This window comes from Tachysurus vachellii, chromosome 15 (genome assembly GCF_030014155.1).
Source record: "Tachysurus vachellii isolate PV-2020 chromosome 15, HZAU_Pvac_v1, whole genome shotgun sequence".
Lineage (NCBI taxonomy): Eukaryota > Metazoa > Chordata > Actinopteri > Siluriformes > Bagridae > Tachysurus > Tachysurus vachellii.
The window spans coordinates 6,878,937-7,023,115 of record NC_083474.1 but is presented as its reverse complement, the minus strand read 5'-3'; the positions used below and the strand labels follow the sequence as shown (position 1 = coordinate 7,023,115).

Below are 144,179 nucleotides of genomic sequence, written 5' to 3'. Positions count from 1 at the left end.
ATGTAGTGAATTGAAAATTAATTGGATAACTAATATTTATGGACAAATTCTATAACATTTAATCAGCATGTTCAGCTACCTCATGGCTAGCTAGTCTAGATAGCTGTTTGCTGCAGAATCTGTAGCATCACTGATGTCTTCTAAGGAAGTTTGTTGGTTTCTCAATATCTCAATAAATTGAATAATAATATAATAGGAAAATTAACAAATTAACATTTTGAACCACAGGATAATCGAAACACATATGAGGATAAAGCAGTAGGGACAGAAACCTGACGTGTAGAAAACATTCAAAATTCATTATTCAACTTGAAATGAAAACCCAACATTCTCCTCCTTACACTGTGCATAGAAATAACTACATTAAAAAATTAGAAATGAATAAGAAAAAAAACAGCAATGTGTAAAATGTAGTAGTAGAAACAGTACAATGTGTGGAGTTGTCAAGTGACAGAGCGTTTACACTCCCATGTCATTGAATGTGGCCTTCTTTGTTAAACACACACACCCTTATGAAGGTAATATACTGTAGATATTTACCTATAAAATATAAGTAGCTGCAATTACTCCATGAGTAATCTCCCTGATCTGTCCAACATGCCCAATCTGACAAAAATTTGAGCATAAAGTCAGGTACAAAGGAAAAGCAATATGGAATGACATACAGTAGGAGTTATATTTATTGCCCACTTAGAATCATTGCAGTATGTTCAATCGTAAGTGAATAAAAACAATATAGGTAAAGTTCGGTGCTTAATGTAAATTCTCTATTTGAATTCAGGGTATGAGTTGGGTTATAGAGATGGCCTGTATGAATTGTACTAGCTGATTCACTGAGAGTGAAAGTGAAAATCAGCATTGCTCTTCTTCCTTAATCAAATCATCAGCATGCAGAAGCAAGAGCCAAAGCTACCATTTCAAATGTATAATCAGAGATGAAGGAGGTGAAAATGTGTGATGGGAGAAAGAGGGCAAATGTGTGTGTGTGTGTGTGTGTGTGTGTGTGTGTGTGTGTGTGTGTGTGCGTGTGTGTGCACGCATAGACACCATACTTAAACAGCCACTAAAATAACATGCCATGATAGTTTCCTTAACTACTTCTCTTCTGTTTATACATATAAATATATACAGTATATACACTGATTAGCCATACCTTTAAAACCACATGCCTAATATTGTGTAGGTCCTCTTTGTGCCACCAAAACAGCTCTGACCCATCAAGGCACTGACTCCACAAGAAGGTTTTTGTGGTATCTGGAACCAAGATGTGAGCAGCAGACCCTTTATGTTCTGTGATGCGGGGCATTCATGCACAGACTTGTTTGTCCAGCACATTTCACAGAGGCTTGATTGGATTGCGATCTGGGGAATTTGAAGGTCAACACCTTGAAATTTTCTGCATGTTCCTCAAACCATTTCATAACAATTTTTGCAATGTTGGAGCATGCATTATCCTGCTGAAAGAGGCCACAGCCATTAAGGAATACTGTTGAAATGAAGAGGTGTATTTGGTCTGCACCAATGTTTAGGTAGGTGGTATGGGACATAGTCCATGTGAACGCCAGGACCCAACGATTTCTAGCAGAATATTGCTCAGAGAATCGCACTGCCTTTGCTGGCTTTACTTTTTCCCATAGTACATCTGTATCCCAGCGACACCAGCAATTTTTAAAAAAAAAAAAACAACATCATTTATTAGTCCAGGCCACCTTCTTCCATTGCTCCACGATCCAGTTCTGATACTCACTTGCGCATTGTAGGCACCTTCGTCAGTGAAAAGGAGCCGGCAAGAGCACTCTGACCACTCTGCAACTACACAGCCCTATGCACAGCAAGCTGTGATGCATTGTGTGTTTTGACATGGGATGTGGTAGCTCAGTGCATTAAGTTGGTGGACTACTGATCAAAAGGTTGTGAGTCTGAATCCCAGGTGCCACCATGCTGCCACTCCTTGGCCACTGAACAAGGCCCTTAACCCTAAATTGCTCAGCTGTATAAATGATTTAAGTGTTATGTAAGTTGCTCCGGATAAGAGTGTCTACAGATCTATCAGCTCCAGTTGGACTCTGTGATACAGAGGAGATCTGAACTCCATGTGATCCTTACACCAATATAGCATTGGTTTGACTGTATATTTGTAATCACACCATCTAGTGTCACCCATATGAGGATGGGTTCCCCTTTGAGTCTGGTTCCTCTCAAGGTTTCTTCCTTACCAATTTAAGGGAGTTTTTCCTTGCCACTGTTGCCTGAGTCACCACAGACTTTCTCATTGGGGATAAATACATATACATACATACATACATTCATACATACATGCATACCTACATACATACATACATACATACATACATACATACATACATACATACATACATACTGTGAACTATATATATCTTGAATTTTTATTATATTAATTCTTTATACTTCTCCTTATGTTTACCTTCTGTTCTATGTTTATGTTCTGTAAAGCTGCTTTGAGACAATGTCCATTGTAAAAAGCGCTATACAAATAAACTTGAATTGAATTGAATAAGAGTGTCTGCCAAATGCTGTATATGTAAATGACACATTTCTATCATAGTCAGCTTTAATTTGTGCTTCAGGAGCTCTTCTGTGGGATCAAACCAGATGATTTAGCCTTTGATTCCCATGCACATCACTGAGCCTTGATTGCCCAAGACCCTGTCAGGGGTTCACTGGTTGTCCTGCCTTGGAGCACATTTGGTAGGTACTAATGACTTCATAACTGAAAGACCACACAAGAACTGCTGCTTTGGAGATTTGGTCCTGTCAATGGTGTATAGATCCTTACACATGCCTAGTTTTCCTGCTTTCATCACATCGACAAGTGACATTGTAATGAGATAATCAATGGTACGTTAAAGATAGATAGATAGATAGATAGATAGATAGATAGATAGATAGATAGATAGATAGATAGAAAGATAGATAGATAGATAGATATTCTATAAATACAGATAGTAATTTAGTTTTTTAAATTCTGTATTATGTTAAAATGAATTAACATTTTGTGGTGTAATTGACTCATTAGGAATTGTTAATATATTCTCTGTCTCTTCACACTGTGTGCTAACACTCAACTACCTTCAGCTCCTCTGACTGAGGATCTAAGAACTAAGCTAATTAATGCTTACAAAGTGGAGAAAGGCTATAAAAAGATATAAAGTGCCTCCAGATCACAATTTGCACAGTAAAAAAAAATGCCATTATGAAATGGAAGTTGGTGGAAGAATTGTGGCATTCAAGGCAAAAATCTCAGGCAACAAGAAAGGAATAGCTAAATTCACATGACACTAATGCTCTTATACAGTACAAGAGTGAGAGTGCAGTGCTGCCCTGTGAAGCACTGTGTGATCTGCAGGGAGGAGTCATCAGAAAGGAAACGTATCTGTGACTTTGTCTCAAAAGTGAATATAGAGGTGGTTCTTAAAGATGCTGTGCATGCAAGATGTATATCTCAGTTCTAGAAGCATTCTGCAAGTAAGAGTTGGAGTAAAAAAGAAACGCACCAGCTGGCGATAAAAGCATTTGCAAGCTGTGATATCTGTCAAAGAGGGGTCCAAACTTCACAATTATTTTATTTATTTTTTTCAAATATCAAAGTTCATAAAAAATGTGTTAACTGTGAATTAGTGTTTGCAAGAAAATCCTTATAGCTTGCTGGATTTGCATCATTTTACTGAATGTTGAGTCACATTAGCTGTCAGTTTTTTATCAAGTGAAATGGGTTTTCAGGCAACAGGTACAAGAAAGTGGGAATCAAGTTGAGCTGTTCACAGGTTATAGAAAGGTGTAAGTCATCGTAAGCATTACTGTACACATAGTTAAGGGACAGAGCACAGCTGCTTCATTTCAAGAGATTTCATAGGTTTGTGCTTTTGGGGATATTGGCAAGAGGAAGAGGAAATTGGCAATAGGTTTGATATAACTTAGATTGCAAAGATTAGTAGCACATGCAGAAAGGGGTCTATGAATAAATATTGTTATAATATTGTTGTAATAAATGTTCAGTAAAATACTTTTTTGCATTCAGTATATAGGATTCAATATTTTCTTGCATGAATATAAGCATGATTATTATATCTGAAATTCTGAATAAACCTGTTAAAGGTTATGTATTTAAAATATTTTGACAGGCTATAAACAACAAGGGAGAACAAGCTGTAGGGTTCCATGGATTAAACCCTTAAAAAGAACATTAAAGAATTAAATTTTTTTTTATTAAAAACAAATAGGGTTTTATATAGAACCTTAGAACCTGTAGTGATATCTGTCAAAGAGAGTGTAACTAAGTAACGATTTAGTATTGTGTCCACCCTTCTTTGCTTTCTTTTATTTTGTTTAATATTATCATTTTGATAATATGTGGTGCGGCGATGGGTTGGCACTCCGTCCAGGGTGTATCCTGCCTTGATGCCTGATGACGACTGAGATAGGCACAGGCTCCCCGTGACCCGAGGTAGTTCGGATAAGCGGTAGAAGATGAATGAATGAATGAATGAATTATCATTTTGTGTATTATATAATGGTACAGCGTAATGTAGTTTATTATATAATTGTGTTTAATTTTATAATACAGGGCACTTTTGGGTTCTATATTAAGGTTGCATCTGCAAAGCCAACAGCACAGCGGATGACCCCACACACCTCTCACACACACCCTTCACCCTCCTGCTGTCTGGAAAAAGGTACCGAAGCATTGAAACAGTTTCTTTTCCCCAAGTCAACAGACTTCTGAATTCCCAAACACTGAGAACACACACACACACACACACACACACACACACGCACACACACACACACACACACACTTAGCTGTACATCTCAGCACTTACTGTACACTGCAATTTGTGCACATCATTTTTTAATGCTGCTACAATCTTCTGCTATCTATCTTATGTTTACAACCGTAGCATCTTAACTTTCAATTTACTAAACCACAGAACTGTGTACAAGCCAGAGCTGCTCTGTGTACAGTCAAGCTCTAATGTCACGTCTTCTGTCTTGTACTGTTTGCACGTTTCATGTACAACTGTGTTTATGTACTTAGCTCTTAGTTGTGTGACGTTGTATGTAGTTCTGTGGTTCTGGGGGAACATTGTTTCATGTCACTGTGTCTTGACGTAGCTGTATATGGTTGAAATGACAAGAAAGAACCTTTTCTTCTAAGAGTGTGGTGTAAGTACTGTATAGATCCACAACAACGGTTCAACCCCAGGAGATACCGCTACCCTTAATAGGGGTAGCGGTACATTATCTGTGCTCCATGTTAGGTGTTTGAGCAAGTACCATTGGTTCCAAATGAATGATTTAATGCTTTATTTTATAAAAGTACTGATTCAATATTATTTGTACAGTATATCAGCTTTGTCATTGTCGCTAAAGCAGCTTAACAAGAATATAAAAATTCAGAATAAAAAGTTTAAAATTTTATTCTAATTTATATTTATCCCTAATGATCACGGTAAAAATGTTTTTGAGGGAAAAAATCCCTGAGATGATATGAGGAAGAAATCTTCAGGGGAACAAGACTTAAAAAAAAAAAACAAAGAACTCATCCTCATCTGGGTGACACTGGAAAATGTGATTATAAATCATTTCCCTTCTATAACTATATCTATAGTCAAGTGTAGATGTGCAAACAGTACTGTAGCTTTTGAGCAAGTATGAGCAGCAGCATTATTTCTGAATTTATTATAATTTTAACATTAATTCCTTCCTGCTGATTGTAACTGGACCATGTAAAGACACTTTAGGCTCCATATTATTTCTCATCCTTTCATGGACAGATTGCTGAACAGAAGTCAAGTAAAGTGTTAACTGTTTTTTATCAGCCATGGTAAATCCGTTAGCCACTCAGGATTATTCAGTATCTGCAAGACTTTCTGCTAACATTAGCAAAAGTATTATTATTGACCTTTTATCTGATTTGTGAGAGGCTTTTAAATGTAGTCTGACTCAGTATTAAATGTTTTCTTTCTTTTTCACTTCTCAAGGCCCTTTGCCTCGATTTTCAATTACAAAAAAAACTGATTCATTTTGTTATCAGTGCTGGCAATGAATCAAATCTGTTTTCCATCTCCCTGCATTTACAGTGACTTCACAGGCAGATGGAAAATATCAGGTAGGTGGGTCATCAGAAGCTGCAGGCAACAGAACGCCCACTCCGAGCTCCCACTGCATCCAGTCATGCTCACTGTGTGGGAGTCTGTTTGCACAAGACTCAGATCCTGGTTGCCTTCCCACTGAAAAATTATATAGATGAGCCCCATATCTCTTTACTGACGATGAGAATTCCGTCTGTGTCCAAACTGTCGTCCTTTCAGCGATTCTACGCTCTGGTCCATCCACACGATTTGTTTGTAAACCTAAATTAAACTAAGCGTTGAGTAAAATTTTCAATTGCTGAGTGCTGTATCTACTCAGCCAATCATGTGACAGCAGCGTAATGCATAAAACCATGTAGATACATGTTCACATAAACCATCATAATGGAGAAAATATCTTAGTGAACTCAGAGATTTTGGCTGTAGCATGATTTTGTGCCAGATTTGACTATTTCTATTTGTGTTGATCTGTTATTTTCACACAAAATATTCTCTAGAGTTAACTCAGTATAGAGCAATTAAAAAACATCAACTGAGCATCAGTTATATGGATAGACAAGCTTTGTTGATGATAGAGGTCAGTGGAGACCGGCCAGAATGATTGGAGCTGACAGAAAGTCTAGGACCTCAGATAACCACCCTGTACAATTGTGGTAAGCATAAAAGCATTTCAGAATGAACAACACCTTGTCAAACCTTGAGGCAGAAGACCATGCTAGGTTTGACTGCAGTGGACGATGAGGCTGCAGTAAGCACGGGATCACCAAACCCACACAGCCTGAACTGATGAATCTGGATTTCTGCTGAAGCACACAGATGGTAGGGTCAGAATTTGGCATCAACAACATGAATCTATTGACCTGCCATGTGTCAACAGTCCAGGTTTGTGGATGTGGTGTAAAGGTGTGGGGAATGTTTTCTTGGCACACCTTGGACCTATTAATCCTAATCAATCAGCGCTTGAATGCCACAGACTCTGAGTATAGTTGCCGTCATGGCCACAATTTACCCATCTTTCAAGGGCTGTCCATGTATAACATGATAGTGTACCGTGTAACAAAGCAAAAGTCATCTCACACTGGTTTCAAGAAGATGACAATGAGTTTGGTGATCTTCACATGCCTTTCGAGCCACCAGATCTGAATCTAATGGAACACCTTTGGGATGTGGTAGAGCAGAAGATTCAAAGCATAAAAGTCCATTTTAAAAAAATCTGTACTAATTCTGTGATGCAATAACTTCAATTTGGACCAGAATCTTAAAGGACTTTTTTCAACATCTTGCATAGTACATGTACACAGCAACGAAATGCACTTTGGGATCTACCAGAAGTTCAAAGAGTAGCAATGAATGGTGAAGATGAAGATGTGTGAGTTATTCAAAGGAGCACAGATGTGGGTGAACAGGGAGTAGAGTAGTGGGCTCAGAACACAGCCCTGTGGGATGCCAGTGTTCAGAATGAGGGTTGATGATACCTGTTTGCCCAACCTAACAGATTGAGGTCTGTTGGTGAGAAAGTCAAGAATCCATCTGCAAGTGGAGGTGCAGATCCCAAGTCACTGAGCTTAGTGATCAGAACAGTGGGAGGACTGTATTGAACGCAGAGCTGTAAGGGGCTGAATGAAGAGCCATGGAAACTGCATCTTCTGTGAACCTGTTCAGGCAAACTGGTGTGGGTCCAGTGTAGGTGGTAGTCCCACAGTGAGGTGATTCAGAACCAGTTTCTCAAAGCACTTCATAACAATAGGGGTGAGTGCAACTGGGAAAAAGTCATTCAGGCATTTGGCAGCTGAGTGCTTAGGCACTGGTACAGTATGCAGTGTTGTGCTAGTTACTAAGAAATAGCAACTAGTTACAGTTACTAGTTACTTCATTCAAAAAGTAACTCAATTACTTTGTTGATTACTTACTACGTGTTACTGTTAAAAGTAACTTTTTAGTTACTTTTTTAAAGAACCTTCTTGCCCTTTTAAGCGTTCTGGTCTATACAAACACAAAACTGTTTGTTGATCTGTCCCTGGCTAACAGTCCGGTTAAAATCTAGTCGCTGTTGTTTGGCTGGAGGGGCTTGACTCACTTCGAGTGTGTCCACCGAACAGGGATGGCTTCTGGCTTCATCGAGGCATGTAGTTTCTACCTCCAGATTGGAGTTGCTGTTTATCGCAGTAGATAGGACCTTCGAACCAGAAAGACACAGCTTACATTTGACTAAAAGGTTTTTGTCTTTATGCTCAACTAAAGAGAAGTAATGAGAAGTAATGTTTACAGTGGTTGGCATCCACCAATCCTACAATGCGTCGCTGCTGTAAACAGGTTAGTCTGTAGGCTACACTTCAACCAAAATGAATTAATTTAAAAAAGTAACAGACAAACGCACCATATGGTAACGGTAACAGAGTTACTTTATTTAAAAAGTAATGCGTTACAGTATTAGTTACTGTCAAAAGTAACTGCGTTACAGTAACGCGTTACTAGTAACGCGTTACTGCCCAACACTGCTGGTATGATGGTTGAAGTCTTCAGGCATGTAGGAACTGTGGCTTGGGCCAGTGAGAGGTTGAAAATGTCAGTGAAAACCTGTGCCAGTAGTCCAGCGCATGCTCTGAGAACACGTCCCAGGAAGCCGTCTGGACCAGCTGCCTTGCGTGCATCCAGCAGTAGAAGAGTCAGTGGTTGTGGTTAAATGTCCTTTATTGAAACAAGCAAAAAAATGATTGAGTTCGTCCGGTAGGAAGGCACTTATGGAATCCAAGTCATGAAGAAGATAACAAAGGAAGGCCCTACCAAATATTAGTATAATATGGCTAATAAAATGCATACTGAGTGTACAACTAAAATATTATTGGCTCTCAATAGCAGGACCATCATGGAAAAAATAAACAACTGAAGTACCCAGACTGCCAGACTTCCCAGAGGGAAGTCCATTATGTCTTGCCTCTGGGGTGTGCAAAGAGACCGGGTGAGGCTTCGAAGACTTTATTTTGGTCACATAACATTTTTTCATTGGGCTTGCAGGTGCTAAAATACATTTTGGTGTAACAAACTCTTTGCTATTGTGAAACAACCAAATTACTACCCTTGCAGCAACTCACCTATTATATAGTCCTTAGGTGGAAATGTCTGTTAAAATAATTATAGGTCTAGTCTATAGCAGGGGTCATGGCACACACAGATTCAGGGAAACCTATCCAACAGAAGAAAAAATAAACACATTCAAAAAATGAAATGGCGTAAGATCAAGTCTCATAGGGTTATAAGGGAAAAAATATTTATATGTATATATATATATAAATATTTTATGTATATCATGATGGATTGTTTTTTTGAAATTCATATATATATATATATATATATATATATATATATATATATATATATATATATATATATATATATATATGAATTTCAAAAAAACAATCCATCATGCCAATGGCATATCAGTTCAAGGAATCTTCAGATGTGTTTCAGGAAGACAAGAAAACCAGTGTAATATCATTTCTGATGTATTCTGCTAGCTTCGAAACAAGGCCTTCTCATGACTAAATTAGTGTTTATTTAAAAAACACAATAATCTGCTGAGGTTTTTCAGTGTTAGGAAGAAGATGAGGATGCAAGTGCAGATACACAGTGATCTTTATTGTCTTTGTAACCAAAACAGCGATGTAATCCAAACACGTAATCTAATAACTGTCAAGGGTCAAGCGATGAACAAACTGGGACAGGCAATGTCAAAAACATGAATACAAAACAGGTGAAACCAAAAAACTAACAATGAAACAAAAGCATTAAAATGGACGTGAACAAAGAGACATGACGCGTTTACTTCTCCAATGTGTGTGAGCACGTACAAAGTCCTTATAAGCTGTGAGAGGTTGTTGTGAAGGTGAGCGAGTCCAGGTGTGTGTAATTAGTAGTCTGGAGAGTATGAACATAAGAGAGACATTTAAATGAAGTGATTAAGCGACATAGCGATGCAGTTAAGGTTTTGTGTTGGCATGACTCATGAAAAACATGTTATGTTTCAAGGTTTTTTTTAAATGTTGTGATTGATTTAATCTGCCTTGAAATCTTCAATGTTTTAAAGATAATATCCTAAACATAACCTAAAAAGGTTTACAAGAAAGAATATATAAATATAATTTAAAAAAATTATAAAATTATACGGGGGCACGGTGGCTTAGTGGTTAGCACGTTCGCCTCACACCTCCAGGGTTGGGGGTTCGATTCCCGCCTCCGCATTGTGTGTGTGGAGTTTGCATGTTCTCCCCGTGCCTCGGGGGTTTCCTCCGGGTACTCCGGTTTCCTCCCCCGGTCCAAAGACATGCATGGTAGGTTGATTGGCATCTCTGGAAAATTGTCCGTAGTGTGTGATTGCGTGAGTGAATGAGAGTGTGTGTGTGCCCTGTGATGGGTTGGCACTGCGTCCAGGGTGTATCCTGCCTTGATGCCCAATGACACCTGAGATAGGCACAGGCTCCCCGTGACCCGAGGTAGTTCGGATAAGCGGTAGAAGATGAATGAATGAATAAAATTATACAAACATACACACAGCAAAGTTTAGTATCGTACCTCATCGTAGCCTTAAAATAATTATTTTACACATCAGTGTTACTGTCAGTTATTAACTATGAGCTGAAAATTTAAATCCTCTCTCTGTACATTAGAACATGGCATATAGCATATTCTGTTGAGTACAATATAGACTTCAGTCACCGCTTTTAACCCCTGGTTCTGGTCGTTCAAAGCTCTGATTTTAACCCTGTATACAGGGACGTTTCACACAGTTATCTACACCCAGTCAAAAATTGTGTCTCAATTCACCTGCTTTGTATAGTCACACGTGTAGTGTAGACAGTATTGTAGCAGAAAATAGAAAATAATATTGAATGCTGGCAGAAAACTCATAAATTGGAGCGAAGAGGTTGTGATCAAGAATCTTTTCAGGACAAACAAGCAGAAGCTAGATATTAGTGAACACCTGGTCAACTGCACAACAAACTTAAGAAGGCCAAAAAAAAAAAGATTAGAATCTGCAAAAGGTAAAAATATCTGCTCAGGTGCTCCACACCACCGGTGTCCTAAAATGGTCTTCTTCTTTTCTCCCTCTATTCTCACCCTCTCGGTGAAGTTATATCCTCATATGGATTCTCTTACTATTGCTATGCTGTTGACACTCAACTTATCTTATCCTTCCCTCCCTCTGATACCACGGCCTCTGCTCGGATTTCAGCATGTCTGGCTTACATACCATCACGGATGAAGGCTCATCAGCTGAAACTCAATCCCAGCAATGAGTCGCAACTCAATCCCAGCAATAAAATGCTGGTCATTCCAGGTGATTCATCTCCAGGCCAGGATCTTGTTATATCCCTGCACAACTCTCTGATCTCACCTTCGGCCACGGCTCGCAACCTTGGGGTAACCATGGACACTCATCTGTTCTTTTTCTTACAGTACATGTTAATAATTTGACACACTGATATTGGTTTCTTCTCTACAACATCAGAAGGATTTGGCCATTTTATCCACACAGGCGGGTTAGGTGCTTCTTCAGTCTCTTGTCATTTACAGACTAGACTTCTGCAGCTCTCTGCTGGCAGGTCAACCTATCAACACAATTCATCCTCTGCAAATGATCCAAAAACTGATACCGCACAAAGCACCCACAAAGCTCTTATCACTCCTCCAGTAAGAAGGTTAATCAAGGGTTTAGGAATGTACAGTGTGAAACATCAGATTATGAAAAGCCAGGATTAATTGTTAACCCAGGTAAAGTGTGAGCAGCGTGAAAGGTGAAACAATATAACAGAAGAATCTCTTTACCCAGAGTTTACAATCTCCTAGGGAAACTAGTTAAAGTGTGAAAAGCAGTTATATTATGGTCAAAGGATTGTGGACACCTGACCATCACACTCACATGTGTCCACTCCAAGATCCTCCACAGTTCTGGAACGGCTTTCCAGATTTTGGTATGTGGCTATATAGGGAAATTCTCAAGCAGTCATTCATTCATTCATTCATTCATCTTCTACCGCTTATCCGAACTACCTCGTGTCACGGGGAGCCTGTGCCTATCTCAGGCGTCATCGGGCATCAAGGCAGGATACACCCTGGACGGAGTGCCAACCCATCGCAGGGCACACACACACACACTCATTCACTCACGCAATCACACACTACGGACAATTTTCCAGAGATGCCAATCAACCTACCATGCATGTCTTTGGACCGGGGGAGGAAACCGGAGTACCCGGAGGAAACCCCCGAGGCACGGGGAGAACATGCAAACTCCACACACACAAGGCGGAGGCGGGAATCGAACCCCCAACCCTGGAGGTGTGAGGGGAACGTGCTAACCACTAAGCCACCGTGCCCCCCTTCAAGCAGTCATAAGAGCATTTTGTCTCATACTGTAGCATAGCAAGTATATGTTATTCTTCTTCTTCTTCTATTGATTAATTATCTTTATGTCTAGGCATAGAAAGTTATTCAGCAGGTGTACAGCAGGTCTCAATTAAAGATCAGAAAGACAGGGGTTTGATACCAAAAGCTTCAGATGTAGTCTCATATATTTAAATGTCTTTTTAACCCTTACGTTTGTGTCATGTTTTAGTGCACGGGGTTATAACCTCTTACTAGATTATTTATTTTGTAAAGCTATTAGAAGGGTTCGAAAGTTAAACTGCTTTTGTGTCATGATTTAATGATGAAGGACAAATGTGAGGCCTGAGGCAAAAGAAGAAAAGAAGCCTTGCTTTTGATTACATGGTAAATCCACACAGGGACCCTGAATGAACTTGGTGAATACTGAAAGATGAGTAAAAAAAGATTCACACTGAAGCTACCGGGTGTTTCTTAAAGCCCTGCTGCTTTTATGTGTCATGATTTGAAACCTGTACCAAATGATATAATTTATTCACAGGACAAATCAATCCCACAATGTATTTGTTCTGTCTGCTGTACTGGCTGTTTCTCCTTTTTCTCTTCTTTCCCTGTAAAAAAATATAAAACAGATTACATTGCATGTTGTGTAGTCACAGTGATCATTTGCTCACTTTGATTCATGTCCAAAGCAAGTGTGTGTGACACAAAAAAGCCCTCTACTCTTTTTGTCTGTTCTCCAATCAATATCACACACACACACACACACACACACACACACACACACACACACACACACACACACACACACACACACACAGCACAGCACAGAAACAGTAAGAGAAGCAGAACAGTATAATCATGTGTCCACTCTGACTGTAAAGCATTGTTTAGTATTAGAGACCCAGGGGACATACACATACACACACATACACATACACTCTCTCTCACACACACTCACTTAAACTCACGAACACAATCAAACACTCAGACACACACACACATTCTCTCAGAAACATGCACAAACACACACACACTCTCAGTTTTTCGCTCACAAACACATTCACAAACACAGACTTATACAGACACAATCTCACACACAAACACACACATGCACACTCACTCAAACTCACAAACACAAACACACTTACACACACACTCTCTCTCAATTGCAATCACACACATACAGACGCATTTTCTCTCTCACACACACACACAGGCGGATGTGGGAGCTCACTGGTTAAGATGTTGGACTACTGCTCTGAAGGTTGTGGGTTTAAATCCACCAAGCTGCTACTCCTGGGCCCCTGAGCAAGGCCCTTAACCCATAGTTGCTCAGCTGTATAAATGAGATAAATGTAGGTTGCTCTGGATAAGGATGACTGCCAAATGCCATAAATGTAAACATACTCACATGCTCGCTCTCTCACTCAGAAACACATGAACATATACACTCTATCATTCACACACTCACACTATCTCTCTCTCTCTCACACACACACACACACACACACACACACACACACAAACACAGACACACTTTCTCTCTCTCTCTCTCTCTCTCTCTCTCTCTCTCTCTCACACACACACACACACACACACACAAACACAGACACACTTTCTCTCTCTCTCTCTCACACACACACACACACACTCTCTCTCTCTCTCACACACACACACACACACACACACACACACACACACACACACACACAGACACACTTTCGCTCTCTCTCTCTTTCTCTCACACACATACAGACACACACACAAACACGCACACACACTCTCTCTCTCTTTCAGGCTCCAGATTGACGTCATGTTTATTAGTATGGATTGGTTTCTAACTACACATTTCTTAAAAATCAATCCACTTGAGATTTTGCTTTGTAGAAGATTAAAGCAGTCTTTTCACATATATCCCCTTTAAACACGCTTTCAAGTTAAATCAAGTTGGTCAAGCATTGAAGAGTAATGTTTTATTTAATTGCCTTATCAAATTTCACAGATAACCATTCCATCAAGCCCATCGAATATAGCGCAGTAAAGCAGGAACAAGCCGAGCCTTGTGTTATTTTATTTATTTTCTGAGAAGTAAGACATTTTGAGGAACAAGTTAATGAACTCCTTTTAGATACTGCACTAGTCTACCTTGTAGCTAAAGTAAGCCTGTATAAAGAAGTTCATCTGTAATACATCATATCAATTTTAGATCTATATAGTGTACTGTGTAAAAGTCTTAAAGCACTATCATTTTTTAAACCCAAATTTTGTTGCGGGTTGGGGGTCACGGTGGCTTAGTGGTTAGCACATTCGCCTCACACCTCCAGGGTTGGGGGTTCGATTCCCGCCTCCGCCTTGTGTGTGTGGAGTTTGCATGTTCTCCCCATGCCTCGGGGGTTTCCTCCGGGTACTCCGGTTTCCTCCCCCGGTCCAAAGACATGCATGGTAGGTTGATTGGCATCTCTGGAAAAATTGTCCGTAGTGTGTGATTGCGTGAGTGAATGAGAGTGTGTGTGTGCCCTGCGATGGGTTGGCACTCTGTCCAGGGTGTATCCTGCCTTGATGCCCGATGACGCCTATGCCAGGCGTCATCGGGCATCAAGGCAGGATACATCCTGCCTTGATGTATCCTTGATGTATCCAGGCGTCATCGGGCATCAAGGCAGGCTCCCCGTGACCCGAGGTAGTTCGGATAAGCGGTAGAAAATGAATGAATGAATAAATGTTTATTTAATGACTTTATTCTATTATTAAGTCAGTAAAAAAATGTAGATTTCCAAATATATTTCCAGCAAAAAATGAAATGCTACAGAAAAATAGTCATCAGAAAAACTGTGGCAGATTCTCTAGAGTCGTAGAGAAACCTCCTGTCCAATTTCTTCATAAATCTGTGCAGTATTTGTGAGACTTGTTCCATTTTAAGTGTTTTCACATCAAATACCGACTTTTATATTTATATATTTATTCGGATTCTTACTGTTTAGTGCTGTTACGTTCACGGCTTTTGGCAGATGCTCAGATCTGAAGAGACTTACAGAAGTGCTTTTGAAGTTTCTATCAATGAGGAAATTTAGCAAGAAAAGCACACACGTTTTTTTTTAAGCACTAGTTTTAGTATTTCACATAGAAGTAGGTGTTTAAGCACCGTTTGAATACAGCCAGTGACTCAGCTCAAACATCTTGGGGATATTCATGATTTCTCTTACTACTAATCATAGTCATGTATTGATTCAATTTTACTAACCATACACAAAACAACATGTACTGAAATGCTTTATCAACTGTCCACAACAAAAATAAAACAAATAACGTCAATAAGAATCAACAGTTACTAACAGAATAATGATTAAAATAGATTTTAATATACAGGAAGGAAAAGGGGGAAATGTATAGAAAATATGTAAAAATGTCCAGGATAAAAAATGTGCGTGGTAGAACAGCATCACTATTTTTAAAAAAGAACAGATGTGGTTTTGTCACAAATTTGCTTTAACAAAATATACAAAATCAGAACAGATTTTATATTTAAATGTAGAGAAAGCCAGAGGAGACAGGATGTTTAGCATGTTGTTGAGGTTTAGCAAATTGTTTTGTCAAGTTGGTTGATTTCAGAGCAAAAGTTTCTCACTAACCTCCATAATAGCAAGACTTAAACCTAAAAACATACTGTTTTTCCCAAGAAACATAACATTCGCCAACAGGTAAAACATTCAGCAACAGCTTCTCTGCCTAGGTCTATTAACTGTGTATGTATATATATATATATATATATATATATATATATATATATATATATATATATATATATAGCTAAAAATTTATTAGATTTTGACTGTGAAGCGGTTGGATGCTTCCAAGGATGTCCCAGGAATGGAATGTCCTCATGTCTGTCACCTTCTGGCTCCCTTTTAGTTATGCTGTCATAGCTAATCTTGCTGGAATCCCTGCCTGCACTTTGCATATAATTTACATTGTCTTTAACCATTACATGTTTATGAGCAAACCTAACAAACTCTGTGCGACCGCTTTTTCTCTGCAGACATCACTGATCTATCCTGATGCCCTACCTCTGGTTGGAGATTTAACGCTTGGTGATGCACACTGCTGCTGGGGATGGCTGAGACCCATGGATTGCTGTGGATAGAGCCACTTATAGATAGAGACTATGGTGCCACCTTCGTACTGCTGTTGTGGCAGTTCGTTTGCCCGCGGGTCGTCATCCGTGAAGGTTTTTAAAATTTTAAGACTCTGACAGGAAGAAATTAGTGTCTATAATGAACTCAGATATTACCTTTACCTAGATATTGCTCAGGTGCTCTTGTTTACATAATTCCAGTGACTATAAACACTTCTAGATAAGACATTATTTATAATCTTATTCAGATGAGGATGAGGATTTGGGTCTGGTTCTTCTCAAGGTTTCTTCTAAATATCACCGTTGGGAGTTTTTCCTTGCCATCATTGACTCAGGCTTGATCATTAGAGATAATAATTTTATTTAAAAAATTGTATTTAAAACTTAATTCTTATATTTCTGTAAAGCTGCTTTGAGACAATGTCCATTGTTAATTAAAAATGTAATTCAATTCTATTTTTTTTTTTGTTGACTAGCATTAGCTAACCTGCCAAACAAACAAGAGAATAAAAAATACACTAACACAAGCTCTAGGCTGTGGAACAACAAACACACTGTGATATTAACAGAAACTAGACAAAGCATTGTGAAATGATAAGGTGATTAATGAGTGCGGTATCTCACTCTGGTGGTCTAGGGGTAGTTGAGATAGCCGGTTCCCGACTGCTCAGGGCAAAAAAATTGCCTAGTCTTTTTTCCAATGTAAGAGAGAAGACACCTGAGAGAAAAGCCGTTAAAGGAAAGTAATCAATGGCATGATGGTGTGATGTGATGTAGTGGGAAGGCAAGTTGCTGTTTATTACTGTTACTTATTATTTATTTTATTTATTACTGTTTATTTACCACCACCCCAAAGCTGATTAATTTCCTATACCAGCATGTCCCAGAGTGTTTTGTTCCTTTTATTCCCCAACAGCTTGGAAATGTATAATGTATTAAACAATGGCACATTGTAATATACAGTATATCTATTTAGAGTTACATTTAATATTGTGAAAGCTGCTTGAAACAGATGGGGGATTTGGTAGTTTAGAGATTAAACTGTTGGATTACTGATTGGAAGGTTGTGAGTTTGAATCCCAGGTCCACCAATCCTGCTGCCGCCACCGGGCCCCTGAGAAAGGCCCTCAATTCTAAGTTGTATAAAATATAAGTCACTCTGGATAAGGGTGTCTGCTGAATGCTGTAAATCAGTGGTCCCCAACCCCCGGGCCGTGGACCGGTACCGGTCCGTGGATCAAATGGTACCGGGCCGCCCAAGGAACATTAAATTATTTCCATTTTATTTACTCTGGTGTATTTCTCTCGGGTTTGTGCGACTTTCCATGGACGAGAGGTTAACCGGGAGCTGAGAGACTTCACCTAAAGCCACACCAATGCCGTGCATGCGCAAAATATCGGGGCGGTTTTAGGTGACGTCTGGAGCTGAGCGGCTGCGGCGTTGTATCTTTGGTGGAGAGAAGGTGTTTATCGCTCTTCTCTCTGTTCACCGGTACTTGCTCATGTTTAACAGTGCTTAATGTACGTGTATATTGTGTTTGTTCAAATTTAACCCACAAATTAGCAAAAATGAGTACGAAACTGACGCCGTTAGAAAGTTAGAAACTCTGCCGGTGTTCTGGATTAAAGTCATGGCGGAATACCCTGAGATTGCCATTTCCGACATGCTATCTGTGTGAAGCGGGGTTTTCTGCAGTGACAGCAACCAAAACAAAACAACAGAATAAACTGGACATAAGCAACACACTTCGGGTGTCATTGTCTCCTATTGTCTCCTATTACCCCAGATGGAACCGCCTCGTTGCAAAGAAACAAGCTCAGGGTTCTCATTGATTTAGCGTAGTAGTGAGTTAAAGTGTTAAATCACTTTATATTCATTTTTTGGTGCAATTGTATTTTATTTAGAAGGCATGTTTAAATACAATTAAATTATTAAAACAATCTAAAATATAAAGAATCAAACCCCATCTCTCCTCCAACCCTCCAAAAATAAAATAAAAAAGAGGGCCGCGGGAAAATGATCAAACGTTGACCGGTCCGCGGCGATAAAAAGGTTGGGGACCACTGCTGTAAATGACATAGCAGCTATAATAAACGTATAAACTATAAGCAACTTTCTTTCCAGCCTCTCTTTTTTCCCCTAACTTGAAGAGACAGGAAAAAAAAAATGTGACCAATTGTGTAATAAAACATTCTCCATCTGTAGGCCTTGCCATTGCAGAAGCTCTGAAAAACAAAACTCCTTCCACAAATGTAAAAATAAATTACTTTAGGTTTTTTTTTGTTAATCTAATCATCATTACTACATATAGACATTAAATCTCGTGAAACAGCTGCCATATGGATATATGAGAATTAGCCGTCACTATAATAATGCTAAACTATCAAAAGAAACTAATATAAAGCTGTGATTCATGATGGAGCCAGAACTACAGTCAGAGCTGTGCTGTTAGACAAGAGCTCAAAGCGGGATTTCATCCTTAAGCCGGCTCCTTACTAACTTATTCAAGTCCAATTGAATTGGGTATGTCTGAAAAATTCCATCAATCACTTCAGCTAAAAGTGCAAGACGATCTAAAAGCTTTAGTAATAGTCTGACCTAGTGTGCGCTGGTGGCCAATGGACTCAGATTGGACCTTGTGGTTGAACCATGCATTGAACCCAGTCACAAAGGGCAGGTGGAGACAAACAGATGCAAGGGCAGACGATCTATTTATTAGGGTACTTTTGGTTTGATTGTGTTGCATTTTATTGCACTGACTGTAGTACTGGCTGCATGGCAAATACAAAACGAGCATTATAGGTGAAGCTGTGGTACAAAAAACATACAGATCATGCATAGAATCCTAAAGCATAGCATTAAAAATTCAACAAGAGATGCTGAAACACAGGACCCTATATATAGAGGTGCTCATTAGAAGTAACACAGAACAGGTGTGTGATCAGAGTACGTGACATAGTCATGTGGCATGCTGGGGCTGATGGGTAACGTAGTTTATTGTTTATTCTGGCATAACAATGAAAAAGTCAGTGTATACAAAAAAGTATTAACCATACAGTTTTCCATGATGATTTTCCTGTCTCGTACTATTTTAGACCATACGGCAGCCACACGGCAGAGTGAACAAACTGTTCATTTGTTACAGAGGATAGACACATCCGGCTTCCTTTTCTAAGCAGAGCCCGATCCACTAGATACTGGATGCCAAGCTTCTATCAAGATGCATCACCTTCTCATGAGCATCACTGTACTCATTGGTTGTTTTTAGAAAGTCTAGAGAAATACTGTAGGTCTATGAACCCTCACTCTTAAAAATGAAACCAGAAAGAACCAAAAAGGGCTTATAGCAATGATGTCATAGAAGAACCATTTTTGCTTCCCCAAAGAACCTTTAAGCAAATGGTTCTTATAGACCCCATTTTTTTCTTTAGTGGCATACGGAACATTTTTATAGTATAAAGAACCTTTTTTTTCAATACAAAGAACCTTTTTTGAATGCAAATGTTCCCTTAATGTCAAAGGTTCTTCATAGACCCATACACCCTAACAAAGAAAATGGTAAGAACCTTTATTTTTAATAGTGCTGGATAAGTGCCAGAGTTCGTTCTCATTCAGAACCAAAAACCCAACTCACCTGGAGAGAACTTGCTGAAAAAGTTCCAGGAACAGATGGCAGTATGACAGAGGCATTTATTGCAAATGCTGTGTCTTACATCAGTGAAAGGACTCGGCATGCCTGCACACACACTCAAGACGCTATCCAGATGATTCTTATCCAGAGTTTAAAAAAACACAGTGATTCATGTACAGTAATTAGCTCTTTATTTTACTTCTCCTAACTGCCAGGGAAGGTGAGAATCATGGACTTGTTATCAGATCAAAAGCTGTTATAAGTTTCTACAGTTACCGTACATAACTAGTGCTGTTATAATATATAATATAACTGTGTTTATACCAAGTATAAAACCATTTACACCATCACCGTTTCTCAGGGTACAAGAAAGTTACACATCAAGACTCTTCTCTGTTCTGGCATTTAGGTGGTGGATTGAACTTCTTCTAGATGTCAGAACAGCTGAGTCATTGGCAATGTTCACACGATGACTAAACATTCACCTCCTTCTGAAACACTCGAACTAGCCCTTAATAAATAAATAAATGGTCTTTGTGCTTTTCTTGCTGTATTTCCTCCCAGCAGAGTTTTTGACTGATAGTATTCTTAGTCTGTGACCTAGTGTACCAGTATGGATGTATTCACTGATAAGAGATTTCAAAAGCACTTCCGGTAAAGATGCCTTCTAAATACAGTTAATGTAAATTCACATTATCGGGTGCTCTCATACTCGCTCACTCATTTTCTACCGCTTATCCGAACTACCTCGGGTCACAGGGAGCCTGTGCCTATCTCAGGCGTCATCGGGCATCAAGGCAGGATACATCGCAGGGCACACATGGACTCACGCAATCACACACTACGGACAATTTTCCAGAGATGCCAATCAACCTACCATGCATGTCTTTGGACCTGGGGAGGAAACCAGAGTACCCGGAGGAAACCCCCGAGGCACGGGGAGAACATGCAAACTCCACACACACAAGGCGGAGGCGGGAATCGAACCCCCAACCCTGGAGGTGTGAGGCGAACGAGCTAACCACTAAGTCACCGTGCCCCCCATACTACGTGTCTATAAAAGACAATGAACTACATCAAACCCATTAATTCAGTTCGGTGTATAGATTTTGCTGTCTACTTCCTCAACAGTCAAAATAGTCAATGATTTTACATTAACAATACACAGGAAAAAAAAATAAATAATAATTCTAGATGTACATTAAGGGTGTAGAAGGAACAGATTTCATTAGAAGGTTCCTCCAGTGCTAAAGCGCCCTCTGCTGTTTCACCTCTTAAAATAATTACAGACCTCCATGACAGCTATCATTAATTATTTAAGATACATAAATTTTCTCTAACTAATTACACAGCATTATGAGGTGTCTATAAATTGAATGATTTACACCAATGTGAGAAGACATTTGTAATGAATGAGCTGTGTGTTGCAGACTTTGTTATGATTTAGACACTGTTTAGTTGTATACAGTTGGCTCACTGTCCACGCCCCCTAGTGGTGAAGTGTATGACAGAAACAAATACTTTACGATAATAATAACAACAACAACAACAACAACAACAACAACAACAACAACAACAACAACAACAACAACAATAATAATAATAATAATAATAATAATAATAATAACAACAACAACAACAACAACAACAACAACAATAATAATAATAATAATAATAATAATAATAATAATAATGTTTTTGCAAGCTACCAGTACAGTAAAGCTGACAACAGTGATGTTGGGAACAGACTTTGTTGGACTTATTTAGTGAACTAAAAAATGTTTAAACCATGAACAATTTGTCTTCTCTCATTTGTCATTAGTGTACAAGAGCTGAATTTACATAAGACTTACACTGAATTAGAAGCAACAACAACCATGACAAACAAACAAACAAACAAACAAACAAAATAAGAAACAAAATAAGATTTTTCTAGACTTTTTCTTCACAACACTAAAACCTCAGCCAGATTTTTTGCACGAAACCTGGCATTAATTCCACAAAACGCCACACTTCTGCACTTTAATCACCTTAAACATCCTTACTGTTCTGACACTGATCCTATGGGTATAAAACAGATGACTCTATGTCTATGTTTTTTGTGTAACTATTTTTATATATGCAGTTTTTATTGTATTTATTTTAGTTGTATTCTATTTCTGTTCTATTTTTTTATGTCACAGTCACTCGTAAATGTTTATGACAAATAAAATTTTAGAAAAGAAATAGAAATTTTGAATTTGTAACAAATACTTTACACTACTATTAACTGGGATTTGTTTCACTCTGTACAATAGTTTGTGACTTTGCTGGCAGCAGATGAATTTAGATGGGCACACGAGCACACTGTATGCTGTATTTATTCAGCAGAGCTACATGTGTGACTTTCTGTGCTCCCAAACGCAGATGGTACAATTTCAGAAAAAAGTCAAACGACTTCAGTGGTGAAAATGAAAATCACAAAGACAACAAGCACATTTGGCTTTATTATGGAGTGAATTTCTTTAACTAAACTATCAATATCATCTATTTTTTCTCATCCAGTCACACACATTAGTCTGATCCTGACACATTACTCTTGCTGTTCAATCTGATGTTTCCTCGTTCGCTTGGAGATTTCTTCTGCACTTGACAAAGGTTCTGCTGGACACAGCTCAGCCTTGCTTCATGGATAATCAGTGGATAAACATTGGATAATCTCATTTGAAAGTCCTTCCTACGGATTTACTGTACCTAACAACTGCTGTTGTAATCATATAAGGGCTTTTAAACACAGTTGAACTAGTTTCTCTGGGTGATTTCTTTCTTCAGGTAAAGGAAATCGTTGGACATTGTTTCACCTTTCACACTGCTCATACTTTAACCGGGTTAACGATTAATCCTGACTAATCATATGTTCTGATTTGCATATTTGCGACATCAACAACCATGATCGGATAAACTCAGCATGCGACCAGTTTAAATAATCGTACGGTAATGAGTTCTAATCCTAATCTCACCAATCTGTCACCCTGAAAATAAGCTTCCTTTTCATTATATTGTGTTGTGCAACTCAGAGCTAGTTTTCTCCTCACCACAGTAATAAAGAGTGATTATTTGATTATATACTATAGCCTTCCTTTAACTTTCTGTCTGCAGAACTGCTGCTCAATGGATGGTTTGTTTTTGTTTAGTTTTTCCCCCCACACACATCATTCTGTGTAAACTCTAGAGACTGTGTGTGAAAATCCCAGGAGAGCAGAGCTTCTGAAATTCTCAAACCATCCCCTCTGGCGTCAACAAACATGTCATGGTTAAAGTCACTGAGAACTTTTTTTTGTTGCTTCAAATGATGTTTGATGTGAACTTTACACAAAGCTCCTGACCCATATCTCAATCATTGTATACATTTTGCAATTTACCCAATATTTGTTTTTTTTTGTGTCACTGGTTACTGAGGGAAGGTTATATTGTATAATGTTACTATGTGAAAGTCCTTAAGCAGGTTATCGTTCATTGTTAAACACGTTTGGGTCATAAATAATGCAGCTAAAATGTGTTAAATCAGTAAAAAAAATTGAATGAAAATGAAAATTGAAATATCAGCACAGGCCTAGATTGTAACACCGTATTAACTAATTTAGAGAAAAATTTTAACTCAATTAAAACAATTCACATTAAAAGTCAGTTTTGTAAACAAGGATACAATTTTTCTCATTTTGAATAGACAACTTTAATAAAAAGTAAAAGTACAACATAAAAACGATTAGAATGACGAACATTACACATATGTCCAACTACACAAGAACGACTATTCGTTTAAATAAATATAATATGAATTTACATTATATTCCCATTAATAACCATTTAATGGTCAATTCAATTTCATGACCCTGTTCCAGGATCCCTCTCACGATCCTCGATCCTTATTCTCAACTCTACATTGCATACTGAAGTTATAATTATTATCAATAAATTCATTATCATAAAGTGTCTGGTTGTGTCACAGACTGGGTCTAATCGTAAAGTGCTTGTCTATTGCTACCTACTAGAATTAAGCAATAAACAGCTGGAAAATAAATTCATCACCACAAGATTTATATACATTACAGCTGAAACAGCAACCTCTGCTTCGTTTGAGACGTGTTAAAGCTAAACTTGAACGCATTCGACAAATTTGATGCGAACCTAATGAAAAACAAGCCTCCAAACTAAAGATGCAAAGAAGGACTCAAGAAATGGGGCGTGCACAATTTTGCTCAAGGTTTGGTGTATATATATATATATATATATATATATATATATATATATATATATATATATATATATATATATTTGGATGGTCTGAGCTCCATACTTAAAGAAAGACAGTCTCAAGAAACAAACTAAAATGTGTAAGTAAAGTTGTTCAAGTGTAATAAATACGTGATGTATGTGATGCATACAGGCCCAACATATTTGGGTTGTAATAACATAACCTTTTTTTTTTTTTTTTTTTTACAATCGACAACAAAAAAGTGACTGAAAATGTAACAGATATAGTGGACTGTCTTTCACATGAGAAAAATGTCCACTTTATGTGTTTTCCTGAATGGATTTTCAATTTAAGAGAGTGTATACTGTACGTTTGGGAAATACATGACGGTGTTAATGCATTTCAATTATTTTTCCTGCACATTGATTTACCTAAAAGTCATTTAAAGGACAGCAATTGTGTGAACAAATGAATGCAACCCGAAAGGTAAGTATTGCCTGAAGATAACGTGTACTATTTAACTATATCTTAATAATGAGGAAGTTAAAATAGATGCTTTAGGAAAATAATGAGAACGTTTTTTTTAAATGACCATATTAGCACAATAAAAAAAAAGTTGTACTGAGATATCTAAAATATTCAATGCATTTCGATGAGTCTTTGAAAAGTTATTAACACGGTTACACACTAATTCATTTGTTTACACTGTATTTTAAAGTATTTCATTCTCTGTCGCTAGTCGTCATCGTACTTGAACTCACCATGACCTTAAATGTGACGTAATTGACACTTTTTTGTGAACCATATTCAAAACTCCCAATATTCATACACTTGGTCCCATTGCAAATGACCACATTAACAATTACCACATGATTTTGGATATTACAGTATCTACATCAATAAACTGTAAACCCACTTTAAATGACCAGAAAATGTGTTGACAGCAGTCATCATAGATTTTGGAGTCACTATATAAAAAGGCACAAAAAAAAAAAGAGAATCTTAAAAAACTCACATCAAAACTATACCTTGGATGACATTTGGTTCTGGAGAAATAAGAAATTTAAGGTTATCCAAATACCGGTTGTATCAGTTTACCTTGTCAGACTAAGTATGCATTTAAATGTCATGATAAAATTTATTTCAGAAGATTTATTTCATAGTTATGAAATTAGTAACATCTTAAGATTGACTTGAACAAAATGACTTATTTTAAATATTTACAATTTATATGCTTTTTTCATAATTAGTAAAAAGCTAAGTGACTCTGAAATAATGTGATGTCACCAAGGTCTATGACTGATGGAATTATATAATGTATTAATATGGGATGAGGTACAAGTAAAATTTCATACCGTACTAAAATACATGTAATGCTTCTGTTTCTTTTATATAATACTCTTAACAATAAAATAACTTTTCCATACTTTTTTTTCCATACACGTCCATAAGTAGCTATCATTCGGCATATATTTCTGTCTCAGGCCTAATGTCAGAGTGAAGAAAGCGTCCTGTCCCCATAGCTGTAGAGTACAGTCTGTTACTATGAGGAGGCATGCAGCCATAGTTTGGGAAAATGCCGTGTACCTTGGGCTGCAGAGACACGTACCTGTCCATGTAATCAGTACGAGATGGCGCAAACATGCTACGAGTCCGTGGCCTGCTCTGAACAGGATATGAAAATCTATTATCGGGCTCCACAGTCATTTTGGCATGTCTGGGTTGTCGATGATTTTTCATGCTCTGTGACCTTGCTGATCTTTGCAAATCACATCCCTTAACCCAAGCGTATTGAAAGTCCTCTTTAGGATGGCTGCTGTGAATCCTGATCAGCTTATCCTGGCTGTGAAGTCGGGCACTGCCGTGTTCAGATGAATCGGGGTGTTTGAAATCAGGGCAGCTGTATTCTTTATGCAGAGTTAGCTTACGCTGTTGTGGCAAGGCCTCTAGCGTGTGCTGTGCGTAGTTCTGCATTGATCGACTTTGCTTTAGTGTCAATGCAGGTTTGGCACCATGCCCGATCCTTGGTTTCTCTGTCTGGGTGGGAAGAGGAACATTAGGTTCAGAGAGTGGGTGTTCAGGGGAGTAATGGGACACCATGGTAACCCTGTATTTCCCATCAGCCCCTTCAGTAGAAATAAGGAGATCTTTGGCTGAATCAGATTTACTCCTGGTATGCATTGTGTCTTGGCCCCTCTGGCTCTCATTCTGAGCATGTGGCTGGGGAACAACGTCTTGCACTCTCTTCTCTATATTTCCTTGTCTAATAGGTGGACTGAAGTGTTTATCTGATAGTCCTGGATCAAAACCTTCATACAGACCAACATTTCTTGTTCTTGGAAAATGGCCAGTGCCTTGTTTTATAAAACTAGGTTCTCTGCTATAGGGCATGTTGATGGGGTGGTTGTGATAGTTCTCAGCTTGGCTCATCACTCTACCATGATAGGTAGGACGCCTGTGGAAGGTGTAGGAATGGCCATAACCATGACTGCTTCCTCGATACTGATCCAGGATGTTATACTGCGTTCCTGAATACGGCTTGTACCTATAGTGAACTTTACCATCCTCAAAATAAGGCCTCATTTGGTGGATGTCTGAGAGAGCTTGTCTGTGGTAAATACTGTTCTGGTAAGATGGATGTGGGAAGAAGAATGTGTCCTCTGGTGGTGCATGCATGGAGCGCACCCTACGAATCGTGGGATACACAGATGCACCATCCATTGGAGGGTATCTTGGGCCACTATGTCTGTAAAGGAAGCTTGGGGCATGTTCATTCCTGTGTTGACTCTTGTATTTAATGGACTGATGGAGGGACCTTGGTGCCAGGGTGTTGTAGTGGTCCTTAGAGAAGATCTTAGCTTGGTACTGCATGTAATCAGGCTGAAAAGAACTGGTCTGTCCAAAAGGACCTGACCAGTAAGTTTGACCTGATGGCCTCAACATCTCTTCTTTGGGGCTGAACTGGTAGTTAGAAGTCAAAGAAGAAACTGGAGATTGTGGAAGAACGTCGTGCACTGAGGCTGGCATAGACGCTTCAGCTAATATCACACGGAAGTTGGAAGCATTGGCAGCTTGCTTGTTGAGAAGAGAAGTCCTGGCTGACTGACTGTTAGTGGTATGGAGTGATATCTCTGTCTGTGAAGGAGAGGGCATCAGGTTCCTGTACGACTCCATCTCAGAGCTCTGGTCTGGGCTACCACCATCACCGTCTGTACCAACTCCAACATGCCGGACATTTTCTTTCATGGGCACGTTAATTTCAGCATTCGGCTCAGTATTTAAACTTTGACCAGCAGGTAAGTCCTGGGGAGCGAAATTTGTTTCAAGACATTCTGCAGAAACCTCACCTCCATCAGAGTAGCTAAGTCCGCTCTCACTGCCATGACATGCACAGGTGCTCTGCAGGCTGCCAGCATCTGTGTAACTTCCTGTAGAGATGACACTTGAAGGTTTACCAACAGTTTTGCAGGTGTTGCAGCAATGCCCTCTGTTGGCAGATGACGATTGGGGTTGTGGGGAAGGTTTGGGAGGCCACTGTAGTATAGATAGTGGGTCCTGGAGGTGACTTGGAGAAACAGGAGTTGGTGGCTCTGAACTCCCTCGTTTCCTTAGACAGGTGGCCTGTTGCGCCGATTCTGCCAAGGCCAAAGCCAGCATACGCGCGGCACTCTTTACAGCAGGCTGGGAGGTTATAAGAGACACTGATCTTACAAGCCCTGGAGTGCAGTCAAAGGTCACGGCACCTATAAAATTGGAATAACTATGCATGAGAAAATACTGCAATTTATAGGAACAGCAAATTTAAAATAACAAATGCTCAACAGAAATGCAGGAAAGGCATGTAGGCTATCAAACACTACTGTATGAATGCTTTTTTTAAGGATGATAATTATTTGCAAAAAAGAAAAATAAACTTGGACTAACCCGATTCTGTTGGTTTCACTGGCACAGTTTTATCAAGACTTTCAGCCTCTGTCCGAAGTAATGAGGAAGGCTTGTTTTGACAATCTTGTCCACACGTTGCCTCACTACTCTTGGACAGGGGTGATTTCACTTCAGTGGGAGTTTTCATCTCTAAACCAACCTCAGGTTTGTGAGTGAGACCCACAGGAGAAGTCTGAGTGGACTTCAGAGCTTCCTTAGCTATAATAGTTGTTGCAAATTTCACTGGCACTGAGTGTTTATGATTTGTGTCCTCTGAAACATTTGAGATTGCAGCAGAAGGTCCTGTAGAAGTGGCTTTTTTCAAGGTTTCTGATTCACTGGAATTGCCTCCAGTCTTCCGTCTGCTGCCTCTTTTTCTTTCTTCAGAAACAGGAGCTTCGGTTGGTGTTGTACTGCGCTGAAACAATATGGAATCATAGTCTGGAGAAGCCTTGCCAATATCTGCATCACTATAGTGTGGGGGTGATATGAGTGCAGGAACACAAGTGGTGGACAAAGCTGTGTCTTTCCGGTCTTTATAGCTTAACTGAGAGCCTCGGTGGTCTCGATTGCTTAGCAGTTCTTCGTTGAAGGAAGCAGACAGGGCAACACTAGTAGAGCGGGGCCTGCGTGCTTGATACATCACTGATCCACCTAAAGTAGGTCATTTAGAAAAGATTTTAAATATAAGACACATTACATAGAGAATAATGGAACTAAAAAAAACCCAGCACTTTACCCTCAAGATTATTTGATGACAGAGATTCCTCGCTTTTAGATGATCGTAGTGTTCCGGTATCTCCTATACCGCCTGTAAAAACAAATCAAGGCTCTGTCAGATCAGTCCAAATCCACTCAGTGAATTATATTTACTATAAACCTGTTACTCTTAGCTCAGACAACTTGGTCAACACATGAGTCTTATTCCCTCAGTATGACAGAAAACTACAGTATTCTACAAAACAATCTGATTTTTATCTTTCTTTTTAAGAATATATGCACACTGCACATCCATTGTGGGCATGTTTGAGAGTAAAATAGCAGCTAAGACTATTCCTTATTCTCTGAAATATACAACTGTTGAATAATGTCAAACGTTAATAATTTTAAATAAAGGTTTGTCGCTCTGGAAGAGTTCTACATAGATCACAGGTTTCTATATAGAACCCAATGGATCTTTTTTTAAGAATGTAGAGACTTTATGTTCTCACATCTGAAAAAGAAGCATTGTGCATTCGACTTTTTTGTTAAACCATCTGTCACTGTTACATCTGTCACATAAACTCACTGTTAAAGTTAGACAGGATCTATCACAGTCTCAGGGAGGTTACACTAATTGCACTAATTCTCTAGCATCTGTAACTGACTAGGCACACGTCACTAATAAGATAAAGGATTGTACATTAAATTATTGGTATATTAGAAATAAGCAAAAGGAAATGACTGGTAGGTTGTACTTAAGTACTAAATAATTTAAATCTAAAATGAATAGTGAATTGTATACAGTAAAAGATGTACCTGGAAATGCCTGTGAGCATGTCTTCATGTTATTGGGCTCGCTGGGATGACGGTGGAGCTTGCGCTTAGCTGTGGTAGAGGATTTTCCCATATTGAAAAATGAACGCCAGCCTGCCACAGGAGATTTCTTTACCTTTGTCTGGGCCTTCTTTCTATGAGAACATAAAATATTATTTATATTACACCAGATGTCTATAATTCTGCCATTTGAAAAGGGTGCAATATTGAAGCACTGACGGCTTTTGTGGCGAGCTGAAACCGATACTGGTATTTAGAGCGCAGTGTGTCAAATGATCAGCGTGCAAATATGGGACTGTACTTAGAAATGAGAATACATTAAAAGTAGTGAATTCAGAATTATGAATCAAAAATAATTACAGTTTACACAACATTTGTGGTGACAAAAAAAAACACGGAAGAACATGGCAACCTGGATACACAAAGCTTACAATAAAAGCCGATTTATGCGTTTGCATACAATATATGGTCAAAAGTGTGTGGACACCTGAGTATCACACCTATATGTGCCTTCTGAACATCCCATTAAAGATTTAGTTCCGTTTTGTTATTATATTAACCTTCACTCTTCTAGGAAGGCTTTCCACTAGATGAGTGGTTGTGGGGATTTGTGTTGATTTCGCTACAAGAGCAATAGTGGGGTCAGGTGCTGATAATAGGCAGCGATATTTGTTAAATAACAATATCAGTAACAGACTATACATTTCTGCAGAATATAGTACACTTAAAGGGACACACCTTTCCATGGGAAACTCGATGACAGTGTGGAATTTTCCCTGCAGAGCAGCAGGACCCTCTCCCACCTCAATGTACTTGCTTTCGGGGGAAACAGGAGAGGCGAGCTGGGCCTGAGTGCGAGCTTGTGCCTCTTCCAGTGACAGCAACTTAGTGGATGGAGAGCACACAAGCAGAGACTTGGGCCTGGACAAAGTGGCGTGACCTACGAATGCACATTGCAGAAAAAAGTCATTAGCAAAGTGTCGCTAAACAGTTGATGATGGAAATTGAGCATTCAGTGTTGCAGGTAGAGTAATCTTTTTTTTTTTTTTTTTTGGTTCATTACCTGTGCTTTCACGGATCAGAGTGCTGAGTTTGGGGCTAAAGAGGACGTCAACGTGATTGAGGATGAACTCCACTACGACTGACTGGATGCGCACCTCCATGAAAGCGGACGTGCCACTGAAACAGGCTGACTCTATTTGTTTTGACCTATAATGACCAGGCATGGTTATACTTATAGTAATAGAATATAGGAATAATAATCATTTTTTGTCATGTTTAGTTTAAGGAATCAACAGTAGGTTTGGTTTTCTTATGTATTAAATGCCCCAATTTTAGACATACCACCAAAAGTCCAAAGCGTTCACTAACACAGACCAAGTCAATGGTATATGGTGCTACAATACAATTTACTTGTGCAGTGTTTGTGTACTTCATTGCATGGATGGCTTTTATGCATGTTAATGACCTTTTATATTAAGTTTCCCTTAAGCGACATTATAACAAACCATCATGCAATTCAGAAATAATAAGTGATGTTTTATTTCAGATTGGTCAGAAGGTGGTGAATATTTAGCCATATGTAATTGTTGATATTAAGTTTTCTGTAATCAGTAATACGAATAATGCAAGTGATAACAAGAACTTGTTTTGAAGACGTTACACAACATTCAGCCGTAATGAACGCTGGGGTAGTTAGAGTAACTTCAGACAGGACTACACTGTACCACACCACTGTTGATTTAAAAAAAAAAAGAAGAAAAATATATAATGTATATAATGCTTGTCACATATACATTACAACACAGTGAAATTCTTTCTTTCTCAGTTTTGAAGGTTGCGGTCAATCCTCTTATCAAAAAGCCAGAGCCGTAACCACTTGAGCCACCACTGCCACTGATTTATGTGGATATTTATTACAGTAGCATGGTCTGAAGTGTTGTTTTCTGTACTTAACTAACTTTACAACCTAATATATATTAGAAACTAACTCATGCGAATATGTGGTGTTTAATGTGTATAATTACGCCTGTATTGCAAGTTCCAACATTTATAGCGTAAGAACTGAATTCAGTTCATTATCAACTTTTAATAACATGCTGCAAATTAATTTATGCTTATTTATGTGTACTGGCTTTTAGCCATGGAGGAAAAATATGTTTTTCCTTACTTATTTTGTTACCATAGTTTATCAATAATGTATTGCTTAAGTTGCTTAAATCCATGGTCTGCTAATGTTAAATAGTGCAGTAAATAACATTAAAAGAATCTTAATCTAAAGCTTTACTCAAAGCTCCAAATGCAATTTAGACCCTGTTTATACACGCAGCCTAAAATAAACCACCTGAGGAGATTGGGAGCCCAGACGATGGCCAGGTTCTTGCAGTGCATGTTGGTGACATAACTAAAGGTCGCCATGCGAGCCAAGTGCCTCATAAGAAACTCGAGGGTTCTGAAACGACAAAGAACATGCTCTTACCACCGAGATGTTTATTTGAAAAGATTTATTATGCATGTGCTAATACAGAGTGGACTGCAGTACTTGTTCTAGTCACCAGAGTGCACTGTGGACCAAACAAACCTGTAGTGCGGCGGTGGCAACTGCTGAATGACGTCATGGACTTTGACTAGCCTTTCATCGTCTGTAGCTCCTGATACCGCTTCCTATGAAAATTATATGCACAGAAAAATCATTCATAATGCACAATGGATATCCAGCGATGATCAATAATGGGCTTCTTTTATGTGTATGCTTACTGAGAATTTGTCATAGAGCTGATAGGTGAGCAGGGGGTTCGGAAGCTCGCGGAAATAGAGCTTGCACAGGGACCCTACAGAATGGATGTCCTGGACATACATGTCCTTAGTGAGGTCTGGAATGTGTTCCGAGTCAAACTCGTGCCTAAGGAAATGAAGCGCATGAAGATTTTGCGTGAGGTATCATTCATTATTAAATTAAACTCTGTAATCGTAAGCAAATCGTTGTGGTAAAAGTGGAATAACATTTGCGCCTTATATAATTTATTATATTGCAGATAACAGCAGTCTTAAATGTTATTGCTTGGCTCAGCTCGTTTGCAAGGGAAAATCACAAAGATGGACTCGTTGATTTACCGTAGTTTCTGAATGTTTGAGGAAATCCCAGACAAGCGGTAAATTCCGTCCACAACCCCGTGCTTTTCAATAAACTCAGTACAGCTCTTGATGACCTGAGGGACTACAGCAGATAAATATAGTAGAGAAAGGAAATTTAAAAGCACACTATTAATAGAAATTAGCCTTATTTCATGTTTTCTTTTTTCTACTCACCATCATGACTTGAATTGAGGAGGTGTTCTCCAAGGTCACATCCAAACACCCTCTCCCTCAGGATGCCTCTCTGCTTCAGCTTCTGCTTGGTAGGCCTCGACTTCATGAAAGTGCGCAGGAATGTGATCAACTTCCCATGCTTATTGGAAACTAAAAGACAGTAAGACACATTAGCAGGACTAAAGCTGAAAAAGAAAAAAAAACACTTTGGGAAGTCTACATTTTTTAAAATTCATGGACTGCAAGGTCTGATTTGGTGTAAAAATGTAACTAAATTTCTTTCTCAACAAACTTACTTTCTTATTTAACAAAAGAAAAAAGAAATTGGGGAATAGAAGGACGGTGGAATTCTCTTTTTTCACGTTCCAACTGTGGAGGTTGGGGACAGAGTGCAGAGGCAGCTATGATACAGCACCCCTGGAGCAGGGAGGGTTAAGGCCCTTGCTCAAGGTCCCAAAAGTGGCAGCTTGGCTGTGCTGGGGCTTGAACCCTAATCTTCTAAGCGATAACCCAGAGCCTTAACCACTTGAAATACTTAACCACTTGAATTACTGTAACAAATGACACATTTAACAAAATTACTTCAACCATATGTATTTTCTTTCTTGCTTTTTTTTACTCAGCTAACTGAGTTAACTTACAAATGTACTTGTTAACTGACTGACTTAACCTGTTAACTTTATTGTATTACCTTTATTGTACCTGTATTAGTTAACAAACTGAACTGACTACACTCTACAGCCAGCTCTGACTTTAAGTTAAAAGCATCCCCTTCAGTATGTGTATGTTGTCTGTAGATTTTTTTTATACTAATCTTAGCTGGCCAGTTTATTAATGGTGTTTGGTTGGTGAGTCTAGATGTGGGATGTGTCTGCTTGTTGTGTTTACTGTAGCTTGTCCAGTGCACTCCTGCCTTATGCCTAGTGTTTCTGGGACACTCACAGTATCAACTGTGAATGTAACCAGGATAAAATGCTTACTGAACATAAATGAAGGAAAGTTCTACCATAAATAAAGAATTCAAAGCTTATCTTTCCTGTACAGGAAGTATAAAAAGAAGGAACTATCTCAGTTATTCTTGTTTTCTGTTTAGATCCAAATGTAATTTGGTTCATTCATTTTCTACCGCTTATCCGAACTACCTTGGGTCACGAGGAGCCTGTGCCTATAACAGGTGTCATCGGGCATCAAGGCAGGATACACCCTGGACGGAGTGCCAACCCATCACAGGGCACACACACTCTCATTCACACACTACGGACAATTTTTTCCAGAGATGCCAATCAACCTACCATATGCATGTCTTTGGACCGGGGGAGGAATCCGGAGCACCCGGAGGAAACCCCCGAGGCACGGGGAGAACATGCAAACTCCACACACAAGGCGGAGGCGGGAATCGAACCCCCAACCCTGGAGGTGTGAGGCGAACGTGCTAACCAATAAGCCACCGTGCCCCCCAATTTCGACTTAATTGTATTTTAACAATGGACACTGTCGCAAATCAGCTACACAGAAGTACAAAATTTCAGGATATCAATTATATACGGTGGTGAGGAGAAGGTCCAGGAGAAACATTTCCCTTCTATAAACATGTACTATATGGACAAAGGGTAAAATTGTGTAAAAAGGAAATTTATTCTGATTGTATCATGAAATCTTATTCACTGATGGGCACTCGAGTGCGAAATTTGGTTTGTGGCATTGTTTCTAAGTATCTATGTTACACAAATATTTGCACCAAAATACCTGGTTTTGGCAGTGAACCAGTCACATTCGGAGGAATTTTCTCACTGATCAGTTCCACACACTCACAGGGGAAAAATCCCACCTGCAAAATCGGTAACAGCGTGTCGTTATGTGTTGTAATTTCACATTACAGAATGAGCACAGACACTAAAAATGATTGTACTGCTGCACAATACAGCTCACCTTAAAGCCATGTTTTCCTCTCCACCATCCAGTGTCTTCCTTCGGAGGCATGTCAATGACTGAAACAATGTCTCCCACCTAAAACCAGAGGCACAAAGAGATACAGTTTGCTAAGTGACAAAAAGTTCAAAACACTGTATAAAAGTGAAGAGTCACCTCAAAAGAAAGTTCGTCGGCAGCTTGTGCGATATAGCGCTTTATGACGTGCGCAGCAGCAACAGCTGGAACGTTAATGGAGGACTCATCATGCACCAGCAGGCGGTTTCCTTTATTATCAATCTGAGTGAGATAAAAAGGAGAGAGAAATACGAAAATTAGGATAAGAAGAATATGAGAACATGCAGTAAGTAAATCAACTAATGTTTTTGTGCAGGAACCATTCAATGTATTTAAGCTTTGCTTTATGTTGTTGTTCTTTGTTGTTCTTTTTATATAGCTAACTAGAATTGCCACCCAACCAGACACTGAGCTCGGGCTACTGTCTCTGTGGAGTTTCTTGGCATGTTCTTCCTGCGTTCACTTGTGTGTGTCCACTTTTAGTATTTCTGAATGAATGCACAATACCATGTAATAAACTCACATCCCATCTGAGGATATTTTTATATTTTCCTACCTTTCAGCTTGTGTGCTACAGAATAGGCTCCATACCACCGTAGCCCTGACCAGGATAAATCAGTTACTTAAGTTGAGTAAATGAAAAATTGTAGCTTTGCTGCACTTCTCTAGACCGGGGAATAATTTGCATACCCTGAGACCTTGTAGCTACAATGACCTTCGTCTTAGATTAAGTTTTTATTATTAACAGAGGATTATGTTGTTTACTGGTTTGTCCATGTTTGTCTGTACTGCTACATGTTCTGCTGGCATACTGGCTTTATGTCTGTTACATGTTCCTTTGTATTCGTATTTGTATTCATTTCTGCAGAAGCCCAGGTGGGGTTTGTGAACCCCGCTTCTTTTCTCCCATCAAGTCAGTTCTCTAGCTAACCACAAGCTTATTTTTGTCCTGTAAGTGTGAGTTGACCAGTAAAAGAGTAACAGTAACCATCCATCTATATATTTTCTGTATCACTTATCTGACACATGGTCAAAGAGATGGTCAAGGACTCTATCCCTGGGGACTGATGTGGTACCAACCAAACACAGGGCACAATCACATCCACACTTTTACGCCAATCAGCCTACACCACATGGACTGGGGAAGAAACCCCAAAGCACTAAGCATGGTGGAAGCAGGAATTGAACTTCCAGCCCAGAGGTCAAGGCAAACATGCTAACTGCCTAGAGGTAGCAAAGCATCCTTAGATCAAGAAGATGCGAAGACATTTAACAAATGAAGGTGCAAAGATGGTTTTAGGCTGCTGTATATCTACAACAAGATGGCGATTTTATGGTCATAGTTATTACTTTCAGATTTTATTTAATACTTATTTAAGGCATAATACAAATTCAATATAAATGAAACCTATACTGTACATAGCAGTTGATTAGTTCATGTGGAATTAAACTTGAATCTGTAAACACAATTTCTTTTTGCTTTAAAATGCTCAGACTTAACTTTTATTTTTGAGTTACAGGAAAACGTGTAGTTTTCAGAAATTTACAGCGTATACAGAAAATTTCATGATTTCACCATTTGAGTTTTTCCAAACCGACACATTTATTAAGCAGGTACAATGGTGTGAAAAAGTGTTGGCCCCCTTCCTGATTTTTTTTTTTTTTGCACGACTCCAAGATGTCACAAAAGACCCCACAACAACATCCAAAGAACTGCAGGCGTCACTTGCCTCAGTTAAGGTCAGTGTTCATGACTCCACCATAAAAGACTGGGAAAAAATGGCCTACATGGCAGAGTTCCAAGAAAAAATTTGAAAAAAAAGTTGAACTTTTTGGAAGGTGTGTGTCCCTTTACATCTGGTGTAAATGTAACACTGCATTTCAGAAAAAGAACATCGTACCAACAGTAAAATATGGTGGTGGCAGTGTGATGGTCTGGGGCTATTTTCCTGCTTCGGGACATGGAAGACTTGCTGTGATAAATGGAACCATGAATTCTTCTGTCTACCAGAAAATCCTGAAGGACAATGTGCGGCCATCTGTTTGTGACCTCAAGCTGAAGCAAACTTGGGTTCGGCAGCAGGACAATGATCCACAACACACCAGCAAGTCTACTCGTGAATGGCTGAAGAAAAACAAAATGAAGACTTTGGAGTGGCCTAGTTAAAGTCCTGAATCCTATTGAGATGCTGTGGCATGACTTTAAACAAGCGGTTCGTGCTCAAAAACCCTCCAATGTGGCTGAATTACAACAATTCTGCAAAGATGAGTGGACCAAAATTCCTCCACAGCGCTGTAACAGACTCATTGCAAGTTATCGCAAACACTTGATTGCCGTTTTTGCTGCTAAGGGTGGGACAACCAGTTATTAGGTTTAGGGGCAAACACTTTTTCACACAGGGCCATGTGGGTTTGGATTTTGTTTTCCCTTACTAATAAAAACCTTCATTTAAAAACTGCATGATGTGCTTACTTGTGTTTTCTTTGACTAACATTTAAATTAGTTTGATGATCTGAAACATTAAAGTGTGACAAACGTGCAAAAAAATACAAAATCAGGAAGGGGGTCAACACTTTTTCACACCACTGTATGAATGAGTATCACCTCATGTTATTTGTAATCCTGAATTCAAAACAAGTTCACAGCAGTTCAAATGAACAAAAGAAAGGTATTTCTATACTAACCATTAAAGGCTGTTCAACAAAGAAGCACTTGAACAAGTTTCCATTGTGTGCTGTCCTTAAAGTGACTAATCTCAGCGAGGGACACTGGAGGGTTTTTAAAAATTTGCATGTGTATAACCTTTTCTGTCAAGTTCATGCAACTCTATACTAACCACCGATACACTCCATACCAAAATGTCCCATGTACTTTTGTCAAATTGTTCAATAAGTTTCTCTGAAGACGATATATTTCTGCCAAACTCTAGTGTCTGAATAGAGTCACACTACACAATAGCCTGGCAGGCGTATTATGTGAGTGAAATCTGAGTTCATTCGGGTACAGAGGTGCTTTGTATCTGTCAACTGACTAATGTTACATGAGAAGACGGGCGTGAGCGGTTGCTTCAGCCCTTTAACACAAAGCAGGAGAAGAAAAGGGATTAAAGGAAGAGTGGAACTGATTGAACCACTGGTGCATGTTTTACCTCCATCCATGTCAGAGCAGGCCCACAGTTTATCTTGTTGTCAGCGATGGTCGAGAGGCGAGAAAGGTAGGCAGTAAGCATCTGGGAAAGTGGCTGAGAAAGCAAGAGGAAAGACTGATGAACAAGGGAAGTAATAAACCTCTGAATCATTAAAAAAAAACTGACATGCTCCAAATCCTAATGTATTAGTCACTTAACCTTCCCTCCATTACAGAATTGGTACAACGTTTCGTCAGTGTATCTTTTGCCCTTCCCATAACTGCTTCCTCATTTGAATGGATGTTTCAAGGACAGGTTTTAAGTTCATTTGCTTGTCTGTGTTTATGCAAATCTCATAAGCATGAGAAAAAAAGGGCCATGTACGTGTTTGCTGCAATCAACACTACAGTATGTGATAGCAGGGAAAAATCAGAGGATATGATTTGTTCAAACAAATAATCCGTATACGGATTTGCATAAGGAATTATTATGTATAATTATATACTGAATAGGAGTTATATACATAACAGGACAATCAGCATTATAGTGTTTCAGTGTCACTTTTCTCTAGTCTAAAGGACCAATGCCATGAGGACAAATATGGATTATTATTCCAAATAATAAATATGACTATTATTATTATTATTATTATTATTATTGCTGTTGTTGAATTAACTACTAGTATATAATTATTTATTTACTATTCATGTATAATAATTTTTGATTATTGTCATTTATTAATTATTGTTAAATTTGTCTTTATTTACTATTTAAAATTGCATATTATTATTATTATTATATGCCTCTTATCAGAAAAATTGCTAACAATCAGTACTATTATTTTCATATTTGCAATTATGTTGAAGAACGTCAATGAGACAAATAATCTCATTGTATAAAGTTAAAAAAAAAAAAGATCAATGCAAACCATCACTGATTATTTCCTTTCTTGTTTTGTTCCTTTGTTACTACTCAGCACTATTGACCTGAAATACTTGGAATTAAATACAGAAATAAATATCAAGAAATTAAATATATAAAAAAATATATGTATGAAGAAAAAGACTCGTGAGAAGAAACTCTTGGGTATGGAATACCTCTGATTTGACTTTCAGGTTCTCAAATCGAGGAAGCTCAGTGAGCCGGGAAAACCTTCTGTCATATATACAGAGATGGAGGTGTTTGTCGAGCACACGAAAGTCTTCATATGACCGTCTCACAATCCACTTCTTCCCCTGTTAGACAAACAAATAAGTATTACACAGGATTGATCACCACCTTTAGCGCAAACATTTTAAAAGGCTCTACATAAAACCTATAACAATTAAACCAAGTTATGCACCAGGTTGACTGTGAAAGTTCATCGGCGCGGACTTTTAAAGTCAAGGCTCACTTTACAAAGATGTTGTTAAGATGTCTGTTAAGATGGTTAAAGAATCACAAACATACAGAAATGAGCTATTTAAACATGTATAAACATGGGGTTTGTGTTTTCACTTTAAGGAACACAAGACTTAGACAGAAAATTCAAGCTTACTATAACAGAATGGTTCAGACTGTTTAGGGGTCCACACACTTTTGGCCATATAGTGTACAAGCAAAATCCACAGACCACATGAACAATTAAAATAATCCCAATAATGAACATTCAGCACATTATTTAAATGTGTACATGATTTACATATTTTATTTGTGTGTTTATTAGAGACATGGAATGTTTAAACCCTGAACTTTCCACACGAAGGACTCAAAGGATTCAAGTTGACAGTATTCAGTGGTGTAGTTACTCTGGGACAAGTGAGTTAGGCCTGATCATTGATGCCAGTGTTTGACTAACGATTTACTTTAAACTGTAGATATGTGGGTTACTGTAGATACTCTTACTTCTTCCTTATTACTTTGCTTTTCTATTATACCAAATCTGTGGTTTTCCATATTTGTAGAAATTCTGGGAAACATACATTATGGTCCATTAACCATTGTCTGATCTCATTAAGTGATTCAGAAGTCATTACAGTTCGCTCCAATTACACCGCTTGGCTTAGTTGAAGTTATTCGGTGGAGCTGCCAGCCTACTTGGTAAACGTATCAGAAAGCCTTTTGATCATAAATATAAATGAGGAGAACAAAACCAAAGAGATGAAAAAGAAAACATTGGCCATAGCAAAGATCCCATAATTAGATGATTGGTCCTTCCTTTCGACTGTCACTTTTAATCCACTACTGATTATTTACCTAACAGTAATTAATGATTATATAAATGTCACTTTTTTACTTAGCAAAATTGACTAATGCTATTTGAACTAAAACAGGTTTCTAGATAGTGTAGTAATATTTATGCAAATCAGAATAAGAGCAAAAAGAGAGCAGTGGAAGAATAGCCATACTTGACTTTTGACCTGTTAAGCCTGTATAGACAGCGCTATTGGCCATAACGGGGCTAACAGGCTGTATGGAGGTCCTTGTGCAAAGGGGCACAGTGAGCCAAAGTTTCACCACAGACATTATTTATAGACCTGCTTGTTTTGAAGTTAAACCCCAATGTTAAATATGATCACCTGCTTGTGATTTCTACCCCTGAAACAAAATGGTCAACTGGAAGAACGAGTGGCGACATGCACACTGTTGACTTTCCTTCTTTGGTTGTTAAATAGTTCCTGCAAAGGAAAACATAACAGTAGATTTTTTATATAATCCTTTTACAAATTGGTTCTTTAATGTCCACATTGCTAACGTTTTCTCTTTTTTTCTCTCAGTGTGTTTGAGCTTGTCTAAGCTCTGACCTGCACACAAAAGTTTTTTTGCAAACTGTAAGATCTGATACAATTTTATCAGATTTTCAATCAAAATATTCAAGTGGCATGATTAATAAATATTCAGGGTGCCCCTAAAAGTCTAAATACATACAGTAGGAGAAATTAACACTTTGTAGCAAAATGTCTTCTGAAATCCTTCATAAAATGTTTGCCGTACGCAGCCGGTGTCACAGCCGGGATAAGGAAGACAGACCCAAATACAGGAGAGCTTCAAATAAATAGGGTTTAATAACTAATATACACCAAACAGGAACATGGACAAAAACTAGACAGGACAAAGGACGAGGCAGAACGACCGATGTACACTGACGAGGATTCCGCGCTGCCATAGGCAATATATTGTGTGTCTGTCGCTTGTGCCCTGAGACCACGGCATTGCCTCCAAGGGTCCTGTTACATTTGTGTGAGAAAAGCAGTATAGAGGCTACATAGATGGAGGGATGGATGGATGGAATCTTTGACATCTTAAAGTACCAGGAATAGATACATCACAAAGATTATTTAAAGGATTCAAAGTGTAATTACATGTATATTACTCCAGAGGTATTAAGATGTATTAAAGGTGGGGTCTCCGTTGTTTGAGAAATGCTTCAGAAAACGGAGTCGGGACGACAAACTAAACAAAAACAAAACAAACGTGTAGCCAATGAGCAGAAAGGGGCGGGTCTTGTCAATATGTGTGGAGAAAGTGTTCAGTGCGCATGTGTGACATTAGCAGAAAGCAGTTTTAACATTGACATGAAGGATAAAAACAAAGAAAGAAAGCAAAAAAAGGCTTACGATAAGGTAAGAAGTAGGACCGTGTTAATATAAGATCAGCTTTCCAGCGCTGGAGAGAAATGAAGGAGCGGGAAGTTGGCCGCATATTCACAGATTGGAGTTTCCTGAGTCAATAACTCCTGAGCTAAACGCTGTTACTACACAAATAACACCTCTTTTCTATCGTAGTAATGTAGAGAGGCAGCTACAACCGTGTTTTGTGTAGTAACAGTGTTTAGCTCAGGAGTTATTGACTCGGGAAACTCCAATCTGTGAATATGTGGCCAATTTTACTTAAGACGCCGAGGCGCTTTTTTCCTTCTCGATAGGTGAGTAATGTTGGTTTTGCTTTGTTACACAGAACTAATATATGCCTTTGTCCTTTGCATGATTATGCTTGTGTGTCATTTTTGCTTGTTTGTTTATCTGCAATCGTATTGTTCTTCCCTTCAGCTATGATAAAGACACAGACGTGTGTTGACAAATAAATTGCTATTATGAAGATGATTGTGGAGAATTTAAAGAGATCCTGTAGTTAGCTAGGTATGTTAGCTAAGTTGAACATACTGTACATTGCTAGCTTTTATTTCCCATTAATGAGCTAAAATACTACATTTATTGTTGATGCAAATCCCTATTTTCGATCAGCTTAGGCCCCTGATCGAGGCTCTTAACCCCTCACCTGCTAGGGGTGGATCTTTTCTTAACTGCAAACCATTAGCCAAATAAGTAACATATACTGTAATGTAACCATAGTCAAACAAGTCAGACTAAATGTTGAAAGAAGGGGTTTCACACCGAGCTTAAATTCAATCAGACCCTTGAAAGAGTGAATCATGCTTCTTTCTGAAATAAATCAAGAGAAAATTAATATTATTATTATTATTATTACTACATAATGGAAGTCCCATCCATTTTCAGTGAGAATTAAACCTCCAACCCCAAAGTGTGACATTGTAAAAGTGGCTTGATAAATTTGTGATGGTTTCAAGTAGTTTATAATGTGACCTGCTAACTTAATAGTTGTACAAGGCGTGTTATGTTTAACCAGCTTTATAGACGTAGTACCATTTAGATACAAGGACAAACAAAACCCAGCTGAATCCAAAAAATAGGCAAGACTATTGATCTAATCATTTGCTCCTCTACATCGCAGATCATTTATTGTGGTAAAGACAATTTAAGTCCAAAAGAGATCTCCTGATACTGAATCGCACATAGGCTTGGGTTACGATCAATAAGCTGCATGACTAAATCTAGCTGAACGTGATCTGTCTAGAGTTCCTATAAAGTGAATAATAGGATTTTCTTCAGAACAGAAAGATATGCAGTACACAACACACTGGATTGAAAATCCTCATGTTTATACACACACATCCCCTCAATAAGGAAAGTCTCCTTCCTGCACTACTACAGTAAATGTACATACTTATTAACAGACATGTTTGTCTTTAGCAAAGAGAACATATTTGTTTAGCATGCATCTTTTTCCTTCTTACTTTATTCCTTAAGTGGAGTTTCTTTCTAAAAGAAAAAAAGAAGAGAAAAAACCAAGTGCACTACTTGTGGTTGTTTTGCTTTTTGATCTAAGCTTGCAGCTCTTTTTATAACTTCCCTCTTCTTTTTTACCATAATAACAAAGCTTGACTTTTCCACTGTTGCCATAACAAACTAATGGTCTTTCCTTTTTGACAACACTACAGAACTCACACACGCACACACACTCACACACGCATGCACACACACACGCACACAGGCACACAAAGACACACACACACATTTAAAAACATCATACCTGGCAACAGATCTGCACAAGATACACCAGTTCTCTGGAGTTCAGGCCGCTGCGTGTCAGATCGTTCTCATCACAGGTCAGTGTTAGCTGGAGGCAGACAGAAAGACAGGAGTGATTAAGAGGAAAGCTGGACAGCCTATGAGGTGGAGCCAGGCAGAGTAAGAGCCATGTCAGCACAGTTCAAAGCTAATGAGAGACAATTTTATGTCTGTGAATTTGTTAAAAGCGTCCAGACGTCCTACACACTTATACAGTCATACAAATAAATATATGTTCATTCTTCTTTTATTCAGAAAAAAATAAACACTGCAGTATAAAATACAGCTATTTCTTTACCACACTCAAAAAAATTGTCTGGGTTTATTCAGATGCCTGGGAATTATTATTATTATTATTATTATGCATAAAAAAATTTTTTTTTTGATGTTGTTTTTAAAACTTTTACTTGTTTTCTTCATCTACATGGAAGCCAAACTGGACTGTAATTTTAATGTCTGATCTTGCTTTAATACTCTTTAATCACATGTCAAGAATATCATTCAAAATGTATTACATCAGTCCATAAAACACAAGATGGGAGACATATGGACGACTTAAGCAATAGAAAGAGAATGGAGAACTATACTGAACTACCTTGACAGAGCACTGAAATATTAAAGCGTGGATTATTTATAGCAAAACCTAATGCAAGCGCACAAGAGACTAAATGACCCAGTTGTACTGAAACTGAAATATTAAGACACTCAATGGTTTAAAAGAGAACTACTTGTAGAATGTCACATATATTCATTTACTATCACACGTACGCAGTTTCAGCTTAGGGCTAAGGAATAAATCCATCATTAAATAAATAGCAATGTAAGCTGACAAAAGCAGTGAAAATGCTCATAACTCTTCATTTCAGCAGACGGTTAAAATGTCGTTAAGAAAAAAACACCATCTTTAAGCCAAACAGAGCATCTCAGCATGAAGCTACATACAACTCATTAATCGCATCAGCATGTGCTTCTCTTCCTTAATAAACCAAAATCTATCAAAAAGAGAGAAAATGGTCACTCCTCACCACACTGTACCCTTCCCAGGCCAGCCTGCACGGCACTGACGCATGCTTTGGGTGGACAACACCTAACACACACAGGCAACCCGTCACGCTGCGTATACAGTAGATTCCTCCATCTATCAGTCGAGGCTCACTGAGCAAACGGCCCCTCCTCTCCTTTAAAGATCCAGATTCAGACCCACGTTACTACAGAGAGCATTTCCAGCAAGCTGCTACTGCAGTGGAACGGATGTGTGTGCTACCGTGTCCAGTTACGACTGGTAAAAGAGGACAAATCCGATCCTCACTCCTGCACTGGATGGAAGCCCTGCCCCTGAGGTGCTGTGGGACTAAAGAGGGCTCAGATGGAGCAGCGTGCACAGAGCGGAGAGAGCTTTCTCTCAGTAAATGTAAAGAGATGTGCACGGACAGGCAGGGATGTCTGGCCATCGTATTAGATGCTAATGGGAGGGATAAAATCTAATATCAATCAGTGGCTCAACAATGAATCTATTAGAGCTGAGTAATGCATTACACAGAGCACTGACTCATCGATCACATGATAAGAAAAATGTGGGGCAAACTATTACACACGCATACTGAAATGTGCATCACTTTACTAGCTTCATGCCAAATATGGTAGTCTAGAAATTCAGTCCTTTTGTGTCATCTGTATTTTAGACAGTAGCGATTTTCACACTGCACTTCCAGTAACCCCAATGAAGGTCACATCACTGCCAAAGACATGTTACAGATCTAAAAAATGAAACTACAGTATAGGCTGGAAAGAAATCAGCTCGGCTTTTCTTCTTTCATACCAAGATGTGAATTTCTCTTAAACAATCGTTGGTGTTGTTCCACGGAAGTTCAGAACTGATCGATCAACCAAACGTGTTAACAGAAAATAATTGGATGAAACTTTATCTTTGCTATCATTTCTCTAGCAGCCACCTTCAGACGCAAAGTGTGTCCATAAATGTCACAGATGACTTTCTACCCATTAATTCTTTTTTATATGATATCTTAAAAGTATTAAAATAAAGATGGTGCAATTGCTTGGTATTGCAGCCAAACAGAGAAACTGCGACTAATATTGTTCACGTCATACGATCTGCGGATTAAAATTCCTCCCGTGCAGGACGATGCAGCACAAGCCTTGTTCTGTTGAGGAAACACTAATGCTTAAAGAAATTCTCCACAAACTTTATACAGACTGTTCATTTGTCCCTGCTTTAGGGCCAGAGAATCTGATCTGCTCACTGTTTCAGATCGGAATCTTCACAAGCGAGGTAAGGCTAGCTGACAGACTTGCAGTAGGTTTACAGGTTTCATTCTAGCAAGGGATGGGATCTTAGATATAAGGCAAATGATTCAGCTAGGTTTTATAGAATCAGATAATGGGCACATGAAACCCTTTCCCTTTTTTCATCAAGAAATAAAAGCAGAGAAAGAACATGCTGTGATTTTCAGAATAATAACCCAATGCTTAATTGAATAATTTTTTTCTGTGATATCGAAGAATACTGATATGCAGAGATATCAGCAAAAAAATCTTACTGCATGCCAACTATAGGAGAACAGTGGCTTTGTGGTTTGCCCATTGGCCTCACACCTGGGGTTGGGTGTTTGAGCTCTGCCTCCATGCTGTGTGCCTGGAGATTGTAATGTAATGGTTGTAATGTGCTTCAGTGCTCTTCAGTGTTATTGTTTCCTCCCCAGTACGAAGACATGCATTGTAGGCTAATTGACACCTATCGATAGCCTGCACTATCAATAAAAAAACTGAAGCAAAAGCCTTTCTGGAGCTCATATGTCCATCCATCCCTCCACTTGTCCATCTATCCATTCATCCATCCATCCATCCCTTTGCTCTCAAGGCCTGAGAATGCAGCAAAGATTTCTTTTGGATAAAGTATAACTCGTACGGTAGTGTGGACACTTTAGTCCAGCGAGTTCCTTTATTTTATCTTTTAATATTAGCACAACTTGTATTCATTAGCCATGGTTGGAGGGAAAAAACAACAACAATAGGCCTCATTTAGCTACCTGGATGCAAAAGGGAATCGTTTGTAAATTTGAGTTTTCATGTTCTTTTTGTCCTTTTTTTGAACTCTGGTTTCCTCTCCCCAGTCAGAAGACATGCATTTCAGGCTGAATGTAGTGTGCGACCCTCCCCGTTCAGGCTTTATGAGCTGGGATAAGCTCCAGGTTCCCCGTGACACTGCGTAGAATAAGCCATAGAGAAAATAAACGGATGGATGGCTGGATGTCCACTCAACTCTGAGCCCTAGGAAAACTTTGGCTTCAGGATGATCAGTAGTAAAACAGTGCTGAGTGAGTGAAGGTTTGAGGATTATGGCTTTAAGATTTACATCTGAGTCAATGAGAGTTAATCTCAGCCTGGAGCATTAACTGGAAACGGGAAATTAGAAAACTCAAATCAGCGAGAAACCAAAGCTGCTCTTTACATCTCTACATGGAGCTACTTCTCTGTAAACCTGATCTGAAGTAGGGCTGGGCGATATGCCCGAAAACTGTATCATGATATCAGTGTTTCATATCGGTCGATATCGATAATTATTACTTTTTTATGGCCCATTTAAAATAAGGACCAGGAGAAAAATATATTACAATTAAACATTTTTATTTTAAACTTAACCTTCCTCTGATCGTAATCCCTTCAGTTATTAAGACAGAAATGTCAACAACCAGGAAAACTCAAATAATTAAAATGTAAACATAAGTCTAAAGTCACAATGAACACTTAATTATCTCTTAACATTTAAGGTGAAAAATGAAAGAAAATGTAAGAAATGCTTAATAAAGTGTAATAAAATAGTGCAAAGTGTTAAATATATACACAGAGAAACCTGAGAATTTAGTGCAAGTTTAGTGCAAGTTCACAAGCTGTTCACCTTCTGGTGAATAAAGTGTTTTAAAATATGTGCAGTGTTTTTTAAACATAAATAAAACTGAGGTAGACTGAGATACATCTGTAATATAAAAACAAACCTGATTACAGTAACATTGAAATATAAAACCTGCAGAAATATGAAAAAGTAACTCAACTCAAGTAACTTAACTTACTCTAATCATACTAGAAGTTGAACTATTCAAGTATATTTTCGTAGACTTATAATTAGGGCTGTAGCTATTGAATATTTTAGTATTCGAGTATTCTACCAAAAATTTCATAGATGAATCTGATAAAATGTATTTTTGCTTAATGTTAAATATACAAGGGAAAATAAGACAGGTCTCTTAAAATGAGTAACTAATTGGTTTCCTTTTTAGATAAAAGTTTGAACTTTTATTTTTTAAATGCATACAACAATATTTTCTATCAAAAATAAACATTTAGATATTACCCATTTCTCTGTCTGTACTGAACAATGACAAAAAGTTGACTGAGGAGAATTAAGTACATTTAAGTGCCAAACATTCTGGGTTTTAAATGAACCCTTTTTAAAGTATCAAAACTAAGGCATACATTAAAATAAATAGTAATAATAATACAAAAATACTGCCTTTAAGTCATGTAACTTAACTTTCAGAACTAAAAGATTCTAAATCTACAGCTCAGGCATAACATAAGCCTTTACTGTCTAATTTGGAATGCTTTGTGGTATTTAAGAGGCAAAAAACATGGACAGGAACTTGGACCTACTGTAGAGACCATGCATGGTTTTACACCGAGTGCTTTAAGTATATATATATATATATATATATATATATATGTATATATATATATATATATTAATCAGAATATAAAAGTCTCTCTCTCTCAACGTGTGTGCTTTAAAAGTCTTTAAAAGAGAATGTGATTGCAACGGAAAAAGTAACAACATGCTCAGAACTGAGGTTTGCCCTGCGCTTTGAAGCAGTTTCCTGCTGCTGAAAACAGACGCTCTGATGGTGTCCCAAAACTTGGACATTTTCTGTCGTTTTCTGCTGTTTGCTTCTTCTCTTTGCTCATTTACATTGTTATCGCACCCTTCCATTTTGCAGCCCACACGAGCCCACACGAGCCCGCCCGCTCAAATCAAAAGACCGCTAACTCCTCGCGTCTCCTTCCGCATTTACGCAAGCACGTTGTCACCCACACACGCGCACACACACACAAGATAATTGCACAAGAACGTGACATGAGCTTTAAAATTAATTAAAAGAGGCTACGAGGCAGAGGAATTTGCTTGGAATAATTTTTGTAATAGAATTATTCGAGGAATCGTTTCAGCCCTAGTTATAATATCCAAAAAACTGCCGTACTGGCGAGCTGACTTTTCTTCTTTTATTTACAATTTCCTCGCTCGCTCCGGCTCATTTTACAGTATGCTTATCAGTCGCCGGTTACTGAAGAGGAATCCAGCACCAGCACAAGACAACAATATGGCACAACCAAACGTGGTACTGTTACATAATTGTTAGCGTGTCACTCCCTACGTTGCTAGGTTACCAGAGAGTGGGTGCCTTTGTTAATGCAACCAAACTTGCTTCGACGAGGAATAAAAAATATCGAACGTTTTATCGAGCACATTTTTTATCGCTATCGATCACGTGTCTATCGCGATACATCTCGTTATCGTTTTATCGCCCAGCCCTAATCTGAAATCTGTCTGACATTCACACTGCCTCTGAGAATACAGCAACAATTTCTTTGGAAATCTTTTTTGGATATAATCCAGCATGTCCCTTTCTTTAGTTCTTTAACGTGATCACAACCTGTATTCATTAGCCATGGTTGGGAGGGGAACGACAATAGGCCATGTTTATCAAGTTGGATCCAAAGGGATTTTGTAAATCTTTCAGAAGAGAAATCTTCTCTTAACAAAAAATCCTGTAGTTTTGTTAAAAAAAAAATCATATCCTACTCACTGTGTTTATGTAAATTTAAATTGCATATTTTTATTGTTTACATCATATAGCCAAAGTGACAGGGTCCAGGGAGTGCTTTAGAAACCCTAGCAAATACACAGCCTCAAACCTACAGTACACTAAATCAAGTAACGACTCTTTATAACCATGGTGAGCAGAAAAGTACCTCAGCATACACAATATACCAAATCTATATACCACAATATACCAAAACCACACCAGGTTCCTCTCCGATCAGCCAAACATAGGTGTATGAGCCCACAGTGGGGACAGGCTCGCTGAAATTATACATCTAAGTATCATGATAAAAAAAAAAAATCATGAATGGCTATTTTTTAAATGGCATTTTGCATAAAATGTAAGTGAAAACATCCTAAGAGATTTCTAAAACGCTCAAACCAACCTGTCTGAAACCAACAACCATGCTACCATCACAATCACAAAGATCGCATTCTTCCACCTCTTGACATGTGATGGGAATTGTAACTAAAGCTCTTGACCTGCATCTCACTGCTGCCACATGATTGGCTGGTTAGAAAACTCAATGAGTTGTTCTTATTAAACTGATTGTATGTAAAAATCGCCAAACAATACATCGTCATAAGCTGATAATGTAGTATTAGGTAACATAATGTTAGCTAAAGTTAAGATGGCATAAAGCTAAGCAGATCAGATGACACAAACCCAAAAGGTGCTCAAAACCACAAAAGCTCATGTGGTGTTTGTATTCAAATCCTGCACAGTGTCTCAGCATTTGATTCGTGGTAGGATTTACCTCTGATGTTGTACATGTCCTCGTTGGTAACCGCACATAATAATTCTATTCAGTTCTATCAGGTTCACTGCCTGATTTGTTCTTTTGATATGTACAGGTGAAATATATAGTTTCTTTTGTATTACAAAATATATTTAAGGAGCTTGTCTTTGACAGGATAAGCTGAATTCAGTGTTGCCTTTAAGAGAATGTGTGTGCTTTAGCAGACTGCACACAGCAGTACAGTGTGTGCCTGTGTCTGTGGCACTGCAGTATTTCACTTAGAACCCTCAAACAGTAGGCGTAGCTTACTGCAGTACAGCAGACATGTGGTGTGTGTGTGTGTGTGTGTGTGTGTGTGTATAGATCACATGACTAGAATAGGGTAAAGCAGAAATCAGCTCTATCCTGCCAGGGTGTCTATACTACAGTGCACTGTATATACAGTACATTACGAATAGCAACTCCCTAAATCAAGCAATCCCTAAATCTATCCCCTGCAGAGACCATGCGACTGCTGCTCTCTACTGGAAGCTAGAAAGAACTGCTGAAAAAACTAACATCTGACATTAGTGAGCAAGATCTACTTAACCGTTGATACATCTGTTGTAAACATGTCTGCTTTTTGTCTCTCCTAGAGTGTGAAGAAAGTAAAGTTTTAAAGACTACAATCCCAGCAGAGTGAATATTTTTGGGCTTGCTGTTTGTTTGTTTTTTTTATTAGCAGGCTCATTAGTAAATGAAGAAGGAAGCCAGATGATAAGGGAAAAATACTGCTGGGAAGCTGATAGATCATCCAGTGATTGCATAATGCATGCTGGGTATTGCAGTAGATGAAAAAAGTCATGAAAATTAAAGGAAAAACTAAAAAGATGCAATGTTATTTAATGTGTTTACATGATAAATATGCTTCTATTGTTAAGGACATATGTAGTGAACACGTTAAGAGTAGATTCTACTCCTAAGCCAAATGGATTAAGGTACAATCTCCACACACCTCAAAGTGCAGCCAAGAGTTCATTTAATCAAAAAAACATTTATCAACCCATTAGTCTTCCTTATGTATTCACTGTTTTGTGTTTTAAAATGTTGTGCGTTTTAAATTTTAAAAAAAAGCCCAATAATCATCTCACCTGCACAGAGCCAAAGTCAACATTCTCATAGTGGAAGTGGGCACACTCTGCCAGGCGGGGGAAATGGACTTTGCTGAGGGGCAGCCTGCAAATAAAAATCAGGAACAGTTCATCAGTATGCATTTGGAGCTCTAGCCAACACAGTGAGAGAGAAGAACAGGAAAAGAGAAAGATAGAGAAAGAGAGAGAGCTCAGCTGTGAGGGGAGGGGCACTTACTTTTTCACGTTCTTGACCTTCATGCTGGCTGTGCTGGTGCACGAGCGGAGAGACGAGTCAGCAGACAGCTCTGGGAGCACAGTCACGCTCCTTGCCTATATGCATGCACACACACACACACACACACACACACACACACACACACACACTTATAGAATGTTATATGCATATATAGTATACTAGCGCATGTGCATCAGATACTAACCATAAGCGCGATGGCGTCCTCCCAGCCTGCTCTCTCTGCTGTCTTCGGCCTCCTTTCATCCTGCTCATCCTTCTCCTGCTCTGATGAGTGGGGGCTGGGCACGCACACACACACACACACACACGCGCGCGCACACACCCACAAGTTAAGCATTGAAGACATGTTTACCCTTTCAAAATATCACAATGGCATGAGGCAGCATAAACCCACATGCAAGACTGAGAAGGGCAGGAAAGAAGTAAATAACAGTAGACGAGTCAAACAGAATAGAGCTATTGAAATTCTGATCTGGGTGTGAGATACACAGGTTAAACAGGTGTGGCTCCAACATACAACTACAAATCTGAAAGCACTCGAGTCTTCATATGCCATATACTTATATACTACCCTATAATATTTATGTCCTTAAACGTGTACGAATTCTAGCTCATCGTTTTGGAAATACAAATTCCTTTATCAATTTTGGAAGAGAAATAATCTTAAAAATAAAGACATTGGGTCTTCTTAAACTATAGCAATCTTCCATTCTAACAGTGAACAAAGACAACAGCTCAGTCTGAGTTGGTCAGAAATGAAAAAGGACATAAAGAACTAGTCTGATTGAAATCTGAGTAGCTGCGTGGGGTGAGTAAGGTGAGTGCAGGTAGCTTTGGGGACTGGGGAGCTTTTTATTGTGCACAGTAAAGGTGAAATGAGAGATTTGGAGTTAAAACAATGCGAGTTGGGAAGAGCTTTTGGTCCCTGGAGTGGGGCAAATCCTTCTAGTCTGAAAACACAAGCAGCAACTTCAACACATTTATATGGGAAAACACCTCATCAACATATAAAAAAAAACAAAAAAAAACTGAAGTGTCATTTATATGGACAATCATAGCTGTGATCAGTGAAAGCGCCATACGAGAAAGGAGAAGAGACGAGAGGAAGAGGAAGAGGAAAAACCATCAATCATCTGAATACTAAACTCTTATACAAACATAATGCAGTGTCCTATATTAGTTCCTATTCACAACACGCAGTTATTGCCAAGTCTTGCAACATATACAGAGAATCAAGCAGGATACTTGATCTAGCCCTTTAAAATCCCTCACACCCACACACACACACACACACACACACACAACCATACACACAAACACACACACACTAAACAGCATGACTAATCATAATCCTCCACAAAGCAAACTGAAGAGGAGTCTTGGGCTTTAGACAGCAAGAGAAGAAACGACTCACCCGTGGAAGGGATCAGAAATTGCCATGTCTCCTGGAGGAGTGGGAGCAGCGCTGTGCGGTGCTGCAGCAATACCGCTGCCTGCCTCCATGATCCTGCCTCACCTCAACAGCTGCCTGTCTGCCGGGGAGGGAGGGGAGCAGATCGGTGCTCTGTTCAGAATAACGCTCCAACCTTGGCTAGCAGAATAGCTAGACATTAACCCACTATGAGCTGTTGCATGCAGGCGGTATAGCAGAAGCTATAGTATACTGGACGGTATATTTTGCATTTCCTGAATCTGTGCATTGTAGATGAACAGAACAATGTGATTAGTAGTGTCTGTAAAACAACACTGTTCGTGGTTCACTTATAAAATATACTAAAATACTTTCAGAACTGGTTTCTGGCAGTACCGACTGTGGCATTTTTTTGTGTGAAACATGGACATTCTGAGCCAATGAGGATAATATTAGCTTCTTATAAAAAAAATAAATAAATAAAAAGATACAGCCCACACGCAGCTGTACTATTCATTATTTAATACAATGTTTATAAACTGATATGTGCTCTCATTATAAGCCAAAAAAATCAGTTTCCAACACGCTCTCTACAGGCTTCTACTCACACACAAAGGCTATGTGTTAAATAAGCCCAAAAACACAAGACATGCTACTGAAGGAAATTAATCTGAACATTTCTGCAGTACGAAGTGAAGCAGATTTATTGTTACCACCCCAAATTTTCCCAAAAACACAATGCTAAAGTGTATTTAAAGTGTTTTATTCTATTTACACTACAGCCTTTTGCGATCAGTTATAGCATTGATTAATTAAAAATGTTGTGCGACATCCAACAAAGTTTATCACTTGCACTTATTTATTCCATATTTGATTTTAGTTCTTGTGGAATGGTTTATTTATTAACATCAAAACAAAGAACTAGTCTAAGATTGTTATAGTGTTGATCTGTAATAGCATTCATTATGTAAGGCTCTAAATCAGCTTAAAACATCAGATGTCTAATATCAGACATTACCACTTGATAATAACAAAAGGACCTAGAGAGAATATCCATTAGTGGAGAGGATGAAACTATACACCGCTGAGACTGGCCTATATCTGTGCTTCCGATGATGTCATTTGACCCTGATGGATTTGACGATTAACTCACGTGATGTATGTATAGCTTTCTGAGCATCTCTGTGTCCAGCAAGATCCATTGTTGGAGGTTTTTTAGGATCATTGTATAATTTGCAATATACAAAGAGGGATTAAATGATTATATACAGATGACGTGGCATTGAACCCACAGCAATCTTCCTTTAAAAATCCTTTCACAAGCTACAGTACACGTGGCCTTCGATGTAACCTTTAACTCCACACATATTCGCAATACATGCGCATAGTCTGGCTCTCGTTTATCAGTGCAAAATTCAGCATTAATCTCTTAAAGAGCTGTTTAATAATAATCTACAGAGTATTTCATGCTGCTTCATGGATGAGGGAATAGAGCTGCATCTGTCATTGTGGTATGGGATTCTATGGACGTTGATGAATGTTTGGTTGCTAAGCGACAGGACTTCCTCCTCTAGATCTTCATGCACTGAAGAATAAGTTGTACCAACCGCTGAGATGCTTCAGATAGAACCATCTGCAGAACCATTTCACAGAGAAAGACTTTCTTTTTGGACTGAGGAAGGAAAAATTGAGTATCTGAAGCATGCAAAATACAGGCAAAACCCCTAAGGCAAACATGCTAACCATTACATCCCATTCGCTTCAGCTCTAGGTTGTAAAAAGTAGAACAAATAGTTATCTAACCAGTGTGGATAGACTCTTGCATTCAAAGTCCAAAGAAATCCACTGCTATACTTTGTTTTTTAGCAAAAATAAAATCAAGAATACAGACTTCCACTTACAGGTGGGTGGAAAGTTCTGGAAACATTAAGACATTAAGAGGTCGTGTTTTCAATGAAGAGAATCACAGAACTCTACATTATGGAGCTAAAATGCTTATATTCTTCTATGGATATAATACTTTTAATCATAATACGTTATATTAAAGGTTTAAAAGGTGGAATAGTGGTGCAGTGGGTAGTTTTTGTTTATTACCTCACAGCTTTAAGGGATTCTGAGAGTTTGAGGCTCGGTTACTGTCGCTTTTATGGGGAATTATGATGGAAATGTGTTAGAAGTAAAAAAAAACAAACAAACAAACAAACAAACATTGCTTTCCCAGAGACGTAGCCCTCTTTAGACAGCCCCAGGTCTTTACTCAGAGCCGGTTATGAGATGTAATGTGATGTTAATGAGACGTCATGAGGACAGAAACCGCACCTGGTCTACAAAATGCTACCAGCTACAAGCTACAGATACCAAAGTCATTCATTCCCAAACAACAAAATATCTATAATAATTCATTATGTACCTATTAAATAACGACTCACCTGACCGTGGTGTCATATTCTCACCGAACAGCTGCCTGAGGAAATCACGGACCGTGTCGTTTTCTTCGTCCTGTTTATTTCTGTCATGATTTTTAAAAACGACGGTTGAAAAGTTCCTTTCGTTTGCCCGAGCCGCGGTCGAGCGCGCGCTTGTGGGCGTGGCGTGTCTCAGTGGTAAATATGGATGATGCTTACCAATAGCACGTGCCCAAGAAGCGGCGCGTTCACGTAATGTTTGCGTTACGTCATGACCTGTCAATGTCCTAGTGCACGCGCTATACGGAGTATGCACATGAAAATATAAACCGAACAGCTGTTATTTTAGTGCTAGTGCACTGCTATTGCACTCATATCTTTTTGTGCTGCAAATGCACACTGGTTTTTGACCTAAGAGGACATTTGCATTAATGGAGAAGGAGAAATGTTTATGCAGAAGCTTACAATCCATGTAAGCTTACACTATCATATTTACATATGCAATCAGATGCATGCTCACATGATCTTATATGGACACAAAGACCTGATCTGTCAGGCCTGTGATCTACAGACGGATCTCTTTGCTGCTTTACATGGTGTTCTTGCTAAGGTTTGAGATGTGATATGGAGCCATTTTGTCCTAGCAAGCTTCTGCCTTTGTACTACTACTGATGCTCCTCCTATCGTCCTGTGTTCCTTCGGCTTGGCGTCCTTGAAATGTCATTTCATGTAAGTGAGGATGGAGCTAAGGATGCAATATATGACTTGTCTGTATATGACACCGTCTCAGAGGCAGACCCTGTCCATCTGAATAAACTACAGGACAAGAAAGAGATTAAAAACATACTAAAACAGTAAAAAAAAAAAAAGTGCATAGAAACGAGTTACAAAAGCAATTTGTAATTTCAGTATGATATCAGAAAACTGAGTAATAGAGAATGTCAATGCCTGAGGAGCATTTATACCACCAACTCTTTAACTCTGAGAGACAGAAAGAGAAAGAAATCATTTTCTTCATTCATTTCTTCATTCATTTCTTCAATCATTTCATTCTAGTAATAGATTACTACTAAGTGTGTGTGCATGTGTGTGTATGTGTGTGTATGTGTGTATGTGTGTGTATGTGTGTGTGCGTGCATGTGTGTGTGTGTTTGTGTGTGCGTGCATGTGTGTGTGCATGTAGGTGTGTGTGTGTTGTAAATAATAAAAAGACCCACCTTTGATATATTAAACTTTACTTGTTTATGTAGTTTTAAACAATGTTAGAAGAAATGTGGAGCAAATAAGGCAGTCACAAGATTACAGTAGGTCTAATAATCTAATGATTATTATCATCGGTGACTGCCCCTTCTTGACAGAAGAGGTCAGGAATTCTGAAAAGTGTACATAATCTATCATTTTAATTTATAGCTTGTCGTTAAGTAAAGAATTGTCAATGTTTTGCAAACACAAATATAAATAGGGAGTATAGGGAGTGGTGGGATTAAAAGATTGGAGTCAGTAGGGCTTAAAACAAAGCTGAGGGTTTTTTGTGCATCTACAAAACTAAGCACTTAAAGATTTTGATGCTTTACACTGTATGTTGTGTATATGTTGACTGACAAGCACAGCACTCACGCGTACACATGTGTGCATGCTTTATTGTGTTTTTACTCTCATTGTGTTTGGTGGATTTATATATGTATTATACTGTTGCATGCTTTTTATATCTGTGCTTTTGCTTTGCATGTTTCAGTTAGCGGTTTGTATTATTTTTACCCCTCTTCCTTTTGCATGTTTATTATTTAATTTTATAAATTGTATATTTGTATTTTGTATTGTATATTTGTATTTAGGGTTGAATTTGTAACATACGTTCTAGGGAGTACAGACGAAAAATTGCCTTTGGCTAACCCTGGCACATTTACTGTACAGTGATGTTTTATTAATGTGCACTGTCCCTGTTAAATAAACCAATTTAAAAACAAACAAACCAAAAAAACAAGCAAAATAAACAGCGGCATGTATTCACACCCCTCTGTCTTGCACTGTTAAAGAAGCTCTGTGGCTTTTAAAAGGTTTGTCTTTCTGTATATGTATTACATAAGTCACGTCAGTATGACGCACAGAAACTGTGTTATGTTCATATGTAGCATGGAACATATCCATATTCTATACACCTTCTTTGTGTATAGAAGGAGACAAATAAGGACAGGTGTCTGTACTGACATTGCATGAGCGTACAGTGAGCTGAGTTTGTCAGGTTTCTACACATTTGAAATGTGTATAGAAATCTATCTATACACAATCACCAACACCTACATAGGAGCACCAGCGTGTATCCCCTGTTTATCAAGTGATCAGCCAATCAGATGATTCAGAGCTTTCTTAAACATCGGAATTTTAGAAATTAAAAAATTGAGCATTAGTTTTGTCCATCTCCTAATTGTTAATGAAAGAAACTGTTGAACCTCTGGTCTTTTTAACACACAAGATCAATTCCTAGCATAGGTTGTGCCAGAGAGGTGCTTCAGCATCCCCAAGAAAGAACAAAGCGCCCCATAGCATCCGCAAACATTTTATTTTTTAAAGTAATAATAAAAAGACTGTTCTAATTAATAATTTATTTAGTAGTTTAAAAGAACAAATGAAATAAAATAAAACATTTATGTCACGTGACACATGTTGAGCGGTGCCAAATAAGTGCCCTGGTAATTCTAATTCAGATTTCTAGAGAAAATTCGAATATAAAACATAAGCCCAAGACCTATTTTGCAAATATAATTTATAATGGCTGCCCTAGCCCCGTAAATAAACTGGCGTGCGTTCACAATTCTCCTGTGCCCCCCTGATTCCTAGCCTTTACACACAAGGATGTGAAAAACAAAACCCCATTGAGTGGCAGTTCTGTGGGTGGAAACACCGTAGTAATGACAGAGATCTGAGGGAAAAGTTGTTCAACCAGACAGGAAGACTATAGTAAATCAAATAATCTCTCTTTACTGTTCTGATCTGAGAAGAAACTCATTTCAGAATACAAGTGCTAAAGGTTGATTGACTACAAAAGCAGAGGATCACTAGTACAGTATTTATCCCCAATGAGCGAGGCTGAGGTGACTGTGGTGAGGAAAAACTCCCTTAGATGGTAAAGGAAGAAACCTTGAGAGGAACCGGACTCAAACGGGAACCCATCCTTATTTGGGTGGAGGGTGTGATTATATATATTGATGAGGATGTTGGCGTCCTCCAAGACCACATGTAGCTGGAATCTCCTCTTTGTATGTCTGAATATTTCCAACTGTCCAACTGGAGCTGGTACATCTCTAGATGTCTCAGGATCCTCACATGATTGGCCTTATCTCAGTAAAGGTCCAAAATATTCATGACATGGAAGACAATTAAAGCTGGTACAATTTCTGGATGACTCGGGATGAGTAGAAAAAAGAGAAGCAGTGGAGAGGAATTAGCGTAGCTTCTGTATAATATTAGCAAGCACTAGATGATAATATGCATGTACTAGAGATTATGGGAAGTATTATGTGTACGCCTGACTAAAGAGATTTTTAATGTACATTTAAACTTGGAATGTGTGTCTGAGCCCTGAACACTATCAGGAAGACTATTCCTAAGTTTGGGAGCTAAATACAAAAACGCTCTACCGCCTTTAGTAGACTTAGATATTCTGGGAACTACAAGAAGTCCTGAGCTTTGTGATCTCAGAGAGCGTTAAGGATTGTAACATGTTAGAAGACTAGTTAGATACATGGGAGATAAACCATTAAGAGCCTTGTACATAAGTAGCAGCAGTTTGTAATTCTAAACTTAACAGGTAGCCAATGTAGAGATGATACAATTGGGGTTATACAGTATGATCATATTTTCTTGTCCTGGTAAGAACGCTGGCAGCTGAATATTAGACTAACTGTAGCCTATTTATTGAAGATGCAGGATAACCACCTAGTAATGCATTACAACAGTCCAGTCTAGAGGTCATGAATTCATGAACTAGCTTCTCAGCATCAGATAACAATAGGATGTTTCTTAGCTTGGCAATATTTCTAAGGCTATGCAATGGGGTTCAATAGAATCCAGCTGAAAAGAAGAGCATCACTGCGGTGCTCTGGGAACAGTCACACTTGGATTCAGCCCACAGCTTAGACCCCAATGTGAAAACCACCGTACGAAAAAAGGTTTAAAGGTGGGGTCTCCGTTGTTTGAGAAATGCTTCAGAAAACTGAGTCGGGACGACAAACTAAACAAAAACAAAACTAACGTGTAGCCAATGAGCAGAAAGGGGCGGGTCTTGTCAATATGGGCGGAGAGAGTGTTCAGTGCGCATGTGTGACATTAGCAGAAAGCGGATTTAACATTGACATGGAGGATAAAAACAAAGAAAGAAAGCAAAGAAAGACTTACGATAAGGCAAGAAGTAGGACCGTGTTAATATAGGATCAGCTTTCCAGAGCTGGAGAGAACTGAAGGAGCAGGAAGTTGGCCTCATATTCACAGATTGGAGTTTCCCGAGTCAATAACTCCTGAGCTAAACGCTGTTACTACACAAATAACACCTCTTTTCTATCGTAGTAATGTAGAGAGGCAGCTACAACCGTGTTTTGTGTAGTAACAGTGTTTAGCTCAGGAGTTATTGACTCGGGAAACTCCAATCTGTGAATATGCGGCCAACTTTACTTAAGACAACGAGGCGCTTTTTTCCTTCTCGATAGGTGAGTAACATTGGTTTTGCTTTGTTACACAGAACTAATATATGCCGTCCTTTACATGATTACGCTTGTGTGTCATTTTTGCTTGTTTGTTTATCTGCAATCATATTGTTCTTCTTTATCAGCTATGATAAAGACACATTACTTTCCATTAGTTGCCTGGGTTACATATGTATGTGTGGGCGGAGCTATAAATATAGGGGTGACACCCATTTGGGTTAGGGGTGTTTTTGTTTTGGTGATTTTAAATGTCAACATTGGTTTTCAAACAACGGAGACCCCACCTTTAATCCAGAACCCCTTGTGAACTTTGTTTGTGCACTGTAAATCCTTTTCTGCAGTCCCAATAAACTAAACCAAACTAAAAATAATGCTCAGCTTTTGCAATAAATATTAAATGGTGTTATTCTAGACATCATAATGAAATTGTACGTGTTACAAATCGCTGTATTAACTTTCACACAAGGGGGGTCACGGTGGCTTAGTGGTTAGCACGTTCGCCTCACACCTCCAGGGTCAGGGTTCGGTTCCCGCCTCTACCTTGTGTGTGTGGAGTTTGCATGTTCTCCCCGTGCCTCAGGGGTTTCCTCCGGGTACTCCGGTTTCCTCCCCCGGTCCAAAGACATGCATGGTAGGTTGATTGGCATCTCTGGAAAAATTGTCCCTAGTGTGTGATTGTGTGAGTGAATGAGTGTGTGTGTGCCCTGTGATGGGTTGGCACTCCGTCCAGGGTGTATCCTGCCTTGGTGCCCGATGACGCCTGAGATAGGCACAGGCTCCCCGTGACCCGAGGTAGTTCGGATAAGCGGTAGAAGATGAATGAATGAATGAATGAACTTTCACACACAAGTGCGCCATCTTGTGGCCAAGTCAATAAGGACGCCTGAAAATGTATTGAATGCAAGCCATTTCCTCATACAAGTTTCCCCATAATCAGTTAACTTTGTGGTGGTTTTACACTTAATAGCTCAAACTACAAAGGAAATTTTTATTGATATTATATTATGTATGATGTTAAGTGTAAGTAACAACACATTATTCTGAAAAGTTAAAAGAAAATCTTTACTGATAGCAATGCTGTCCATTTTGGCCTTAATTCATGTTAATCCAAAGTCACATGGTTCCAATTGAGTTTCAATAAACAATAATCCTTGATAATGTGAGCAACATACGATGGAAGTCTTTTTATTAATAGCATGGATAAAATCTCTCAGCAGTTGTCATCAGACATTGCCTGTTTTCAATCCTAGGTTGCAAATAATGTCAATTTTTTTTTTTTTTGCTAACTTTAGCTCATGTCGTAAATATATTAATATGTCATTTTGCTCATATATCGTTTTGATGTCAATATACAAAAGCGTTACTGAGATAAAACTCAAATTTAAATTATATATATAAAATCTGAGAAACATTTTTTCAAACTGAGCTCAAATTTGAAAATAAATAAATAAATAAATAAATAAATAAAATAATAAAAAAGAGGCAAATAATGGTTTTTTTTGTGAATTTCAACATGACAGACTTCCTGATTGGCAGATTACAAATGAATCACATGTCAAAATCCTGACACCTTTCCAGGAATCAAGTGAAAGTAGAATCATTGCATAAAATGTTACTAATTTGTGAATTATATCACTCCTTAGACAAAGTGACTCCTTAGAGTGACTCCTTAGAGTCACTTAAGAGTTTCTTCTGGTTTGACTCCTGATGCTTGCTTCTAATTTTTATGGTTATTGGACAACATTTGTGAGAAAAAAACTGCTTTGAGACAAAGGTTTTAGTATTTAAAGATTCAGGACAATACATTCTGTAGTGATTCTACAGTACTATATCACAGTAAATTAAAAAAAAATCATAAAAATGATATCTTTCTAGTTGTATTAACTCAAACCTATGTTTGATTCGTATTGACCATCTTGTGTTCACAATGTAGACGTATACTTTTATACAAGTTTGGTATTAACGCAAATCCAACAAATAAACCAGCCACAGACGCACAAGTACACTCTCATGTATTTTATTATATCAAAATACAAAAATTTTAGAGAGTTATTAGATGGAACGAAGCATCGGAAAATGACAACTTAACATAACCTGCTAAAATGTGCATATCTGGGCATCTGGTGATGTAAACAATGCTATCTGAACTGCTCCACTTTATATTAGCTCAATTGGACCATCTGAGACAGCTAAGAAACACAACATCCTAAAGCTCGGAAACTCAGGAAACGCTTTCTACGTTAGAGATATAATGTGTTTCAGGTTAAAACGTGACCGCATGATCTCGAGGACAATACAGAGAAATATTACAGGAACATTTTCCTTCGTGGCAGATAATTCCAGACATACCGATAAATCACTTTTAAATTCTGCTCTTATTGTCCAAAAGAGTTAAACAGTGGAGACACACAACATGATTCTGATAATGTTATACAGATATGAGACACCATTAACATTTATTCCTAGCAGCAGACATGAAGAGGACACACCAGGCACCAAATCCTACTGTTTTACTGGGCATGTGAATATTTTTTTTTCTTTTCCTTTTTTAAAAGTCCCTGCCTGTACTGTACTGCGCAGTATTATTCAAGGACGAGGAATTTGAGGCACACTGCATTATAGTGGTATCAGTCAGTTTGGCTAGCAACATGTCCCAATTTTCTTGGAGAAAGTTCACTTGTCTTAACAGCAGTGGCAGAAGAGTGAAACAATACAGTAGAACAATATTTTACATAAGGCTTTGGTTCAGCACCATACTGTTTAAGAATAATACCTGAAATAAATCAGACCTACCAATGACACTTGAATGTACTTGTTCAATCCTTCAACTACAAAAGAAAGATACAAGGAAAAAAGGTCTATTATTGGTGTTTTTTGTTTTTTTGCGTGAAACATGAACAGTCTCAGTACACTGCATTTGAGGTGGGAAAGGAAAATGACAAAACATAAGCCAAAGTCAGCCCAGAATCTGTCTACAGTAAAGAAATTGTAAAAAAAAAAAAAAAAAAAAAAAAAAAAAACCCAACAACAAATAAAAAAATCTTTACAACACAATTGAAATAGAAAAATAAAAAATAAAAATAAAAAACACAAGAAATATGATTCCAAATAGCATGATCTCTAAACGTATGAGGTTTAATCTTAAAACAGTCATAAATTAGTGCATAATGTTGTAATACATTCTAGATTCTTAGTGCTGGTAAACATGAAAAGCGATGAACAGGAAACACTCGAAATGTATTCAAACGAATGAAAGCTGACAAATGTGAAATTAGTAGTTCACGATACAACATAAAAAGGCTGAGTTTCACACTGTAGAAAATAATTATTATTTAAAAAAAAAAAAAAAAAAAAAAAAGCACACTAAGCAAAGTACAGGCAAATCTAAGAGCCGTTATGACAAATTCATATGCATGAGCCCTATTATTTCCTAACAAGCAAAAAGGGGGCTTGTCTACATATACAGCATTAGTAATATTCTACAAGAGAGATGCATTAGCTCAGGTCTCCATGCATGTACTGGAGAAACTAAAACAGAATCCGATCGAGCCTCATCTGAAGAAAGAAATCCTGTCGGCGTGTACAGAAAGGCTAAACAGGAGCTGACAGGTTGAACTCATGTGTGTAAAAACCACCATTATATCAAATACTGCATTTGATAGAATTCTCCAGACTGTGTTGTAATCAATATCGATTGCGTTGCTAGGTTTAGTCCATGCTCGACAGGACTTTTAACTTTTTTTTTTTTTAAATATACCCTGGTTACATTTTTAATTTGTTCTGCAAATCGTCATACAAATGCAAATCTAGTAAGCAAATTTCTTCGATCACATCTGAGACCAAACATGTTACTGGAAATGAATCTTGCTAAGCATGCCTTTTTTTTTCTTCGAATTTCTGCAGTGATACAGAATGAGAATGCAAGTGCTGTTGTCTTGTTAGTATGTTATTATTGCTTACAACCCTATTCACTAAAAGACCTTGATGAGAGGAACAACGGCGGTGCGAAGAGGACTGTACATGAGTTGTTGTGTTAACGTGTGGAACACAGCACCACAAGAGTTCAAAAAGACATAGCACCAAGTCAAAATGAGGATGATGTGCCACGTCCTCGCGCTGTATCTCTGAGTAATGTAAACATGTGGGGGGATTTGTAGGATCTCTCAAACAAACAAGAACAAAAACAAAAAAACAAACGGTCCTTAGCTTTACTGGACAGCTAAAGGCCGCTAAATGGGTGTCCTACAATGACTCCCGATATACTTAACATGAAAAGCAGCTTTACATACTGATACATGTAATGTATGAGAGGGGGAAACTATGCCACAAGCAAACACAGACTTGTACAGTCCATCAGCCAACTGATGTGCTGGAAAAGGAAAAGCACTTCTATGCAGTTACACTTTCCCTTTTTCCTACCATTTAATCCAATATATTTTTTGATCTTGAGTAATTGGGATATCAGTAAGCATCTCAGAATGTCAATGAATATCTACCCAGGGTGTGCTTTTGTCTTTTTTTTTTTTTTTTTGCAGATTACAGCAACGTACCGAAGCAAAACTGTTTACCCCCTCCATGTTGACAGACATGCTGTATTGGACATTTTAGTAAAATATTAGGGAGAATAGATTATTTTTAAGAAGTCGGTTCAGATGAATGATTAGTCCAACAATGGGCTTTTCAATAAAATGTAAAAAAAAAAAAAAAAATAAATTAAAAAACAAGCTTTACAAAAAAAAAGTAGAACAAACACTCTTCAAGCCAAACCATACATTCATCATCGGTTAGGACTATACTGAACCAACACATGCTAATGTTTTATCTTGATGCATGTAGTAAGTCAGAGGATATTAGTGGGCTCTAGACGTGATAAAGCATTTTTTTTTCGTGATTAGATACGCGTCAGTTCGCTAACGACACCTACCTTTGTTTGTACCTCATGAAGATTTACAAATGGATTGGAAAAAAAACAAAAGATGAGGATAATCCATGCATTTTTTTCCCCCTAACAAAAAAATGGACAAGCTACTTTAAGTAGTTCACTTTGTTAAGTATAAAGCGATCTAGAGAACCTGCCTGTTATGTTTCCGGTGACTAGGTTCATGTTAATTCTCATTGGTATATGTTTTCTTCATTTGTCAGCACAATATCTACTTTACAGTACTGCCTTGGTGTACATATAATATATTCTATGCGGTAATACTTGATATCTCTATCAAACTGATTAAAACAGTTTAACAGTACACTAACAATGCATTTCACGACTTCTACGGACATTTGTGCAAGGGTTGCCAAAGTACAATAGTTACAATACTTCAACTTCGTTAACCTTCGGAAATTTTTGACTTTGAGGAGACACTGAGGAAAGAGCATTGATGGGAGTTGTAATATTTATCATGATATATTAGTAGGTCTTTTCTTTGAACTGAATGTTTTTCCCCCAACATCTCTTGTATACAAAAGAGAATCTGAGGCGTGAACATAAAGTCGCTCAAAAACCCTCTGAAAAAGGCAGTCTTTTAAATATCTTAAGAGAAAAAAATACTAGCAGTCTAGTGTTAATGTCACCTTTAACATGCCAAAGTTTTTTTTTTGTTTGTTTACTGTCTCTATACATTTTTTTTTCTACCCCAAAAGTACAAAAGTATGTTTTGAATGCTATGTCCAGTCCCCAGTAAGTGTATTAAAAAATAGCACTAATTGTCTGTTTCAAGAATAGACAACAAATAAAAATGGGTTAACATTGCGCTTGAAGAAAATCTGGGCTAAAGCGGATCAATTTAGTACACGTCGATGCACGTAAGAGACCCCTCAGAAAGGTTTATAATGACAGATCCAGACATAGCAGCAGATCAGTATTGCATTATGATCCAAAGACTTTGTTCTGACTTACAATTAAGTTCTGTGATCGTCTGTGCTTTGCATCAGATGATTGATTTGATATTAAACTGATGAATAAATCTTCGAAATAATAGGAAATAAAATAAGAACAGCAATTTTGCACACTCTGGATCAATGCCTTCTTACTAGAACAAATAATAATACATATTACCGGCAATGGAGGCCATTGAACTTATAATGCTAGTTTTGCACAAATGATGGCATAAGTGCTGTAAATACGTATGTGCCAAAATTACGTTTTTACTGAGGTATCTTCTGTAGGAGGAAAAGAATAAACCCTGTGTTAATTAGAGGTTCTGAGGGACTTACGGTTTTACAATATACACAATAATTTATTCTTGAGTGTAATCTCTAGAAAAAAACGAAATTTGTCTGCAAGTTTGTTTGTTTGTTTGTTTTTTGATAAATCATAAACGTATTCAAATGAATTTTTTGTTCTGTCCTCTATCGTTGCTATTTCTTCTACTTGGGCACCTTATTACATACATTTCAGAAGACATATGTGTGTATAGATGAGATTGTGCCAAAGGAGAAGGTTAATAAATCTTTAGGTCAATCAAATTCAATACTGACTGCATATCTACTGTTGAAATTAATGGATCAGTATGCGATTCTCCCACCAATCAAGGCAGAGCTCCGTAGTTTGGAGGTGTTCGGGAGTTCAAACTGGCCAAGAGGGCTTTCCGGTCTTCTTTGGGGCAAGGCCAGCGCAGCATGGAACATAAGAGGGGGTAAGGGGATTTTCTCTGTACTTTTTCCCTCCGCTTCCTGGTGGGAGAGCAGATCTTTTGTTGATGCTGTGGTGCCAGAGATGCGAATTGCTGCTGGGTCTGAGAGGTAGACACATCTAGAGAGAAGAATGCAAAGTGAAAATGTTCCGTAATACAAAATCTGGACACAAAAGTTAGCCGCTACAGGCAGGATTACATATTTAATTACTCATTTCAAACACAAAAGCACCAACGTCTTTTTTTTTTTGTGAGTCTGCCCTGTCAGTCACTTTGGGAATGAAAGCTGTAAGCACAAATTAATACAAAAAGGGCAGATATTAAATTAGCATAAGTCTGCTTTATACCACTTAGTAGGTTTACTGATTAGAAAGTTTACCAATATTATTCTCTGTGGCAAAAAAAACTCATGTTTACAAAAAACATTGGCGTCCTGGCATCAATGTTGCATGGGGTCTCTTCTTTAAACAGATATTAGTGTCCTATTTTGGCATGCCACACTACAATTAGAGCATATTAGAGCCTCCCAATCCTATTACAGAGGTCTACCACTATGTGGGAATCACCAAGCACTTTCTCCAGATTCTGCAAGATTAACATCACACTTTTTAGTGCTGTGAGTGCAACAATTATATGTAAGCACCTTTTAGGGCAGTCTTTTGGTTGAGTCCTGTTTCTGATGACATTGTTTGCACATGTTACACACCATCCATCGAGAGATAAGAGGGGAAACAATGCTAGTTCCATATGTAACTGTGGTTCTGTGATCCTTGTATAACCTTCAGGGTTCCTTGTCAATGACAGTTCTACCATATGCAGGTAATTACACAAAGTATGATTAAACACCACAAAATAATTAGTATACTCAGCTCAGCAATCTTAAAATGACCGCGGTTTCAGATAATGGTCTGCGTAACTTCATGTGTTTGTGTGCACACATGCTGATGACTTACCACAAAATCACCTGGTGACTCTATGACATAGTATTTACTATAAAAATTGAGATCCAATGGACTACTTTTGCATCTGCACTTAAATATTCAAGCAAAACGGCACATACTGTACTGCATCACCATGTGTTAAAGTCTCAGCATGCATGCAGATGTGAACAAGAAAGTATACATGTGCTAAACACTGCCTTCTGGTGGTTAGGAGGGGTGAGTATACATCTTTCATACATGAAAAACAGCAAAAGTAAATAGTGGAGTTCCATTGGAATGAGCTAAGGTCAAGGATAGCAACTTTGTTTGCATTTATTCATTGATACATTTTTAAAGAAATTACAGCAAGTTTGAGATAAAATGCTGTTTTTGTGGCTGCCTGCAAAAAACCACCAGAAGTCACTAGAGCTGAATTCTGGAAAACAGCAAAAAAAAAAAAAAGATGCAAAATTGGGTTTCAATGATATTCAAAATATAGTTTTTCTGACAGTAATATACTTTGACATAGTACCTACAGTATTTTACAAGAACGTGAATATATTTTACCAAAACACAGTGGAAGTTGTTCTTATTTGGGTTATTTGAAACTTGCCTCGTGTCTGCCTGCAAAGATCGTATCAGGTACGAAGGTACGAAGTCAGTTTTAAAAATGCAGCAATAAAAACAGCCATTAAGACAAAAGACATCTAAAACCCTGGCAGATAAGAGTGTTTTCTTCAGGTGATTAGATAATCATACTATTCATTTTGTGATACTGATTGTCCAAATGCCTACGATATGTCACCTTATACTGTACGTCACATCTTCAAACCGGAGAAAACCAGTTGTTCAAATGAATGCTGCTGTGTTTTATACCAGCGTCACAAACGCTACCTCCCAAATCTGACGAGCTTACATGGTGACACGTTCCGACTAATGAATGCAGTAGAGGGACTTTATTTAAAGAATTAAAAAAAAAGTATATTATAAAAGACATCATACCGACCTGATCTTTTCTTGGACGTGGAGTTGTTGTTGTTGTTGGCAGCAACTTTCTTGTTTTTTTTCATAAAATGATAAAACAGTGTTTCGAAGCTCTCAGACCCTGCAGGCGCTCTCAGTGCACCTACAGGCTCCCTAGAAACAGGCAGGTAGATGCACAAAAAAAAAGGCCCATTACTTTACACAACCAACAGAGTGCATACCAGTTATAGTAGAAGTACTGTACATAAGCCAGTGTTACTTATAAGGAGCAGAGGTGTCTTACTTAAATATTTTACTTCCTAAACTCAATAAGAAACAGATTATAAAAACATACCTAATAAGGGAATAATTTAATGAACGATTACATAAAGTTACATTCACATTCGACAAAATACAGTTTTGCTTTTAGGAAAGAATCCCATAATGGTTTACATTAACGATCCGCTCATATACAGAACGATTATTTCCTGTGAGCAACAACATTTTCATTTGGTTAGTTGTCTTTACTTTCAATATTTTCAGAGGGTTAGTAAATGAAAAGTGGCATAGCTGATGTTTACCTCATGCTGTTGTAAAAACTCACAAATTAAAAACGCAGCAACACTCAGAGACACATTCTAGTCACACGCAAATCGATTTTCTCTCGCCTAAAAAAGCAACTCCTTTCGATGTTTTTATTTTTAATCGTACATGCCATCCCGACTATCACGACAAGGAGACCATATAAAATGAAAAGTCCACACTTTGGAAGTGTCAGCCAACAACTCATGGGTATCACAAGGCACAGAAACACAAAGCGTTTATAGAGAGTCTCCCCTGTTGCTGAGGCTGTGGAGAGAGAAAGCGAAAGGCATTAGTAGAGGAGGGGGGAAAAGACATGGCTGACACACTACAGTCCTACAGTCACATCAAGCACAACTCTGGTTAGCATGAACAGAGTGGCTTCACCATGCTGACAGGAGAAAAGATGGCAGGGAGGGGGTAGAATGGCCATTAAACAACAGTCACATGAAGAAAAACCAAACCACTGGGACAACAAATGGGACAAGAATTTTAGTTTCAGGATCACCGTTATTGATTCATCGTTGAGGAAGAAAATTTGACATGCATGATACTTTTGGACATGGAACAATTTTTTAAAGGGGAATATTCAAGTCTTGGGGTTAAAAATACATTCAAACTCTATACAGTATTCTTGTTTGGTCAAACGCACACCAAACTAGACACCTTGCTGTAGAAGTACTAATACTACTTCCAAATTAGGTCTTTATATTATAAAATTAAAAAATGAAAGTCAAATATTGAATCTAGCCAACTGATTGTTCATTTCATTAAAAAAATAGTCAAGGTAATTCCCCTTTAAATGAAAAAATTTAAGGCCCCACCTGCTAACCTCTCCCCTTTCAGACATGGACTCAACCCTTACCTATTATGGTGTAGAGGACCTGGTCACAACAATGCTGCCCAGATAGCTGAGATCAATCAAAAACAAAGAAGGTAAGACTACCAAAGCCTGGAAGGACAAAGATTTTTCTTTTTTTAAAATCATCCAACGCTATTCTAGATGAGGATGGTGAACATTGCAAGAGATGAGTGCAGGCTCATCCCTGGCAAGGAAGGCCGCCTAAGAAGGCCACCTGATGAAGAAAGCACTGAGTCAGTGGGAGTGGAAGAGAGAGCGATGAGTGAATGAGCTGGAGAAGATGACATGAGATGGCCAGCCCATAAAAAAGGACAAAAAAGTCATGAAATTATCATTAGAAAATTACTGAACCATTTAAAAGTCTACAAAAATGGAACGTTAAAAACCAAGATAGCAAAGTTAAAGCTTACTTCTGTAAGATAACAAAAGTATAAAACAGTGAAATAGCAGAAAAGGTTTTATATATATATAAGTAAAAATGTGATTTTAGATGTGTATTTAACAGAAGCTTTTGTTTTAAAATAAAAACAGCAAAAGCATGAAGGGCACTGCTTTTGCAGATTGGCAGATGAAAACGTGATCTCTGTCATGTTTTTGGAACTGCCAATGGTGCAGTTCACCTACCCTGGTGAGGGCTCTGAGGGCAGCATCTCTTCGTCTGTCCTCCTTTGTGATGGCAGCTGACCAAAAGCATCACTGCTCTCCGCTGGGGGCGAGGGGGACTGTGACGGATAGCTGGCTGCTGCAGTGGCAAAGGCCACATGGGCACCATAGCCCAGGCCAGGCAGGCGGATGGAGCCTGAGCCCAGGGTGGGAGAAGTGGCAGGGGAAGAGGACAGGGACCTCCGGGAGAAGGTGATGTGGCGCATGCTCTCAGGTATCTCCTGTGAACGTGAGGAGCGTAGGACGCCCTGCCGTGGTGGCGGGCGCACCAGGATGTCGGGCGAGCCAGCTCGAGAGCTAGGAGGTGTCTGAGTGAGGGGTGAGAGGCGTGATGGCTGCAGTACCACCTGCTGTGGGCCCAGTTCCAGGCGGCGTGCCGCCCTCGGGCTCAGCCACGGCTCGTCCGAGCTCTCGCTGCGTAGCGTGCTGGGGCTCCCTGCTCGGCCTGGGTAAGGCAACACTGGTATGCCCATCCCGTGGGCAGTGTGTCTCAACTGCCCCACGATCTGGGCCTGTTGCATAGCTGCATGAGTGCTCGCTAGGCCCTGAGAAGGGAGCGCTTCCAGCCGCAGGAACGCTGAGCTGGAGGGGGCGTGGCTACGCAACGGGTAGGGTGGCGGTTCGGGCACGTCTCGGCGGAGATGGGGGGGAGGAGGGTGTGGTGGCAAAACGACACAGGCACCCTCCTGACCTAGAAAGGGGAAGTCAGGAGGGCGCCAAGTGTCAGTAGAGCGAGAGGAGGGTGGGCCATGTGCCAGCGGAAGGGTGTGGCCAGAAGCAATGGTGGGATGGTGGAAAGACCCCTCGGTGGGGCACGGTGGTGAGGAGGACATGGCTGAGCTGCGTGGGCTCACGTCGGCTGCGTAGAACGGAGGATGCAGCTCCAGCTCGGCACCACTACCTACATAGCCATAGAAAGGGCCCGGAGGAAAGACTCTGTGAAAGTGGGAAACTCGGCTCTGCCCTGTGGCCTGAAGCCCGCTACCCTCCAAGATGCTCGTACCTTCCATAGGCCTGTGGAAGCGGGGGCTGTAGGCTGGGGGCTGCACCATGTAGGACTCCTGGCTTGAGGACACAGGCGAAATCTGGGGCCTGAGTGTGGCCATAACAGGGGGGAGGGGGCCAGGTTCATCATTCTCTTCATCTGACTGTCTGAACTCAGGGTACAGGTCTGACTCCTCTACGAAGGGGAAGCCCTCAATGCGCCGTTGCTTCAGTGATGTGTCTGTGTCTGATGGCTCCATGACGAAGCGGCCATCTGGCCCGCGGCTGATCAGCTCAATGGGAGTGGTGACCTCGGCCTCGTGCTTTGACACGCTGTACTTTTTGCCCGTTATTGCTCGCTTGGTTCGCTTGTACAGTGAGAGCTCCTTCTCCTTTCTTGGGCTTGGCAGCTTTTTGACATAGAGGCCAGGTGTGCCTACACTGGCCAGAGACGGCGGACGGGAGGAGGCGATGCTCTCTGGACTGATTTTCCCAGAGGACAGCCTGTGAATCAGAGCAGACACAGTGCTTATTATTCTGTAGAATACAGCGTGAAGATATATTAGGTATTTTACGAGTCTCTCTTTGAATAATTCAAGGCTTTGAAGTGTATTTTGTTATAGGAAGACTATAATATAAAAACTATATATATATGTTTATTGCTATCACACAAAACAGGTTCACACAATATGTCACTTTCACTGAAGATGAAACAAAAGACAGTGTCATGGTGCTCCATGAGTTGACAACAGAATGGAAACAAGAGACAATAAGATTGAATAGCAGTAGAGACAGGCTCAATATTTGACTGTCATATCTGCCATATAGCTCTCAACCTTCAAACATAATGGCTTAATAATAATCAATAATCATCTACCTCAAGAAAAAAAAGTATCTGTAGGTAAACCTAGGAGCAGCAGTGTATTCTATTATGCCAAAGGGGTGTTAACCAATGTCTAGTCTAAGTCCGCACCACAAAAGAAGAAAGCATGCAGCCAAAGCAGCGAGACGCATTCAGCGCCACGTGCTGGGAAAGGGATAAGGTGCAGGCACTCACTGAGGACTGGTGGATGGGGGCCTGTAGCTGCTCCTGTCTGGCTCTTCCCAGTAGGGCTCAATGCCAGGCAAAGGGGTAAGAGGAGGCCTGCGGTAAGAGACACAATAGAGAGGAGGGGCAAGAGGCGGCCATCAGACCCGACCGGGTTTCCAAACAGTGATGCAAAGATGGATGAAGATGGATGGAAACATGGGATTAGAATTAACAAAAACCGCCACGAAATCAGAATGGGATTAAATGCCTTCCTCAATTTGGGCTGGGGGTACAGTGAAGTCTGGGTAAACTTCAAAATGCTGTTTAAATGTTTATGTGGCCATGGCTGCACTAATCAGTTCTCAGAAGCTCATGTATAAGCATCATGGTGACACTGATGATTGATCAGGCTCCACCTCAGCAAACTATAGGGAAGCTGCATGACATCGGTGGTAATTGCAAATCAATGCATCTTGCTGACCAAAAAAGCAGATGTAAGCACAGATGCATTTTTAGCAGTCATTCAGTTGGTCACTCAAATCCTCTTCCATGCATCCGTCACAGGAAACACGGCGGCTGCTATGGTCAGCCTTTTGGTCTACCACTCTGTACATGCACTTCCTCCTATACTCACTGCCACACACATTCTCTCTCTCTCTCTCTCTCTCTCTCTCTCACACACACACACTTTCACACACACACACACACACACACACACACACACACACTCACACATGCAAGCAGCATCTCAACATATCCGTTAAACTGCAAAGTATGATGGATGTTGCGATGCATCAAAACTTACGGAGACTCGATACTTTTCCTGGTGTGAGTTATTGACAATGGTGGATCTAGACACAAAGACAAAGCAACAATATTTAATAATTAAATTATTGAAATGCCTATAAGATAGTTATAGGATCAAGGTGCATTGAAGCACTTTGTATTTAAACATACTCACCAAATGAAACCTTTGTTAGAAAATGTTAGTAGGGAGTTGGTTTTTTTTCTCTCTGCTTTTTTAAGTTACAGTTCATTTATATAATATTGTAATATATTACAAAACCCCACAAAACCCAACCCAAAAACCAAAAACAAAAACATTTTCTAATGTTAGTAGTTAGTAAAGTTTTTGCTCAAGATTGTGTCATAGCTGGTTACTCTGTTTCACTTCTTTCATCCATCCATATACACATAATTCATGTAACTTGTAATTTTATTGTATTTTTTTTCCAATTTAGTTTGTAATGTAAGGTGTAATGTAAAGCAACTGCCCAGTTAACATCTTGTATGTGACTTGGCCAGTGTACAGTTATGTACAGTAATCAGAAACAGGACTCACCTCGCTTGCGCTTGAGCTTGCGACGGTGCTGCTTGTTCACAAAGCACGCAGCTAGCGTGCTAAAAAGTATGGCGGCGGCTAGGAAACAAATTGTAGCCACAATCCCAGCCACCACTGGCCTTGCCAGCCCCTCGTCAGAGATCTCTGTGGGAGGGAAGGGGTCTGAGAGAGGAGACACACTGCAGAGCATGAAATAAGATGGAAGCAAAGCAGCCAACTAGCATGCAGTTATTCACAGAGCAGCCAATAAAGCATCCATGTTATTTCGTTCTAATAATCTACTGGCATTCATTTTGTGAACAGACGTGTACTAATGCTACAAAGCATGGGAAAGAAGCACGCTATCTGTTAGGATCAGCAGGGGGCAATGAGGTACCACATGGTAAAAGCTGCTAAAGCTGTGATATCATGGGAGCTAAAAATAGCTTTTTCAAATTCTTACCTGTGCTTGACACTCCCACTACATTACTGCTTTCACTAATGAGATCATCCATGACTGCAAGGGCACGGAATTCATACCATGAGTCCTAGAATAAGAGGGACATAAAAAACATATTACAACGTTCTCAAAGTGGGTTAACATGGTGTAGGTCAAATATCACCAGAGACCAGAGGGCCAGAGAAATGGATGTCCACTTCTCACATGTCCACCACTGCTATTACACGACTGAATTAAAAATAAAGTGAATAAGTAGCTCTATTAATAGCAACAAAGAAATTTAGTACAAGCGTTTCAGTCAGCGGTGAAAAGCCAAAAAAGCTTTGGTTTAAAGGTAAAAGGGATTTAGCTGAGCTGATAGCAAAGTGTCTAGGTTGGAATAAAATCAGGATGAAACTAAACTGCAGATAGACGGTTTCCCTAAGGTTTTGTAAAGAGTAATTAGATAAAAATGATGGTTTTTAGCGTATAAAACAACCGGGATGCTTTAAATCCTGTACTTTCGAAGAATTTACAGTGTTTTGCTAATGTGCATGATGATATTTTAAATATTAAATAATTAAATATTTCAAACTTCCGATCAATTAAATGGTTAAAAGTATTAAAAGGAAAAAACATCCATTGGCTTAAAGAGTCAAATTAAGAGTTTTTGGCCTAATGGTTAGAGAGTTTGACTCCTAACCCTAAGGTTGGGGGTTCGAGTCTCGGACCAGCCACGACTGAGGTGCCCTTGAGCAAACCCCCTCAACTGCTCCCTGGGCACCGCAGCATAAATGGCTGCCCACTGCTCCGGGTGTATGTTCACGGTGTGTGTGTGTGTTCACTGCTGTGTGTGTGCACTTTGGATGGGTTAAATGCAGAGAAAAAATTCTGAGTACGGGTCACCGTACTTAGCCGTATGTCACGTCACTACTTAACTCACTTAGATGCCCTTTTTATTTGTGAGGGAAGTCCAAAAATAGTCCAAAAAATAATCATACTTCTAAGATGTTTTGATGGATTTCAGTACAAGTAAACAATTTATCGTTATTTCTTTTACCGGAATGAGGTCTCTAGCCATGATCTCAGTTTCATCTGCTGGAATTAGGTCATCGAGCACCTCCCACCTCTCTCCTAGGCGAAACTCAACAATGTAACGATCTATGGGTGAAGTGTGGTTGGCTGGAGGAAGCCATGTCAACAGTACACCCTGCTGTGTCCGGTTAGCTGTGAGGCACCGCGGTGGGGTAAGAAGCACCAGTGGTTCCGGAGTACTTATAGGGTACACTGAGAGGGGAAAAAAAAATCATAACCAAAAGCACGCACACACACACACACATACACACACACACACACACACACACACACACACACACACACACACACACACACACACACAAACACACAGTAACATGTACAAAGGTGTTTGATTCTCCAGCCCAAAGCAGCATTAAACGTTGAAAGATTGTACAGTATGGATTTAGAGACCAACTGCACCCTACAGAGTGCGTACATGGAAGTGAGACCCACCTACTGTATTCACAGTGACTACCTCACTGAACGGGCCTGTGCCCAGCTTGTTCTGGGCCAGCACACTGAACTGATATGCTGTCTTTGGCTCCAAGCCCTGCACCACCAACCAGGTCTGAGAGCTGGGCACAGGAATGGACAGCCAATCATGAGGACCCAGATCTGTCTTCTTCTTCCTGTTTGAAAGACAGCACACAGTGAGACCCCAAAGAAAATCCTACCTATGCAATAAAAATAGAAAAATAAAGGGAACGCTAACACTAGACTAGTTAATGCATTACTAATAAATTGCTTTAAACGTCATAAATAAATCATCTGATAAGACTGCTTTTGGAAAATCTTATATGATTCCAAAGAATTTAAGGGTGAAGACCATTTCTAGTCATCAGTACAAAACGAAATGCTGCTAAGGGACATTATATGTGCTAGGGGACCTACACAGGGCCATACCAGACCGAAAAGGTCTGCTCAAAGCCTCCATCATATCCGGGTTCCCAAGAGACATTAGCTGAGGTTGTGGACACCGAGACACGGACATTGGCTGGCGCGTGGGGACTGGTGCCTGAAACACAGAAAAACTCTGTCATTGTTCTCTCCTTCCAGTGCATACAAATCTGATTGTGTCTTATTTTAACCTATTGAAGTTCTTTTTAAGCAGATTCTAATGAATATTCATCAATCACTTGACCTCGATCATTATTCGTAAATTGTTTACTGGAGGAAAAACCAGTTTGAAAAAACATTCAGGAGCCAAAGTATTATTGAATACTTTGTCAATTTTAGCTTTTTATTTTACTTGCATTAAATAATTTAATACAGAGGCCCTAATGTGCAATTTTGTGCAAATACAACAAAATCAAAACATACACACACAAAAAAACAAGGTTAAAAACAACAGCAAAATCAAACACAACACTAAGCAAAACAGTAAAGAAAGATTTCTTGTTGGTTTCTGATTGGACATGGGGGTATGATTATCACAGTGAAAAGGAACACTGCTTTTTCAGGCTGCTGTTGTCTTAGTCTAGCAAATATGGTTGAATGATTTAAGTTCTTTTCTTTTATGCACAAAAATTTTATTTTGTTCTTACTGTGGTAAAAGCTTAGAAGCTATTCCAAGCTCTGCTGTGGTTATGTCAGATGTTCTTCCGGAAAGCAGGGTTCAGCTAGATGCACGCAAATTATTGGGCTTTTAGATACTTATTGGTAATAGCACAAGATTTGGAAAATGAGCATCTATGAGCAATTATACAAGCAAAAAAAGTTAAATTCAACTTAAAAACAAAACAAAAACGAACCAAACAAAAACACAACAACTAACAGAATCTATACGCATGTAGGATTTTTAAGTGATTTATTTATTTATTTATTTATTTATTTATTACAAAACCAAGCTCAGTTATATTGAGTAATTCAAATTCTACAGTAAAATTAAATGATTGGTTTTACTGTTCTTTTTTTATTTTGTTGTTGAATTTTTGAGTTTTGTTTATTGTATTTTTTTTTATTTTGCTGTTGTATTTTTGAGTTTTGTTTATTGTATTTTTTTTATTTTGTTGTTGAATTTTTGAGTTTTGTTTATTGTATTTTTTTTATTTTGCTGTTGTATTTTTTTTCTTTTATTGTATTTTTGATTTTATTGTATTTTATTTTTGCTTTTTTTTTAAATTTGCTTATGTGTATTTATTACTGTTAAAGTCTTTTGCACTTTAGCGCATTCACCAATTATTGAAAAAAATTGTTAAAATTTGTTATTGTTTGTTAAAATTGTGAAAATTTCACATTAATGACTTCATAAACGAGGCCAAATGACTAGGATAAAACAGTTACAGATAAATGACCTAAAATGAAATATTTATAGCTTTGATTTTTAAAAGCTTAGTCATCCATTCATTTATCCATCTATTAATTCATTAGTTTGTTTTTTCATCCATTTGTTTGTTTGTTTGTTCGTTCATTCAAGGTAAGTAATTGTTACTTTTAGGGTCAAAGACTCTAAATAAAAATGACCATTAAATTCAGAAAAACAGAAAAACCTGTAAAAGCCCATGCAAGTGGGATTTAAAAGAAATCGGACATTTAAAGTGTCACGGTCAGGAGACCCTCTAGACGCTCACTCATCGGAGCAGTGCAGCCGTATCAAGCATTATAATTATCACCAAATTCAATATGTAATATGAATGCAACCAGTCATCAAACAACCAGTACAGGTTACTGTGAAAGTATAAGACATGACATTTGGGAAGGAGAACCTGCAGACTTTACAGACATATCACATAATGACTCACTCCAGTTGTTTAGATGCCAATCTAACCCAGTACACATCACAGAATATCACATAACACACAGACTTGAGGGACACCAGCTTTGTGAATCTTAAATAGATTCTGAAAGCAGGATGTTTTGTGTACTGTAGTATTGACCCAAGGCCAAAACTGACACCAATTTGTCCAAGGCCAAAACTGACACCAAATAGGGATTTGTGCTTAAAATGATAAATGACACAATCAATATACCTATTACAAAAAGTCTTGTGCTGGCAGTGATGCTTGTGACGACGTTAGTAGCGACGCATTCCCATTCCCCATGATCCTCTTTGCTCAGCGACACAAACTGTAAGCTGCCACTTGGTAAGATGTTGTGCTTGCTTCTACTTGGCTTTCCTACCTATAAACACACAAATCACACAAATCACTATATACAGTAAAAATCTATATAAATAAAATTGTAAGGCCAATTAGAAGGAATAATTCTCCAAATGTGTAAGAATATATACTGTAGTTGTATTTCCTTACATTCTGGACTGTGGGGTGTTGTTTTTTTGTTTCTTTTGAACCCTCATCCTGACTCTTTACCGTTCTTGAAGGAGTTAACTCTTTTTTACCAGTGGCAGCGTTGTCCGTGTTCAGCAATAAACATCAGGGCTTTAAGAATGTGAAGTATTTCTGTTTTTAACTAGCCTAATAGGGCCAATATATTCATAGAAATGTTCCACAAAAAAAAAGTTTTGTTTTTTTTCCCACACAAATGTTTTTTTCAAAGTAAATGGAAATATCAACCTCAATTCTGCTCTGTGAGACGCTTAAGTTCATAAACTTCTTCAGGCGATAAAATAATACATTTGCTTATATTAAATAAAAATGTCACATAAGTCGATTTCCATTTCACAGGTGGAACGGAATGCCAGTGCACTTCTAAAAAGCTTTAAAGAATATATATTAATGCAAACCTGGCCTATTATGCTGTGGATGCACAGCAACTGATTTCACAAATCTTATGAATTCAAAGCTTGTGAATTATTGAAATTTTCCAACCATTTGTATTTCAGGAACAAACTGTTTGCCATATACATACATGCCATAATAGAGATCAGTCACAAGTCACAGAAATGCAGTAAGTTAATGAATATGCATAATCTAAAGCACTTTTTAATTACTTCCTGATTCCCCCATAACCTATAAATGTACATCCGTGTGTTTATCGCTCAAGCTGCAGTACGTCTCAAATTCAGAAACCGTTCTTAAGAGGGTGGAAGAGAGACTTTCGGGAGGTTGAGTGACAGATAGTTGGCTATTACAGTATGAAATAAAAAGAATATGAGAGAAGGCTCAAGAAACACAGTTTGAAATATTGTACTGTTTACTTCAAGGTTGATCCAACATTCACTAATTGGCCCTAAGCGTAAATCAGACTCAGGCATACACTCCCAAATGTGTTGGTTTTGACCCTTGATAAGGTAAAAGCAGAAACAGGCAGAAGGTTCAACTCCTCAACCTAAAACAAAAATGCTTCTACAACATTGGAGAGACCTTGCAAAAGAATTGGAGTGGAGCAAGAGGCAAACGCAAGAGCTATTTAGTGCAATGCATTGAAATAAACTACAGTAATCTGAGGAGTTTAGGTGATTTTTCATTCTCTAAACTCTAATAATGAGCTCATCCTGGCAGAGAGTGCTCAGAGCTTTCTGATGATATAGAGTATAATTCAGGAGTGTAGCTCAGCAGTAGTAGCTAATGCACTGCAGACTGATATGAAGGCTGCCTACAAGAAACCGAAGCAAGACAGAAACAGTTATAAACCAGTGGTTATGTCATATTACCTTTCGAAACATCACTACTAAGTAACAACTCTCAGTGGTCTGCTATGAGAGTAGAGTCACTGTACCTTTCTCCAGGTGATGGTTGGAATCTCAGGGTCTCCAGAAGCAGCACAAGGGATGACAAGCTCCCTGCCGGCCTCCTGACGGTATTCCCCGCCAGGCCTCACGTTAAAGTAAGGGGGGTCCTATATGGCAGTTGTGAAATCACCATAGCAACAAAGTTACGTGTGATATAACCAAAAAACTCATTTTCATTCCATTACCTGGATTTCTTACAAGGGTTGGTTATTTCCTAGTCATGTGTGCTTTATTTACTATGATATACACTATAATGAGGGGGAAAAAAATGTAGATACACAACATTTCACAAATAATAGCAGTTAACGGTACGGTAGTGCTTGTCGTAGCATTGCGTGTCATATATACAGTACAAACCGTCACTATAAGACATGTTAGACATCAATCTATAAAAAAGGGACCAACCTTTAGCACCAGAGTGGCCGGAGGGGATTGTCCCATGGTACCTAGAGCATTGTAAGGCACACAGGTGTAGGTGCCAAGGGAGTCTTCAGTCACCTCTGCTACCCGAATGCTTCCATCTGGCATTTGGCTCCAGCCAGGGTACTGTGAGAAATAAGCCACAACGGAACAAGCGGTGTTCCCTATAATTTTGCACAGCATAAACAATCACCCTGCATAAACTCACAGAGGTCACAGAGGTCAGCACAAAGGGCATCATAACCTCCTAACCTTTTCAACTCTTAAGGGATATCCATCTTTTTCCCATCTCACAGACAATACAGGTGGGTTGGCGTCGACTGGGCAGCGTATGATTCCTGGCAACTTTCTTGGGACATAGATGACCGGTGGCATGTTGAGAACACGGGCAGGGTCTATAGAAAGCAATGAAACAAAAAAATATCAATAGTGCACCTTTCAAAAACATTTACGGTATTTAGCAGACACCTTTATCCAGGGTGACGTACAATTTCTTTTGATTTATACAACTGAGGGTTAAGGGCCTTGCTCAGGGGCCCAGAAGTGGTAGTTTGAATTTGAACTCATGACCTTCCAATCAGTAGTCCAACACCTTAACCACTAGGCTACCAAGTCCCCACTTATGCTATACTGGAGTAATGGAGTAATGGAGTAAATCTCCATTAATGAATATAAAATGAAGTCCCAAAAAACATCAAACAAATCCATGATCACAGAAACCAAGATGTTCAGATGAACTTGTGAGTAGTCCAGAGAGTAGAACCTATATAATTTTCGAAAGAACATAAGCAAAACTATAGCTAATGTTTAACAATGTAACTTTAAGGCAGAGTTGATTAAACTATAGCCTGCCAGCATTTGTGAAACAGCATATGAGTTATTTTTACTTTTGGGCGGCTATTGAGAAGAAAGCTAGACTGTAGAAGGATATTAAAAACTGCTTACACCTACATCCTCCTCTTTCTCCATTCAATTTAAGGCTTTAACCGTTAACAAGATTTTCCAGATGATACTATTAAATAAACAAAGAAACAAGAGTACAAGGCAAAGACACACTGGGAGAATAAATACCATGTCATTCGCATTACAATATAGACCATTCAGAGAATCATATCTATCTTTCACATGAATGCAAAAGAAATGTTGCTGTGGGTAATTTGAAGGACTTTTTAATTAATTCCTCTTGTCCATCTATGTATTTATTTATAAAGCTGCAGTACCAAATTCAGGGGGAAAAAAACTTGTGAGCCTTGTTTTCAGGTTGGGAAAGAAACTTATAAAATAAAATATTGTACTGCATACATTATATTCCTTATTTAGGTCATAAGATTGATCCAAAACATTCACCAGTTTATAGAGTAAATCAGACTCAAACACAAACTTCTTCATGTTTAGGTCCAGCCCCTTGGTAAGCCATTTTTGGGACAAGTTTGACTGTGTATTGAAATGTACTACTGTCCAGGATCCATGTTTTTTTTTTTATTTATTATTTTGGGAATGACTGAAGAGGATAAGTGGATTATCACTTCTCCAGGTCAATCTGACAAGCAAATTATTACTTTTAGCTCGTAAATATTTAATGTTTGGGTTAAAGAATAAGCTCCAACAGTGGATTGGTGCAATGAGATTTGTAAAAGTCTTCCATTTGAACGTCTTAGGGCTAATATCAAAGGGAATTTGAGAGCTTTGCTTTTTAACCTTATCTGGAATGTATTACAGGTTCTGGAACAAGGTCTGGTACATTTGAACCAGGACACATTAATGTAATTTCATAAGCTGCTGTATGGTACTGTCAGGATCCAGCCCGGACTTTGGGCATTTGCTTTTGTTTATATTCTGTGTCACATACATCTTAGCTCCAATGAAGAGAAATCTTACATTCTAGACCAGGGCTCGGCAACCTTAAACACTCAAAGAGCCATTTGGACCCGTTTCCCACAGGAAAAAAAAAAAAAGCGAGCCACAAAACCCATTTGACATCTAAAATGAAGATAACACTGCATATATTGTTTTTACCTTTATGGAAAGTATAGAAAAAACTGTAGTGTGTTGCATTTATGAAATGAATGAACTGCTACCGAGTAAACAAAATTTTATTTCTGCAAGCAAACAAAAATATTTTGAACAGTTTGAACTAATCTTAACAAAAAAGATGCTGGGTTGAAGGTTACTTTCACATAAAATGTACAATGTCTAATTGAGTCCTCTTCGTATTCATGATATCAAAATTTTAACTTGCCGGCTGCAGCCAAGCAAAAATGTGTGTGCTCCTGTGTGTCGGATTTCGCAAGTCGGCAGTTATGGCGCATATTTTGAGCGACAAAAAAATTAAACACGGTTTATTTATTTTAAATTATTTTTTTTTTATTTAAAAAGATAAAAAAAATTATTTTAGAAAAATTAAAGCTGCAGTGTGCTCCTGGGTGATGCAACAGAAAAACATTCACCCTATCATCTGGAGGAGCTTCTTCCTGCAGGCCATTCAGGCTCTCAACCAAGGCAACATCTAGAACTATCTTGGACTTTTCTGGACTTGTTTCACAATACCTGTGTCACAACCGGGAGGAGGAAGATAGACCCAGATACAGGATAGCTTCAAATGAATAGGGTTTAATAAATAATAATAAACATAGAACAGGAACACAGACGAAAACGATTATTGCCGATGGCAGCACAGCACGGTTAAATAGAAAAGACAATGAACACATAGGGAACAGCTGTGCAGAGACGGGGAGGAGTAAACAAAGGCAGGGCAGACATGTGACATAAACAGACGCACATTGGCCAAAAGTCCTGGCTGAGTCCTGACAACCTGTTACCTCACCTGGACTTATTTATTTCTCTTTGTTCTGTAGAGTTAATTCCATATTTAATTTCTTTTATTATATTTTAAACTGCTTTTATTATTATTATTATTGTTATTATTTTTTTTAAGTGTGTGTGTTTTTTTGGTGGTTTTACTATTCTATTTTACTCCATTTGATTTTTGACTTTTTTTATTTTTAATGCCATTTATGTTGACTCCAGCACAAACAATTGTAAATAGCATTTCACTCCATGTTCATTTCATACTGAGTATGATGACTAGAAAATTTGAGTATGAAATTGTAAGTTTGAATAACAAAACAAAATGGCACGACATCCATGACCAGGGGTCCAAGAGAGCAAAACTTGCCCATGCTCACAGATAGTGAGGGCAGCAATCTGTCCCTTGTCTCCTCCAACAATCACAGTAACACTAGCTTATCATGTCGTGTCTGTGAGCTCATGCGACTCTCTATATTCAGTGAGGAGAAATTCCACAAAGACTAAAAATCAGCTACAATGAATAATTATTGGGGGGCACGGTGGCTTAGTGGTTAGCACGTTTGCCTCACACCTCCAGGGTTGGGGGCTCGATTCCCGCCTCCGCCTTGTGTGTGTGGAGTTTGCATGTTCTCCCCGTGCCTCGGGGGTTTCCTCCGTGTACTCAGGTTTCCTCCCCCGGTCCAAAGACATGCATGGTAGGTTGATTGGCATCTCTGGAAAATTGTCCAAAAAAAAGGTGTGTGATTGCGTGAGTGAATGAGAGTGTGTGTGTGCCCTGCGATGGGTTGGCACTCCGTCCAGGGTGTATCCTGCCTTGATGCCCGATGACGCCTGAGATCGGCACAGGCTCCCCGTGACCCGAGGTTGTTCGGATAAGCGGGAGAAAATGAGTGAGAGTGAGTGAGTGAATAATTATTGCCTTTTTAGCATGACAGAGGGAAAAATCGTAAAGGCTATTGTACAAGCATGCCGTATTTGTTTATACTCTGATTAGATTGTTGTGTTATTGAATGTTATGATACTATACTTGGAATCGTACAGCTGAGATAAACACAGCTCAGATTTCTCCAGCTTATATAGCCACATACAGCATCAATACAGACAGAAACAAGTGCTTGTGTACTCCACAGAGAGCCTAAAACTAGGACAGATCACAAGACAGGATCAGCATCACACCAAACCGCCACAGTGCATGTACATAACATACACCAATTACCCACTCTGACCATGAGCACAAAACACAAAGGACATAAAACATGCAAAGGAGGTGAAGTGCTCTGAGGTTGTTAAAATGAAGGAAAGGGACACTCACACTGCACTGTCAGATAGGCTGAGGCAGAGGGTGAGATGCCCAGGCTGTTACTGGGGCTACAGGTGTATTTCCCAGCATCCTCTGGCTTCACGCGGTAGATGATGAGGGTGCCGTCGATCAGGATGCGTACTCTAAGCTTCAGATCACTGAAATAATAGCACAAAGAGCATGTTAGATGAGTGTAAGAGTTTAGGAGTGTGTGCTAAAACTAGAAGGTACAGTGCTGGGGAAGAGATCCTAAATACATTTTACTTTAATTCATATTACATAACATTTGGCTGATACCTTTATTCAGAGCAACGTACATTCATCTCATTTACACAAATGAGCAATTGAGGGTTAAGGGTTTTGCTCAGTGGACCTGGGATTCAAACTCACAACCTTCAAGTCAGTAGCCCAACACCTTAAAAAGATGTTCCTTTGGGGTTCCTCAAAGAACCCTAAGGTTCTCTACTTGTAAAAGAATATCTTTTACACTATGTGAACACCTGAACATCACACCCATATGTGCTTACTAAACATCCCATTCTAGAATTAGTTCCTGTTATAATAAGCTCCTCTATTTAAGGAAGGCTTTCCACTATATTTTAGGGAAATTGTGCTCATTCATTTACAAGAGCACCAGTGAGACCAGTTACTGATCTTGGACAAGGAGATCTAGGGTGCAGTCGGTATTCCAGTTCATCCCAAAGGTGTTGAGTGGGGTTGAGGTCCACACCAAACTTCAAAAGCAATTCTAAATTGTAATTCTACAGCATACAAAGCCATTCTTTGGGGATGTAGTAGCCTAGTGGTTAAAGTGTTGGACTAACAATTGGAAGGTTGTGAGATTTAATCCCAACTCCACCAAGCTGTCACTGCTGGGCCTCTGAAAAAGGCACTTAACCCTTAAGTGCTCAGTTGTATCTGAGCGTAAATGAATAAGAGCGTCGGCCAAATGCTATAAATATTGTACAACTTTGTGGCAAAAGGCTGAGGAAGAACCAATTTTGAGTGTGATGGTCAAACGTCCACAAACATTCATCTAGCATATTTAAAACGAGTACCTAGATTAACAGGAGACTATTACACAGTTTTGTTTTGTTTTTTTAAAGTTTTTCTCTCTAGCAATCCGTGAACAAAACGCAGTGAAAATCAGTGCGTACTGTATATACTCGAGTACAATTAAAATATAATCACCATTACAATTTATTACAATCATTCTTTTAAAGCTACTGCTGCTGCACGTTTGACCCAAAATGTGGGACTGAGATGAATCTGCGAAAATACGTTCTTCTATTTTAGTCTAATCTCTATATATTTTTGGTTGGGTGTGTTTTTGTTCTATGCTTAAATTTTAGTGTAGTGATATCACATGGATATGTGTGAATGAGCTCATGTATGTGTATACACACACACACACACACACGCGCGTACACACACAAAAGGCACACAATGACATCTTAGCAAGTTGATACATCTAAAATCTATTCAGAATCATCTTCTGTTTCTTATGCATATGCATATTTTAATATATGCATATTTTTATATGCATATGATATAGTACTCTATGCATATTTTACTATTTTTAGCTGTAAATGTTCTCGCTCTGGTGGCTCTTGATTTCTAGTCAAATACAAAATTATCCTCCAAAAGAATAAGAACATTTAAAGCTTAAAAAAGTAAAATATGCCTAGAAGTAATCTTCTAATTGGTTTATTGTAATCTCAATCAAGAAATGATTCAATCAATACAAAAATGACTAGATTCAAGATAAATATAAAGAGATAAATATAAGTTATAAGATTTTGATAATTTTATCAAATTCAATCGTTATTTTAAATGTTTGTATTTCTGTAAAGCTGATTCGAGACAATGTCCATCGTTAAAAGTGCCACACAATTAAAACTGGATGAATTGCGTTATTTGCGTAAATATTCTCACTCGCTAAGATTCCATTTTTTTGCAGCGCACACACACACACACACACACACACACACACACACACACACACACACATACACTTAGGGCAAGAAAAACCTCGCTAAGGGACAGCAGGATGCCAGGGTTAATCCAGGAAACACACTGGGAAATGAGTTACAGTTATAATCCTGGGATATGCCTGTGGTGACCAATTTTTTTTGGTCTACAGAGACACCAAAAATAGCATTACACTAATTCAGTGTACAGTTCTGTGCAGAAAAAAAAACGTAGGCACATCTAAGGAAAGGTCTTGCGTAGCAAAATTGTGGATTAAATGTAAACTCAGGCAAGTTATTTTAAGCGTTCGCGTTTCAGAAGTGCCTTATCTCTGTTTAGAAGGGGTGAAAAAAACCTCACACGGAATATCAGCATGTGTCATTTAGTCATGTGATGACACAAGCAGGCTGTCCTGGGAAAACCTGCCGTGTCAGCTTTTACGTGCCAAAGCAACACAGCTGCAGATATTCAGCCTGAGATTCAGAATGGTATACTGTACGTCTATAATTATATGCAAATCCCAAACTAAACATGCTCCAATACACACACACATATATACACACAGTCTCACATGACATGGTACAATAGTGCACTGGATGGTAACTGTACTTCTTGAAGTAGACATTGTCTTCCTCCCAAAACCAGGTATAGGTCAGGTTGCCAGGATACGCCTCAGCTTGGCATGTGAAGAGCGCATTCTGAGAAATGTTTACGGTGATGTTTTCAGGAGGTGCCACTATATATGGTGGACCTAGAAAAAGCAAAACACACTGAATTAAGCGACAACATCTTTGAAAACTATGATATCTGTTTATTTTAATCTAATCTAGTTCTCATCGGTTTAACCCGTAAACTACGTTCGAGTCTATGAAGCCGTCGGGTGGTTTTAATACTGGTTGCTATAGTAACAAGGTTTATCACCCTCATATGGGTGTGATTGTCAGATATCTCTACAGTCACAACAATCTAGAATCTTCATTTCATACGCAACAGGCCTCATCAACAACATCCAAGATCCACAATGGTTTCTTTCTTTATATTTATGCCTCTTTGCTTCATTATTACTGTGCACAAGTAACCAGTATAAAGGTGGATATTGAAAAGAACACCCACCCACCCCCAACATAATCGCATTTTAAGCCTGAAATGAAGAAGAACACAATTTTTGATTTACCCAACTTTATTTACTTGGATCTTAACATCCAAATGAAAAATAGAACAGCAACAGGTCATAAAACTATAGTAGTAGTATTTTGTAGTAATAGCAGTATTTTGTTGAACCACCTTTTGCTTTAATTACAGCCTTTAATGTGTTGGGATAAGTCTTTACCAACTTTGCACATCTATACTTTGCGATATTTGTCCACTTTTCTCTGCCGAAGTGCTAAAATTCAGTTAAATTTGATGGTGACTGTTGATGACTGCAGTCTTCAGGTCATTCCATAGATTTTCAATAGGGTTTAAGTCTGGACACTGACTAAGCCATGCAAGCACATACACCTTTTTCCGCTTCATCCACAGTGTGGTCAATTTTGCTCTGTGCTTTAAGGTCATTGTCATGTTGGAAGATACAGTAATCCTTCACACAATTGACAACTTTCTGGCTGAAGAATCTTGCCAAGTACTCCAGTCCCTGCTACACTGAAAAACCAGCTTTCCGCCACCACTTTCGGCCAGACATACCGTTTAGTGTTAAGGCCAAATAGTTTTAGTCTCATCTCACCATAACTCCCTTTTTCACTGAGTTATGAGTAAAGCTGCGTTATGACTGCTTGTGGCCTTTATTGAGGAGTGGCTTTTTTTTTGCGGCCCTGCCATACGAGCCGCATTTGTGGAGAATTTGTGATATTGCACACAATGATGTGTCATAAACTTCTGCAGCTGCTTCAAAGTCGCTGTAGGCCGCTTGATAGCTTCTCTGACCGGTTTCCTCCTCACACTCCCATCTAGTTTGCTGCGCCGTCCTGATCCATGGAGGGTCTCAGTGGTACCAAACACCTTCCAGACTTCACTGTGCCTCTAGGGATGGCTCTAATGGCTTGGTGTGCCATTCAGACGATGACTTTCACTTAGATATATATGTTATTATAAGTTGCACTGAGTAAAGACAGCTGGATGAAACTTTGCATTTGCATTTATGTCCTTCATTTCAGGGTGCAAAGCAACAAAATGATTATGATAATTATAATTATTATTATAATGATTATTTTGTATATTTAATAGATCAATATTTCTTTGTAAATTACAAAGCTCATTTTTGTAACACAAAATCATGTATACTATAAATATAATAATTCGATTAAAGTGTCTCTGGGAGTTTTTCCTTGCCACCATCACCTCTGGCTTACAAGAGATAAGTCAAAATCTATATCTATTAATTTTATGGAATTTTATGGAATTAATGGTATAAAATCAATCCTGACAACAAAAATAAATAAATAAATAAAAAATTCAAGTATCTTTATATGTTAAAATTTTACAAATAGATTTTTTATTTTTCAGCTGAGATCTTTGTTGTACAAACTGATCTTGTATATTTTCTCCGATATCTGATCCAATAATAATAATAATAATAATAATAATAATATTAATAATAATAATAATAATAATAAGTTCAGGACAGGTTCATGTGGTGTTATCAAAGAAGAAATTTCTGTGTCGTGTTTCCCCAGAGGACTGAAGCGAATATTACTTTTTTGTATAAATAATATCACCAGTTTGAGAAAAAAACAGGCCCTGGGCCAGAAATATTGACTTGGCAGAACTCAGGCCAGATTTCTCATTGACTGGAATGAAAGGTAGCATTTCACCTCCGCAGCAACACCTCTGCTGCTGTAGGACACGTTATATTATAGTAAAGCATGTGAGACTTCACATGTAGTGAGTTTGTTTGTGTTGAACACACAGTTGTGTGTGATGCCTGTGTCTGGGCAACCATAAATCTGACTGCAGTCAAAGGCATGAAAGCAGTGACATGCAGACTGATGGTGTTTTCTGTCATTGCGTACACAGAGCAGGGCTAATAAATGCAGCTACTTCATCATTCGCCCTTGTACTCTAGAGTCATAGAGGCTCTAGATCAACACACACACACACACACACACACACATATACACACACACCATACTCCATGTCTCTCGTGAGCTGCCCTGCTCATAACACTGTCGCTTTTCATTTCAGTTCGCTCTTCAAAATAATAAGACTTTTATTTATTACCATTTTATTAATACTTTATTTGACAGCATACGTTTCCTGAGGTTAAAAACTCCTTGAAACTCAACAGGTAGAGTCATCTATGTATTGTATGTGCTGTTGTGCAGCTTGTCTTGAGGTCATAAATCGGGAATTATATTTGTAATTTATATCACAGTAATGATACGGGATCATTGTACTGGCCATCTCAAATCTAAAAAGATGCCAAAGGTATGTAGACACATTATAGATGTATGAGATGATATAACAACCTACACTCTTCTGTGAAATCTTTCCGTGAGATGTTGGAGTGTGACTGGAGATTTGTGTTCATTCAGCTACAAGAGCATTAATGAGATCAGACACTGATGTCAGGTCAGGAAGTCTAAGGTACAATTCATGCCATATTTGTTTTCCGGGGTTGAGTTTAAGGCTCTGTCTAGGACACTCGTGAACTTTGCAAACAGGTTTGTTCCTGTAATGCTACAAGTCAAGTCAAGTCAAGAAGTTGTTATTGTCATTTCAACCATATATAGCTGACGCAGCGCATAGTGAAAGCATACATAGGCGTCCTGTACAACTGTGTGCTTCCCAATTATGAGTCCAAATATAAGTGTGATGAAAAGAAATTCACAAACATTTGGTCATATGGAATACTTGGCATATTTCCATGTAACCTAAACATTCACAAGTCTATTATGCAAATAGACATGAACAAATTTAGTAGCCCTGGCACCTAGAACAAGCAAATATTGCGTTTTTATTTTGAGTATTCATTTGTAATTGCCTGTCAGAAAATATGAAGTAAGGGTTCTGTTGTGACAGAAACTGGACTGTTGTGTTGTAACGTGCCTTCTGTATACCTGAATCTACTGGGCAAATCAACTAGTGGGCATGTATGCCAAATGCCTTTTTGTGTGTTAAGATAAGATAAGATGAGATAAGATAAGATAAAATAAGATGTTTGAAGACTCAACACTGCAAATCCTTCAGTTCAAATTATTGAGAGAAAATAAACATGCCAACCAGTCCAGAATAATATCTTTACTTGTGATACGACTCTAAAACACCTCATGATGATAGGTGTGTTTTTTTTATGTCAAGGGCACAAACTTATATGTGACATCAAAAAGTTTATCAGTAGAGGATAGGAACTGTGGCGATGTAGTCGTTCCCTCGCCATAAGTTCAATTGTGTCCCTTGGTCTATGTTAATGCACTTGATTAGCTCACCATTTATTACATGACAATAACAACTTCCTTTAAGGCTGCTAATTCAAATGCAGGCAACCAACATATGGAAATAGACTGGATACTGGGGCTTTAGCTTGCATAGCAATTTATCAATTGTCCAGCCTGACATTTGTCAAATATAAAATGTATGTATTTCACAGCATAGCTGTTCATTAATCTATCTACTGATGGTAGTTTAAGTAAAACTACAAACTTATGAGAAACCTAAAATAAATTGCATGTATTCTTGCACGTTCTGGAACATTCTGATGTTCTCACAAGCTTATTTAGCTGAACAGGTGGACAGTGACATCCTTGTTTGCAAAAGATATCATGATACAATGTGAAAGATCATTCAGGATATTGTGGATATTTGAAACCTAACTCACCTTGCACGAGCAGGCGTGTGGTGTGAAGTGCTTCTCCCTGGTCGCTGTGAGCACGGCAGCTGTATGCTCCTCTGTCCTCCCGTGTGATGGCCTGCACTGTCAAACTTCCATCACTCACCTACACAGTCATGAAATAAACATGAATTAAACCCAGTATCAATCTGGGTGTCTAATAAACACTATATGAACCAGAATTGCCTATAATCAATAATCCAATTAAGTGGAACGCTACAAACCAGAAAACTCCAAAACATAGTAATGATCATGTATGTTAGTGTGTAAATGTGTGTGTGGTGCCCTTTAATATACTGGTGTCTTATCCAGGCTGTGTTCCTGCCTCACCACCAGCGTTCCCAAGATAGGCTCTGGATCTACTGTCACATCGACCAGTATAAAACAGTTTGTCCAACTTGTCTAATTAGTTTGCTCCGAGTTACATACGCTACGTTCTAAATTTCCTTGAGCTTTGAGTTCTGTGACTACACATAAAGCAGGTCACACAGCATGTACAGATTGTGACAGATCATTGCATCATGGTATCAGAATAGATCACAGTAACAAAACAAGGTGTAAAAAAAAAAATCATGATAAATCAAGATAAAGTCATATTTTATGTACTGCCTAGGCGTCTTGTTCAGGAACCATCGAGATGAGTGATGGTTCAGTACCACAGACAGCAACCATTCCAGTTCTGGCAATGTATCCTGAGCACCTTGTTTATTAACACCGGAAATTAAAAATGTATGACATATCTAGGTAAACTAACCTGAGGGGGGCACAAGGTGTATTTTAATTTAAAATAAGGATTTTTAATAATTCAGTAGAATGCTAACAATATTTTTGACAAAATAGGGGGAAGACAGAAAGTTAGGGGGAAGTCGTGGCCTAATGGTTAGGGGGAAGTCGTGGCCTAATGGTTAGAGAGTCTGACTCCTAACCCTAAGGTTGTGGGTTCGAGTCACAACTGAGGTGCCCTTGAGCAAGGTACCGAACCCCCACAACTGCCCTGGGTGTCGCAGCATAAATGGCGCCCACTGCTCCGGGTGTGTGTTCACGGTGTGTGTGTGTTCACTGCTGTGTGTGTGTGCACTTTGGATGGGTTAAATGCAGAGAACAAATTCTGAGTATGGGTCACCGTACTTAGCCGTATGTCACGTCACGTTTAATTTAAAATTATGCCTTGGAATGTGATGGGGACTTGGTGAGATGTTTCATATAGTGTCATTTATTTTCAATGACAGTGACTTAAGGCTTTACCCTCAAACAGCATGGCTTAGATTGGTTTGGCAAATTCCAATAATCCTGCACGTTGTCTCTGCAAGTGGGGTGGGGTGAATGTGTGCTCATGCTTCACTCTGGGATCCTACTGATTTAATGATCACTCTAATACACTATTAAAAGGAATGGTTCTATATAGAATATAGATTGGTTCTATAAAAATTGGTTCTTTAAAAATGGTCCATCATTTTCTTTATTATTATTATTATTATTATTATTATTATTATTATTATTATTATTAAATGTTATTCCAAAAGATCTCACATCATTATCTACATAGAGATAAATTGTATTAAGCAATGGCAGTGATTTCTCATGATGCATTCTCAGAATTATAGAACCGTTTTAATATCAATTGTTCATTACTCTTCAAGAGTTCTACAAAGAACCAATGGGGGGGGGGGGGGGGTTCTATTTAAAACCCCAAAGAACATGTTTTTTAAGAATGTACAAAGTATTTCACAGATCTGACCAAGTCTATTACCATCATAAATGAAAATGATCGGAGTTGAGTGTATATTTGTGTTTCTCTGAAGCATTATGATCAGGATACTTTTACAATGCATGGGTTTGCATTTGAGAAGAGGTAAAATCTAAATATGACCTGAACATTCTAGAATAATATGGGGAACATTTGTTTTGTGTGTAAAAACAAACAAAAAAAAATGTTTGTGTGTAAATTTGTGAGAAGTTCTGAGCTTAGGAAGGGTCCATTGAATTTGGTGAAAATGGTGGTCTGGAACTTGTTTCCACCAGTTTCCTCAGCAGGTATCTACGGTATCAAGCTCGCCACTCTGAGCTCTGCATGCAGAGTAAGGTGGTCTGTTACTTCCAGTTTCAAATTTAGTGAAGCAAAGAAAGAGCTGCTATGCACACTTTCACAAATCTCTGGTAGTTGCTCTCATGTGTCATGACTGATCTCACCTGTTTTCAGGTTACTTCCCGATTTACGTGTGTATCTCCACAAAGCATACACCCAGTTTCCTCTGTGTTCTACTGTTACTGAACCATTTGATTTTGTTTTTGATCCTTGCCTTGTTCTGTTTTTGTCTGTGCCTAGTCTTTAAAATCCTGTTTTTAGGTGGTCTGACCGTTGCTTTTTATTTCACTCTTTATTGTCCAATGCTCCTAATAAACTGCTACCTGCACTTGCATCCACTTGAACCAATCGTTTCACACAAACACAAACACACACCCACACACACACATTCACAAAGCACTTTATTAGAAGCACTATACGAAAACTTTCTTATACTTTGTTAACACCAGTCTTTACGGCAGGGAGCCCACAAGACTTTAAAAGCTGATGCTCCGGTTCTGACATGAATGCATCACATAATTCCTGCACATTTTTCAGGTGTGCTTTCATACTGTTCATGGGTGTAAATTTCATTTAACAGTAGGGGGGGGGACAATAAATATAAAATTTATTCTCATGAGCAATTTTTGAAGGGGGACACAAATAATACAGTCTAATTGTACTTATAAAGATATGTCCCCAAAGTGAAAAACTTTGCTTTTATCATTATTATTGAGACTGTGTCAAGTTTTTCTCAGGTTCAATGACAAAGCAGATTTTTCTTCAAAACTATTTATTGCATTGTTTGTGTTGTTTACAGTTAAGCCATCAACATACACTAAAATATAAACATGACTGTTATTGTGAAAAATATATAGAAAATAAGTAATGTTTTGTAACAAAATCAATTATTAAATAATCAATTTACACTAACTGCTCTATGTATAAAAACAACAAAACGGCTTTGGCGTATTAGTTGCAGTGCACTATGCAACAAGCTATTGTAAACAAGCTAACGTTAACTAGATAAGTAATATTTTAATCGCTAATATAGCCGGATTATATATTCATGGAAAATTACATCGGTAATCAGCATTTTTGCCGCAACTAATTTATGAATGAGTCTGCATCAACTACATTAAAGAGAATCGCTTTATTTAAAGTGAATAAAATCCCCTACTTAATGGAGTTCAACATTAACTGAGCCGCAGCCACACACCTGACTCGTGTGTGCAGAGTAGGTGAGATGAACTGGGAAAGCAGGCAGTGGGTCAAACCACTGTGAGGAAGGGGAGGGAGGGGGAACTCAACTGTTTATAAATGCATTTTATGCGTTTGTTTTTTTTTATACTTACACAATTATTTAGGTATACATACATATATTTTTCACAATAGAGAGTGCGATATTTTTTAAATAATTTTTTTGGGGGACAATCCTCGGATGGGGGGACATGTCCCCTCCGTCCCCCCCAGGATTTACGCCCATGATACTGGGTGTCTCCGGTTCAACCACATCCCAAAGGTGTTCTATTTGAATACAATACGGTGACTAGGAAGGAAACTGAAGAACACTGCCATGTTCATGAAACCTTGAGACGACATTTTGCTTTGTAACATGGTGCATTATCATGCTAGAGACGTGTAGTGTTTGAAGGAGGGTAAATTGGGTCTATGAAGGGATGCACATGGTCAAGCAATAATTGATTGGGATTAACAGGCACAAGGTGATATTCTGTGCATTCAAAGAGCTCTGATCTGCATTGCGTCGGTGTTGTTGGAGCCAAAGGAAAATGATAAAGCACAAACAGACTCATGATACATGAAATGGAATTGTGCAACAGATTCATGGTATGGAAAAAAACAAAACAAACTTGATTTGTAAAGTTCGTCGCGACAATCTTTGATGTTGGCTTTGACGATGCAAGTATTCGCAAAGGCCGGTGCTTTTTGGAGGCAAGTGGACATAAGGGTCAGTGTTACTTTGGAAGCAAGTAGAAAGCTAGGGTGCCAAAACATTTGGAGGTAAGTGGAGACGAGTATGTGACGTCATCCAAATACTCTTAAGGAAGTTCCCCACATTGGGCTGAGTGTTTTGATACGTCACAAGTCCATGTTGTGCTAATTATTAATTTTCAGGTGACATCACATAACGTCACGTGAAATCATCAGAATACCCGTGAGGAAGTTCCCCTCATTGTGCTGAGTGTTTTGATATGTCACATGTCTATGTTGTGCAAAAATTTTTATTTTCATGTGACATCACGTGACGTCATGTGACGTCATCAGAATACACGTGAGGCAGTTCCCCTCATTGTTCTGAGTGTTTTGATATGTCACATGTCCATGTTGTAAAAGGTTTTTTGATTTTGCATATATTGGGGGCGGGGCTACGGCACAACCGAAAGACCAGTCGGTACACCAATATAAAAGTTTGTTCAGAGTATCACCCTAAAGGTGCTGGCCAGTTTGGTGTAGATAGTTAGAAAGCTTGCCAAGTTATAAACCTCCAAAGTTTATAATGGGAGTCTTGGGGAAAAAAGGCCACTTTGAGACCCGGTACCGGAAGTACCGGTACTCGGATCGCTTAGAAAAGTCATATGGCTCGAAGTGGTGCATGTGGCTGCAAATTTGGTGCATGTGGCTCTAAAGCCCTAGGAGGAGTTAATCTTGATAAAATTTTGTCTAAGCTTAAATAGGAAAACAGAATGTTGGCTTCTACAAAGCCAACATAATGATGCCATCTTAATGATCCCATCTCCCAAGTGGGAACAGAACTGGTCCAGGTATAGATATGGCAAATCCCTCTCCCTTCCATTCTAACTGCATATATCCTGAACCACCTTCTTCAAATCAGCCCTGAAGCACATGATTTCATGTTATCAAGTCAAACTGCAGTGAAAACACAAACTACACTAGAAATAATGTCCAAAGCAGCACATCCCTGTTCCTAGTCTCTAAACAGAAGAGACTACACACTTTAATTTCTGATCCGTGTAATTGGCAGATTAACTTTCTGTCTGTATTTCATATTCATGTGTAAGTTTGTGCTGAGAACTGTGAGAATTTGTATCCCTGGCATTTAACACATCAGGGCTGAATTTCCCAAAAGATTCTGAGCACAAAGATCATAGTTAAATAGAGTGAGCATCCCATAAGAGTTGACTTGAGTGGCACTAAAGGACACTTTAGTTGCACTTTATTTTCCTCCTTGAAACTATTCCTCTGATGAACTCTAAAGGATTTTTGTTAAGATTTCCTGAATTAAGAGGAAGGACATTAAATGCTAGAATGAATCGGGTGAGTGAAATAGAAATACAGTAAAAATGTTCGTTTTCATATATAAAAACAATAACCTACATGCTTAAATGTCAAAAATATTTTCAGCATAGTTTATACATGTATAATAATGACAGGATTTGTATTTTAATCCATCCATCCATCCATCCATCCATCCATCCATTTTCTATAGTGCTTATCCTACACACTGTTGCAAAAACCTGGAGTCTATCCCAGGGGACGCATGATGTCTGATGCATAACTGCAGCGTTCATTTGTCCAAGTAGAAGGGAGCTGTTTTAAACTGATCCCAAAAGCGGATACATTGGACAGTGTGTCAGTCCATCACAGGACATGATCACACCCAGACTTTAACAATTTAGAGATGCTCATCAGTCTACAATCCATGTCCTTGGAGTGGAGAAAGAAACCATAGAACCCAGAGGAACCCCCTGAAGCAGCAGAAGCACATGGGAATTCTCCAGAAGTGGGAATTGAACCCCCAACCTTAGGGATGGGAGACAAGCGGGCTAAAATCCAAGTTTATTGTCCAGGACCAGTACTATATATATAATATATCGTCGCTGCCGGGCGGAAACCTCGTATGTCCAAATTTGGTCAATTTCATATTTTTTCACATATCGATGCTATTGGTCAGTCCCATGTGGGTCTGTTATTTTTACAAGTTATTAACCAATCTAAAGTCTTGAAAATAGCTTGAGTGCAAATCTCATAACTCCATTGGTCACTTCAACTGTCCACCTCTTCTTCACTCCGCGGGAGAGATTCGCGGCATATTTCTCCTCAAGAAGAGTCGCAACGAATCAACACGTCTTCTGAGGTAAATGTCTTCAAAACACTGGGCTCAAAGAAAAAAACATCTTGATCCCCACTAGTTCTGGTGCTCGTCTGAGGACAGGAATTTAGCGTTTACCCTGTGCACTGCAGATAAGGTACGGCATTTTTTTCATTTCCTGAAAATTAACGGTTTTGGAGATATGAGGATTCCGCCCGACAGCGACGATATACTATATATATATATATATATATATATATATATATATATATATATATATATATATATATATATATATAGTATATCGTCGCTGTCGGGTGGAATCCTCATATCTCCAAAACCGTTATTTTATATATATATATATATATATATATATATATATATATTTATATATATATACTATAACTGAATTATAATTTTTTTATCAGAATATATATATATATATATATATATATATATATATATATATATATATATATATATATATATATATGCTGATAAAAAAATAATAATTCAGTTATTATTAGTAATGGGACATTTTTGTTACTTGGATTTACATAAATTTAATTTCATTAAATTCACTTCACGTTTTGAGAATTGGTGCATAATTGTGCATACAGTAATGGTGCATTGGTGTGTATTACTTACCGTACCACCTGGTTTGATTGCGTATTTGTTTTAGTCATATATTTCTCTTTAAAAGAAGTTTTAAATTTTGCCAGTATTTGGTTAGGTTATATTTATAGTTTTAAGATACTTTGTGCCATAGGGCTCTTCCTTTGGAAGGCACCATTAAGGTTGGAAAAGTTTAAATCTTGACAAGTTTAGACAGAGCAGATGCTAGACATGCAAACTCTGAGAGCGTTATTTAATCAAACACTTATTCATGCTATTTTTTTGTTTTCAAGTGTCTATAATTATTCTGCATGCTGTGCTGCCAGCATATCTGCTCAGAAATCAGTGTTTTTACTACTCCATCAGCACTGTGTCACCGTCTGACCAACTGCACTGAAGCCCCAGACAAGAATGAGTAATAAGCTATAAACGCCGCTGCTACTGAATACACTGAATACATGAACGTTACATCACAGTAAGTAGGAGGCTGAGGAAGGAGAATATGAGTACAGGATCTCTGGGGAATGAAATAGTCTGCCTCTCTGAGACAAGATCCCCTTCTTCCTGATCTTTACCCTGTCTGCTCCATCTTCACATTCCTGCCTTTCTCAGGCTTCCGGCCATGGCAGCCAGAACAGAGAGCACGAATCCAGTGACCGTCTCACCACTCTTCTTAAAGGTGAGGTCATGACATACTGCTTTGCTGGAAGTGTGAATGACTTTAAAAGGGAAAGCTTAGAGCCTGGGTCATATTGTAAACAGGGGAATAAATAAAATATACACTTAATTGCATCCGCATTTTGCATGAAATCCAGAACACAGGAGCAGCCAAATGTGTCTATGTTTAACTGTGTCTCTGTTTAGGACAAAGCCAAAGCAGTGTGAAAATCTGGGCAATAGTGTGGGGAATGTTTCATCTCCAAAGCTGCTGCACAGGAATTTATAGTGCTCTTGCCCTAGCTGAAAGCAAACACTATAGGGCAGGGCTATAGCCTGTTCATTACATGTAGCTTAGTAACTGTGGGTCCTCCATCCATGCCCTGGCACGATTTGCACCACAAATGTGTAGATGATTAGCAGCACATTCCGTTCCATCATGCTTGAGAAAACAATGTTAGTAATCCCAAGCATCTATGTTTTTAACATACAGATTATTCAGACTTGAACTGAATAAATCAAAGGGAAAAGAAATTTGGTGTTTAATTTACTGGGGTTAACAATTAACCCTGTCGATTCATAATCTGACGTTTTACACTGTACATACCTAAACCCTGGCTTAGCCTTTTTATTTGCATATTTGTGCTGTCAACAATCATGACAGGATAAACGCAGAATACGACCTCTTTAAATAACGGCTTGTCTCATGCTTTTGCTTCATTGAGAAATAAATGACAGTCTGCCGTTCTGCATCTGAACAGGAATTGTTAGGTTTTTTTGGTCTTTTTGAGATTGCATAGTTGACCAGATGTTCACTGATATCCATCTTCTACTAATTGTTTCATGTATTTCCTCCCATGACAGCGAACACTCCTGTGATGTTCTGTGTTTTGCTGCCTGATGCTACTCAGCCGTTTTAGTTAAGTGTTACAACGGCCTTGATTACACTACATATGAGACGCCACAGTATGAGACTAACACAGCAAAAGCGCTGCTAAGATTTCTTCAGAGCAGGGTTTCATAACTCCAGGTTCTAACCTAATATGTTCTAACCATGCTTCTGAGGGGCTTTTTACACCTGGTCACTTCATGCGTTTTCTGTGGTCAGATAACTAACCGATCATAAAAAGACCAGGTCTAAATGCCCTCCGAAACGTTTTCGAGACGAATATAAATCTGATGGTTCAAGCCACTTCAGGAGGTGGTCTGGGACGCATTTCAGATGAAACTGGACAGGTGTAAATGAATGTGGTTGTTCAAGCCACATACGTCAGCGCTATACTCCTCCCAAACGGAAGTACGTCACTCGCAAGTGATCTTCCACCCAGGTGTCTAGTCGGGTCTTAATGCACCGCTGCCTCTAGCAAAAAAGGCAGCAAACAGTAAATGCTGTTTTTTGTAGCATAACCGTCGTAACAAGTTTTTTCGTCTTCTTTTTGATTGCATTCTGAAAACTGCATACACCAAAGCGTGTTCCGTTTCAATTACCCCTGAAATGAGGTCAAATATATTAGCATTTTGGGTGGGAGTAGAAAGATCGGATTGATATCCGATTCACCAAGACACATTTATGTGGCCTAATGTAAATGGAACAGTTTTAACAAATCAGATAGCTATCAGATCAGAGAAAATACATGAAGTGACCAAGTGTAAAAAGGTCCTAAATTACAATTGTGAACCGTTTCTCTAACCGGATTTAAAAGCAGAGTTTAGAACGACAATAACCCCAAGGTTAAGTGAGGTGTGAAAAGCCCTTATGCTTAACCATAGGATTTCCAAAGATATCCAAACAACCTCTCATTGCTTCTATCTTCTTCTTCTTTCGGCTTTTCCCTTTAGGGGTCGCCACAGCGAATCATCTCTCTCCACCTAACCCTATCTTCTGCATCCTCAACACTTGCACCCACTAGCTTCAAATCCTCATTAATTACATCCATATACCTTCTCTTTGGCCTTCCTCTTTGCCTCCTGCCTGGCAGCTCCATGTCCAACATTCTCCTACCAATATAATTGCTCTCATTGCTTCTATGAAATATATAATTAGGGTTAACTGATTAGGACCATTTTGTCTAACCCTTACTCTATATGTATTATAAATTCTGATTTTCTTTTCTCTAGCACGAGTGCTCTCCAATGCGGTCGCTACAGTATGCTTTTGTAATTACAACATATACAAAACTGTTATAATGTTCTACAAATCAATTTAGCAATTTTTGGAATAACCGAGACAATTTATAGATTTAATAACAAAAAATCACTTTTTCCGAGCTGTTTAAATCAAAAAGCCACATATATTTGCATTAAGAGTTCTTAAATCATTCAAAAAAAAATATTTCGCCTTAGTAACTGGTGCAATTCATAATAGAGTTACTACACTTTTAAAGACATATATAGAGTCCCATTCCAAAGTATAATATCCATCTGTCCATTTCTGTATGCAGGGTAAAAGGGAACCTGGAGTTTTACACAGGGCACTAGAAACACATAGCAAGGGACCAGGGCACAATCACACACACTCACACACCTATTCACACACTACGGACATTTTAGTGATGCCAGACATGTCTGTGTAATTGTGGAGGAAACCGGAGTATCCAGAGAAAACGTGCTATGTGCTAACCAACAGGAGCAAATGCATGTCTCTTGGTTAGTGATTGAAAAGATTTAACTCCAAGCATCACCAAGATCTACACCCTGAACCCTGAAAAGCTCAGGTTAAACAGGTTATTGTGTTATTTCAGATAAAAACATCTTCCAACAGAATAAATGTAAATACCGATGTTTCAGCATGATCAGAGCATTTCCAATGCCAAGACAACATCATGGAGTATAATGGGTAAGAGAAAAGACAAGAGAAGTTCAGTCTGCCTGTTTTATATATTTTTTTCCTTTCTGTCTCCGTCTTTCAGTATTGGTGCTGCTCTGATGTGTTGCCAGACGAAGCCTGCTGGAGCCAGACTGCCTGAATGTTTCTGTCATATCCAGCACAAGCTATTCTCACACCCTTCTCTCTCATCTTGTCAATGTTTCAGACTCATTCCACACAATTGTGCACCTTCGTCTGTCGGCTCATCCCACACGACAGCTCCTGACGGCTCTTTTTTAAGCGTTAATTCTTTCCTTTCAAAGCAGGAACGCACAATGGCTTTATTAACACAGCTCGAATACCATGTCTCGTAATGAGGTGTTAAACCAAACCTGTATATGTGTTCTGGATCCCACTTCTCTGATACTGGGAACAATTCACCAGGGTAAACTTACCCCTGCAAAGAGAGATTCCATCACATCAGACTAATCACTCAGTGAACCCTGAGCAGACATTACCATGTATTTTTTGTTGGTGGCCAACTGCTCGCCCTCTCGCAGCCAGGTGACCACAGGCTTGGGGTTGCCAAAAGCTGTGCAGGTCAGTGTGATGCTGCCTCCCTCCCTGGCCTCCACATACTGCGGTGGCACATCCATGAATGTAGGCGGAGCTGGTGAATAAAACAAAACAAAACACATCAGATTTTACCACAAGTCAGTAACCACATTCTACAATATTTTGTCACAATTTTAGTTTTTGTGCTGTTTCTAAAAAATGACTATTCAATTCAATACACTTTTATTTGTATAGAGCTTTTAACAACGGACATTGAAGACTTCTTAACACATCTATGTTTACAGCACCGCTCATATTTACATGCTGTCATGACGCGGAACAGAAGCGGACCCAAATGCAGGATAGCTAAAACAAAAGGGATTTATAAACACAAAACAGGAACACGGACTCGAGACAGGACTAAACAAAACCAAGACCACAGTAGATGCCACGCTGCACGAGGCAACGCGGCACAGTTAAATACAAAAGACAATGATGACACAATAAGGATCAGGTGTGACGACAGGGAGGAGCAGACGAAGGCGGGGCAGACACGTGACGAGAAACGTAAACAAATGCACGTGGCCAGAGTCCGGGCCGAGTCCTTACACATGCTGCTTTGCACACCACAATTAATGCTGCCATCAAATGCAGCAGTAAACAATAAGAACCCTTTTATTGTTTATAATCCTCTTATTTTTCACAAATGTTCAACTGGTCGGTGCTTTTTTGTGTATTTGTCCTGTAGTGCTTTGTATTGTCTGTCTGTACTGTCTTTTGTCTTGCACTGTTTGTACTGGGTTACACATGATGATTTTTTGTGGCTAGGACAATTTACTTCAACTCCTTAGCTCTGTGTTTTATGTAGCACCATGCTTTTGGAGAAATGTTTCATTTCACTATGTACTTTGTCAGCGATTTATGCTTGAAATGACAATAAAAGCTTCTTGACTTGACTTCACCAAATATTCTCTAAATATTAAATGTATCTTAAAGGTTAGTCACGTATGTTATTCATCTATTTTCTATAGCACTTATTCTATTCAGGGTCACCGGGAGCATGGAGTCTATACCAAAGAGCTCAAGGTACGGGACACCAAGGACAATGTACCAACCAGTGTTGTGCTAGTTACTAAGAAATAGTAACTAGTTACAGTTACTAGTTACTTCATTCAAAATGTAATCATCGGGCATCAAGGCAGGATACACCCTGGACGGAGTGCCAACCCATCGCAGGGCACACACACTCTCATTCACTCACGCAATCACACACTACGGACAATTTTCCAAAGATGCCAATCAACCTACCATGCATGTCTTTGGACCGGGGGAGGAAACCGGAGTACCCGGAGGAAACCCCCGAGGCACGGGGAGAACATGCAAACTCCACACACACAAGGCGGAATCGAACCCCCAACCCTGGAGGTGTGAGGCGAACGTGCTAACCACTAAGCCACCGTGCCCCCCAGATGCCAATCAGCCTACAATAAGTCTTTGTCCCAGGGTAGGAAACTGGAGTACCCAGAGAAAACCCCTGAAACACAGGGAGAACATGTGCACATAGAGCAGTGGTAGGACTCAAACCACCAATGGGAAGATATCAGGCAAAATGTCTGTCATTAATAAATTAAAATTGTAATACCTCAAGTATATTATGCTAATAAGGCAAATTAAAAATGCACAGTGTAGTAAGCAAAGTTCCATGCCCATGCCTACAGTATGTAATCCTTCAACATGCAAGCTAGAGTTTTTCCTGAGGATCAAAGCTTAGTGTGTCCAGCCTCTAACATATTTATAAGAACCATCATCACTCTCATGCTGTCTCGTACACCTGGCAGATTTACACATGGCATTAACTCTTAATGGCAGGAGAATGCTGGGACTCTGGAATGAAGCTCTGAAAAGGAGGGTGTGTATGGAGTGTGTGTGTGTGTTGTCATTCTCCTACAGAACTGCTACTGTTCAGAGCACGGCTACATCTGCCCATCTGACACCTGCAGAGCAAGTGCAGACAGACAGACATCCTCTCTCTCACCCATGGCAGGAAGAAAACTGCTGCCTACGTAGGACACACACAAGAGTGTTAATAGACCACCACAGGAAACTGACACTGTTGGGCCTTTCAGCTTCCATGGGAGCCAGACAGCACCTGCCCTCACAAAGAGGCTTTTGGACAAGAGTGGAACAGCCTGAATACTAATTTAGTACCAGTGTCAGTGTTTCACAAGAGGACTCAACTGTCAAGAGATGCAACAGCCCATAATAAACATTGGCAGAATATGTGTGATGCAGTTTTGGATCAACACTGCCTGGGATTTTGGTAGGGCTAAAATGGGTGTATGGTTTCTGCTTGGCTGCAATGAAAACCTGGAAACATACCTATGTACAGAACATATATACTGTAGGTTGGAAGTTGTGTCTTATGTTGCATAACCGTGCTCCAATTCAAAAAGCGCTCAATGAAGCTGCCATGTTGTGTTGTAGGCCTAATCGTTGCAGAAGTCAAATTGCAATTTCTGAACCGCTAATCCACTACAGGGCCACATGAAGCCTGTAGCCTAGCCCAGGGGACATGAGGCTCAAGGCAGGGGACACCCAGGACAGGGTGCTAGTCCAACGCAGTGTGCAATCAAACACACATTAACAAACTCACATACTAAAGACAATTTAAAGATACCAATTAGCCTACCACATAGCTTTTTGGACTCGGGGAGAAAACCAGAGTATCTTGAGGAGACTCCAAAGCTTCCCAGTGTCAGGACTCTTCCCGGACTTTGGCCATGTGCCTTTTTGTTTATGTTCGGTGTTCACATGTCTGCCCCGCCCTTGTCTTTTCCTCCCCGCCTCTGCACACCTGTCCCTCATGTCTGTTAATTATTTGTATTATTTAATTGAGCCGCGTTGCCTTGTGCAGCGCGGAATCCTGTTGTCGTCATGTCTGGTTTTGTCATTGTCCTGTTTCTGTTTAGCTGTCCTGCGTTTGGGTCCGTTTTTACCCCTGTGCTCTGACACCCAGAGGTGTTGAACTGTAACTGCAATTACAATTTCATAAACTATTCACAGCTGGTGGTGTTGCATTAACATCAGGAGAGTGTGATTTAGAATACAAGCAGAAAAAGGTGATGGTTGATATGGCACACCTGTATTTCACAACCTACAACTCCCTTTTGTTTACTCTCTATGTTTGAGCAGCTGTGCTACCTCATTTCAGCCAAACGAGGGCCTTACCCTGGCCTCAGCATGAATCCAGATGTTAGTAGACCACATGTCTATATTTGCAAGTCCAGGAAACACAAACATTGTGATACACACTTGTGGGCTCTCATCCATGCCATCTCCACAGAATTTATTCTGGCAAGTATATACAGATGTGCTCTACAGGCCAGACACTTGACAGGTCGTTTAACCACCAACATAGGTATGTCATAATATTGTGGTGACCTTCCACACTTTCCCTAACACCTTTGTTTCTCCTGTTGTCCACAAAATGCCACAGTACTCTTGAATGAGACCTCAAGAAGCAGGACAATTGAGCTCTCCATATGGAGGTGGACCAAGTGATCTTCCAGTATTGGATAAGTTCTGGGAGAACAAGATGTGGTGTACATTGCCTTTATTGAATATAGTTTATATTAGATGAACCAGGAAGGTAGAACAAGGTAGACCTGTAACCAACTTGTTACTTCTTACGTCACTTCTTACAACCTCAGGCCTGGGGACTGACAAAGCAATGTATCAGTTAAAAAACAAAACAAATGTGTAGCCAATGAGCAGTAAGGGGTGGGTCTTGTCAATATGCGGCGGAGAGAGTGTTCAGTGCGCATGTGTGACATTAACAGAAAGCCGTTTTAACATTCACATGGAGGATAAAAACAAAGAAAGAAAGCGAAGAAAGGCTTATGATAAGGCACAAAGTAGGACCGTGTTAATATAAGATCAGCTTTCCAGCGCTGGAGAGAACTGAAGGAGCGGGAAGTTGGCCGCATATTCACAGATTGGAGTTTCCCGAGTAAATAACTCCTGAGCTAAACACTGTTACTACACAAAACACGGTTGTAGCTGCCTCTCTACATTACTACGATAGAAAAGAGGTGTTATTTGTGTAGTAACAGCGTTTAGCTCAGGAGTTATTGACTCGGGAAACCCCAATCTGTGAATATGCGCACATGCGCACTGAACACTCTCTCCGCCATTTTGACAAGGCACGCCCGTTTCTGCTCATTGGCTACACATTTGTTTTGATTTTTGTTTTGTTTGGTGGTTTTCAGTTTTCTGAAGCATTTCTCAAATACTGGAGACCCTACCTTTAAAGGCCTGTTACTATTGGTCAGGCATTTGAATGTCGTTCAAATGTATGATGTTTCTTTTGCCACAAATATCAGTTGACGTATGTGCCTTTCGGCTTATTTGCAATTATTCCATGCTGGACACGGGTCAGTCAGTAGAGTCACCCTACGTGGCCATGAGTGCCAAATGTGCCCTGTCCGCAGCTCGAGACCAAAATGTTTTTTTTCCTAATGCTGGTGAAATATTATTAAAGGTTTGTGCCTACTTCTTAAATCTGACCTGTCTACTGAATAACACCCCCCAAAAAAGGAGCATGGGTCTAATCTAGTGGCCAGAACAGTGACCTTTGTTCTGTTTAAGGAAACTTTGTGTTTAAGTCTTTTGCTTCACTTCTCTGATTTTATGCATTGGACAGAGAAAGGGTGAGGGTTGGGAGGGGGATTTTGTCCCAGGAAATGGAGAATCAAAGACAGTGGGCAATGGTGTATGAAGCAGGTTGCAGTTTAGCAAGAGTCTGCAGCAGCAAGAATATGTGATTTGAGGGAGGAGGGTGCCGACTGATGCAGCTGTATTTTATATCCCATACCGTATTTATGTCTCTCTCTCTCTCTCTCTCTCAGTGATATGAGTTCATATGTGGCTGTGAGTGGAACTAAAGCTCAGCAGGATAAGTAGTGAGTGAGCTGTAAATCTGCAGTTATGGTTGTTTTTAAGTATAATGTTACTGACCGTGTCATGTGGCATGAGCACCGTGTGTTCTTATTCCGAGTTTGCTATTTTCTCTGAGTGTCTCGCTGCCAGAATTTAAGGCTAAAGCATAAATGTGTGTGTTAAATCATGTGTCTTGGTATTTGTAAGTTGATATTCATATGTGGCTGTTTATACTCGCTGTTGTGTATGTCACTGTATATATTCCTCAATTCAATTTAATCTTCACTTTGTTTTACGGAGAGAAAAATGGCCATCTGTTATATATATTGCTGATTAAAACTGAACAATATTCCAATCCAATCATAAACATATTACAGTCATAATGCCAGTAATCATTTTTCACACCTTAGGTCAACATTAGAAATTACATTAGAAATTATTGAATGCACTGTAAGTAACTGCATTGTAATTTTGTATCTTGCCAAGTAAAGATGATAATGAATTGGACTGATTCCTGATATGGATTTTATCAAACCAGATAGTCACACTAATGTTTAAAAATCAACACAAACCAGCACAAAACAATACAATTGTCAGGTTGTGAGCTGGAAGAAAACATACTGTTAATGACAGAATTTTCATTTTCAGATAAAAAAAAAAAAATGGAAATAATTGAGATAATAAGATCCCACACACAGAATGTTAGCAGGTATCTCCTGTTCGGTTCCAGTTACAAGCACAAACGCTGTATATTTTTCTTGAAGCGTTTGCTTGAATTCCTACACATATGATGAATTTCAAGTAGGCTTTGTGGCATTTAGGTGCAATGCAGCAGCACTAGCGTAGCAAAAGCGGAGTAAGGTCACAGAAATCCCATCGTATGCATGGTTTTTAAATGGCCTCGTAACATTAAAAACCATATTGCTTCAGAATGAGCAGTAAGTGCTATTGTGATTTTATAATCCATTTAAAGGTGAAGGGCAAATGTGTGTGTTAAATTGTGTGTCCTTTCGTACGTGAGCGCTCACGTGTGCGTGAAAGCGAGATGAAGTGCACAGAGCCCTGCACATGAGGGTGTGTGTGTATGTGTGTGTACAGTAAGTGAATTGTGTTCAGAACATAGCAGGAGCACGTAACCTAGAACAATGACCAATAATGCAAACAAGGTGGAGGCTGAAAACCAGCAGCAGCAGCAGAGAGGAAACAATTAACATACATGCATATGTTCCTGCCTTCGTCGCCTGCTGCAGCTGTGTAGGTGACATTTAACAGGATGAAACACAAAGGACTCTTTCACACTGTGCCAAACACAAATGCTAAATACACAACAGAGGCACACCAGCACAATTTACCCTTCAACCCTGAACAACTCTGTGCGTTGCACCAACGCCTATAGTCTATGCTGTGCTCAAACCAGCAGGTAATGTGAGCCCAAGGTACCCTCGCTGGGGTCAGTGTTTAGAGTTTGGAATATTCATGAGCCTTGGCTCGCATGCATATTTTTAGTGAACAAATATCGAGCGCATACTAAGAGCTGACAGCTCGCTGCTAATTATAATGTTCCTGTGGATGGCACCTCAGCATCTGACAGCAAAGGAAAGAAATACCAAGAGCTGCTAAGCCTCGTGATGAACGAGCACAACTCAGCAATCAAGATACAGCCAGCAACGTCAGAGCAAAATGCAGAGAACAAGACAACAGAGCCACACAATCCAGTGCTTCAGTCACATAACTCTCTGTTGCGGTCACCATATTTGGGGTCAAATTTCTGGCTTCAGTGGGCAATGTAAACAGAACCAGTGATAATCGATGGCTAAAATTACTCACATCATTTCAAAGAGAATAACAATAACAACAACTATATATATAATATATATATATATAAAACTCTCTGGCCACTTTAATAGAACACCTGCTGATTAATGAACTAGTTGAATAATCAACTAATCAATGCATAAGCTTTCACATCAAACATCAGCACGGAAAAGAAATGACATGTCAGCTAAAGATGGGAAAAAGTGATCCTGTGCCCACAGTAACCTAAGATTTCCGTTCTTAAATGACAGATGTGGAACCTGATCCGTGTCAGTTTTTTCTGATGTTGTAACCCGCCTGCCAAAACGTTTGGCTCTTTTGCCCATCTGACCTCTCTCATTAACAAGTTGCTGTAATCGTATTTTTACCCCATTCCTAACATGTTCTTAAGGTGTTCTGCTTTCACTGGCCTCCCTTTTTGTGCATGCATCAGATTCAAAACACTAATGCTTACCTACAAAGCCAAAAAAGGACCAGTTTCCTCTTACATCAAAGCTCCTGTCACTCCTCGCACTGAACCTCACTCCCCCAGATCTATCAGCACGGCTCGACTGGTCCCAACATCTCTCAAGGTAAGAACTAGGTATACAGCAAGAATGTATTTCCTCTAGATGTCCGAACAGCTGAGTCTCCGGCTGTCTTCAACGACGGCTGTCTTCAAACGACGGGTGAAGACCTACCTCTTCCTGAAACACTTAAACTAGCGCTTATTCTCCTTGTTTGTTTTATGTGTAATTGAACAGAGATTTATGCTGATGGCATCCTGAGTCTGTAACCTAGTGAACCAGTGTTGATGTATTCATTGAGACTTCAAAGCACTTTTGTACGTCGCTCTGGATAAGGGAGTCTGCCAAATGCCGTAAATGTAATGTATTCCTAATAAAGTGCCTGGTGTATAACCTATAACACAATCATTTACCATAGACTGGAGAGTGCCTAAAATATTTCTTGAGAACAAAAACAAAATGTCACCATCTGGGTGGGTAAACGTTTCAACAGTAGGAGAGGAAACCTTTGTCGTTAGAGTAAGGGACGTCAATTTCAACTCAATTTGTGACAGCTGTCCCGTAATGTAGATACCTATGACCATGAGGATTTGCTGCACTGCTGCTTGTTGAAGAATTAAGTATTAGCGTTATCAGTATAACAGTATGAGTTATCAGTATAAATGACACACAGACACAGGCACCATCAGAGCCGATCGGCCCTATACGCTCACAACGCAAGTTGCGTAGGGCACCGCAAATTACGCAAGGCCCCGCCTCCCCCTGCCTCATTTTACAGCGCGTGTTAATGTTTACTGTGTAGATGATGATATGAAGCGGAGCTATCCATCTGGCCATGAAAAGAGAAAAAAGAAAAAAAATGAGAGTGAAATGCGAGAACAGCAATCAGGTAAACTTGTGTTCTCTTCGAGTTTGATGTCAGCAAGAGCAAATAACAGTAAAGTTAAGTTGATGTGTCTCTAGTCTCTATCTGACTAGCTAAATTAGCTGTGCAGTGCTGCAAGTGCAAGTGTGAATGTGTGGCAAATGATTTACATGGCTCAGGGGTCAGGTAGGAGGGCCCCTTAGCAGAATTTTGCTTAGGGCCCCAGGGAGGTCAGGATCGGCTCTGGGCACCATAAATGATGATGTGATGTCACATGAAACAGAAGGGTACGAGACAGGAACCACGCACAACCAGAAGTGACCGTAAATTTGAAGTCATACGTTTTCAAGTTACTATGTGTTTCAAGTTCTCTCTGAAGCTTTGGTAATAATCAGCTGGACATATTACATATAAATTACATCCATGAACCAGTAAATAAGTATGTTTTAGTACTTCTAGCAAACCAGTTTGCAGCTGATATAAATAAGCAAAATCAATCCAAACTCCACACTTGAACAGTTCAAGCTGAGACCAAAAGCCCAGGTGATCATTACGGTCATTATCTCATTTCTCGTTTTTCCTGCAGCTCCTACATGTAAATTAATGAATGCTAAAAACCGAGCAGACCGAAGCTCCTTTTCACATGTTGTGCAGTCAGAATATAAAACACACCGGTGTTGAAATTAATCAGCCCTATCAGCACATACACAAAGCCTATAGCGGCTTTGTGATAGTATTAATATGCGACAGAGGGCCTTTTAAAATTGACCTTCAGGCAATGATTACAGAGTCATGAAGCAGGATAGTAGTTTTATATTGTCTTTACGGATGGTATTATAATCATCATCTAATAAAATGCAGGAAACCGGAGTACCCGGAGGAAACCCCCGAGGCACGGGGAGAACATGTAAACTCCACACACATGAGGCGGAGGTGGGAATCGACCCCCCAACACTGGAGGTGTGAGGCGAACGTGCTAACCACTAAGCCACCGTGCCCCCCCCAAATAAACTGAATCTGGGAAATTTTTATTCACTTATTTATTGTCACGCTTTTTCAGTCAGGAAATTAAATCTGAAGCTTATTCCAGGCCCACTTGGTGCAAGGCAAGAATATTCAATTTAATTTGTTTTTTTTTTATAACGATTTTAACAATGGACATTGACACAAAGCAGCATATAAACAGAAATATATAAAGTCAATATATAAAATTTAAAAGTATCCCAAATAAGCCAAACAAAGGCGATAGTAGCAAGGAAAAACTTCCTAAGATGATATAAGGAAGAAATCTTGAAAGGAACCAGATTTGAAATGAAACCCATCCTCATCTGGGTGACGCAAGAGCGTGAGATTATAAATAATTTATCTTCTATAACTGAGTACTATATGGTCGCAAAAGTATAGCTGTCTAACCAGGAAGATCATTCTAGGTATAACATGACTACAAGTAAAAGAAGTCTATCTTGCTTAAGTTTAGTGACAGAGACTTGAGTGCAGAACTGGGGGAATACTGTACACCCTGAATGAGTCATCACCAGTCCATCACGAAGCATCTCGCACTCACACACTCACTCATTCGTGTTCCTTGACTAGTGTGCACAGACATTACATCCACTGCTTCGCTGATCCAAGTATTAGTATTACATAATACACACAGCCAGACATTTATCTTGTTGAACAGTGTAGAATAGAAGCCTTTATTTTGTCAAGTATACATTTCAGCACAGTGAAATTCTTTCTTCACATATTCCAACTTTGGAGGTTGGGGTCAGCACCCTGGAGCAGAGGGGATTAAGGACCTTGCACAAGGGCCCAACAGTGGCAGCTTAGCAGTGCTTGGGCTTTCTTTCTTGTCTCAAACATGATGGTTTTGTGAGTGCTATGGCACATGGGATAAATATATTGTGCAGGTTTGCTTTCAAAATTGTAAAGGCTTTATTCCAGTATAAATATTCTTCATTGTTTGAATAAGAGTAAAGCAATGAATGAAAAGTGTTACACTTCGTTTCTCCTCCATTTCCCAGCTTCATACACCACTGATTCATTGGTGAGTATGAAATGAAGTTGTGATTACTTATCTTTCCATTATACACAAAGGGTACAGGTATACTGTAGAAAGAAATGCCTATTAGCTCGGGGTGTGTGAGCCTCTCAAGATGGTAGAAATAAAGCCTCCACCCAATACACACTCATATACTATGCCAAGACATACTGTACACACCATCTCAGCAAACTGAGCTTATCACATCTAAGTAACAGAACAAGGCAGCACATCAAGCAGGCTTGAGGCAACATCCTAGAAAACTCTGATCTGATAAAAATAGTAAAGGCACGCCACAGCGCACAGCTTATTTCCAACAATGATTGAGCGAGTTCAGTCTCTTCTGCTCCCTGACTGATCCTTTGGAATTCGATTTCACGTTGCTCAGTTCCCCGAAGGATCCAAACGGTCTCCACATGACACACAAGCAGCCTAAAAAAGGCAGCACATGAAGAAACGCAAGTCCGTTTTGCGATCACTCAGAACGAGCACCAGCGCCGGATTAGACGGAGTCCAATCAGTCATTCTGTTTTCAAACAATCTCTATTGCAAACCTGACAAAAACTCGTGCTTGCGTTTTAAACATGAGCTTCGATATGTCCATTGGGAGAAAATAACAGGCAATGTAATCAGTCAAATACAACAAGGCCGAAGCTGTACATTTCACACATGCTCCATTTTGCACAGTTAAATCATTTCAAATATATTTTAGCTGGATGAATCACTGACAAGATCATTAGGCATAAAAAAAAGCTCATTCATTCCTGCAGCATGAGTTTGCTAAATGGACATGAGAAGAGGAAGCAAGCAAAGTGCTTTGCATTCGTTTTCTCTAGACTATAAAGGTTCTCTAGTGGTTGCAGATGTCTGGTGTGTAACTAACCGTTGACTGTGAGATGGACCCAGCTGCCGTTGTGGAAGGTGTCGTAATGCTGTTCCAGCATGAGAACCCTGCACTCGTACCAGCCTTGGTCCTCCGAGCGCACCTGATCGATCTGCAGAGACGCCTTGCCATGTAGGCTCGTCCTACCTACAGTAAACACAAACAAGAACACGGAATCCTGTAAAACAGTCATATTCATCTCTCTGTTACAAGAAACCACAGACAATGCAGGAGCGTTATTTGTGCCCACATCACAAGGTATTCAGCGGTTTGATTGGTCAGACGTTAGTGATTTGTTCTCTATATAAACACGGCTCGCTACAGATTATGCACTGTATTAAAGTGCTTGCTTGAATGAATACGTTACGTTATCGTTTCTCGTATGGTGAATGCTCACATAATTTAATTCTACCAATATACTGTGTTATTAAAAAAGTCTAATCAAAGCTATGTGTAGCTTTTATAAGATGAATGTTTATTTAACATTTAAACAAAAACACTCTACACTGAGGTAAATCTGGCACTTTAGGGCGACTTTGTTATGACTAACCTGACCAGCTGCATTTTACATTATCCTAATTCATAGCTTTATCCACAAACATTTGCGTCTTGAGATAAGCGCTGCTTAAGAAATGGACTTTCAAAACTATAAATACTACATGCCATTACTATATAAAACAGTGAAATATTCATGATGTATCAATCTAAACCAATTACATTATGAAATCTCGTGAAGATTCTCATGGCCTTGACAGGAACTATAACTACAGTATTACAATAATGTGATTAAAGCATGAGGTATAAGCGCACAGCCGTAAAATAGCTGGAATAGCGATGTGTGCCAGTATAATAATAATAATGTCAGTATTAAATCCTCACTAAGTGCACTTAACACAACTCTTTATATTGCCGTATAGAAACAATACACTAGATTTCATCATAGCGTCATTTACAATCATCTTGGACTGTACAGGGAGAGCAAGTCAAGCTAGGACAAAGATGTACATGCATACTTTATGGCCAAATGTATGTGAACCTTTATCCCAAACCTTTGCCACAAAGTCAGAGGCACATGCTTGTAGAGAAGGTCTTTGTCTGCTGTGTTATTAGTATTTCGCTTTACTGGAACTAAGAAGCCCAAAAGTGTTTTAGCCTGATACTGCACATGTGCACAATGCAAGCTCCAAGAAGACAAGGCTTTCCAAGGATGGCTTTGAAGAACTTTAGTAGCCTAAACAGAGCCCTTACTCTAGCCCCATTAAACACCACTGGGATGAACTGGAACGCTGATTGCAAGTCAGGCCTCCTCTAGTGTCACTAATGCTTTTTTGACTGAATGAACACCATGAGTTCACCACAGCAAGGTTCCAGATCTAGTAGAAAGCCTTTTCAAAAGATCAGAGGCAATAGGTATCGCAGCAAAATTTGCTGGATGCTAATGAATGGATGCTCAACAAGCAGGTATCTGTGTAATGGTCAGGTGTCTGTATACTTTCAGGCATCTAGTGTATGAACATTTCTTAGAACTGAATAATGCAACACTGTGTACCCGAAGTACTTGGAAAGCATTAGTTGATATTGAAATGAAAACCCGGCCACTCCTCCTTACACTGTGCATAGAAATAAACGATATCGAAGAAGTTCAAAACAAGAATGAATATAAATAAAAAGAAATAAGAATAATATTTTAAAAATAGAATCTAGTATGAATTTTGTTACTTATTACATGTAATAACAGTGCTTTATGTGAACGGTTCAAAATTGAAAGTGATGTACTGAATGTGTGGTGTGTTACATGTAGTAACAGTAAAATGCACTGTGCAAGAATTTCAGTAGAGTAACATGGACTCCTAATGGAATTGAGGGATCTGATAGCTTCTTCCTTCAGGTTATCAGACTCCTCAACACGGACATGTCCACAATGCAGATCCCTTACAAATTATACCCTATAATGCTATCACGTTACTGTATACATTAAAATGTAGAGCAGTTGAAATAGTAAATAATGATGGCTGTGTTAGTCCTTCATTAGCAGTAAGGGAGTAAAATAGTGTAAATAATTTGACATATGGTTTTGCTTCTCTCTGCACTGAAAGCAACCACATGAGATTTCATCTCTCATCTCCACAACGGATGACTTTCCTTGAGATTAAACATTGGCATATTGACAGTGTGGCCAGCCTTCACGCTTCACAGCACTATATTATTGACCAGTAGATATCATAGCCCTGGGATCACAAGCAGTACCTGAGAGAGGAAACTGCAGGTTTCCAGAGCAGAAAATCAATATGCCATTGGGAAGCAGGGGTTGCAGCCTTGCAGTAAAGGAGGTTTGTATAAGAAAAAAAATCAGAGCTTTGGAGAAAACACGTCTATTTTTGCACAGGGTGATAAAGTGCTGATGAGGGGAGGCGTCAGCACCGAGGTTATAGAGCAAATCCACGCTCTCTTGGCAAATGAAAAAGATTATCTCAGCTAGTACTTGAGAGGCACATTTCCTATCATCCTGACTGTTCACTGTAGCCCGATTGCTCTCTGTGCTTCTCATCTTGGTGTATCATAAAGTCATTTTTCAGTTCCTACTCATTGGTTAATGCAGGATGAGAAGCAAGAGCCAAGCTTTTTAGCTGCTTTATGAACATAATCCATATTCCAGCGCTTAGGAATAAGGTGTAGATTTGTGATTGATATGCGGTAACTTAGGGACTGTTGCACAAAAGTTTACATGGTGCAAATGCAATTTATCTGTATATATGCTGTTCCAGCTGTTCAAAATTACATTAAACATGCTGCAACAGTCACAGAATAGTTCATTTCCAGGTTTACTTTCATTATAATGGATAAGGCATGATGTACTAATTAAGCCTAATAAAGCAGCTCGTGTTATACAAGAGGAATTTTAAGTTAAAGCAGTGATTTAAATTCTAGCTGTGACTGACATGGTACTGAGTTTTTATGTTTGCCAAACTAGACACAACCTATAATGTAAATAGGATTCTACTGTGTGATAATGAATAAAAGAATACGCCTGACCACAAGTGATGTTTCCTTTCCTCAGAGAGAGAGAGAGAGAGAGAGAGAGAGAGAGAGAGAGTAAGACAAAGAGTGGAGCTCTGTCACCTTTAGAATTATCTCAGTGGATAAGCCAATGAGTTCAAATCCCAGGACTACCAAGTAGTATTATTACTATAGTTAAATAATACAATTATATATTAATATATTAGTATTATGTACTTATATTGTAATATAATGGTGATAATTATTTAAAATTTAAAATTTGCATGTAGGGTGACTTTTTAAACAGCATGTATCTGTAAATATATATATACATATATACATATATACATACAAACATGTTTTCACAAAATGAAAAATAATAATGTGCGTGATCAAGTCATGGATGAAAATCTGGACCAGTCTTCTGTGCACAGACCCAAGGGCCCAAGAAGTCGGAACCACAATTTGCACAAAGTTAAGAAACCCTGCTCCATAGCTACATCAACCCTGCATTGCAGAGTCAAACGTTTACATTTACAGTTTACACTCTAAGATGTTTATATTAGAAATTCTGTTAAAATATTACAGCTAGACACCAAAATCAGCATTTGAACAGTACATGCCTCATATCATGTAATTTGTACAGTCACTGAAACCCTGTGTGTTATGTACAGAGTAGATAAAAATGTTGCCCCAAATATGGTTGATGATGCCACAAATATGCAAAGAAGAAGGTTAATCCAAGGTTAAGGTATAGATACAGTGTTTAAACGTCATATTATGAATAGCTAGGATTATTTGTTAAACCCAGTTGAAGTATCTGCAAAAATATAACCCAGGATTCCATTTACCCAGCGTTTACCATCAACTTGGGAAACTAGTTAAGGTGTGACTAACTACCCAGTGACAAAGGGTAAAAACTCTCCTGCAAATCTAAAGAAATTGGCTACACAACAACTTAAAGACAGTAGAAAGAAACCCCATCATTATACCTTCACAGTGAGTGTTTATGTATATATTAGTTGTCTGTAGGACTTTGAGTACTGAATCCTCTGTTATTGATGACATTCGATATAAAGGCATTTTATGCGCCTGTGCCCAGGGACTCGTTGTGTTATAATCCGTCCCTCGATCAGGCCATCCTTAAAAATATTTTGGTTTGCAGTAACAGTAAAAAAAAATAAAAAAACGGTAGGTAGGTCTATATTTTTTTTTTTCAAGTTTCAGTGTAAAAAAAAAATAATACAATTGTGGTGATGGTGATTACGTAGGTATGAATTTAAGCAAATTAGTATATCGTGACGTCACTAACTGGGTCTTCAACCCGTGCCGTCGGTCGAACACACCATTCACATTTCTGTTGTAAAAAGAGAAACATTGTGCAGAAGTATTATTTGCTGTTATGCGCATGTGTCCAAAGCTGCAGTTGCTGTGTGACGCGTTCCAAAAAAAAAAACCTGGACGCGCTCCGAGAGAAAGCCGTTAAAATCAATTTCCTATTTTCGTTTTTGAAACTCGTGTTGGTTGCTCCAATCGATTCGTGCAATAGATTTTCGAACAATAGAATTTGTATTAGTTGTTTGAGGAGTAAAAAAAAAATTATTGGTCGGTCTTAACGCAAATTTACAACCGGCAAGTCGGTCGGACTTAAAGCAAAAAAAATTAAAAATTTGAGTCGGTCCTAAATTGACAGAGTCGGTCGGGTTACGGCAAATAAGAATATTTTTAAGGATGGCCTCAAGAACTATTTTATAAACTGTTGAGTAATAAAGGAAAAGCCATACTGTTAAATTAAACCAAATGTGTTGTATTTACTCCCCGTGCCTCGGGGGTTTCCTCCGGGTACTCTGGTTTCCTCCCCCTGTCCAAAGACATGCATGGTAGGTTGATTGGCATTTCTGGAAAATTGTCCCTAGTGTGTGATTGCGTGAGTGAATGAGAGTGTGTGTGTGTGTGTGTGTGTGTGTGTGCCCTGCGATGGGTTGGCATTCCGTCCAGGGTGTATCCTGCCTTGATGCCCGATGACGCCTGAGATAGGCACAAGCTCCCCGTGACCCGAAGTAGTTCGGATAAGCGGTAGAAAATGAGTGAGAGTGAGTGTTGTATTTGTTGTGATGATGTAATAAATATGACTGTATGTAGCCCTATGAAGACTCTATTCAAAACTTCTAAACTTATATTTCAATTCCATATTTTCATTCATTCATTCATTCATTCATTCATTCACTCATTCATTCATTTTCTACCGCTTATCCGAACTATCTCGGGTCACGGGGAGCCTGTGCCTATCTCAGGCGTCATTGGGCATCAAGGCAGGATACACCCTGGACGGAGTCTATATTTTCATTTCTTTAGAATTGTAATAGTCATTTTTATTTTCAGTTTTTTTTCTTGATTTTATTTTGCAACCTATTAGACCTGACAGCCAAAAAGGCTGCTGTCTTCAGTCCACATTTTCTGTATTTCAGGCTTCAGCACTTCAACAAGTGCATGTTTTTAAAGCCAGTCAATTTTCCCCTGCATAAATATTGACATAAATTTTCGACTTAAAATAGTCACCATAAATAAAGTAAATGTTGATTTTACTAGTTGGAAGCTCTTACAGTATTATGCATCTCTGCCAGAAAAGGATCCAATGATATTTAGATATCATTTTGATTCCAAAACTGAAATTAGGTTTGGCCACAAAACTAAAGTGAGTTAAATAGAAATAAAGCCTGTTAAAAAACAATGAGAACACACTGTTGTAGATTATCCTGTACACAAATCATAATTTTCTTGGTTTATTTAACTTTCCATTTTGTGACAGGTCTAATCGCATGTTTTTTTCTTTTTTTTTTTTTTTTTTATAAATCCTATATGTCTCCATTTACATTTACCATTTACATTTACTCCATTTACTTTATCATCGCTTTTCCTCTCCTGTGGCCATTTTTCATTTTCCACATTCTCGTCTTGGTAATACAAATATCGCATTAAGCAACTCTCACCTGGTTGAAGTGAAAATGTAGACGATTTTTAGAGTTTATGCATCAATTAAAATCATGTTTAATGCACCGTTGTGGCATGAGGCAAGGCAATCAAAAAGCCAAATGAAACTGAATTGATTAACAAAACCCCTGAGGGATGCTTCATGCACACGTTACATGTACATGAAGAGCGAACGTATTTCACCTAGAACTAAAATCAAACGAAAACAAGACTTCTTACTTCATTCCTTATTCAAAGTGAGAAGGTCCTCCTCAACCATGTGTTCAGTGTATAAGGTCATATCAACATAGCTGCTACCATTCAACAGTAAGGAAAACACAACTACATTACTTTTATATGAGATTCTATTTTATTTTAAATACAGAATGAATGAGTTGGCTACATTTTTAACAAGGCTCATACAGTTTGCTCTCTTGGGAAGGTAAATCCAACTTGAAAACTTATTTCACTAATGTTAGCATGTTAGCTTGGAAAAAAAAAAGCTTTTTTTATTCTCACTTTGTAGCTCGAACGCATCAAAATGCTGAATGACATCATTCTGCGCTCTGTTTTCATACTTTTGATGAGTGAAGTCTTTAAAAGCGATAATCCTTGTCTGTGCTGCCTGTGGTGTTTAGAGAGCACTGCGTCAATTTTAAAATAGCCTAGACAGGATGTTTTTATTCTAATGATTTCTGATGTCAATAAAAATGGATAAAAAATATCCCTGCAACATATAAACATAATAAAAGAGCAAATTAATGAAACACTTCATTGGGCAGCATGCCAGGACAGAGCTAGCTGGTGGCTAGAGTTCTCAATAGCTCCAAATCTAGTTTCTGATTTTTTTTTTTTATTTTAATGGCAAAATAAATAATAGGGGGTTCACGTGACATGACAGTTCTCCAACTAAAAATAATTCTCAAATTCTGGGTTGAGTCTGAGTACAGGGTGAAAGCCATGTGGGATTAAATGCAGTGTTTCTTAAGGATCTGCAGTCTGGCTCATTTAAGGGGAACTGAAATCGAACATGAGGCCTCATTTCTAATTTAAAATGTGATGAAGAAGCAGCCAAATAGTGAGATCGTCAATTCTTTTTACTTCTCTCTGCTTCCATACCAAAAAACTGTTTAAAACTTGCTTCTCCTTTGGTCTCTTGAGAAAGGACAATGTTCTAGTACTCGCCTTCCCTGGTTGCTGGTGGTTGTGTGATAAAAGAGATTGTTATTGGTGGGAATTGGCAAATGATCAAATCTGACATTGGCTACATCTCACTCAGCTCCCTAGTTCACTAGTCAGGGTTCCGATCAGGGAGTCGACCATTTTAAGGTCTACCCCTCCCTGTCTCTCTCTCTCTTGCTCTCTCTATCTCTCTCTCTTTGTCTCTCTCTCCCTCAGTCACGAAATCCTTCCAGTGCACTAGAACATCCTCTCCCTAAAACATGCTCCCTTACAGGAAATGACATCATGTTTCTCAACCAACTTTATGTAATTATCTTTACATCTTTACAAGATTTTATAGACAAGATTCAAACAAAGTAGAAATGTAAAAGCAAAACATCATCAATCATTAAATGCACAACGCCTGCTCATCTCCTGATCAAGCTAATCTTGTCTTACCAAGGTCTACTAAAAGCTGTTTATGAGCCTAAGGGCCTTTTTACACCTGGTCACTTCATGTGTTTTCTCTGATCTGATAGCTATATTATTTGTTAAAACTGTTCCATTTACATTAGGCCACATAAATGCGTCTTGGCAATCGGATATTAATCCGATCTTTCTACTCCCGCCCAAAATGCTAATATATTTTACCTCATTTCCGGGGTAATTGAAATGGAACACGCTTTGGTGTATATACTTAAATATACTTTTGTTTCTAAAAGTATTACAAAGCTTTTGTTGGACGCTTTCATCGCTCCAAAGAGCAATAAGTGCCTGCGTGTCGTCCGTGTTATTTGTTTCTGCCGCGATGCGCGACTCGTGAGTCACTTGCGAGTGACGTACTTCCGTTTGGGAGGAGTATAGCGAGTATCCGTTTGGGAGGAGTATAGCACATAGACGTATGTGGCTTGAACAACCACATTCATTTACACCTGTCCAGTTTCATCTGAAATGCGTCCCAGACCACCTCCTGAAGTGGTTTGAACGATCGGATTTATATCCGTCTCGAAAACGTTTCGGAGGGCATTTAGACCTGGTCTTTTTACCATCGGTTAGCTATCAGATCACAGAAAACGCATATAGTGACCAGGTGTAAAAAGCCCCTAAGTCCTGCCAACTCGTCTCCAGTCCCCTCTGCCCTTGTCAAAATCTAAGAAAACAACCGCTGGCAATGACAATTTCTAGTCACATTAACTACCAGTCATGAGCATAGAAGAACAAGGCCTTACAAGCATCTCTAAAGTAAAAATATCCACCACATCACATTCTGCATTTATTTGTTACAGTATGTTAATAAATCTTCAAAGAGAATGCAAAGGTATGGGAACGAGTTATGAAGGTACTCATTCTACTTAGCCTCTCTGTGGCTATAGGCTGCCGCTATAATTACCAATATACAGTAGTGAATTTTAATTACATTTGATGTTCTATATGATTTTTGTTGAAGATGAACAAGTTCCCAGCCTATGATCCTGCTTAAAGTAAGCATGGGTAATTAAGCTAACACATTTATATCATGTATAAACTGAAATATTAATGTTTGGGTTTATATAGGACTTTTGTTACAGAGTCATCAATGTCCCAATGTGTAGTGAGTCATTGGGAAGTCCTAACTCATTGCGTACACGATAGACTGATTCACCACCAATGGAGCTAGAAAGCTAATTAGGACGCGCTAATTGTGTCTTTGATTTGTTTATTCACTCGCACGATATATATCTGACACAAATCTGATTCTCATCCTTATGAACGATTATGTCGCCTTCTCTTTCTAGCGCTCCCACAGTCTTCAGTGTGAGAGAGATTAGGCACAACCTGCTCGCATGCCCTAGTTTAGAAAGTGACACAGCTCATGAGACACTTCCTTCCCATGTAATGCCAGGTGTGGCATATCCACGTTGCTGATGTCACCAATCTAAGTGTCTTTCACAGCTTTGTGAGTGTGTGTGTGTGTGTTTGTGTGATTCTCTATAGCTCCAAATCAGATGTGGGATAATTAATGTGTTATGTGTTTTTTACCAGGAACAAGTAGCAGGTTAGCATAGAGAATCTCACATGGCTTATTTTTAGCAGGAAACATTTTTAGCTTTAAAAAGTCTATCGATTTGAAAAGTCGTTTTAAATCTCATGAGCATGCTCAAAGTTCTGCGTTTAATGTATGTGTGTCATGAAATTAGCATCAAAATCCACCTTAAGTGTTCGAATTGAAACAAAAACGTGTGCAAGTCTGAGCTAATTCTAAAAATTCAAGTCTGAGCTAATTCCAACTGATCTCAGTTAAGGTGAGCAGTGATGTCCGAACTCACCAGCATACTCCGGATCCACATGAGGAGGATAGAAGCGGAAGTTGATGAAAAAAGGGATAGGCACACCGAACTTGAACCACTCCACCACATAGGGGGTCTGCTGGCCGTTGAGAGGGTGGCTCACATCACATCCCAAAACTACGCTCTCTCCTGCTCGGGCCGTCACAAACTGGGGCTCCTCTCTCACGCCGTGGACACCTGGACACCATAAACCAACAAGCAAGGAGGTCGATGAATCAAACATCTTCATCAGCAAGTCAATATTGATCACCAAATCAATACAGGCATTTAAGCAAGGTTGAGATCATTCATACATTTGGTGTTATACACATGAGTTCAGGCTCTCTCTGTCTCCTGCTCTCATGCTGCCCATATTTTTTATGTACAGTACTACACAAGGCAAGAAAATGAGTGTCACTGTGTTTTTTTGTAAAGCCTACTACACAATAACAGAACCTGTCATGGTTAGGCTGACGCATTGGACTACATTACCCATCAGTCCTGATGCAGATAAACACTGCTGAATAAAACAGAAGCCTTTATTTTTAAGCCTATATACAGCTCAGTGAAATTCTTTCTTCACATATCCCAACTTTTGTAGTTGGAGTCAGAGCACCGGGTCAGCCATGATATAGCACCCCTGGAGCAGAGAGGGTTAAGGGCCTTGCTCAAGGGCCCAACAAGGGCAGCTTGGCAGTGCTGGGGCTTCAACCCCGATCAACAACCCATTGCATTAACTGTTGAGCCATCACTGACCCTTTTTTACACACAAACCCTAAAAATCTCCCTCCAGGAGGTTTTTAGTAGCAAGAAAAACGATCTGCAGTGCTAGTTTTTTGTGTATGTTGCCTCAGTTAGCTGTATAGTCTGGTCTTTATCAGCAATCATTTGAAGACTTTGACAGGAAGGAATTAGTGTTGGGTCTGTGGTGAACTCAGAGTTTGCGCTGCCCCATTAGTTCCTCAGTAGCTCCTGGTTACACAATTATAAACTGTTGTAGAAAGGACATTATCTACATTTACATTATTTACTGTTCAGTGTCACCTAAATGAGGATGGGTTTCCCTTCTGAGTCTGGTTCCTCTCAAGGTTTCCTACTTACAGTATATCATCTCAGGGAGTCTTTCGTTGCTGCCGTCGCTTCGGCTTGCTCATTAGGGATAGGGATATATATATGTCGTATTTTTTACTTTCTTATTTTTTTAGTCTTCTTATTATTATATATTTTTTTCATTTTTTTCTCTTCTGTTTCTACACTTCTGTAAAGCTGCTTTGAGACATTGTGAATTGTTAAAAGTGCTATACAAATAAATAGAATTTGAATTTAGTTTTTCCACCCAGTGATAAGCGTTATTACTATGGCAATATATCTGTAGCAGGAACTCGCTACGGTAAAATCATTGTACGTGTGAACGTATGATAAATTCTAAATTATATGTATGTAGATTTTAATAAGGAACAATCACTGATTGGAAATGATGGTATTTTTAGTGATAGGTTGGAGCTTCCCCATTAATCTGTGCCATGCTTGTGACTGTGATGCATTTAATGTCTGCTGTTTAACACTGACAAATGCTATTAACCCCATGCAGATATATTGTCTCTGCTTTCCATCACAGATTGTTGAATGTGCTTATTTTAAATGGCTCCATCAGTTCCATGTGATTGAACTGGGTAGCATTATGAACACTGAATAAAATCATACACTGAGCTTACACCTGACCAGAGAAACAAACCCATGACTGTATTTCCCATCAGCACCAATACCCTCCTGAGATTTAACAATTTACATGGTTTACGTTAAAACCACGTGAACTGATCACGCTCACTCTACATCAATCAATTTAGAAACTTGTTTAAATTACGTTTGGTATAACGTCGCTGTCGGGCGGAAAACTCCTATGTCCAAATTTTGTCAATTTCACATATTGATGCTATTGGTCAGTCCCCACGTGGGTCTGTTATTTTTACAAGTTATTAACCAATACAAAGTCTTGAAAATAGCTTGAGCGCAAATCTCAACGTGACCGCAGACTTTATTGAACACTGCTGGCAGCAGTGACGTCTGTGTCCGTACCGTTCTTATCAATGACAGCATAATCTCGTATCTCCCTGCTCCCAAGTCATAAAGCTTGTATCTCCGATAAAACGTGACTTTGGGAAAATGTTGTGTTAATGTTGGTACACAACAGTATGATAGCAATATATGGTATAATAACAACTTTAACGATACAATGTTTAATAACTCAAAAAAAAATGGCTTTTTTTAATTTCCTGAAAAATAATGGTTTTGGAGATAGGAGGATTCCGCCCGACAGCGACGATAAGCAATAAAATCACTTTTTCTTATGTAAAATATACATAAGAATTTTTCTTAAATCTCACTGATTCATTTTTTTCAGTAAACTTTCTTTGTCTATCTTGCCTTATAACCTATTTCCCTTCCCCTGAGACACTTGTTCTCTGCTCTGAAAACTGCCCCTTACACATCATCTGCTGTAAACCATGCAAGCAGTAACAAAGACCCAGCATTGTGACAACCAGTCTGCCTCGCTGCCTCCTGGAAATAAAAACAGCATGAAAGGCTTGCGTGAAAAGCCCCCTGAACATGTCCACCAAGTGTGTTTTCTGTTTGGAGCCAGTAATACCTGCTATCACCAGAGATCTCCATCATTACTGAGCAGATCATGCACACCGCCTCCTACTCTACTTCAGAAACGTACTTGCAGTCTCGCTGTGAAAAGGTCACTTTCTTTCTTTCTGTACTGCAAAAACCGCCCTGGACTGGACTTCAACACTGATGGAAGTAATCATCAGGAATTCAGGCATCATTATACTAATAGAGCGACGGAGATGCTTTAGAGACGTCTTTGAAGATGACTTCATGACTGATTTTATAAATCAGTTTTAAATGTCTACTGATGGTTGGGCGTTAGGAATCCTATTTGGTAAAAGGACTACACACTAAATTCTCAACTCCTGGCTAGTTCTTATTTAACACACGATGATCTCAGCTACAGAGAATTGCGACAATTGAGACCTAATGGGTACAATTCAGGACTGAAATGTTTCAAATGTGTTTTTTTTTCTTTAATAACCAGTGGCATAGATCGACCCAATTATATTTGTCAGTTATTGTCGCAGTGACTAGTTGGCCCAAGGATTAAGGCTGTGGGTTAATGCTCAGAAATTACTGATAGGTTACCATGGGGTTCAAATTCTGGGGCCTTCATCACTTCCAAACAAGCTGAGTTATGCAAAGGAAAAAAAAAATCACTGTCCTATTAGAGACCAAAAAATGCAGATGAGCTGAAGGTTACTGTCAAAGAAACCTGGGCTTCCATACCGCCTCAGCAGTGCCACAGACTGATCATCTCCATGCCATGCCAAATTGAGGCAGTAATTAAAGTAAAAGGAGCCCCAACCAAGTATTGAGTACATATACAGTAAATAAAAATACTTTCCAGAAGGCCAACAATTCACTAAAAATGTTTTTATTGGTCTTATAAAGGATTCTAATTTTCTGTGAATTTGTTTGTTAAATGCAAGCCAAAATCATCACAATTAAAAGAACCAAAGACTTAAACTACTTCAGTCTGTGTGTGCTGAATTTATATAATACACGAGTTTCACTATTTGAGTTGAATTACTGAAATAATTGATCTTTTCCACGCCATTCTAATTCATTGAGATGCACCTGTATGTGACAAATAAATGCTTCGTAATGTGGTTCTTCTTCTATTGAGCCCTGAGAGTGCTAAAGGTCAGTATACCTTCCTCAGAAAAAGAAATAATACATAAATAAACAAACAAACAAACAAACAAATAAATATATTTACTATAATAAATAAATTAACTATATTTATAATAAATAAATTAACTATATATATATATACGTACTGTACATATGTACGTACATATATATAGTTAATTAATTTGTTTATTATTTCTTTATTTATTATTTCGTGCAACACAAATATATGCTTTCATTTTCAGCTGTGATTCTAGACTTCTGAACTTTTCCGCAGTACTTTTAATATATATTATATATATATATATATATATATATATATATATATATATACACACACACACACACACACACACACACACACATATATATATATATATATATATATATATATATATATATATATATATATATATATATATATATATATATATATATATATATACATATATATTCCCCGAAATGGATTTTTCCCCATTGGGTTTGTAGCTTGAGAATGTTCACTTAAGTAAGATGTAGAATTTCTTTAGCACTTCAGTGAAAAGGAAAATCACTGGAATAAATAAATAAATAAACTGCTGACTGCACACTCTCCACTTCTGAGACACTGTGTGGAAAAACCAAGCAGCTTGAGCTTAAAAACTTAAACTGCATTGCACTATATACTCTAGATACCAAAAACATTTTATACCATTAAAAGTACTGCGGAAAAGTTCCGAAGTCTAGAAACACGGCTGAAAATGAAAGCATATATTTGTGTTGCACTGATAGGGCTTTTTCCGCAATAGAAATTATTTCCACATCTTCTTCAGTAAGTGCTGCTAAACATCAATTAGTGGTAGTATTTACCAATTTAATCTTCTTGTTCTTGGGAAATAGGTCACTTTATTAGATTTTGTCTGCACCGATTTTAGACAGAAAGAGAACAGATTTCATCAAATTATGTGTTTGGCCCTGAGCCTAAATATAAACCGTGCTATAGGCGGTTTAGCCATGATAAATGGCCAAAGGGCCGTGTGCACACTCTCTTAAACTCACTAGATCTTGCACATGCCAACAACCTTGCAATAAAAACCCCTCAAGTCCCAACTCTACAAGGCACAAGCAGGTTTAAGGTTTGTTAATATGAATATCTTATAACCTAATTGGAGGCTTGTTGGATAAAACGTTAACAGAACCATGTATTGCACACACATTGTATTAATAATAAATATTGTGTATCTGGGATCGGAACAAAAGCAATTACATATGAAAAGCAGATAAGACAAACAGGTTATAATTTGTCATGGGTATAACAGAGGGTTTAAACAGAAGTAGCCCCTGCAGGCTGAGTTTATCGCATCCTGAGCTGTGGCTAAATAACGAAGCCAAAGTCAAATGAAGCCATGCTCTATGCTCCATGCTCCAAACTCCTATCAGTCATTCTGTACATTAGCACTGTGTCACTGTGAGGCATCTTTTCCTTCTTCTCCAGAGCTGGAATTATTTTCTTACTTTTTCATCCTGACTGTAAGTTTTAAGTACATGATTAAGTAAGGTGGACTTCATGAATGTTTTTGAGTAAAAGCATCAAAGGTGACGTTTTTTTCAATAGCATCTTAACCAATGTTTCCCAAAGTATTGGCCAGGGACCCCAGGAATCTGTTATGCACAATAACAGGGGGAAGTCGTGGCCTAATGGTTAGAGAGTTTGACTCCTAACCCTAAGGTTGTGGGTTCGAGTCTCTGGCCGGCAATACCACGACTGAGGTGCCCTTGAGCAAGGCACCGAACCTTTTCTGTGCCTCGGGGGTTTCCTCTGGTTTCCTCCCCCGGTCCAAAGACATGCATGGTAGGTTGATTGGCATCTCTGGAAAATTGTCCGTAGTGTGTGAGTGAATGAGAGTGTGTGTGTAAATATGTTTCACGAAGAGAAAAAAATATATATTGTTCATTATGTGATTTCATTCTGAGAGGGTCAGTGGGATTTATTTTACAGTTAACTTGGCTACAAAACATTTGAGAATCACTGAACTAAACCATTACATTTATACAAACTTGTCTTCAAGCCAAAAATATGGGCCATCGGAAATGCAGACACAAAGGTACACAAAAGTAAAAGTAAAAAGTCAAAAATGAACACAATGATAATATGAACAACAATATGGTGTCTGTATTTACTATTTACGTGCTTATAAAACAGCACTTAATTCAGCACATGATATTTTTATCATGTGCTGACGGTTAATTGTGTGTGCAACAAAATGTAGGACTGAGATACTAAATTAAAAATCTGTGTGCGTTTATAAAAATCAAACAACTGCACTATTAATTAATTAAATTTACAAAATAAACATTCTCTTTACTCCTATGCATTTTAGACCTTCAAAGTATTCATTTCAAATCAATCCACTGGACTAATTTCAGTTTAAAGCGTCTAATTAAATTCTTCTATCTTCAATCTATTTCATTGAATATCTTAAATATTTGTAGATTTTTACAATTGTTAGTTTTACTAATCAAAACTAATCAAGCTTATTTAAAATTAACGACTATTTGGCTTACATTTTTGCCTCAATACTTAAACTTTAAACTAAGATTTTATTCTGTATTTAATCATTTCTCCAGCACTGGCTGTGCTACCCAACCCAATCCTCTCGACAGTCCACGTTTGCTCTTTCGCCACTTACACCCCACATACATCAGTTGTTCAATATGGATTTCTTCGTTCAAGCTAGTTGTAATTGAAAGACAGAAAATAACTGGACCTTAAGAATGGTTCTAAGGACTGGGATGAGTAACACTAGGAGAGATATAGTATCATGTCAGAAATACTATTGATGGAATTTTTAATGAAGGAGCATAGAGTGCAAAAGCTTGTTTATACACACACTTGCAAGTGCATACTAGGGCCTGAGCAATAATTGGTACCAAACCAAAAATTTGAGTGATTATTTAACCTGTCAAATTTGAGCAATTTAAAGTACAATGAAAAAACATTGTGGGATCTAAAGTGGTGCAACTAGCTTAAATTATAGAGGCCAGGAGATAATATAAATATAAATATATACAAATATTTGGGGCACCTAGCACCTTGATATCTGTAGAGATTTTTTATTAATCATTATCAGTGCTTTAACAGAAGAGTTCTGAATTATTTCAGTTCTATTCTCTTCAGTTTCTATTCATATAGTATACAGTATATCGTCGCTGTCGGGCGGAAACCTCGTATGTCCAAATTTGGTCAATTTCATATTTTTCATATTTTTTCATTCACATATCGATGCTATTGGTCAGTCCCCACGTGGGTCTGTTATTTTTACAAGTTATTAACCAATCTAAAGTCTTGAAAATAGCTTGAGCGCAAATCTCATAACTCCATTGGACACTTCAACTGTCCACCTCTTCTTCACTCCGTGGGAGAGCTTCGCGGCATATTTCTCCTCAAGAAGAGTCGCAACGAATCAACACGTCTTCTGAGGTAAATGTCTTCAAAACACTGGGCTCAAAGAAAAAAAAAATCTTGACCCCCGCTAGTTCTGGTGCTCATCTGAGGACAGGAATTTAGCGCAAGACAATCCACTGCAACGCGGACTAAACCCTGTGCACTGCAGATAAGGTACGGCGTTTTTTTCATTTCCTGAAAAATAATGGTTTTGGAGATATGAGGATTCCTCCCGACAGCGACGATATAGTAAATAAACAACCAGACCTTAGCATACAAGTAGAGAAGTTCTATCGCCCATTCAACATTAGCCCATACAGAACCTTTTAACTGTAATTGAAAATAATATGAATTTCTATTTTCTATGTATGACTCGGTGAGTCTTTTTCAGGATGTTCACACAAATTAATTACTTGTTAACTACAGTATAAGACTCAGCATAAGGCAAGGGAAAGGAAGAGAGTGAAACCTACTATCAGCCTCAATCCTAAACAACGGCGCACTGGGAATCCGCCATCGTACAGCGAGGGAAGTATAGAGGTGCACAGAGAGGTACAGAGAACTGCTCAGCTGCTTGGCCACAGGATAGATGTGTATTTGAACACCAGCATGCTTTTGGTAAAGGTCATTTAACACAAAACAAGTGCTCAGAGTCGCGCCGAAGGCGGCTACACGAACTGTAGAGAGGAATGAGTGATCAAATCAAACCCATACCACAAGCTGAAGATGAACATGAAGAGTTTTAGACAGTAGTTAACAGAAATATGCTCAAAGGCAGGGCTACTCTGTCACAAAGTCACTGGTATAATGTCTGTTTCATGATGCTGCAGGGAAATATGTGCTAAACACAACCAAGTTTAAGTCTGTTACTAGGCACATGGTGAGGAACACCTAACCCATTGCAGAGCACAATCACACACACACACACACGCACACACACACACTCACTATAGACAATTTAGAGATGCCAAGCACCCTACATCACATCTTTCGACTGAGGAGGAAACCTGGAAATGCCTGGACAAACACAAAAACACAATAAACACAAAACACAATGCAAATCCCAGCTGCCCGGCTTGTTTTCAACCTGCCAAAGTTCTCTCATACCACCCTGCTGCTGCGATCCCTCCACTGGCTTCCGGTAGCTGCACGCATCAGATTCAAAACACTGATGCTGGCCTACAAAGCCAAAAATGGACCAGCTCCCTCTTACCTCAAAGCCCTCATCACTCCTCGCACTGCACCCCGCACCCTCCGATCTACCAGCACTGCTCGACTGGTTCCACCATCTCTCAGGGTAAGAGGCAAGTATACTACAAGACTCTTCTCTGTACTGGCACCAAGGTGGTGGAACGAACTTCCCCTAGAGGTCCGGACAGCTGAGTCACTGGCTATTTTCAAGCGGCGGTTGAAGACCTACTTATTCAGGAAACACTTCAACTAGCACTTCTTTCATTATCTTTCGCATTTTAAAAAAAACAAAAAAACAAAAAAAAAACACACCTTTGACACTTTTTCATTGTAACTTTGAACAAATGTTTTAAACTCATGGTATCTTAAGTATGTAACTTATGAGATTAAAATGTTAGAGATTTAAGCACTTATGTACGTCGCTCTGGATAAGGGCGTCTGCCAAATGCTGTAAATGTAAATGTAAATGTAAATCCCAATCCTACAGTTGGTAAATAAAAATACTAACCACTACGACTCTAAAGATATGACATGGATATTACATTTACGCATTTGGCAGATGCCTTTATCCATAGTGACTTACAGTTTTATCTCATTTTATACATCACTTTGGTAGAGGTTAATCTTGTTTATAGAACATTTGTGGATCATCTCTGTATTTCTTTACAAATTCTGATTTCTGATCATACTTTCTAACTCTTATTGCTGAAAACAGGTTTGCATCTTCTGATATGGACAATATATTTCTGCCCTTAATGACATTTTTCAAATAATGCCATGGAGGCCATTGGTGACGTCACTGACTGTTATTTTTGTTTGTTTTTCTTCACACCTCTCGCAACGTTTGTCATCAGCAGCTGTGGTTTTTCTTGACTGGACAGTCGTTGTAGTTTCTTTCTTTACCAGAACATTCCAAATTGTTAAATGATTGAGCAATTCTATAAACAATTCTATTGCTCAATCCATGTGCAATGTCTCGGATCATTTTTTTCTCCTTTCTCAGCTTCAAAAAGACTTTTTTCCACATATAGTATACTGTATATCTCTTCGGTCTTTATATTGGTTTATCCTTTTGTTAACAAACAAATGCAGTCTTCGCAGGTGAAATCCAGAGCTCAGATTTGGAGTAGACGTTTATTCTATTAATTATTTAAACAGCCAATCTAACGGAGCATACTTGTTAAATCAGGAAACTAAAGCTAAAATTTGAATCAATCCTCTGATTTCTTAAGCACATTTTAACTCAAATGTCTTTTGTATAGCAAAAAAAAGTAGAAATTGGAATAGAATTGGCTTTGCTGTGCCAATTGGAGGAGCAACATGTATTTTTTGATACTGAACAATTCTGTAAGCATCAAAATGTGCCCTATGTTTTCGTAATAAATGGCAGTATTTATTTCTTGCTCCTTTTAGTATGATGATGTAAGTCTGAACCTGATGTAGGAGTTTATGGGGTTTTTAACCATCTCTGGTCCAGGGTGCTGTATCATGGCTGAACCTGTGCTCTGACCCCAACATTCAAAGTTGGGATAAGCAAAGAAAGAATTTCACTATGCTGTAATATATATCTGTAAAATAAACACTTCTATTAAGCAATAAATATTCAACTTCTCCGGTGTTCTGTCTCTCTGATCAGCTTTTGATAAATCACAGCATGTGCTTGCTCTGATCACTTAAGGACCTTGCTCAATAGCCCAACATTCAGCTTTACAGTGCTGTGGCTTGAACCCCGATCCTCTGATAAACAAACCCAGAGCCGTAACCGCTTGAGCCACAACGGCCCTGATGCTACACACATACACCAAATCTGACTCCAGGAGAGAATGATCTGGAGTGCTAGTTTTTTCACCCAGGGATTCATTCATTCATTCATTTTCTACTGCTTATCCGAACTTCTCATTCACTCACGCAATCACACACTATTTTCCAGAGATGCCAATCAACCTACCATGCATGTCCGGGAGGAAACCAGAGTACCCAGAGGAAACCCCCGAGGCACAGGGAGAACATGCAAACTCCACACACACAAGGTGGAGGCGGGAATCGAACCCCCAACCCTGGAGGTGTCAGGCAAATGTGCTAACCACTAAGCCACCGTGCCCCCCTCACCCAGGGATATGATATTATATTTTAGTTATTGAAAGAGATATTTCTGATGACAGTGTAAGGCCAAATACCCAAGCGGACACATGCTGACTAACAGCACAGAAAAAAAGAGCCTACGCTCCAGAAGAATTCTATCAGTACACTCACTTTAGAGGTCGCATTTTATAAAACTTGAACAAAATTGTGTCAAGATTGCATCATAGGCATCACAATGTCTTCTTCACAGTAACTTAAACAAAGCACAGGATGGAAAATAAAGTCGAGTAGTACAGACACCTCAGGGACACCAGATGGTCACTAAGTCCTTTGAAAAGTAAAGACATGGTCATTTTAGCAGGGTCACTGATGTCCATCTGATAGAGTGTGCACCCTGTTCTCATCTCATGAACTCACCCCCATCTGGAGCCTGGTGTCCCTAAATTTCCCAATCTGTTTCCGGCCTCGATATTTCAATGTACAGCATACAACATTAATTTGTCTGTTCCAGGCACTGGTTTGGAAAGAACTTGTCCCATTTTGGGAGACTGTGATTTGTGTGTGTTGCTTCAGGTTAGCGGGTTCAACCCTTAGTTCAGGTAACAACTTTGGCAAATTTGGTTTCCTCCGGGCTCTCCAGGTTTCCATACTCCACCCAAAAACATTCTAAACTAAAATGCCCATGGGTGTAAACAAGTGTGAGAAAGTGTGTGTATCCACCTAAGTGTGTATCAGTATCTTATTATCTCAGTATCTCAGTATTTGCAGGATAGGCTCTGGATCCACGACCACCCTGACAAGAACAAAGTGATTACTAGTGTATTAATGAATGAAGAAAGGAAGAAGGAAGGAAAAAAGGAAGGAAGGAAGGAAAAAAGGAAGGAAGGGATAAAATAAATGAATTAATAAACTCATTAATTGTGCAATTATGGTGGAAACAGAACTCTACTGTATATATATATACTCCTGTTAATTCATTCAATAGTCAACCATCTGCGAAAAAGTACCAAGCATCAGAATGAGCGAAAATAATTGCCTAGACTTTTGAACCAGTTTCTGTAAACTTGCACCCACTGTAGTATCAGATTCCTGTGCTTGGCTGACAGGAGAAGAACCTGATGTGAACTTCTGCCATTTTAGTCCATCTACCTTAAGGTCTGATGTCTTGTGCGTCCTGGGATTCTTTTCTGCTCACCACAGTTGTAAGGAGTGATTATTTGAGTCACTCTAGGTTTCCTGTCAGATAAAACCGAGAATGGCGTACCAGTCCGTGTTAACTCTGTTGTGTGTGAAAATCCCAGGGGATCTTCAATTTCTGAAATACTCAAACCAGCCCGTCTAGTACAAGCCCCATTCTGATGTTTGATGTGACCTGCATCTGCATGATTTTATGCATTGCTCTTTGTCCAGCGAGTGTATACAGACTATAGATATGTTTGTACATAAAGCCTCCAGGCAGGATGTACAGTTTCCTCTCCATAATGCATATAAAGGCATTTGATTACATTTATAGACAAAAATGATGACAGCAGAACAAAACCTTAGCAGGAAATGTGGTCTTTAGCACAAACACAGCAGGGCCTCATCCACTTTTCTCTACATTAGATTAGTCTGCGATAAGATCTGCACACAGGACAGCAGAATCCCAAAGCGGCTCATCTAGAGCATTTCCCTTCATAACGTTACAGGTACAAATGTGCTAAATTATACAACAAGCATAACAGAGCATGTTGGAAAGGAGTATCCTTACCCTGTTAATACATTTCGTTTCTCTTTAAAGGAAGCTAAGGTGTGAAAATGAACATCACACAATAGGGTTAAAGCGATAACACGTTCCGACGTGGAGGAGTTTCCACGGAGGTGTGTGGGTCTTGGCTTTAGTGCACACAGACGCCGAGTGCAGTTCAGTATGTGGAAGCAGATTGCTGAATATTTAATAAATCTAAAGGAGACAGCGCAGGCCACGCTGACACAACTCCAGCTGACGGAGGGCTGAGAGAGACAGAAAGAAAGGTGAGAAAGCGTGAGGATAGAGAGAGAGAGAGAGAGAGTGAGAGAGAGAGAGAGAGAGAGAGAGAGAGAGAGAGAAAGAGAGAGAGAGTGGCAGTGGGGAAGAGCTTGTGCCTCAGCTCAAGCTTGCATGCAAAGCTATAACTCAAACTCTGAGAACTGAGCACTGCTATAAGCCACACTGACTGATACATTTGCAGATGCTCAAATATAATACTTTGTTAATACTTTTTTAAATATAATATAGAATAATACTATATATATATATATATATATATATATATATATATATATATATATATATATATATATATATATATATGTATATATATATTATGATATATTATATGAATAATACTTTTCACCCTTTCCTTCCATTCAATAATTCACAACGTTATATATAAGATAAAAATAATGTGTATGTCCATAATTTTATGAGTTTTTTGTGATTGTTGCAGCCAAAAATGCTTGATTTTGCTGCATACTTGTAAATTTCTTGTAATTCTTTCTGTTATTACTGTGCATAACTAAAATACAGAACTATATTAACTTAGTCCCTTGCTCTTCTATAACCGAGGATAGAAACAGAGGTAGCCGATCGTTACTAAATACTACAAGATACTGTATATAATTCAGTATCAGACTCCAAAAGATAATAATAAAACTTCTAGTCAATGCTAGAAGTGTATTTATATTAGTGTTCCAATGATATTTAGTCTAAAACAGCTTCATGGTGACCTTTCGTCATATGATATCGTTTCTATGTCAAACCTTTGTAGCCTATTTATAAACATTTTCAGAGGTTTCTCAGAGGTTTCTATTGACGTCCACGCCAACTCTTGTGCGAAACGCGGCAATTAAAGATGGCTTTGGCTGAATAAAATTTGTGATGATGGCGATGAATGAGACGAAAAATCTATGTTCATTTTGAAAAATTCATTTCTGGACGAACTCAATATAATATCCATTCTATTTCATCCATGAATATAATTCTATTCTAAATTGTATCATAAAACTCTTTTCTAATTTCTTATATCTTTATATATTTATAGCAGTTAAAATAAAATAAAATAAAATAAAAAAGTCATTACAAACAGACAGGAAACTGCAGATTTTGTGTAAAACTGTAATATTTTTCAATGTAAAAAACGTGTCTTTCTTTAGACTTTTTCCAATAGTAGAGGGGTTGAAACTAATAGAAGGGATATCATCCAGACAGACTGCAGTTTAACAGCCAGGAACTTCTGGATCTAGATTTATTGATTCAGTGTGCTTGATAACAGGAAATAAAATGCATCCTGGTTTAAAAAAAAAAGAAGAAGAAGAACTTCAGGAAATAGGAAGCAGTATGTAGTTACAGTATTACAGATCTCTGTTCTCTAGATGTTTTCATAAGAAGAATGCCTTTAGGAAATTGTGCTGCATTTGAGTTTGATTTAAAACCTGCGAAATTTTTAGGGAGGAAATAAGGCTTACTAAGTGTTGGTGCAGAAAAAACAAAAGCAGTATGGACCAGTCACCTTAAAAAGCTGTGAGTTTTAAAGATTACTGCTTGGCAAGATGGTGAAGAAGAATAGAGGAGAAGAAGAAGGATTTGGCTTTGCCAAGGGTGTGTATTATCAGCAATCAGACAGCTGTGTGAATCCTTCTGTCCTTAGCTGTCCGTGAGCTGTAGCTCTCCTTATCTGGGTTCATTCATATGTGTTCAGCAAATGTCCTGATTTTAACTACCGGGAGCATAAAAAAACAATAAATAAACTAAAAAACCAATAGGCCTCAGACTTGATCCCCAGTTTATTCATTTCATTCTTAGCTTTATCCTGGTCAGGGTCGTGGTGGATCTGGAGTCAGGAACACTGAGGGCGAGGCAGGAATACACCTTGGAAGGTAGACCGGTTCATCACAAGGTACGAGATAGAAAAGAAACACACACACACGCACACATATATATATATATATATATATATATATACACAGACACACACAGGGGGAAACTTACACAAGCAATCCACCCACGAGCATGTTTTGGAGACTTGTTGAACTTGTGAAACCCATGTAAACATAATGAGAACATGTGAAACACACAATCAGTCACCTGAGCTGAAGACTAATGACTATGCCATGATAAAAAACACAACATAAACGTGACTCATCTATCTGACTAAATCCCTTGTTTTTGAAGCATAGTTGCAGGGTTTTTGTTTGCAAACCTAAATGCCATGACACCTATGATGCATTGTGAAAATGTCTTCGATTGTGATCACCTCTGGACACTAGGGTTAGTTTTTTATTGAGATTCAATTCACTAATATAGCAAAAACATTTTCACGTGTTGCTTTTACAAACCTGGGTTTTGGTGTGTTATGGAAACTAGCCTAGGTTTTTTTATTTTTTATCAAGTCATGCCTTATTTTTTCATCATTTCCTTCTTATAGGCTGACCTGGAGCAAAAAAACTAAATGTATATAATGCTACAAAGAATAAATCATTCTGACAAGTGAGACATCACATACAATACTATTGCATCGGTTGCTGGGAATGTATTTTAAAACTCATGCGTGTATGATTTTACTGTACATCTCCAGAGTACATTACATCCTTAGGTAGTAGGAAATGCTATTCATTTATGAACTTCATTTTAAGCATTTAAGTTGTGTCAGCACCTTTCAATATGCATGCTTAGAGAATGCCTGTATTGTTCTTAGTTTCGTTTGTTCATCCTTTCATTTTCAGTAATTTTGTTATCCTTGTCATGCAATCGCCCCAAATAGGAGTTAAGTCCATTATGGGTCACTCTTCACTGTACAGTCTCAGTTGCACACTCTTTCACACCAATTTAGCTCAGACAGCTTTTTTGTTGGGGTGCAAGAAAAACAAGCGAAGTTAACACACAGTCTGACAAACATGAGCTCGGGATCTAACCATGGACCCTGGAGCTTTAAGGTGACACAATAAGGTTATTCTTAATTTCACATCTTTAGGGTTTGTGATTAGATTTCAAGCTCCTCCTTTCATTATACAGCCATTAAAATGTATATTTTTTACAAAAGTAATTTGTAAAAGGTTTACACAAGAATGATGTCAAAATTTTGACCCATTTATAGTTTGATTTATAGCTATTGGATTGTCCACAAGACTTGGCCTTGATGCCACACATGGCACACACACATCCTCTTTCCTGACTTTTGAAATCAATAATACAAAAACACAGCTTGTCATTTAACAGGAAGCTCAAAACCGTTAAATCTTTTTCTTTGTTAAATAATAATAGTCTGTTTATTTTTGTCTTTAGATTATGTGCGTTCTTGTCGTACAAGTCTCATACAAAGCTGGTTCTCAAATATAAGAATGTGCAGAATTGACTTGCGTCCACGTGAAGACCAGTCTTGTCAGGCTACGTTGAAAGAACGAACTTTCATGAAGAGGACGACATAGTACACATCTTTGTGAGAACTGAGATGTGCTGCGATCTTTCTTTGCACAGTGGACCGTCCCAGCATATTTGGAGTAGTGGGACAGGACCGCCAATAATACTAATATAATAATTTACTTTGGATAATAGATTGGATAATTGTAATAGATTAAAATAGTTCAGAGAGACAAGTTTCTCTTTTCAACAACCACATACTGTATATGCTGCAATATAAATCATATATCAAAATCATTCTTTTTAAATGCATATTTAGATTATTATTGTTCAGATGCTTCATCGCAATGACTTCTGGAACTTCGAGTGGATTCAGTCAACAGATCAAGAACACATCCAGGTGCGAACACAGTACTTGTGTTCTTGGTAATATAAGAACAAAAAAAGAGATTCAATGCAGCATAAAACCATATATTGAAAAACGGCTCCGGTGAACTAGATGTTACGACCTTTAAAATAGCCCAGTAACATAAACATCTATGCTACACCTTACAGACGGGACTACTGTCAAAGTTGCTGTTATAGAAAATTAACTAACCTTCTGACCAATCATACTGAAGAATTAAAAAATGCTGAGGTATAGATTTGTGCAAGTTTATTGCTGTGTAATATGTTTTTAAAAATATAATGTTAATAAAAAAAATAATAGTAGAAATAATAAGAAATAATAATAAAAATTAAATTATAATTATAACATTAATAATAATAATAATAATAATAGTAATAATAATAATAATAATGATAATAATAATAATCACACACACTCACTTGCACACACACACACACACACAAATACATTATCTGTAAGTTATAATAATCATTATGCAGCTTTGTCAATGTTCTGCTATAGTTGTAACTGCAGTGTTAAGCCCCGCCCACAGGCGTGCCGAACTGTCCCGTCGCTCTTTTCTGCAGTTCACATCTTTACGTTTTTATACATTTTCAGCAGTGAATCAATATTTTCCATGCCAATTCGGGTCTACACAGGCTCAGAGATGACCTTGCCCACTGCACTGTGTGACCAGTGAAGTCAGTTTCTGATTCGCTTCACACCCGCATTGTGCCACAGCTTTGTGCCTACAAGCCAATTAAGTGCTAATGATCACTGATTATAATGATGCATTTATTACTTCATCTCGGGGCTTAATAAGACCTGGACTCTGGATGTAGCCTGGATTTTTTGAGCATAAGGTCAATATCAATACAATCCAAATCTAAAAGCCGTAAAATAGGAGATATAATAAAAGGAATGGTTTTTTTTATTTTTATTTTATTTTATTTTACAAAATGCATCAATTCAGTAGGTTGCATGTAAGATTAGTGGAATAGTGACTCTCACACAACCTATGGACTAATTGTGTGGAGTCCAGATGCACGCGCGTAGTCCTAATTAGCGCGACAGAGCGACCCCTTCTCCTGGACACGCGGGGAAAACGCAAGGTTAAATAAGTCCACGGGTGTGCAAGCTGTTGTTTAACGTAAAGCAGAACGTGCACACATGTACAGATGATTTGCATTAATAATAAATTATAATAATAATAATAATACAGTGGCCGTTAGTAGGCCTAACACAGCCGCGTTTGGTAGTGCATCCAAAACAGTGTAGCTATTGAACACAGCATGGCGCCTGCAAAAAATATACGATTGAACAGATTGATAATAGCCAACGACTGCAGCGAGAATAGACTACACCATGCAATATGTCGAGAATAAATCAGAGCACACAATCGCAGGTCCTCATGTCTGCTCTCTTAATCCTGCCCTAATCCTGTGCACAGGCTGGAATGCATAGTGTCTCCAGGATGCTGGACAATCTTATTCTTATTGCTATTTATTTTTACATTCACACAATTACACGCCATATACGTGCATGCCATATACATTCGTTTAAACAGCGCGTGCAAAGCGTAAAATGGCACGTGAATTGTGCGTCGCTTGTCTTTAGATGTAGGTGATGGAGCTGAAGGCGATGCTTACACGCCTTGTGTCTGGGCGCCGCTCACGGCCTCACATCAGACATCATTATAAGGCGCAGGATCAATCATGACGAATGACCGACTTTGAACTTTTGATGCAAGTTATGCAGAATGATAAGAAAAAAACATAAAGGAAGAAACAAAGAAAAGAAATGCACATACTTCCTCATGCTTTGCTGCTGGCTGGTGTAACCTGCTATATGAATGTATGAAAGAACGACTGGAAAAAAAACAACAACAAAAAACGGAAATAATGGTGCAGGAAATATGTCTGTTTGTTTGGGTTTGTTGTTTGGGTTTATAATAAAAAAAAAAGACAACATGCTGCGCTTCCACTCACCTTGAGCTGTCGTTCCCCTGGTGCTGAAAACGCTTGCTATCAAAGTGGCCACATACCAAATCATAGTACTGTCGCCGACCAGAAATAACAGCTCAGCGTGGCCCTTTCGATATTCTGCACATAGTCGATTTCTGCGCACAGCACCGTTTTCCCGTTATTCATATCATATTCCCGTTCTCTCTCTCTCTCTTTCTTTCTTTCTCTCTCTCTCTCTCTTTCTCACTCTCTCTCTCTCTCTCTCTCTCTCTTTCTCACTCACTCTATATCTCTCTTTCTCTTTCCGGCGTCTCCCTTCATTCTTGCCCCTGCCCGCCTTTCTTATGGCATCCTCATCCTCATCATCATCCTCTTCCTCATCCTCCCCCCGGACACCTGCACCAACACACTCGTGGAAGACGGAGACGCTTCTCAAGCGCGACGCGAAACCCAGTGCGGGAATTCAGACGGCGGCTCCGCCCACGCGGCGCTCTTATTCGCTACTATTGCGACACTGGAGTGGGAAATGCAGCAGCAGACCACGCCACTGTTACCTTTTGATTGGCTGAGGCGGCCAGAAGTCGGTTAGTGTATTGGTTAATTGTGTGCGTAATACAGAACACGGTTACTCACTCAAGGTGAGTTGGAGCGTGCTGATGTTGTGTAGTGTTGTGTAGTGTGGTGTGGTGCAACCGCAGTATCATGCGCACAGATGAGCCGCGCGTCCACAGCTTTCTAGTTCTGATCAGCTCTGGCACTGTAAATGTAAACTGATCATGATGTGAAGAAAAAAGTTCCCATGCTTGCTTTTTATATCATGGTGAGTTACTGGTATCATCACCAAACTTTTAGCTTGTGTTCACTGATATGTTTTAATCATGTATTTGTAGGATATATGTTAATAATGTTTCTGATGCATGTTTGCCTTGAACAAAAAAAAAAAAAAAAATTGATGTCCATCCATCCATCCATCCATCCATGCATCCAGAGTTGCCCAGGGATCCTGGGTCAATCCCAGAGGAGACAAGGTGGGGGACATCATGGACGGGATGCCAATACACAGAGACACATACACACCATTAACATATTTTATATAATTATATACAAGCTAACGGAGATTATATCATGAAGTAAAAAAATAATAAAATAGCTGCATACATCGTATCCAGGGAACACACTGGGTGTGAAGTGGGAATACCTCCTGTGTGCATGGGATGTCGGTCCATCACAATGACACTATACACAAAAAAGACACAGTCAGATTACCAGCATGTTTTTTAAGATGTGGGATAAAAACAGAGAAACTGGAGGAAACCCATAGGGAGAAATTTTAACACAGCAATCTGGAACCAGAAACACAGTAGCTGTGAGGCTGCAGTTTTAATTAACTGTTGTGCCAACACAGAAATATTTGTTGTTAATTATTTTGCACCCCAACAATAATCTAAAGGTACCAAGCAAATCAAGATGTGTGAAAACAGACAATATCAAACTAGAAAATAATGACCATGCATGTTTCCTCACACACACACACAACGATATTAACCCCCCCTGGAGAACACAGAATACAAATTCATTTTCTATGCACCTTCTTCATGCACAGGGAAAACAGCAGGCAAACGTATTTTCTGTAAAGTGAGTATTAAAAAAAGATTGATATAATTGAGTCCATAATAGATTATTGTAGAAAGAGTTGTAAAATGATTGGCATCTTTAAATTTGCTGTAGGGTTTGAATGGCTGTTTGTATGAGTGTGTGCATCCTGGGATCTACCAGATGGTAGATAAGTGCTACAGTGGATAGTGGTTGGTACTTTGTTCTACGATATTGATATTTTGTGTTTATTTTACTTCTGGCTTTTTCCTTTTTGCACTACAGTCACAAATGTCAAGCCGATGTATTATTTCCTGACACAGTTGTGCTCTGCATTGTATGAGTCCCACAGAGATGCAGAAGTTCCCATGAGAAACCACTTATCAAGAGATAATGAATGCACAGAAAAGCATAATGGACAGTGATAAACTGCACTCAGTGACACTTTTTTCCACAAGGGAATTCAAAGCTCTGCACGGTGTCATCTGCACATCACATTCATCATTTTTAATTAGATATGATTCATCCACAGTGTAGTTAGAAGTAACACAAAGCAAAGAGGTTTGTACAAATCTCATAGGGTAATTGTAAGTGTAATCGCACCTCAGGGGTGGTGGTCTTGGTTCCTGCCTCTGCCCTGTGTGTCTGGAATTTGCTATGGCGTTTTCCCCATGCTTTGGTGATTTCCTCTGAGTACTCCAGTTTCCACCAACAGTTTAAAGATATGAATGACTGGCATCACTAACCTGTTTGTAGTGTGTGAATGTGTGTATGCACTTGTGCCCTGCAATGAACTAGCACCCTATGCAGGGTGTCCCTCGCCTTGTGCCCTGGGGTAGTCTCCTGGATCCTCGTCACTCTGTGTAGGATAAGCAGTTCAGAAAAAGGATGGGTGGATATCACCTGGACTGCACCACTGCAGCAGAGTATAGTGGGAGTGTTTCTGTATTAGCGTTGTGCTCGGACCTTCATCAGCGAACATTCGAAGACTTTGGCAGGAAGGAATTAGTGTTAGGTCTGTGGTGAACTCTGAAATTGTGCTGACCCATTAAGTCCTCAAGAGCTCTTTAGATTAGATTAGATTAGATTAGATTCGACTTTATTGTCATTACACATGTACAAGTACAAGGCAACGAAATGCAGTTTGGCATCTAACCAAAAGTGCAATAAGCAGCAAGTGCACGATGTACAGTATTTACAATATGGATACAGTATTTGCAGTATGAACAGGATAATATACAAAAGAATATGCTATGTATATATCGGTATGGATATACAAGATATACAGGTGGGGTACTATAGACATGAAATATATATGGTGTTATATATTAAATATTATATCCACAAACATACAGGTGATATTAACATAATATATTGGTCACCAGGAGGCAGAGTTTAGAAAAAGCTGCTCCT

The 144,179-nt window shown here is 38.8% G+C and overlaps 2 protein-coding genes across 3 annotated transcripts; both read right to left on the bottom strand.

Moving 5' to 3' along the window:
• Positions 1–24,561: 24,561 nt before the first annotated feature.
• Positions 24,562–55,784, bottom strand: arhgap32a (Rho GTPase activating protein 32a). 2 transcript variants are annotated; one of them, XM_060888453.1, is made up of 22 exons: positions 55,646–55,784; positions 53,220–53,337; positions 51,990–52,083; positions 51,785–51,879; positions 51,568–51,652; positions 43,767–43,853; positions 39,494–39,631; positions 38,418–38,510; positions 35,368–35,490; positions 35,212–35,289; positions 35,029–35,110; positions 33,283–33,432; positions 33,088–33,190; positions 32,731–32,875; positions 32,555–32,637; positions 32,318–32,425; positions 31,037–31,182; positions 30,712–30,913; positions 29,956–30,107; positions 29,177–29,248; positions 28,438–29,091; positions 24,562–28,256 (listed from the first exon to the last, which is right to left on the bottom strand). In XM_060888453.1, exons 2-22 carry the CDS (start codon positions 53,306–53,308, stop codon positions 25,972–25,974), a joined length of 5,064 nt encoding a protein of 1,687 aa, XP_060744436.1. In that variant the 5' UTR covers positions 53,309–53,337; positions 55,646–55,784; the 3' UTR covers positions 24,562–25,971. The 2 variants fall into 2 exon arrangements, with proteins under 2 accessions (XP_060744436.1, XP_060744437.1); XM_060888454.1 differs by having other exon boundaries at positions 53,220–53,333; positions 55,646–55,774.
• Positions 55,785–62,420: 6,636 nt separating this feature from the next.
• igsf9ba (immunoglobulin superfamily, member 9Ba) lies at positions 62,421–141,564 on the bottom strand. Its single transcript, XM_060888758.1, has 21 exons — positions 141,198–141,564; positions 122,998–123,195; positions 113,564–113,710; positions 102,479–102,630; positions 91,734–91,851; positions 87,530–87,671; positions 84,962–85,107; positions 81,094–81,236; positions 80,827–80,967; positions 80,409–80,528; positions 78,761–78,911; positions 76,683–76,806; positions 76,245–76,420; positions 75,775–76,001; positions 74,739–74,823; positions 74,297–74,458; positions 73,760–73,805; positions 72,982–73,068; positions 70,902–72,428; positions 68,877–69,007; positions 62,421–67,069 (listed from the first exon to the last, which is right to left on the bottom strand). Exons 1-21 carry the CDS (start codon positions 141,259–141,261, stop codon positions 66,846–66,848), a joined length of 4,311 nt encoding a protein of 1,436 aa, XP_060744741.1. The 5' UTR covers positions 141,262–141,564; the 3' UTR covers positions 62,421–66,845.
• Positions 141,565–144,179: the final 2,615 nt, after the last annotated feature.

What these genes read in the sequence shown, in the direction of transcription:
- arhgap32a (XM_060888453.1), bottom strand. Translation starts at nt 53,308, where the DNA reads ATGGAGGCAGGCAGCGGTATTGCTGCAGCACCGCACAGCGCTGCTCCC. An exon ending in TTGTGCAGATCTGTTGCCAG is followed by an intron (nt 39,632 to 43,766) that starts GTATGATGTTTT and finishes TTTGTCTAACAG; the next exon opens with GGGAAGAAGTGGATTGTGAG. An exon ending in TGGGCTCCCAATCTCCTCAG is followed by an intron (nt 31,183 to 32,317) that starts GTGGTTTATTTT and finishes TGGTCATTATAG; the next exon opens with GTCAAAACAAATAGAGTCAG.
- igsf9ba (XM_060888758.1), bottom strand. Translation starts at nt 141,261, where the DNA reads ATGATTTGGTATGTGGCCACTTTGATAGCAAGCGTTTTCAGCACCAGG. An exon ending in GACAATGTCTACTTCAAGAA is followed by an intron (nt 85,108 to 87,529) that starts GTACAGTTACCA and finishes CTATTATTTCAG; the next exon opens with TGATCTGAAGCTTAGAGTAC. An exon ending in AGCCTATCTGACAGTGCAGT is followed by an intron (nt 81,237 to 84,961) that starts GTGAGTGTCCCT and finishes TGCTTTCTATAG; the next exon opens with ACCCTGCCCGTGTTCTCAAC.